Genomic DNA, 116,840 nt, shown 5'->3' on the forward strand with positions numbered 1-116,840 from the left:
CACTAAAGACAACCCCCAAATCTGTTACACATTAGAAATGTGTATCAGGAATGGAATAGTAGAAATACTAGAAGCATGTTAGAAAATGCACAATAGAAACATGTACTAGAAATTAAATCTGATGGAGACAGCTGGGCCTTTCTGTCCCCCAAGGGTATATCATTCTCAGGATTTCTCCCACTATAGCTGCTACAGAACAAGTTATACAATTTTAACATAACAGACAATTGTTACAGTGATCTGCAATAAGCATCTGTACTTCCTGTATTGAGATATATATATTTTAGAAAAACATGGATCTGTTAGAGCAGGTCCAGAGGAGGGCCACAAAAATTATCAGAGAGCTGGAGCACCTCTCCTGTGAGGACCGGCTGAGAGAGTTGGGGTTGTTCAGCCTGGGGAAGAGAAGGCTCTGGGGAGACCTTATAGTGGCCTTCCAGTACCTAAAGGGGGCCTACAGGAAAGATGGGCACAGACTTTTTAGTAGGGCCTGTTGCAATACGACCAACAGTTATGGTTTTAAACTAAAAGAGGGTAGATTTAGGCTAGATATAAGGAAGAAATTTTTTACAATGAGGGTGGTGAAACACTGGCACAGGTTGCCCAGGGAGGTGGCAGATGCCCCATCCCTGGCAACATTCAAGGTCAGGTTGGACGGGGCTCTGAACAACCCAATCGAGTTGACGATGTCCCTGCTCATTGCAGGGGGTTTGGACTAGATGACCTTTAAAGGTGCCTTCCAACCCAGACTATTCTATGTTTCTATATGCATGTATACATGTTTTGCAATACAGCTGCTGTGCTGCGGCTTTGCTATACCCTCTTTTCAGAGCTGTTCTGCATTTTGGCAGATAAAACACTCCTGTTCAATGGATGATTTTGCAACATACCATTAATTCATTGGAACACACTTTCAACAAATAGTTTTCCACCTGCTGCCCACAGTTTCCTGTGAGTACAGACTATTTTAAAGGGCTCACAAAATTTTGAGAAGAATAAAATTTTGAGGAAAGCAATACTGCCTAAAGACTTTAAAAATCTGTAAAAAAGAATGGATTTTTACTGAAAAAGGTTAGGGATCTGTAAATCAAGAAAGGCCAAAGAATTTCAATATGAAGAAGTTCCAGACAAGAGATCATCATATGGATTTGAGGATTATTAACAAATTTTAACACACTTCTAACACTGCACAGAGTAATGCAACTCCACTAGTATTTATATTTACAGATCTTTAAAGACCAGCAAAACAATTATCAACATCTGAACTGCCTTCTACATAATGTAAGATACCAGAGCTTTGTTACTGTATCTAACAGTGAAAAAGTTTTTCAGCTTCTTTTGGTTTTGTTATATTTCAGTGATACAATGGACCCTGGGAGCAGAGGAAGAATTCACTGCAACATGAGACTCACCTGCTCTCTGCTAATCATGGGAGCATTCTGTGTGACACCTTTCCTCTGCCATAGCCAAATTGATCCACTAGCTCTTGGGCGAGCAGACCCCCAGTGTTGGGAATCCTCCTCAGCTGTCTTACTGGAGATGAGGAAGCCTCGCATTTCTGACTCAGTCAGCGGCTTTTGGGACTTCATGATCTTCCTGAAATCATCAGAGAACTTGAAACATGGGGCTCTGTTTTGGGACCTGGCTCAGCTCTTCTGGGATATCTATGTGGACTGTGTGCTCTCCAGAACCCATGGTCTAGGGAGAAGGCAGCTAGCAGAAGCTGAACAGAAGATCTCTACTCTACGTTCTCAGTTCACAGGGAGAAACCAAGGTTACTACTCCTTTAATACATGTCTCACGGGCAATAACTAGAATCTAGTAGGAAAGAAAAGAGATACAGGCTTATTGCACTATGTGGTAATAGTACAGAAACAGAGGACAGTGCTGCACAACTGCTCCCCACTCTCCCCAATCCAGTACAGAGATATGTTTATGTTAAAAATGATCTCAGTAAAAATTTGACCTCCACAAAAGCGCTGCCATTAGAGTTCAGGTTAAGTTTCAGTTTGGTGTGGGAGGAGGGACAGCAGAAAGTGAAACATAGGAGGATTCAAACAAAGAAGGCAGTTCAGCAATTGAACATACAAATATATTCTTCCACACCAGCATTTTTACCACTATTGTACCATGGACAGGCTAGTTCCGAATTCCTCATTCCAAGAGGAGTGTCGCCCCAGGAATGCATCATACTGGTGCTGCTGGGGAGAGTGGCAGTCGTATCACAAGAGTAAGGATACGTTTACTTGCCATCCAGTTGTTAACCACTAGGTACTTCCTATTTCCATACTGGTAACTTTGCCCAACACACAATGGAAACAGACCTAGGGCTCAGATGCATGCAGGCTTTCAGACACAGCTACAGCTTCAGGAAGAAAAGCACTACCCTATAACACTAAATGATCCCATTCCCAATCTCCAGGTTCCCAGCCCCAGAGCAGACTCCCCAGGCTCAAAGTCTCCATAAGCAGCGAGAGCTAGCACCTCACAAGATCTGCAAAAGGTAGCATGTTGCTTAGCCTCCTCATTCCCAGCAGGAAGATACATCATAACTTTTCCTAAATCTCAGTCCCTTCCAAGGCTTCATTTCTGATCCTGCTACCAAGAGATGCATCCTTCCCTTGAGAATGTCCACTTTCAGAAAGGGGCAGGTGCCGTATTTTGATGGAGGGCTAGAAGTACTGTTGCCATCACCAACAGTGCAGCACATTGGGCCCACAGGGAGAAGGCAGAACTGCCTTTCCGCTTGAATAGATTCAGACCCTTATCTTCACTTACTGCATCAGTGTCTTAGTTATTAAGATGTTTGTGGGGAGTGTCCATGGAACAATGAAGAACCTCGCTGCACAATGACCCATTAGAATGTCTTTAAAAGAGGGACTTGAACTCAGAATTCTTCCACCCTAGGGCCACTATACCACTGGACAGTTCAGCTCTTGTTCACAAACCTTAAAACATTTTGTGTACTTAAAGATAGGATTTGAGATGGGAAGGATCAAGAGGTCTTTACCCCCATTACTTACAGAGTATCCTAGCCATTAAGACAGTTGTGTTTGAATTGATCCCCTCAGACTGAAGAACTCCTCAACCACACAGGGCCAGTTTCTATGCTCGGAGCCAAACAACCACTATCAGCATTTTAAAAGCAAGGATTGGATCCTACCCTGCTCTGCAAAGAATCTGAGCTATCATGTAGCTCTGAGAAGATCTTTACTGTGTTAAGATACACTGATGGCAGGCAGCACAGAATTCCCTCTGTTTCCCAAGCGGCCTTAGACATCACAAAGGCAACGAGTTGCTCAGTCCTGACCGGACTGATGCACTTTTGGGTGCAAACAGAATGCAGCTTTAGACACATGAGGCATCAGTACTATCAAAAACTGAGATGAATTTTTGTTTTCAGGATTGCAGCTTTGAATATCACTCTCTGAATTTCCCTTAACCTTTTGTTTACATCTGGCTCTTTATGTCTATACCACACCGTGATTTTCTTAAGCAAAGAGCTTTTGTTCCAGTCAATATTAAGAGTAACAGTCTGATGTATTTTGAAGAATCAAATAATGGGTTCTGTGATTAATAGTGACTTTCATTTACTCCCACGCAGAGAGATTTTAAGCACTACTAAGCAGTCACACTTTAAGACAAACAAGGATTCCTCTCCTTCTCTATCCTTTTACCTCTTTGTTTTGTGAATTGTAAGCAGTTAATCTGGTTTCTCTGTACAATTGATTAGCATCAGTCAGTAGCGGGGAGCTTATAGCAGTAACAGCCTAAATTTTGTTTTTTGGAGGAGCTATCTAACCTCTCATCCAAATATCCCAGTTTCCTAACAAAGCCAACTGTTTTAATCTTCGTAACCCTTGACCCTGCTGCCTTGTTTCGTCAGTGAAAGCAAAAATCAATTGTTAATAATTGCAGATAGAAATCACACCTTAGCAAATGATGAGGACTAGAATTACTGCTTCTTATGCGTAAAGAGATGTACAAGCCTGTTTTCTTAGCCCAAAGAGTAGCACCAACGGCATTTGAATGACCTTATGTACTTCACCCCACGTCTACATGGGCAGGTATGAATAGCTTTCAGTAGGCTTGTTCTAAGAGTCGAACAATAAAGTAAGATTTTTTTGCTTTATACTGTTACTTTTGTAACTGTTGATAATATCCTTTTTGCTCCATACTGAAGTTTTCCCATCTTATTCCTCTTAAATATTCACGATTTTAGTTTAGTTTTTTAATTGCAAACAGGATCATAAATCAGGAGCAATCTGTAAGCTGCATTCACTGAAGTTCCTTAAACATGTAATTGAATTGGAGAAACAAGACAGAGATCCAGACTTGGCACAGAAATGCTGATGTTAAGGTGTTACTATTCTAGTGTCAGAGCTACTAGATTTCAGAACTAAAGGATAAATCCCATGAGGTCATTGTGAAAATTGAGTATCAGGAACTGAGCTTTTCTAAGAAAAAAACAGAAAAGCCCTCCAAGCCAAAAAACCTAGTTAAGTCCTTGGTAAAAGCTTCTCAGTAGTACTGAGCAGAACTACCTTGTTACATCTAAGAAGCGCTTCCACAGTTCCACATGCCTTGCCCTCCTGGGAAACAAGTCTGTCTGAGTGTATACCAAGTCAGTGATAGAAGTAGCCCAGGTCCAAACTTACAGGTTCAAACACTGTTTTCTGAACTGATCTAGTCCTGCCAGGCTCCTGATTGTAGTTACTAACAAGTCTAAAAATACTCTTCAAGCTCCATACAATGCATGAAAAACACAACAAAATCAAACAGCTATATATGAGTTATCTAACAAACTGCCTCCATCCAGCTAACAACCTACTTAACCCAGCAGCATTTCAACTTCCCTAGATACCCTAGGGTTAGTTTGCTTTAAACTGAGACAAATAGGGACAGTCCTTTAGAGCTACCTGGCCAAGGTATCTTCAGCAACTCTCCCTTTTCCCCTAACAAAACCCGAACGCTATGAAAAAGCAGGTTTCATAAAAACATTTCCAATATATAACAACACTGAAGTTCAATGCAACAACTTTTAATTAGCCAAAATAAGACTTAAGAACCACAAGGAAAACACAGCTTTTGTACTTACAGCAAATCTTCCTGAAGAGCAGTCGTACAAAAAGACCCTCCTCAAGAAGCTACATAGCACATGCCCAGTATAAACTTTTGAAGAATACCGTAACAAAAACCTCTCTACCTATTTTCTCCTCTTTCAGCAGTCCCCCTGATACCCGTCACTCAGAGTGGTCACAGCTGTGCCCACCTCCCTCACAGGTGCAGGTAATTGGGCTCAGATCAGCCCTTGCACCTGGCCCAAGACAGACACAACTTGCTGTCCCAACTCTGCCGGGCTGCAGGGTGCCAGGGAGGACAGTGGGGCAAAGGCTGCTGTATTACGCATTTGAGATCTACTAACATAAACAGGTACTGTGTTAACCAGTTATTTTTTCAGAAGACAAATGTGTCTAAAAGAAATAAGGCCAATCTAATGGCTTTTGGATATCATTGCAAAGAAAATGCTCCATTAGTTCCTCAAGAAAATAAAAAACATACTACTAAACAGTGTGAGAGATCTCATCCACTGTGCAAGGAGGTTGATGACAAGCCAGTGAGTCAGTAAGACTGTGAGCAGACTCAAGTGCTTTCACTCTGCTAATTACAAGCGGAAGTGTTTTATAGGAAGACTGATCTTTTCCCCCAGCATGGACCTTTTTCTTCAAAGTAACTTGTCACTGAAAACGGAGGGATGTGACCATTGTCAAAACAAGAGGGTTGGGGGCAATGCAGATGAAATGGGGACCAGTAGCAGCTAAAGATGGAGCAAACATGGATGTGGGAAACTGAGTATTCAGCTCCTTTTTGCTGTTTGAAAATTGATTACTTATATGCATTTTCATATCACTTTTCAGGGATATTTTCTCATATTCAGAGGTTGCCAGAGAAGAAAGACTCATTTGAAGATTTAATAAGTATCCACATGCATAAGAGCAGATCTACATTACTTGGAAGAATCTTTGGAGAGCTCGGGAAAAAGAGGAAATGACACATTTAGTCCAAGATCTTGATTTGTAGATATTTTTTAACTACTTCTCTTTAATTTTTGCATTTTATTCCTCATTGATGTTAATTTACATTGTGGAAGAAGGCCTATAACTATGAGCACTGTATCTCTGATTAACTTGGGACTTGTGGTTTTTTTTAATTACCTATGAATTCAAGTCTCCTTAATAAACTGCATGGTTTATAAGCAGTTGCCTACTTTAATCTGTATGTATGTGTCATGGTTTGGGCTGGGCTGGCCACTAAAACAAACGACAGATGCTCCCCTTCAGAGTAGGGAGTGCATCTCCCTTCAGAGGGGAGAAAATGAGAGAGAGACCCTCTGCAGTAGGGAATGGAAAACCTGGTCACCCAGGATATGGAGAAGGCTGAGGTGCTCGATGACTTTTTTGCCTTGGTCTTCACCGGTGAGTGTGCTAGCCATGCTGCCCAAGTTGCAGAAGGCAAAGGCAGGGACTGGGAGAATGAGGTACAGCCCACTGTAGGAGAAGATCAGGTTAGAGACCATCTGAGGAACCTGAAGGTGCACAAGTCCATGGGACCTGATGAGCTACATCCATACTTCCTGAGTGAATTGGCTGATGAAGTTGCTAAGCCACTAGCCATCATATTTGAGAAGTCATGGCAGTCTGGTGAAGTTCCCCCTGACTGGAAAAAGGGAACCATAACACCCATTTTTAAAAAGGGAAAAAAGGAAGACCCAGGGAACTACAGGCCAGTCGGTCTCACCTCTGTGCCTGGCAAGATCATGGAGCAGATCTTCCTGGAAACTATACTAAGGCACATGGAAAATACAGAGGTGATCAATGACAGACAACATGGCTTCACTAAAGGCAAATCATGCCTGACAAATTTGGTGGCCTTCTATAATGGGGTTACAGCGTTGGTGGATAAGGGAAGAGCATCTGGCATCATCTAGCTGAACTTGTGCAAAGCATTTGATACTGTCCTGCACAACATCCTTGTCTCTAAACTGGAGAGACACGGATTTGATGGATGGACCACTTGGTGGATAAGGAATTGGCTGGATGGTTGCCCTCAAAGAGTTATGGTCAATGGCTCAACGTCCAAGTAGAGACCAGTGATGAGCAGTGTTCCTCAGGGGTCAGTACTGGGACCAGTGCTGTTTAACATCTTTGTTGGTGACACGGACAGTGGGATTGAGTGCACCCTCAGCAAGTTTGCCAATGACATCAAGCTGTGTGGTGCAGTCGACACACTCGAGGGAATGGATGCCATCCAGAGGGACCTGGACAGGCTTGAGAGGTGTGCCCATGCAAACCTCATGAAGTTCAACAAGGCCAAGGGCAAGGTCCTGCACGTGGGTCGGGGGAATCCCAAACACAAATACAGGCTGGGCAGAGAATGGATTGAGAGCAGCCCTTGAGAAGAAGGACTTTGGGGTACTGGTGGGTGAAAAGCTGGACATAAGCAGACAATGTGTGCTTGCAGCCCTGAAAGCCAACTACATTCTGGGCTGCATCAAGTGTGGCCAGCAAGTTGAGGGAGGTGATTCTGCCCCTCTAGTCCACTCTTGTGAGAGCCCACCTGGAGTACTGCATCCAGCTCTGGAACCCTCAGCACAGGAAGGACATGGACCTGTTAGAGCGAATCCAGCGGAGGGCCATGAAGATGATGAGAGGGCTGGAGCACCTCTGCTATGAAGACAGGCTGAGAGAGTTGGGGTTGTTCAGCCTGGAGAAGAGAAGGCTCTGGAGAGATTTTTGTGGCCTTCCAGCACTTAAAGAGGGCCTAGAGGAAAGATGTGGAGAGACTCTTTATCAGGGAGTGTGGTGATAGGATGAGGGTAATGGTTTTAAACTGAAAGAGGGGAGATTTACATTACATATTAGAGAGAAATTCTTTACTGTCAGGGTGGTGAGACACTGGAATGGAACAGGTTGCCCAGAGAAGTTGTTAAGGGCTGGATGCCTCAGCCGAGTATGATTGGTACGGTAGTAGACTGGATGTTACCTGGTCCCATATGCTTTCAAGCTTTAGAAAATGTAAAACCAGACAGATTATCTGAATAGCTAATGCTCTTCCACAAGGCCCCTTGGGAAGATGCTATTGTTTCCACTGCAGATATGTCCAACCTATAACAATAGGATCCCCTAGGAAAGGGCTGCTGGCAACTTTCTTCCTCCCTTCAGATAGCAACAGAAATGGTGAAACACCACTATGGGCTGAGCTGCTGTTTAGCTTAAATAAATTGGCAATACTTCTCTGCTTCAGCAAGCTTCTTACTTAACAGGCCATAGCATTATTTAGCCCTTGAAGAAACGGGCAGGAAGGGATTAGTATGTGGAGGAAAGACTGAGAAAACAGACGAATCTCTAGAAGAGGTAACACTATGGAAAACATTTGAAAATTGCTGATGTAAAGGAGACAATCTCTGTTATTAGTTGTGCTGAAATAAAACAGGGGATGCAATTAATTACATGTAAGCCTGCAAGTGATAAAGTTCCTGAAGAAACTCCTACTTCAGTCGATTTCTTCTCTCTGAAAGTGTCAGAATTTAGGTCTTGCTTGCTTTTATCTAGCTCTCAAAAATTTGGCATGAAAACATAATCAGATAATGCTGATGTTTGCTATTGATTCACTCACTATCAACTGGGGCCTTCTAGGGTGACTGTGTTAAGAAAAAGCAAGCGCTGTGAGTATGAGATGCGAGCAGATTAGCTGTACAGGAATAATTTAAAATGTTCCTGTGGTTAAAGACAGAATATTGCCTCCTACTACTCCACTCTATAAACTTCATGGTAGATCTTGGTGTGAGCTAGGATTGTTTTTGCAAATACTGTTCCTGGCTTACTGTTTCTCAGTCTGAGCATGTCAGAAGAAGTATGGGATGAACATGTCTGACTGAGGTTGCTTCGTTGTCAACTGAACTGACTAACAACAAAATAAAGGCCTTGGGATTTTGTCCCTTTCATCATGTAGGGACTTGGCAGCTAAACAACTGCTTAGTAGTATGGAAAAACACTTCATTGAGTCTTTATGTGCTAACATGAAGTAAGAGTTCATGGTGGTTCAGGAATATCTATTTGTACAAATTTGTGCTCCAGACCTGTTCCATGTTGCGTCGGACCAAACCAGTATTTGTCAGCTGTCACTGTTTCCAATCAATTTTAATTCAGATCCACTCACTCTAAAGGAGACTAAAAGTCTCATCAGAAGCTGACAGATATCTTCCCGTAATCAGCTTGTATATGTTGGCACTGGTATATTGCAAAAGCTACTAAGCACCAATCTCACACTATATTCTGTTTATGTGATAATATGGCTGTATCCCATTTCTAGTGACCCCATCGCTATTTGTTTTCTGGGGTCTTCTTCCTTCAATTAGTTTCTTTATTTTTCACCCTATTCACCTTCCTTTGCTAGAGACAAAATGCTTGTTGGCTTCCAGTTGAATACCAGTTTGTTGCTGTAATTCTTGAATGTTTGCAGTATGTGTAATTAAGGCCTCCAGTAGAAAAACTAGCAGAAAGAACCAGGAATGTTCATTACTATGACTACCACAGTCTAAGGTCTTTCAAGAAAGTGGCTGAGGTGCTACCAACAGAAAATAAGATTTCTAGCCATTTTAATGAGTCAGACAGTCCCTTTATCTTGGTGATTATAATTCATTCTGAAAAATACAAGAACAGGAAAATCTATATGGAAAATTAAGCATTCTGCTGAGCAGCTTTTCTTAAGCACTACACTTTTCATTGGCCTTTTCAATCACATCAGCCTAAACTTCGTTTAATTATACATGAAACAAAGCTTCAGAATATGTAATTTACCTAACTTTTCTCCCAAAGCTTCCAAAAATACTTTGCTTTCACCCAAACCAAATTAATTTTCTTAATAATCACAGAAAAATTCCTGTAAATACTAGGAGTATTTCCTCTCTTGGAAAGCTGGTATAGTTCCAGTGATTCAACTAAAATTCTTAAAAGTATGCAAATTTACTTGAACCGTAACTGATTTTGAGCCTGCATGCACATACTCATTCACTATTTTTTATGCACCTCCTTCAGAACAGCAATAGTGAGTCGTTGAATCTATAATCTTTATCTCCGAAGTGGTACCGAATAATTTCCATTTCTCAGATCTTTAAAATACTTCTGTGCATTATCAGAAAAAAATGTTTTCCTTTCTGCTGTCATCAACAAGAGATACAGCACAATTCCAAGGAGGTAAATTGACCATGGCATATAAACAGCTAAAGAGAAAGTATTGGGCAATCATTTGCACTGCTGAGGAATTGCACTTGGTATATTTGCCATTAGTTCACGTTGTCACTTAACAAATAGTTAACAATACAAAGCACAACATCTGATAATAACATGCAAATCACTAACATGCCATATCTTAACCCATTATCTCAACCTTCAGAACTGCTATCGCTAAAACAACACGCACTTGATGACACTATCACCACAGCCTATACTGATGTATCTCAGTGAGTTGCACTGCTGTAAGAAACATGTAGGAAACAAGAAGCAATCAAAGGAAAGCAGTGAGCAGCTATTATTTTTCTTCTAAGAATGATCTAAATTCTAAGGCCTTCACTTATCCATTATTCTAAGAAATGAAGCTAGACCGTAGTATGAATGGATCAAAGTAGTAGGCAATGTTTCCTTTGTGTGATATCTTCCTTTCTCTTAAAACCCCAGCCTCTTTCCCTGCTGATGCCTAATAGATGCTTTGTAATCAACTTCAGCAAGTACAACCCGCTACCTACAGCCAATCGCCTATCTGTTTACAAACTTCTGCGCAGCTTATATGTTTACTTACATGCATATATATGCCTGTATGTGAGTGTGTACAGACTTGACAAATATTTTTAGTACTCTCGGAGTTTTAGATATGTTCCATCAAATACAAAGTACTAGCAACCAAGGAAAAAATTACTTTTCTCACATTTTAGATGCTGCAGATAAAATTACATTCTTATTAACCATTCTATACTAATATATAGGTAATCAATAGAAATCTATAGAAAGGCTCTTCTAAAGCAATCAATCAAATTCCTTTAAATGTTCAAAGCATCTTTTCCTATAGATACGAATTCAGTAGTTTGGAAAAATACGAATATGTAAGTATCAAGTATTGATTAATCTGACAGTTAAGAACTTATTCCTTCCTTTAGTCTAATAAACATACAATAATACAAACATACAGTAACAGAAAATACATCACTGAAACCTGTTGACTCAAGCCAATTCTCCTATTAACAATAAATGTTCCCAAAACACAAGCCATTACATATTACATAGCAGTGAGAAGGGAGGACAGGGCAGGACAGTTGTGAAAGCCAGTGTGACATTAATGAAGACATGCTGATTTTTATCAGCTGGGCCAACATCTACTGCACAAGAGCTGAAAACCACCAATAGAAAAGTTACATTGCTCTTTAACACTATTTAAGGTTCCTGTTGAAATCAGTAAATGCAGAAATCTGGGTTATTACAATGCAACATCTGAGACACTCTAAAGAGTCTGACGTGTCATCAATTACCTTCAACAGTTCAGTGAAGCTGTAAGGTGAATAGTAGTTTCCATCATTTACAAGGTGGTGAAGTTACTTGGTTGATGAGGTCAGAAAAGGATCTGCAAACATGTTCAGCTGTAGAGAAGAACTCCTGCTGCAAAGCAGACTGTTGAGCTGAAAAGTAGAACAGATTTTGAGTCTTTCAGGACATTTGGATGCTGCCCTGAAAATCTCTTTATAAATCTCTAATTAAAGATAACTGTAGAAACAGCAGCTTTTTCCGTCACTCTCCTCATTACATCCTCATTATCAAAAGTGAGGCATCCTAAGTGTTGAACACAGCTCTGCTGTGTAAGAGCACTGATTACAAAGGGATTTTGTACTGCTGGAAATCTGCCTGGGACTAGAGTCATAGTTACAGTGTGACATAAGTGGAAACAGAAAAGGCCTCCAGTGCCCTCACCAGTATAAGTTTGCTCCTTAATTGACTGCTGAGACTGATTTCCTCTTATGCGCTTTGACTCATCCTGTTTCAAATCAGTCCAACATTAGGGGTTATATTCCACATTACAGGAATATGCTCTACCTTACAGGACGGAGCTGGAGTACTTCTGCAATGGCAAAGGCAAGATTCTGAGTTTCCTTTGAGGGTTAAATGATTATGAACGATGTTATAGAGTAAACTGGAGGAAGGCGAGAAGACAGCGTCAAGATAACTGGGAGAATTTATACCTGGTGGGGCTTGGAGAGACAACGCATCCTTCAGTTTCATCACTAGCTGCTGCAGTTCCACTTCCTCACTGACATCCTTCTCATCAGGTGGTATCTGCACTGCAGTGGGAGTAAGAACTGTATTCTTCACCATGCCACTGAGGGAGTTTTCTGTCAATTCAGGCAGATATGCTTGATTCTCCTTTGCTCTTTTATACTGTCCCATAAAACGTTTGTCGCTCTGCAGGGACACAGACTCCAGAGGCTCTTCTGAGAATACAAAGTCCGCTGCAGTGGGAACCTCAGGTGTCTGTAAAAACTGCATTCTATTTGCAGAGTTGGGGGAATTCAAAGATTTCCAGTCTGCACATGTTCTGGAAGTAGGCCTTAATTGGACAGGATTTAATCCACCGGGCATTCTCCTTTCCAGCAGTACATGTGGATTTCTTGCCGTTATATTCTGACACTGTGCAAAAGGATACTCTGATGACTGTAACATTGCCTACAATAGACAAAACACATAAACTACATTTTGAGAACAACTGATATTTTGGTTTGCTAGTAGTACTAAAATAGGTAAGAAAATAATTTGGGGTCAGAATAATAATATTTTTTTAATTTCTGGTGAACTAAACCAATTCTTTTTGCAAATAAAAGATTTTCCTGCAATAAAATAAAACTGTGATTGAGTTTGGACAAATTTATGTCCACAATTACAATCTGAAGACATTATATGTTTTAATGTCATTGAAAAGTAGGAATAATAATGTTCCAAGAGTACATTTGCAGGAAAATTGTTCTAAAAGAATTAAACAAAGGGAAAAATAGATGTGTATATTAAACACATATCAAACACCTCACACTTGTTAACATTTGAAATTCCAAACTAGGTAAGTTGTCAGTGCCACAATTGTACTTGGAATATTCTAGACAGAACTATGATGGCAAATACCATTCACTGCATGAACGCCGAGTCTGATGTAACTGGGATGCACTGAGCTGACTGTGCATGCACTGAACACTTAACTGTATGTGTGCAGCCACTCCTGCATGTTGTGACAGGCTAGCATCACAGCATACACACAGGATGGTAGGACATGCCAGGTCTTACTGGTCTCCATGTGCAAGTGATACAAAGCTGACCAAGTGTGCACTGCAGATATGTCTGGCTTTTCTCTATGTTTGACCATCCCTGAAAAATAGTCTAAGAAGAGCAGCACTACAGAAAATGCTACCTGAATGCTGTAGGTGGCAAATATATATGCATTCCCTGTGAAACAAGGGCCTTTTTAGAACCTCAGAGATACTTTACATGAACAAGAGTCAATACAATTGAAAAGAGATAAAATACTTTCTGTAAGAGGTCTGTATTACATCTCACTTCAAGACAGCAACTAGGAATGACAAAAGATTATTTTATTTATGCAATGCCAACACAGGATTCTTCTTTAAAGAAAAGACTGCAATGAAGTGTCTATCACTTCTGTTTGTTGGAAACCATTTTCTCACTCTTATTGGAATACCCTCTCATTGTTTTCATTGCAGATATAAACATCCCAGACATGGACATCTGTGCCAGATGCTAAATGACAAGAAAATCTCTGCTGCAAAGAGCCTATCTGCTTTCTCTGAAGATAGGAACCTTAAATGACTAAGCAGACAAGCCGAAGGTGCACCAAATAGTATCAAGAGCACTGGTCTGTAGGAAAAAGAGTAGTTAGTATCCAGAAATTGCCCACAGCTGTGAAGATTCTTGGTACATTTATCACTATACCTTTACTTCTTGCTTCATTTGCTGCAGCTTCATTTGCAGGTTTTCATGGCTTGCTCTCAGGCTCTGGAGCTTTGCCTCTATTTTGCAGCTTTTGTCTTCCTGGCAGTTGTGAAGAAATTGCATTTTGTCCTTCCACTTGTTGAACTGCTTCTTCATGTACCTGCCAGGGAAACAGAAGAGTGGAAATTTTGCTACATCACACACACGCAAATATATGCAGTTATGGAAAAGAGCATATACTGTAGCACAAACTTTCTCCTCTTTGTCAGTTCAGGAAATTCTTGGCAGCTTTGGGGTTAGAGGCCAGTATTTCAGGAACTGGGCAGTATACACGGAATTATCAAGAACAGGAGTGTTCTCGATGAGGAAAGAGGTGAGCTGAGTGGAACTGTGGCAAAGACTGAGCCTTACATTTTGGGGTTTTACCTTTCCTGCAAACATGGCTGCGACAGGAAAGACATTATAGCAGTCCCTCTGTCTAGAAGCAAACTACTTATGGCAACTCCCTGACCTGCAAAAGATTCCCATCATTCTCCCCTGGGCAACAAAGGAGTAAAAAAAGCCTCTCCCCTTTTGATTGAGTTCCTTCTTGCTCCTGGTATTCTATGCAGCTTGTTTGGTGACACCAGTAGTTTCTGCACAGGCTACTTGTCCTTGAAAAGATACTGTGATTTTTGCAATAAGTGCCACCCTCCCATGCAGACCAGAAAAAGTTTAGAAATTACCTACTCAGAGCACAGTATGACAAAAATACCACCCATATCTCTGTTCTAGAGTTGAGATTTCTCTAAGAAGTCAGGGTAGATACACAGTTTTGTCTTCCCCACAGCTGAGGTGGAGACGGACAGAAAAACTTGTTAACACTACAGTAATAAATCAACTGCTGCTTATCACACATTAAATAGTTATCTGCCTTGCTTAGTTACATCCAGAAGTTCATCTGATTCACTTTCCTGTGGGTATGCATTGGTTCACAGACAAGAGCCCCATCAGTTTCACTGGAATTATGCAAGAATGGGACAGCAAGTCAGACTGTTTAAAATTAAAATTAATATTAATATTACAGTGGTCCCTTGTAACAACATTTAATGGGTGTTTACTGTAAAATGCTGTAAAAAACTAGCTCCAAGCCCAGTTCTGTGAACTGGCAGATAAATGCTGGAAGTTTGTCCACAAATAAGAACAAAGAGCTTCCCATGAGTAATATGATTCACTCACCCAGTTATATGATAAGCTTTGTATCAGAGGGTGATGCAGTATTTCAGGAGCAGGCTTCGCAGATATCCTCTCAGCTATTGCTAATCTAAACGAAAGCTGAAGATCTTTGCCATATCTCTTTATTTTCCCATGTAAGAACAGAGAGTGAGGTAAGAACACAGACTTACAATAAAACTGCAATTGCTTTGCTCTAGTCTTGGAGTGCCCTTGTGTGAATTTGGAGCAGCAGTTATACGTTGACTTGTATGAATGAAACAAAACAGGAACAGAGGGAAATGAACATACTGAAGGAAATAAAGGGAGTAGATTCAGGATCAAATTCTACACTTAGCTGTAATTCCATTGGTTTCAGTGGTCACAAACATGATTATATCTACAGCACATTCATACATAACTACAAAAATGAAGGAGGGAAAAGCAAAAGTGAAAGAAAGAAGTAAGCGTGTCTGCCCATACACCGATATTCCCTCCTCCAACAAACAAACCACCCAAGAAATTTGTAGTTTAGGAATTAATATTTTATTGTGTCAAAGATTTGAATATCAGAAAGGACTTCTGTGATAATCTAAGTTGTGGAATTTTTACGAATAGTTACTGTATTAAGCTTGTAATCTCTATTTGACTTATAGCATATTTTTTAGCAAGATATCCTACTTTGATTTAAAAACTTCATGTGAATGATGAAATTTGTTTTGATTAAGCCTTACTCAGAGAAAAATTTGAAGAAGTATGCTATTCTGACATTGTTATGTGAATGAACATTTTTTTCCCTTAAAAATGCCTTTTAGGAATGTAAACTAACAATTGCAAAAATGCTGATGAAAGCAAACCAAAATGTTTTGCTTTGCCAGAAATTGTTATTCCAGTGATCTCCATTTAGAATTTTTGTTGCTGAGTTTTTATCATTCATCACCATTTGACAGGATTTTTTTTTTAAATCTCAAAATCTCTAAAGTATGGAAAAATCACTTTAGCTCTTCCCACCATTCAGTCCCATACAGTAATTATACCACTGCATTTACCAACCTGCTCTCATTGTGAATGCTTTTGATGGATTCGTGCATTTTTAACACATCTGCTTCAAAAGAGCCTATTGCCTATAATAAAAAAGAGAAAACTATCTGTTTATAATTTTATCAGCAATAACATTTCATTTTCTATGCAAATTTTGCTATAAGAGGGCATGATAAATTTGGGATTTAGTCTGTTTTACAGATTTACTAATTAAAGTTTTTATTTAACTGATTGCAAACAACTGATGCATTAAAGTATTTCTAATGGCTATTAGAATGGACTGGAAAATTTACTCTATAGAACAAATTCTTTGTCCTATATAAAATTCTAAGTGTATGAGAATTTCTTTTGTTTTAAATTAGAACAAAACCCTCATTCCCTGGAGTTTCTGCAAAATGGAATATTCTGATTTGGGAACAGTCTCTCCCAAGTCCCACAACTGGTTTGGGCCAAGGAGACGAAGGGAGAGACTGGATGTAGCAGAAAGAAGAGAAAGTCAAGTCTTTGGTCTTTGGATGGAAGTAGCAGTCTCTTGGGCCATGCAGGGGACAGTAGTCCAGAAGTCAGGGAGACAAACACTTTCCAGGTAAGCTGTTTTAGAGGCATGGTATAAGCTGGGCTGGAAACAGGGATGCCAAGAAATTATGAGACTGAGAGCTGGGTCCCTAGGACCTCCAAGCTCATGGACTCTATTAAAAACTTTCATTAGACTTACAGTCTGCGTGCTTTTAAGCAACATTGAAATAATCTGCACTATAGCATGTTGGAAATCAGTATAAAACTGCTCAAAAAGAATTCTCAGCCTAGAGAGAAAATGAACAAGAGACCAATGCATGTGACAGGATCCTACTACAGGGATGCAAGTTCTGTCTCAGTGTCTTCTAGAACAACAAATGCCAGCCAGCAAAATTACATGCTTAAGAAATGTCTGCCCACAACTTCTCCCGCAGGTATGTGCTGGCTGGCACTATATCTCAAGCTGGGCAGTAGTGTCCTAAAAGACAGATCTTCCAGAGGGCAGTACAGGAGTAGCAGCCAAAGGAGAGACCTGACACGCACAGACTAGTTCTCAGTTACTGAACCCTTGGCTTCCGGGAAGAACAAGATGAGTGGATGACACAAACTGGTGTGAACACTACCCAGTGTTCCCTATATTCCGAGTATGTGCAGGGCTACCAACCTCTCAAATAAATATAGAAAGAAAAAACTGTTATGTAATTATTTTTATCTACACCGTCCTACCCACTCCTCTAGCATCATTTCTATGAGGCAACCTGGAAATGGATTAGCAGAGAGCTTTTATGCATGAGCTATTTTAGTTGGAGTGGACACTACTCTGGGTTTATCCTTAAGAAGGGCCCATTCTGTCCTCTTGCTATTGCCATGGTGACAAAAATGGCCTGAGCCTAATAAGAATTAAGGCATCCTTCCTTGACATTTGCTTGCAGTAGGAGGACACGATGGCATTTTTTACTGTCAGAACACAGAGAGAGGAATCCAGTCTCAGTCAGTCTTTAACATGCTACTCTAAGACAACTTGAAAAGAAAAAGAGTAACAGAGAAAATATTCTTAGAAATACTTCTGAAGGTCATGGAAGTCAAGGAGTTAGTCCCTAATCTTGAGAAGGTATCAAATTCAAGCTTCACTAAGTTTTCAGTTTAGACATTTTTTTCCACAAGTGAGAAATTAACAAAAAGGTGAAGCTGCCCATTACATTTATTTTTCATTGGTAATTATTCAGAAGGCAATTAGATATTAACTTGGTAGGTCTTCCTCACAGCTTTAGCACTATTACAGCTTCATGTTTTGCTCACCTGAGCTTTTGTCTTGCCTTGCTCCAGTGTCTTGCTGTTATTCTCACTCTTCTGTATTGCAGTTCTGTTTTCAGATACGAACTTGGGTGACTCCAGGACAGGTCTGTCCACTGGGAAAGACAGGTTTTCAGGCCCATGAAGTGGGGAAGCGCTGAGTTCTGCAGGGGGACTGTATACCAACAGAGAAATAATGAGTAGAGAAAGGATCAAGCCTTATATGGTTTCAGTACCCAAAAAGATAAAATTAATGCCCTATAAATAGAAAGACAGCTGTGCTATTGGCTAAGCAAGAAGTACGGTTTAGCTATGCTTGCTGGTATATTTTGGCTAAAAGAATTAAATTCCTTAAAACAAATTCCATTCTTTCAACAGAATCTCAACAGGTTCTTCTTTCCACCCATTTAGTATCAGAGCAATTTGACACCTCTTGTTTTTGCTTCCTTTAGCCGAGAGCTAAACATCTTGGGAAATTCAACTACAACAAGACAGCAAAGGGCCAGATATCCTGCTGTTCAGTCCATTCTATGCTAGGAAAAGCCCAGAAAACTATCAGCCCCACGGTGATGCCTGTAACGGCAACCTCAAATTCTTCTTTCTCTCATTGCTACCCAAGCATTAGGTAAGCAAATCCCCATAGAATTACAGAGAAATCGTGATTGCTCACAGAAGGATTAAATGACATTCAAAATGAAGAAAAACTTTTTGTTGCTGAATACAAGTGGGGAGAAATCAGCAATGGAAAATGTTTTGCATTTCACATTCTAAAAAACAAACACTGAAATAATATTTTCTGAGAGAATTACTGTAGCTATCATCCATTGGTCTTACTGTATATAAAAATTGGTTTCTAATAGCAGTGTACTTACCTAGCAGTGTAGCACAATCAAGTTTTATAAACAGATTTTTCTCCTCCTTTGCACAAGGATGAAATCAATTATTTTAGAGAGGAGTGACCAATTTTTTCTATTTCAGCCTCACCGCAGCCTCATTTGAAGAACACACATGAGATGCAAGAGAGTTGCTAGGTCTTTGTACTACTAGGAAGGAATCTCACTCTTCATATGTTTGGAGTGCTTACCTTGTATAATCATTCCTTCAATTCCTACACCTAAATATCAACCAAAACCTCAGAGCAAGGAAGGAGCAACTATAGGGAAAACCACAACACAACCTCCAATGCCTATTATTCACAACTGTGATCAATGGAAACACAGTAATGAATTTTCTTGTTAACTAAAAGCACACAAAACTGAACTGATCTGAAAGAACTGGAATAGTGAGATCAGCTACTCACTATTGTGAGTAATCCCACAGAGCTGCAATTCAGTGGGACTTGAGTAGAATGACTATCAGTGAACACACTGTGGGTCACACGTGGAAAGCATTCACAGTTAATTTCCAGTGAATTTGTCACAGAGGAGGTGCTTAAAAATGCATGCAATTGTGACAAGTACTAAATATTGGCAATGCTTCACCCTAGACTAAGCATAAGAAATGGCATGGAAAGACATGACATAAGGAAGGAGGGAATGAAAACACAAGTACGCTATATTTTACCAGACAACTGGTCATTAGGTTGTCAGCATGGTAATCATGGTTAAGCTACACAACAATGAGCAGCAATTTTCCATTTATGCTTTCTCTTTTTAATGGAAAAATCATGACATGGTGTCTGTCATAACAAAATCACTTACTCAAAGGACACAATCAAGCAGCCTGACATATTATTCAGAGATTATGAACTCATCGGAAACAGAAACTCACAAAGTCTTTTTGTGAGTAGGGAAGGGCCTTTCCTCCATTATTTCCAGAGCGCTCCTTCTCTGAGCCTCCTTTCTTCTGCAGCGCTCTTGAAACATGTTGTTCCTGATGGTGCGGAGAAAGTGCTTTAAATTCGCCTTTGCTGACATCTATTAGAATGAGGGATAATAAAGAAGGCAGTGAATTTTCAAACAGGTGCTGCCCAGAAGTAAACACAGTCCAAGGCAAAGGCAAGACATAAGAAAGCAAAGGTACACCTGTTCAACAATTGAAGGGGTTAATGGCTCCTGTCAGCCCTAGAAGGGAAGCTGAGGTGGATGATGATGCAGGACCACAGGCAAGAGCGGCTCCAATTCTGCTAGGTAAGCAAAACACTGCCTGGGCCAAATTCAGGCAGCCTGGAAATGCTTAACGCAGGATTTTGGCAGTTACAATGATTAAGTTCACAGTCACAATGATAATTCTGCCCAACTAGTGTCTAAGTTTCCTTTTGATCAATGGGAAGAAGTACTTTTATACCTGTATGAAGTATTAATCGATACAGCCTTCTGTGCCTCACATCCTCCTCTTGTACAATACATTAAAAACCACACTTCCATTTGTCACAGCAGTGTCAGGCTCAGGCACAACAACTAAGCTCAGTATTATTGGAGGACACAAATCAATTCTGCCCCAGGAAGTGATTGCTGCAGAACATGGGGTAAGCCCTGACTGACTGAACAGGAAAATAAAAAGAAAACACACAGCATGCCTCCCAGTCATGTCTCAACATGGTAATAAAATTACCACAAGGTGTCAGCACAGTAAGGAATAAAAAAAGTGCTGATATTTCAAATCCCCACTCAGCAGCCTATTTCTGATAAAGACAATGTGAATACTCACCCAGCCAAGGACAGCATCTGATAAGAGTGGAAGGTATAGGAAAATCCTTTTATGTCTCACACAAAGGATATAAAAATGGTATCTGTCGCATTGAGTAGCTTATGTTTCTAATTTTGGTATAGATTTTAGCCACAAAAGTAATATTTACAGGGTTAGTGTTAGAGTAGGGCTTCATAAAGGAAACCTAAGTTCAGTGATCCAGTTGCAATATTGCAGCAACAATGTAGGAAAGCTCAATGTCAGACAATATAGGAGAGGAAGGGGACTTCATTTTAAAACAAAACTGATTTCACTCACTCATACTCACTCACTCACAATCTCTAACATACATGTGTCCAAGTAGCCTTGCCAGCATTCACACACCAAGGTGTATGTATACACATGGTAGGGCCATGATGACTTACAGTGACATGGAGAACAAGAGATGTCAGTTCTCCTTAAGCCTCCTGGGTTCCTCTTAGCATGACTGTGTGCTGGTTTTTGGCTGTGCCTTTAGCTCCTTTAGGAGCTAGCAGTGATTGTGATCTTTTGTCTCCTTATTTGGGTGTTTTATGTCTAGTTCTTTACTTTCACATCATCACCTCTTGTGATGGCATCTTCAAATGGCACTTTGTCCTTTGTTTCAGGCTACCTTTTGTTTTCCTGATTTGATTGTCCTGAGAAGCTGTGCATGGAAGTGCTGTGATCCTGCTGACCAGCTAATCTAGATTGCATCATCTCCTACCTTGTTATATCCCTCTTGCCCTTCCTTCTGGTGCTTCCAAATCCACACACTCCCATTCACTCTCCATGCACACTGATTTTAATGTCTCTATTAGTAATCTCTACATGAGGAGATCAGTTGCCATTTGATTCTCCTACTTCCTCACACATGGAGGACGAGGAAGACTATTTGGAGGAATGAACATCTATCTGTTATTTTTAATGCAGATATTGAGCATTCAGATATAGTTCCTCACAGTGTTAGCAACAGGGTTTGGTTTACAGAAAGAGAGCAATGAAGTGGTGATAGTTTCATGTTCCTCCAGACAAAGGGTGACTGCAAGAGCAGTCTAACATTCTTTAGTTTTGGTGCAGACGCTGGCTACCCAGGTATCTTTCATGTTAAGTGCAGGGTTTCAGGAAGGAGACCATGAAGTACAGCTTACAAGGGAAACTTTCATGGGTGCTTTTTAGCTCATTTACTGGAACAGAAGAAAATATTGTTATATAGATCCATAAAAAAACCTGCCTGCCACTATGTGCAAGATCTGGAATCTCCTGCTCAAAGGAGAAGCTGATCTTTCACGCACAAATTCCCAGTGTTGAACTTTGCCATTAGTGTGATGAAAGCACAAGTTACACCTGTAATGGAGCTCAAGTAGGTGAGTTTAGTTGGGCCCATGCTGCCTCTTTGTGCTGCATCCCTAACTGACAGAGACAAATGAGTCCAAAAGGTTTACAATAAAGTGAAAAAGCTCTGAAATAAAAGAAATTTCATGCAGGAGTTTGTATAACTTTAGGATGAATTAATTTCTGAATAAGTCGGCATTGGGACTGGGAGGAAGGAGCACTGGGAGACACTGAGGGCCTTTTCCAGAGGTTTAAGGACAATCTGCAAACGGCAAACTTGCCATAAAACTCCTTGGGAGGAGGACTTGCACTATGACATTTGATGGCTCTAGTCAGTTATTTCAGAACAAAACACTCCTAAAGTTAGAAGCCCTCTTTTTCCTTTCACTGAGTCACTGTTCCCAGATTAATAATGCTAATATGTCATGACCATTATGGCTGACACACAATTTCATAATCAATGTCGTTCAAAAGCCTACTGCCTACTTGCCTACATGAAGAACCTGAACAGGGAAATGAATCAGTACAATGGGACTCTACCTGCACACAGTGTTCCATAACAGGATGTGACCTCTTATGTGGTTTGCTGAGACGGCCAGTGAAAAAGCAGGCTTGGCAAAGGTCAAAATTGAGGCACTTCAGACAGCGATATCTGTGAGAGAAAACAGAGGGATTAAGTTACTTCCCCACAAGTAAGAAATTGGCGAACATGAGCGTGATTACTGGAAATCCTGATCCCTGGGTTCTGAAATGCAGAGAAGCACTTTTGTCAGAATAACGACTTTCCTCAGCATTTTCTGAATGCAAGAGTTATTTTGTCCAAATGACGCTGGACTATTCTCCAGAACCCACTAATTATTTTGCTATTATATATTTGCAGCATCAAAATTCAGTCCAAGGAAGAAACAGTAGTTCTAGTACCATTTTTGAGAATGCAGTTCCATCTTCGTATTCTTCTTATGCACCAGCTTATCTCTATTTGCTGCTCTCGTGGAACAAGTAGTATGACTATATTGTTGATATAGGATTTGCAACTTTGCAAAAAAGTAAACCTGCAAAAAAATAAACCTGAAAGCTTACTATTAGTGAGAAGAGAGTAACAGAAAATGCTTTTCTGAGCATTCTGGTCAGTAGGTAATGGATAGTGTTGTTTTTATACCGTTAAGCCATTTTATACCATTACTTAAATGAATACGATGCTAAAATGGATAACTTAACTAGCCAGTTAATACACCTGATTATGGGACAAAGAACTAAGAAATGAGATACATGGGTTTAATTGGCTTTACCACCGAACTTCCAGTTTACTTTCAGTAAGTGTCCATAATCATGTCTGTGCTAGTGAACTGAAGAGAAGCAGGATGCAGGCTTGAGCACTAGCCTGTGATGGTTCTCTCTTTCCCTATCTTACTTGTTAAACTGGATTATGTCCAAAGTTTGTTGCTTAACAGCAGTAAGAGCCTGTAAGGTATGCAAACAATGGTAATAACTATTTATGTGGATGCTATAGACTACAGTAATTATTGACGCACCTGAGGCCTGTAATGGGGAAAATTTTGCAGACTCTGCATCTAGCTCGGTGAGAAACCATTTCTGTGGCTGATAATCTGTAACATGTAGAGAGCCACAGGAGAACAGCAGGCTCCGATCTCAGCCAAGAGAGGAATTTTTCTTCAACAATTGCTGAATTCAGAACCTTGAAAAAATACATGTCTCAAGTTCAGTCGTTTACTTGAAAAGAACCGGTGTCTCATCTACAATTACTAATAAAAGCTCTGATGTCGGACTCTTCTAGCATAGATTTTCCATTCATGTAAAATGGTACTGGGTTACAAAGGTGTTGGAATAAATGCAGGAGTCTTCAGTAGTATCTTATTGAGCAGCTTTTCTATAGATATAAATTCTGCTATACTGTGAGACTGACAAACAGTCCCGCCTCTTAAAAGTAGATACTGGTGGGTGTTATATGGTGATACACTTTCAATTTTAATCAACCAGCAACATTCAAAATCATTTCCCAGGACACCATAATTTCACTCACCCCATGGAAACAGCTGTGAGTCGCCATCTCCACACAAGACAGAGTGCAGCTTTCTCCCACAATGGCTGGGATCTGCATCAAGAACATAGGCTTAGAAACACCTCAATAAAAAACAGATGTTCCCATCATACTCTGCTGATATGGTGACAGCACACAGATGGTGAAGCATCTATAGAAATGCCATTGTACATACTGTTCTGAAGAGAACCTGTTCATATTCATACCATCACTGTGCAATTTCGTAGTTCAGTATGTGTCAGAATTATTTGCTTCCAGCTCACTTATTGAAACAGATCAACATACTATGTTGCCATACTAGAATTCTGAAAGACACTGGGTTTGAACCTCAGGGGTCATTTTCAGATAGCATTTTCAGTGCCAGTTCAGCTGGAAATACCTGTATGCTAAGCCATTTTTCCACAATTGCAAGCTATTCTAGTGAGTACAGACATCCGAAGTTTGGAGTTTCTTTAGGAAGAGCTGTATGCAGCTGTTCTCAGGACCTGTAAGCTCAGGCAAAATGAATGCACGCAGGCACTGATGAGAAGGCTTAGTTTGACTGAGAAAAGCTACAGAATTTGATTCCTTTGCCTATTTTGCATGGTAGCTCCCTATATCCACCGAGTGCCCTACTGACTACAGTCCCACAATGTAATAAAACATAAAATGTATCAACTGTGTATTTTTTTTCTCCTAGATTAGGATAGTCCTACAAGATCTGTTGTGTAACAGCACTGCAGTGGTATTACCTGATTTAAGTCTGTTAGTAGGCTTCTCAGGGCACTACGGGTAATCAAGGCCGCATTCCCATCAGGGACAGCATAAAACTGGAAGAAAGCTGAAAACAACCAGAGGAAAGAAACTGGAATCCTGGGCAGAGCCTGAAGTGTCTTCTAACTACTTATTCTCAAACTGTCTGCATGATGATTGCAGCTTACCAAATAAACCCCTCAAGAAAGTTCCCCTTAATTGTCTACCTGACAGGCACTCAGTGACTGCTGTGACAATACTTTCTTCCTACAGGCAGGGGAAAGAGAAAAACAAAGAAATTATGGCAATTCCTTATTCCTGGCAGTTAAGACAGGTAAGGATGAAGGAAACAATGAGCTCATTTTCATGTCTGTAAGAAAAATATTTAAATATGTTTACACAAGATATGACCTATTTAAATTGTGAATTGTTAATTCCAAATTGTAATTTGGAAGGAAATACACAATATGCAGTGGGAAAGTATGAGGCCAACTGCCACTTGTGGTCCATTTGTTCTCCATTTTGAGCATTTAATTCAGGCAGAAATCTTTGTGCTGCACATTGCACTGGGGTACCTTTATCTGTCATACTTAGTTTTTTAAGCATTTTTGCCTAATGTTAAAAGGTTCTAAAAGTTTACTGGACCAAATATATAAAATTGCTTTCTAACTTGAACTAGGGTTTTCTGTTCTTTTCTGCTAGGCAAATAGAACTTGGCCTTCACTTTTAAGGTCTACTTATCTTAAACTTTATTATGACTTGTTCTGAGACTCTTTAGGCAAAGATGGCTACGGACATTGATGGAAAAATTCTTCCACATCAGCCTTTCTCTACAACTAAGCAGTCAACATAATTTACTTTTTCCATAGCAGAACTGTATTCTCTTTTCAACTAAAAAAATTACAATGGAGATTTTTCTCAATGTCCAGTATTTCAGGCAGTGTATAAAATCATATATTTCCCACCTCTGTATTTAGCCAGTAGAGTGTCTCCTGAAAGGGCAATTAGGGCAGCTGCAGCAGATCTAGTTTTGATATAACCTGTTCCAGATCTAGAAAAATAAAATAAGTTACACCATATTCACTGAGAATATAAAAACTGAAATCTCTAAAGAAAAATATATTGCTCTGTTGGAAGACAACTTCAAAACTGATATTCTTTCATATGTATATAGCTGATGTTGCATTTTAGTGGTATTTTGTATTTAGGACCCTTTGTCACTGAACAGAGTTAACTGTTAAAGATAACATGCAATATAAAACAAAAAGACAGCATCTCCTTCAAAGACCTCACATTCCAAATAAAATATAATTTTACATTTACAGTATGTGCCCTAAACAAATTCTGCTCTTCATTTGTGGAAAGCCTTCCCAAACATGAAAGAGAAAGCAGGATTACAATCTGATTTTTGTATTATATCATCAGGCATCTTCACTGTGGCCCCAGATCTGCAGTAAGCTTCTCTTGTAGGGAAGGAAGTAAAGGAACTTTATTTCCTTTACTTCCTCTTGTAAAGGAAGTAAAGCTTCCTTTAATTTCACTGCAACTCAAATTAATGAAAAGGATATCTGCAGGAGCAGGATGTTAGTTTTGATCATTAGATCATAAAGAATGTAGCCTAATTTAGAACTCAAGTTTGCGACATAGGCACCTAATGAAAAAACTTTTCTCTATGTGAAGACAAAGCAAACATGAATTGGAAACCATAGATCAGGAAATCCTGGAATATATTTAAGATACCACTTTTGCAAAGCAGTGCTGCACTTCAGAATATCACTACATAAAGTTGCCTTCAAGAATCTTTAGATAAATGGCATTTTTACAGAGCATACTGCATAAAGCTACAATATAGTCTCTAAAGTATGAGCTGCATGGGAAATTGTTGGTCAAAAGTTTCTAGAATGTATATATGTAGTTTTTCCAGAACTTTCAGAGAAAAAGTCTAAAATTAAAGCTAAGGTATACAATCAAAACCCCTTATGATGGTTTATGTAAGCTTATTAAGTAAGCTACCACACAAAAATGCTCTTGCCATTAAATACTTTCCAGTGTTGATAGTGGAGAACAGCACCCTATAGAGAAAACAGGATTGGAAGAAAATTGTAAGAAGCTTTTTATATACTACATACATGGCAAGAAACTTGTGAAAATTTTTTTCAGATGCAATTACAGCAAAACCAACATGATACACTGTCCTAAGAAAACAGAAAAAAAGGTCAAGATAGTCCTGTTAAGAATCATTCTTCTAAATGATTTCCAGACAGTGCACACAAATTACAAAATATTCTTGATGTTTCTAGTTTTGTTTCATAATACAACATTTTATTCTTAGCCTTAATTGATTTTTTTAAGTACAGAAAAATTCATAACATGGGACCTTAAGCAGCAGTGATCATATTATTAATAGTGATTCAAGAAAAAGTCCTGCAGACCATTTACATCTCACTTTCAGTAAAAAACTTTGCTCTGATGTAGAAGGGAATACATTTCACCTGTAGTGAATAAATTATACAATGAACTTAGCCTTTTTCTTTTAAATCTGATACAATCACAAACCAATCCTGCATTTACTGAATGAATTTATTATTCCCAAACAATACATGAGAAAAATATGCTCTGTGAGCTCCTTCCTTATTATTCCCAGAAACTATTTGCTATTCACAGGAGCTAGCTGATCAGCTTAGCTTAAGACAGTAGTTTTGTTTCATAATTGGTTGATGAACTTTCTAAGCTGGAGAAAAATTAATAATGAAAAGTGACTGGCCAATTCTTGACCTGTGCATGGGTACTGTCATTCAAAGGCAAATACAAATTCTTTTCCAGGAGTGTATCAAGATATCTTGGCAGTCAAAAGAAAAGCTACTCTCTGTAAAGCTGTTCACAGAAAAAGTTAGCATGGACTAGCAGACATCTGGACTTCCAGATAATTTTGGAAACATTTAACCACCGTTTCTCTGATAAAGCTTTGCGCCACATATTCCTACAGCTGAACTACTCCCATTGTGTATACCAAACAAAATACCATCAAAATGGGAGAGTTTCATATAGAAATGGTTTAAGAGTGGTAGAAACAGACTTAGTCTAGCAGTACGTCATGATGGATTTACATTTGTGCTTCCTCTCACCTGTCATACATGGCAACTAGCAGGCTCAATGTGAATTCAGCGGCTCTTGGATCTACCTGGCCTGGTTTTTCTAATCTCGCCCTCTGGAACAGTTTCATCAGCATTCCAGAGATCTGCTGCACTTTCAGAGAAATCTGCTTTTCCCTCTGGCTCCGTTCACTTGGTAGGATGTGCTGAATCAGAGAAACATCAATCAAATGCACTGTGGGAAAATTAAAGGAGAAATGAATGAGAATCCCCTTTCCTTCCACGAATGGAAGCTTGACATTTTTTTATTACAAGTGCCTAGCCAAGACAAGTCTGTAAAATGAAGTCTAAAACAGTATGCAACATAAGGAAATAATCTGGGAAAGGTCTTGCTAGGTTTATGTATGTAGTAAAACTTTTGAGGCTACCAAGACAGAACAGCTCCACTGAACTTCCCTGGATGCGATTTTGGGATAAATAAGAAGGGAAAAAAGTAGCAGAACTAACTGCATTCAAATTATACAGGAAAATAGCATTATTAACTGCATACAAATTATAGACCTAACTTTAATTCCACTTACAGATAGCATAAAACTATGCATCATTCACTAGTTCAGAAAAAAGCTCGCCTGGGACTGTGAAAACAACTTGTGCTTTGATGTAAGCTTTCTCCTCAGGCACAAATACGAAGAGAGGGGGGCACTATGGCCAAGAAAGGGGCAAACAGGTTGTATTACAAATGTGCCATGGAATAACTAATATCCAGTGGGAAGAGAGAGCTAGGGCTTCTTAAAAATCACATTCAGTACTGCAGAAGCATGATCAATTAGAATTAACATTGGAAGAGAAAGATTGTAGTAGATTGAAAGGTTGTAGATTGCTGAAGAAGCAGAGAACCTACAATATGTCATCTATGGTCTTTCCAGCACAGATGGGAAAATATCAGCATGAGACACTGGTGAATCTCAATCTGGAAACCCATGTGCAATTCGTATCACCAGTGTTCAAGGAGGAGTAGTGTAACTGGGATAGACACTATGAGTGCCTGGAGGAGACATGGAGGATTAGGCAACAGAGCTAATATCTGTCTGAGTTGGTATGTCCATGTTGTGACACATAACACCAGGCAGATTTGCCAAATCAGGGCTGAGATCAGACTAAATACATTCATAGAAGAGCGTGCCCAAATGAAAAAACATGGCCAAGGCCAACAAACTTGTCATCTTTTCTGTGCTACCATGAAGACTTCACTTGCAATGTTGTGCATTTTCGGCAACAGACTGTTTCAGGTGGAAAATTCAAGATTTCCATGCATTTTAGCTCAATATGGAATTTACATGCAGTAAATAGCCAGGGGTTTTCTCGTCTATCATATTTTATTTTGTTCTCATTAATACTTATAGTATCAATTATAATGCCTGTCAATGCATTTTTGATGATCCACGATTATTTCCAATAAATCAACTCCTAATAAACACATGAGAATTCAACATTTAACGAAAATAATAATATACAGATAAAGATGCATAATTGCCAGTGATATCTACATAGCAGTGTTGCAGATTGTAATAATAATTTGATTCTCCCATGCCTTTAGAATTTTACTAATGTATTTCCACTGACATTCAAAAGGGGAAAAAAAATCAATTTGTATATGATGTACTATCTAGCTCTTAAGCGTTCGTAATGCATTCTGAGATTCTCAGGTGGAAAATAAGAGAGGAAAGCAGCATAATAACTCATTGTGACAGCAACACAAATTTTTTACAGATTCTTCTCCCTGTTAAAGCAGAGGGTTCTCTTCAGCTACTAACACTGGCACAGACTTTGTACAGAGCGTAGTTTTAGGGCTGTTCTGTAGACAGAGCTCTGAACATCATTGAAGGCCTCTGTGAAAGAAAACAAACACACGTTACAATAGAGTGGTTCATTTAAAAAAAAGGAAAGAAAGAAAAACAAATCGTTTAACTAAAACTAAAAATAACCACATTTGGACTTGATCAAAGCCGACAATATTCTGAAGGAAAATTTTGAAAAAATGAAAAAAAATTAAAACATTTTCTTTTTTTCCCAATAGCTTTGTGGCGAAAATGGTCTTTCTATGACCAGTGACATCACAAGTCATAAAAACATTATTCAACATAGACAGCACTCCAATTTCTTTGGGAATCAAGTCTATTCACAGACCAGAAAAAAGGATATGCATATTTTTAGCCAAGATCATAATAAAATAATATTTCTTCAGGCAAAGCAGTTTCTTGATCAGAGATGCTCTTCGACAAGGAACAGTTTGTCAGTCTGCACAGCAGGGTTATTGTTTTGGATACATATTGTTTCAAGTATTAAACAAATTTTCTGTCAAGATGCACATCTGGGACTCTCACAGAAGAAGATAAGCAATTTACCAGAGCAACTGGCTTTTGACATGTCTACTTAGTAATTCCACCCAAGCTGCTTGACTAAATCCTATACCCTTACATGATTTCAGCTCGTTCCTTTCACATCACTGAAGGATGGGTGGGAATTAAGGGCTTCTGAACATGACCCATACCTGATACTTTGCACACATACCTAGAACTTCAAGAGAAAAAAAGGTTTGTTAACAAAGCTTTAGAAACTAGAAAGGGATTTATCAGTTATCCTCCTGTTCTCAGAGACTCTTTTGCCCTGTACTTCAGAGAGGAAGAGTTATTCACAGCTGATAAAGGTCACAGATAAGCAACAAATATGCGTAACTGAGAAAAAATAACTCACAAAACTCTCTACCTGTTTAGTCTGGCAATCAACTGTGTGCAACCGTTTCCCACAAATGTACCAGACCAACATGAACAGTCAGCAAATTACGGGCTCTGCTGGTTCCCAGATGCTGCCTATGATATAGAAATAAGCCAATATCTGCTATACCATCTGTTTAGTCCTGCTCTTGTCATACTATGTTTTGTGATATTACTTGAAGATGTATTGTAGCATGTCATACAATGTGAAAAATGAGTTTTGATTTCCATGCATCATCAGTTCTTTTTCTTCAGTAAACTGATCCAAAGCTCTTCTGAAAGTAACAGAAAGACTCACGCAGTTTTCAGTAGGCTACGGATTAAATTCCAAATGCTTATTTTCAAATACAAATGCTAGAAACGTACACATGATCCAACTCAAACACCTTCCATGTGCAAGATGACTTTCTAAGTGGAGGCAATCTGTTTTAGTAGCCATCTGCTACTCACTTCAAGTCCATCCTTACAGACAAAATGTGACCTCAAAGTAGGGCATTCTGTGCCTGTCAAGCAACAGTTCCAGAATTAACATGCAAGAGCACACGAGTAAAACAGCAGGCAAAGGAAAAAAAGCCCCCCCAAAATACAAAATATTTTAGGATTATTATTTATGAGAGGCTATTTAGGGGCACGAAACTCTCTCATTTCTCATAGGAATGGAGCTTCCCCTTTGGACAGAAAACCAGCATGTAATCATTCTGCACAGGGTCAAATTTCACCTCAACTCATAAATGTCCTTTCTTGAGAAGCTGACAAAGGAATTCCTACACATATAGAAAAGAGTGCATTGTTTCCTGACATCTCTAGCTGGTTACCTGCTAGGCCTGCATTTTGCGCTACTTGTTATGTAGCAGATGAAGTATCCACTAAGATTTTGCACTCAGGAAGGCAGCGTATGGCCATCCTTCATGCCTATTCTAGAATACGTCAAAAAAACTTTATTCTATATTATAAATTAGGGAACACGGCCCTGTGCACCTGACCATTCCATGAGCCAAGGTGATAATGGTCAGGGAAGGTGCCAGGACAGATCCAAAAATAAAGGTAGAACAGCACAGCTGTGTAATTTGTCATTTATGTGTTTCAGCACGGAGATTCTGAAAGTGGCGTGACTTCACTACAATTCATTAGTTTCTGTCCAAACAGACACAGAAATGCCTCTTGAGAAAAGTTGGAAAAAAATGAGAAAAATCCTTACCCTGCAAGTCTGGATCCATTTAAAATGAACAGATGGCATTAGGCGTTCTATAATGAAACAAACCAAAGTGTAAACCCACATTTTTTAGACAGAGACATATCGAACCACTCATATCAAACCTTTTAATCTGAATAATTTACTGGATGCATTTCAGAGATGAAATTAAACAGAATTACATAAACCAACATAATAGTTTTGGTGCCACATATAGAGAAACTCCAGAAAATTGCATGCTCTGTATGCTCTCTGCTCAGGATAAAGTAGGAGTAATTCTAGTAACTGCAAAATTGTATCAGGGTGAAAACAGTCCCCCAAACAATTTTAAGTACAGGAAATGGTATCTTTCAGTATTGGAAGAGTCCAGTGTTTACATACAGGATTATACAGTCCATAGTGTATAATTTCAGGTCAGAGAGGGCTTACTTCTATACCAGACTCTTCCCAAGATTCATTGATTGCAATGGCTCATGAGTCCATTTTCTAAAATTTTCAAACTGAACTAAAGTTTTCAGCTAAGCTGACCATATATCTTTTGAGCTGAGAAGGAAGGGAAAAAGGAAGCATAACCATGAATCTACTTCTTTATACAACCCTGAAAGCAAAAGTTAATTATGTCCCCGACAATAATAGAAACTGAATGTCTCTCCTGAGGATTTATTTAATGAATCATAGAATGGTTTGGGTTGGGCGGGACCTTAAAGATCATCTAGTTCCAATCCCCCTGCCCTGGGCAGGGACACCTCCCACTAGACCAGGCTGCTCAAAGCCCCATCCAGCCTGGCCTTGAACACTTCCAGGGATGGAGCATCCACAACAACTCTGTGCAACCTGTTCCAGTGCCTCACCACACTCACAGTAAAGAATTTCTTCCTAATATCTAATCTAAATCTACCCTCTTTTGGTTTAAAACTGTTACCCTCCTTGTCCTATCACTACACTCCCTGATAGAGTCCCTCCCCATCTTTTCTGTAGGCCCCCTTTAAGTGCTGGAAGGTCGCTATAAGGTCTCCCCAGAGCCTTCTCTTCTGAAGGCTGAAGAGCCCCAAGTCTCTCAGCCTGTCTTCACAGGAGAGGTGCTCCTGCCCTCTGATCATCCATCAAATCCATGTCTCCAATTTAGAGACAAGGATGTTGTGCAGCACAGTGTCATATGCCCAGCAAAAGGCCAGCTAGCTTATGTCAGATGCTCTTCCCTTATCCACCAATGCTGTAACCCCATTATAGAAGGCCACCAAATTTGTCAGGCGCGATTTGCTTTTAGTGAAGCCACATTGTCTGTCATTGATTTTTTTGTTTGTGTTCTTATTTTCCATGTGCCTTAGTATAGTTTCCAGGAAGATCTGCTCCATGATCTTGCCAGGCACAGAGGTGAGACCGACTGGCCTGTAGTTCACCAGGTCTTCCTTTTTTCCCTTTTTAAAATGGGCGTTATGGTTCCCTTTTTCCAGTCAGGGGGAACTTCACCAGACTGACACGACTTCTCAAATATGATGGCTAGTGGCTTAGCAACTTCATCTGCCAGTTCCCTCAGGACCTGCAGATGTATCCCATCAGGTACTATGGATTTGTGCACCTTCAGGTTCCTCAGATGGTCTCTAACCTGATCTTCTCCTATGGTGGGCTGTACCTCATTCTCCCAGTCCCTGCCTTTGCCTTCTGCAACTTGGGCAGTGTGGCTGGAGCACTCACCAGTGAAGACCAAGGCAAAAAAGTCATCGAGCACCTCAGCCTTCTCCATATCCTGGGTGAGCAGTTCTCCTGTTTCCTTCTGGAGAGGGTCCACATTTTCCCTAGTCTTCCTTTTATCACTGATATACCTGTAGAAGCTTTTCTTGTTGCCCTTGATGTCCCTGGCAGATTTAACTTTACCTGGGCTTTAGCTTTCCTAACCTGATCCCTGGCTGCTCGAACAATTTCTCTGTATTCCTTCTAGGTTAGCTGACTGTGCTTCCACCCTCTGGAGGCTTCCTTTTTCTGTTTGAGTTTGTCCAGCAGCTCCTTGTTCATCCATACAGGCCTCTTGGCATTTTTGCCCAACTTCCTCTTTGTTGGGATGCATTGCTCCTGAGCTTGGAGGAGGTGATCCTTGATTATTAACCAGCTTTCTTGGGCCCTTCTTCCCTCCAAGGTTTTATCCCATGGCTCTCTGCCAAGCCGATCTCTGAACAGGCCAAAGTCTGCTCTCCTGAAGTCCAGGGCAGTGAGCTTGCTGTGCACCCTCCTCACTGCCCTGAGGGTCTTGAACTCCACCATTTCATGGTCACTGCAGCCAAGGCTGCCCTTGAGCTTCACATTCCCTACCAGTCCCTCCCTGTTAGTGAGAACAAGGTCCAGCCATAGCACCTCTCCTCGTTGGCTCTAAACTACATTATATTTTTAAACATAAAAATATAAATATTAATTCAGTATAGTAACTATCTTTCAGTTAACATTACAGTTGAAAAACACCAGATATAACCGACCTAAGTTACATGAGTCTCCAAAGGCCACATATATGGCTTTTAGTGGGGACAAAAAGGAAACAAAAAGGAATAAATAAAAATTAAATAGTCCAAAACTATTTAGAACTTAAACAATAAATTTGGTATTAAATCTGAACTCACCCAACCTTTCCCTTTATTACCTTTTTCCAGTGAGAGTCACTGATCATTTGTTATACATGTGACAGAATATTAGCCAATTATGAAGCATAAATATTCAATGATCTATAATTATTGAGTCTACCATAAATGTGGTGGTGAAAGCTGCAACTTCGTGTTCCACTCAATAACCTATAAATATTTAAAATGATGGGAAATAGATTTGCTTTAATAACTTCTTCATTAAAGACTACAATACCACAGTTGTTACTGAAGTCCTTCTTTGAAAGAAATACCACTATGTTTCTTTTTCACTCTTCTGTTTTCTTCCCTACGTAGGTTCAGAGCTTGGACTCAACTCTGGGTTCTGCAAGACTGCAGTTCTATCCAACAATTACATAGGCATGTAAATTTGCTTATACAATTACTCCTAAAACGAGTGCAGCAGTATATGCCTCTGCATGGCTTGACAGAAATGTCAATGTAGGGAAATCAATGAAATCAGAAGATTCTAAGCAATGAATTAAACATAAGTGTTTAGTGAAAGCTACACGTAGCAACCTAAAAGACAAAGTTTCAAACACACAGCTTGCCTCATGTTTTCCTCCTTTTTTTCTCTCCACCAAAGGTACATAAAATAAAGCAAGATGATGAATATAAAAATACACAGGTTAAACTCAGATTAGAACTCATTAGAATTTGCTCCCTCAAATAAGAGCAGATCCACTGACGTCACTGAGTTATACAGCATGCATAATCTATTAGCACTTGATACTTACTGTAAGATGACAAGCTTTCTATCCAGTACAGAGCAACATCTAACCTTTAAATTACCCATATGGATAAGCACACTATACTCTTTTACTAGGGTATTCATGGTCCTGAAGTTAAGTATGTGTTTATGTGTTTTACCAAACTGGCTGTCATTGTGCAACATCATAACATCATACCCATGAACCCTGCCTCCAAACAGTTATGAAAGGCATTATTAACATATGTACAGTCTACATTTGACGTACAAAACTCTACGAAGAGTCCAGATCTTGATTGCTGTAGGAGTGCTTGGGTTAAATGAACAGAATCTACTTCAGTGTTAGCACATCTACTTTATAATGAACATTATGAAAGCAGAAGCAGCATCTGCCTGCCAAAACATCAGATCTGAACTAACGCTGTTAGTTGATACACTATTTAAGTCAGTGTGTCGTATTTCAGCTACATGTGCCCCTTATTAATAATTAAAAACACTTCCACAAAACAAAAAAAAGAATTTTAAAATTAATTACAAATGTACAGGCAATAAATTTTTACGATTATAAACTCCGATCCCATTAACACAAATACTGTTATGTGCAGACAAGAGTAACCTTATTCTTGAATCCTACTGGAACGTGCAAGAAAAGTAACATGTTTGATTACTTATACGTATTTTGTTTGCCTATAGAGGCTGTCAGAATACATACTTTAGCAAATAAAATGCATTTTTAAACATGTTACATAATTAAGTTAAAGTACAGAGAAAGACAAACCAGATCAAGTAAGGCAGACATCTCCCAAAAGACTTGATGACAGAAGCCTTCCTTCTTCTGAAATCAGACAACATATGATCAACATTTGAAATATGCATAAAATAAACAACAATTACTTTTGTTTCCTGTGAAGGGTGAAAACATTCTATGTTGTGTTCAAAGGTCAAAATTATTTTCTCTTAAATACAGTAATGGCGCTTACCTTTCTCTCAGCTACTTACTAACGGCCCAGAAGTCAGACAACACCACCAGAGAAGTCCAGTAGTTTTATAGCACTTAAAAGTTGACTTCAAGAGAGAGTGCTAAAGGTTTTGCTTTTGAATGAATGCTGTTCACAACAAATGCCTGGCAAAGGCCCAGATCAAAGTATCAGGTAATTGTCTAAGCAGTCAAAACAGAGAACACTAATTAATTAGTAATAAATATCCTGAATTATTAAAGATAAAACTTCTTTGATCTTTGTTTCAAAGCAATTTTTTCTTATGGTTGGAGTGCAATATTTCTAAATTGAGGGGCCTTTACTAAGCACCTCTGAGTTGCTGAGAAATAGTGTTGCTATAGAGACTGAAAATGAGGTGGAAGCTGGCACAATAATGCAGAAAGCACAGTATGCTGTAACAGACAGTTGGTGCAACTACACAAAGAGGAAAAATAATAACTCCTAGTAGTAACGTCCTAGAATAGGAATTGTTCAGAGCAACCAGAAAGCTTACACAATCTTCAGTACACCCAAATGCTAGGGTTTATGCAGAATATATATAACATTTGTAAGACACATACATGTATCTTAAAGACCATTTTCACATTTTTTTCCACAGTTACTCTAAGACCCAGGTAGCAGGATTCATCAATGCTATGAATATCCTGCATACACAGCATTACTCAGTAATATATGAGAAAGTGTGTACTAGAAATTACTTATTACTTATAGAAAACCCAAACTTAGTGATGACTATCACTGTGTTACAACTGTATGAATATGTTATCATATTTTAGCTTTCCTATAATTTTTATTCTTTCTTTCTCTTCGAAGCAAAAGCTAGGAAAAGAAACTTTAGTTTCTATTCTTTTATGCTTCCAGGAGGAGAGACCTAAATTTCCCTGCAGACCACTAGGCAAATGTAATTAGAATAATTTAGCATACAAGAGACATCCAAGACATTTGCTTTGTCTTTCTCCTCCCAACCTCTGAGAAGAAATTATTTGCCTGTGGTTTTCAGGTAGTGCCTCAGAAGTCTGGTAAGCCTGCAGAAACAACTCATTTCCTTCTCATTAACAGCTGGCAGTGTTGGTGCTTGAATTGCAGTCTGTTGGAACTACTATCTCTCCACAGGTGGAATAAAAAAAAAAAATCAAAGAGTAAAAGACCGCCAAATCATATTTCATATAGAAAAAAACAAATGTAAATACACATTAGAGAAGACAACTTTTCCTCTCCTGTCTTGGACAAGGAGCTATGGAACAAACCGGGTAGTTTATAAAGACTACTGGTAGCATCCTTACCTGATATGGTCTCCTGAGACATCTGCCTCCAGGCGCTCCTCAGAGACTCGGCCAATTTTCTGCGCATATGCTACTGGAAACTAATTCCCTGGAGACCACTTCCTCATTAAATGAATGATTACCAACCACTTTCTTCAAGACGATTTACAACACCTGACTCTACAACTCCCATGTGAACTCTTCCATGAAGATACTTGTAACAATATCTCAGGTCCAGTAAATGTTGCTTCTCCCATATACGTTTCACATAAGAAACTACACTCTTCCAACTCCCTTGTGATACCCCAGCTTTCTGAGCTCCTCTTTCTAAGACCAGTGAGACACCCCTCCTCATTCTGTCCACATCAGCTGATAAATAACAAATAAACTCCTCTTGTTTTCCTCATGTAAGAAGTTGTCTACTCCTGTTCAGAGTTTGAACCTCCACTTGAACAGAAATAATGAATTTATTCCAACTATATGTATCTGATTCAAAGAACAGGAAACTTTTTATTTCGCTTTAAATGCTCACATCTGATAAAAAATTAGCAAGTACAATAATACTTCATTTAACACAGCCTCCATCTTTTAAGACACCAAAGACATGCAAGTGAAAATGGTGCTTCAACAACCCTGTTTAGACAATAATTTAATTAATTGCATGTTTGACTTAAAACATATGAGTAGTCCCTACGAAACTCACAAAATAAATAAAAAACACGGAGAGAAAAATGATCTTGTCACTAACGAAATGCATGCAGTTAAATTTTTGTGTTAAAAATCCATTTTGCCTAAGAATACACATTCTTACTGTGTTTCATTACATCTGAAACAGGAACCTGGAGTTATAAAACTGTTACCTTATTTGTGACATTCTTGCTCAAAATTGTCTTAATATGAATGCTTTTGACATTAAAAGATGTTTTTGAAACAGTTTATCGGCCTGAAGAAATAAGTGGTTGGATGTAAATGAAATCTCAGACTCATTAAAGTTAACAGGAATTTTGCTTTGGTCTCCAGATTAAGAATGTTACATTCACATTGTTTTTGAAATATTTTTCTGCCTACAGATTTCCAGGTTTTTGATGAGGAAGATGATACTGTAAAAGCTATGACAATGTTTAGCCTTTGTAGTTTGTTTTTTTGAGCAATGGAAACTATGTTTTAGTATAGGAATTTTCAGCATTTTCTCCTCCAGAAATCTCTGGCTAAGATGAGCCAGTAGGCAAGGTTTCCACCTCTGTAAAAAAAAGCAAAAACAGTACATATTTCTGCCAACATCCTAAAATACTTCCGCATGCAAGGAGATAAGCGGGGCACTCTAGGTAATCCTTGAATAGTTCTGCACTCGATACTAATGTCACAAGAGGAGGCCACAATTAAGCATTTAGCTGCTTGCAGTAGAAAGGCCCTCTGCTTAGTGTTCAAAGCAGCCACAAGAGGAATGGGACAGCTCTACAGAAAAGCAGTGCCATACGAGTAGAGAGAAGACAGAGGACACTCCTATCTAATGGGAATCTCCTGTCTGGGTTAATCAAGGTCATGATTAGTGGAATAATTAAACTCTGCATTTATCAAGAAAATCTTATTGTAGTCCTTTCCAGAGAAAGAAGCATGGATAACCAAAAGGCTTATGTGCTCACAAAAGGCCCTGGACATCAAGCTGCAAATAGTTTCCCCATTCTTCAGCCTGCCCCCAATGCAGAAGGACAGCTCATAGTATGGTAAGTGCTTATATAAAAGTACTGGCAATAATCTGAAGGAAGGGGGAAAGAAAACTAACTGGGGAAAAGGCCTGTAGGACCTAAAAGTAGAAGAAATGGCTAGAACATTGGGAAAGTGCAGGGATTTCAGAAGCTGAGTGTAGAGAAAAAGTGAAAAAACAAAAACAAAGCACACTTTAAAGTTCATCTGTTCTTATTTTGATGAATGATTCTTCTTGCCTTTATATAATCTAAGATGATAGAGCACTTGAAAAGCAAAATAGGTAGGAAAAGCAGCACAGAAAGATTTGTGAGAAGATGTGGGGGTTTTATTTGGCATGGGAAAAGTACATTGTGGATTCGGGGGAAGTTTTGCCATGGTAGAATCATGTAGCCTACAGCCTTCCCACATGCTCCTTAATATTAGGAAGGGATATTGGAGTTGTTCTATAGATTATTAGTTGAAATTTCTCTTATCATTGTGCATTGAAAAAAATCAAGTCATGATAAACTTTGTGTGTCATTAAAAATCAAAGCAAAATGGCTTAATAATTTATAATGTAGGGATCTCTAAAAGATCTGTCATCTACTGTAACTGGAAGAAGTGGCAGATGTGGCTGCCACTTACTGAGATTACTTTCTCTACAGAAAGTAGGAATATCTCCTTTTTTTAGCCTGCTGTCTTTGGGTGTCTCAACCTTTTCTTCTTCTGACTGGCTTATAGACTAAAGATACTGAAGGAACTGTTTGGTACTGTAACAAATGGAAAAATGAGAAGTTTGAGCTCCAATTTACAATATTTTTTTCTCTGTTAGAAACTCAACTCATTATTTCTAGAAAGTAAAGAATAGTAAAGTATAGTAAAGAATAGCTTCAAAAACATATAGTAGGACATAGGTTGAAAATGCTTTTCTAATAAGTTACTTGGGTTAAAAAGATTTTATATTTACTAATACCCTAAGATAAAATTTGTCATGATAAATGTATTATTTATGCTCAGCTTTTATATTCATGATCTGTGAATGACACAATAGAAACTTATCAAAACAAGGGTGCTACCATGTAGGCTTGCTCTTCCTATCACCATGCCCCAGGCACAGTCAGGATACATTGGACAAGCACTTGTTATTTATATTCCTTCCTGAAGGATTTTATATCCGTTTTAAACGAAAGGGACATAAAATAAGAACCCATTCCTCAAATTCTCACTTAAAACTTGATCTCATCTTTTGTGGGGAGAAAAACCCACCTTCACGCAAATAATTTTTACTGGTGATTTCATCAGCTCCATAAGGATGCATTTCTTTAATTTCCCTTAGTGCAATGAGCTTTTCCTGAATGGGAAAAAAAAAAAGAAGGCAGTTTTAATATCACCCGTTCTTTTCATCCACTAATCCTAGTAAAATCTGGCCTTCATTCATGCAGACTCACAGCCATAAGGATCCCAAAAGATACGTCTCCTGGCATAGAACTACTTTGAATACCACACAAGCAAAATCAACATCAGCAGCATAGAGTGTAAAAACATTAAATTAAAGCTAATATTTCTGTTTTGCTCAAAGCCTGCACAACTTAGGGGTGCAAATTCTACACTTTCATAGGTAAACTTATTTTTTTATTTCACCTCCTTTTTGAGCAACAGAACAGTCATGTGTTCATTTTAATATAGAAATACTACCTAACACTTATAAAACACGTGGTATTTGTCACGCATAAGTGCACGTGTGCAGTTTGTATGTCTAACATTTGGAGTAAAGGTCTCAGTATTCAGAGTTATATTGCAAGCCACCCATAGGTGGCAGAATGGGTATACTATTAGATACAAGAAAGCATCACCTGAATCAGCTCATGGGCTAAACGTCCCAGAGCTTCTTGGGTTGTTTCACTAATTTCTAATTCTGTGATGACTTTCCAGTTACCATTCTGGAACCTCACTGGCATAGAGAAGACAATTCCATCAGGAACACAAAATTGACCTGAAGAAGAGAGAAAAAATGATCCAAACGTATCATTTCTGATTAAAAAACACATCCTCACCAGTATCAAGGTTAAGTCCTACAGGCTTGCAAAAGTCTGCAACTGTAAGATCTTAGTATAAACAGAGACTGCCTTTTTCTATGTACAGTTCAAAGACTAAAGAGTTCCCCTCTTACTGTAACTTTGTATTTTAGTTAGATGTACATGAATCATAAAATCATAGAACAGTCTGGGTTGGAAGGGACCTTTAAAGGTCATCTAGTCCAACCGTCCTCCAATGACTAGGGACATCGTCAACTAGATTGGGTTGTTCAGAGCCCCGTCCAACCTGACCTTGAATGTTGCCAGGGATGGAGCATCTTACCACCTCTCTGGGAAACCTGTGCCAGTGTTTTACCACCCTCATTGTAAAGAATTTCTTCCTTATATCTAGCCTAAATCTACCCTCTTTTAGCTTAAAACCATTACCCCTTGTCCTATTGCAACAGGCCTGCTAAAAAGTTTGTCCCCATCTTTCTTATAAGCCCCCTTTAAGTACTGAAAGGCTGCAATAAGGTCTCCTTGGAGCCTTCTCTTCTCCAGGCTGAACAACCCTCAACTCTCTCAGCCCGTCCTCGCAGGAGACATGTTCCATCCCTCTGATCATGCTTCTAGCCCTCCTCTGGACCTGCTCCAACAGGTCCATGTCTTTCCTGTGCTGTAATACAATTGCTGTAACAATTTTACATCTTAAAAAGAGGAAAAGCTCAAATTTTTTTCTTTCATGCAAGGGTTAAATGGCTGTTGTGAAACATTACGTTTATTGGTCCACATAACTACACAAGGAGAACATGATTTATAGCTTATGCTCTAAGAACTATAAAGAGTCCTTGCACAAAACACATACAGCAGAAAATCATTTAGACTAAAAGACTAAGAGACAATCTGCAACAAGACTATATAAACCTAAGAGATGCTTACGAGATGTGATTATCAAATCACAAGCTCTGGAGATCAAAATTGCTTAGATTTGGAGGTTCTTATGCCGAAACAAACTCTCAGCCTCTCATCATGTCATGATTTGTTTTACAAGTTTTTATTAAATTAAAAATCTTGATTAAAAAATATCATTATACATAGTGGGGAAAGCTACAAGAGAATATGTGAAGCAAAAGTAGATTTACCTTCAGTAAATACTCCCACAGAAACGATCTCCCCAGGAGGAGAGCCATGATACCAGTATCTCAGTACAGTGGCTACTGCATGAGCAGGTAACATTCCTACACAATGACTGACCCGGGAATTCAGTGAATTCTGTGCAGATAGAAATTCTGAATGTATCCGTTCACTATCAATAAAAAAAAAAGGAAGAAAAAAAAAAGAAGGAATCAAAAACTAAGATGACTGCAGGAAGAGTATTTTTCTAAAGCAAAAAAGAACTAAACCTGAGGGAAGAAAATAGTTGAAACTTATTCAAACTTCACTGCTGAAGGCAAGGCACTTAAAGACAGAAAAAATAGCATTGAACAAAAAGTGGCTCAAAAGGTAACAACGAGCACTACTTAACCTATCAAAGTTAGGTCATTTACTCAAGTCATAACCTCTATGATGATGATGATTATTATTATTTATATGTATTGACGTCTTATGTAAGAACCCAGCATGAACTAAACCCCCCTGTGCTAGGCACAGTACAAGTACAGAACAAACGAAATGTCTGCTGTCCAGTAAATGCTAGGTTTAGACCAGAGTGGGAGCTCCATATAGCCAGGCCTGAGTGTATGCCGTATCTGCTGCCCTCTCCCTGCACCCATCCTTTCTCTGCTACTTCTCTTTCCACAAGAAGCTATCTAGCTGCCAGGTAGCCTTCTTACATATGTTAGCAAATTGTCTCTTCTGAGAAACTGACAACATTTGCGTGCTCAGGCCGTATGTTCAGTGGAATTCAGGTACTTCAAGATGAATATATACGTTTAGTATTATTTCAAAGTTTCTTCATGCATACTAGACATCTAAGTCACTATCTGGACTTCTGTTACTTTATATAGGCTGCTCATGATACGATAGAAGAGAAAGACACTTAATATGTAGGAAAATACAGTTATAAACAAAGCTGTCAGGAGAGCCAGAACTATGTATAGCACTAGGAATTACTCAACTTCTTTTGCAGACTACTTCAACTTGAGTTTTCCTTTATGCACAGCGCTAGTCAGTAAAGACAAACCCTAAAAACAAAACCTTCCTTGATGTTTATTAAACAGTTCAGATAAACATGGATTGAAAGCAGTTATTTAGTTTTACTTTAAAAAAATAAATCTGTACTGTACCTATCATAAATCATATTCAACACAGGACGTGGAAAATTAGCTGGGCCCCAAATAGCACAGTTATACCCATAAAGTTTTGCATGTGACAAATCAATGTAGTTACAGCCAGTAATATTGCCCCAAACAATCACATCTTTAACTCCTGTAACAGAGGAAAATACATAGATTAATGAAGAGATAGACAAATACTTTCACAGTGTAGGCTGGACTAGATGACTTTCAGAAGTCCCTTTCAAGATGAATTATTCTTCAACTCAGTGTCCTGCCTTGATAGCAGAAATGATTTGATCTGAAAAATGCAACAAGATTCTCCATAACATATGAAACTTCATCACAAGCTGAAAAAGGAATTTTAATTTATATCATTTTATTGTGCATAAGACAAAACCTAGTAAATACTTATGTGTTAAAAACAACAAAAAATCATATTGCAAACATACAGCAATGTTCCTTTTAAAATCCTGTACATGCAAATATAGAATGCCTAACAGTAAAAAAACATTTTAAAAAACCCTAACTGCTTTGGTGCAAAAAGAATTTCCAAATAATCTGCTGAGAGACTGTTTGGCCTATTAACTTATTTTATTTTATTAGGCTCCAAAATGTCTAGACTTGTTATTGATGACCAGTTCCTGCCCCTGCAACACTGAAAGAATCCTGATGCTGAGCAGGCTGTTGGAGCACACCTTTGCTATGCAGTGCAGAACCGTGCAATGACCTGAGAAAGGAAGCTAATTAACCCGGAAATAATACTACAGCACAGTTCTACTATACGCTCATTACCTGCACAGCAGTATGTTGTCATGTTTATTCACAGCTAGTTGGTGTGTCTCCAAAATAACAATGCGCTGCAGAGTGCAAATGCAATCTTGAAGTCCTAGTTCCTGATCCGCAACACAGCTCCATCCTTCTTAGTGTATTTCCAGCATGAAATACACATCAGAATAGCAGGGCTGCGTCCAACAGTTAGCAAAAGAATTGACATTCATGGCATCAGGCACAGATCCTGATGGTGGTAAGCACAGAGAAGAGTAGTACCTGCTAGTCACACCCTGGCATTCTGTACAGCCATGCAGTTCAGTGGGTGCACTGCTGTGCTTGCACTTCTGCATGCTCATCAACTGTGTTCTGCAATGTATATGTACTCTTAAAGGTGTCCATCCACTGAATTCCCCAAATGCTACCAGAACACAAATAAATATTCACCTGCTGCATTCGTATTCAGCTTCCTGGCCAGTGTGGCTTTAGCTGCGCTTTCCCAGGATGTCGCAACGGCAATGACATTTTCAGTCTTAATGGATGGGCCATATGTCATAATCATCATCGCCTTAAGGTTTACGAAGGTTTTTCCTGATGAAATTACTCTGACCTCACTCTTGGCATTCTTCTCAATCAGGGGAGCGTACACTTGACAAATGTCACTCACTTCTCTGATGTAGTTCCCAACGGACTGGACTTCACAGTTTAAGAGGACATCATCAAGAACAATGATAATATCAGCTTGAATAAAAGCCTCATCTATTTCAGTGTGCGCTGAAATACTGTGGAGGAGTGGGAATGCCATGTCTTCAGCTTCCATTACAATACCACAAAGAACTTCCTTAAACTGGTCAGAGTCAAGCAAATGGATACTTATATCTGTGGTCATCCCAAACACTTCTCCATTTGCCAACAGAGGGATCAGCTGATAACAGATTGGAGCTGATGCACTGATAAGAGAAGGGTATAGAAAAATTACAGTTCACTACTAACCACTGCTTGTTTGGAAATATTACATAAATAAACACAAAGATCTTTCTTTTGTATTTGATTATATTTAAATAGACCATTAGCTTAGGTCCTTTATTGCTCTTTCTGTCATTTTAACAAGTTAAAAATTAAAACAGTTGGGTCCTCCTTTCATTTGAAAGTTTTTCCATCCTATACATTTCAGTTGATACTGTCACTTAAAAGTTGGTGTCTTTAAAGAACCACAATTTTTTTTAAGGTGCTCTGTTAATACTACCACAAATAAAGAAATTTCTAGAGCTAGAACTGCAAGAAACTCTTTACTTATTTAAATATTTCCAAAAACATTTAATGCAAGATAGTTGCACTAAAAAATGCCTAGCTTATTTTGTAAATACTTGCTTTTCCCTAGGGTGACTGGGGTCTAAATGTTGCCTGTTCGCATCCCTCACTTAAACTGGTGCAAAATGTAACAAAACTAGAAATAATTTCTAAATTATATACTGAATGCTCATAGTGAGGGGTGCAAGAACCTAGTTCAAATCATCAAATTACAGGGATTCATGTATAGCTTCAGATGGTTACACCTGTTATATATGATAGGAAAAGGTGCATTCCTCTGAATCACAGATATTCTTTTTACTCTCACCTGGTGATCCAGATCTGCAAAGGCTTGATAAGACTTTTAATCTCTTCCTCCTCTTTTTCAATTTCAATATATGCCTGCAGGTTTTCCTCAGCAATGTCTAACATTTCCTCACTCAACATCATTGAGGTGATGCCGTAATAGTGCTAAGAACAAAAAGGACGATCTCTAATCAAATGACAACCCAAATACAGCAAGGTAACACCAGAAAGGATAGCTTTACTTTACATTTGAAGAAGGTATAAAGAACAACAATGTTATAAGAAAACGTAAAATATGGGTTTACAGATTAGAGGCAACTCATTACCTGAGCATATTCCAGGAAATCATTAACTCCTCCCAGAAGCAGGCCCTTCCCTCCACGGTCCAAAAGTTCTCTCCAAATTATAGGAGATTGTCTGTGTTCCCATCCATTTGTTTCACAAATGTCATGAAGCCACTGCTAATGTAAACAATCCCACCAAAAGGTTTTAATACTTCTTCCCATTTGATAACACTTAAATGTTACAACTATAAACATTCTTATTATTTCCTCTCAATACATACTTACAAGGTGATTCACAACTAAGGTATCAGTGTGCGCAAAATGGGGCAATAACACAAAGCAAGGCATGGTGATATACTGTGATACTTCAGCAAAAGCGCAAGTCTTACTTCTGCTTGATTTTATTGCTGTAATTTTGCTCAATTTTCTTAGTGATACTGAAGACAGCAATGTTGTGAAGCAGCAAGTAATCTGAGGATTCCTATTTATCTGCAGAAGGTAAGCAAGCTGCAGAGGTTAATTGCTGTTGGTTTAACTCTTTGAGTTACTTGGTTGAGGTTTCAAGCAAAATATGAGGTAATAAACATCATAGTACTGTCTATCTCATGAAGTAATATTGCGTTTTTTCATCAGTTCCTTATAGGGACTACAGTGTAGACACGGCAACATGTCTACAGCTAAAGCATTCAGAAAGGCCCATCCACATTGTAAACAAATATGTGACATTTAATTTCATACTTCCATTGTAATTCAAACGCCCTAATGCCAGAAATGTTCTCGACAAGTAACAACTCTAAAGGCATATGCAATCACAGTGTGCAAAAGCTTTACAGGCTGAGCAGCCATTTATACATAATAAAAAAATAATAAACTTGAACTTGTTACTGACAAAATACAGCTTTAGGCTGGCTCACATTTTGTGCCCATCTTCTGCGGTAAGACTCACGAGAATGCCAGTCTCTCACAACATTCAAACCTTTTCTCTGGCTGGCTCTCCTAGCCAAAGCTGCTTCTGCAGCACCTTTACCCACCAAAACTGAAATACAGGAGGAGGAGAGACATACTAGAGATAAGCACATTTGTAGCTTTCTAGAGCACTGGGGCATCTACCAACAACTTGATTTACGATCCCTTACCTCCCATTTGTCAGGGTGCTGAGTGATCTTGTGAACCCTGAAGTCTGGCAAGTTAGCCTGGAGGTAGTCAGCCAGCAGTTCAGCTTTGGCATAGTAAGGGCAGTTCGCCTTACCTGTGAACACAGCGACACCACCACAAATGGAAGATTTCATGACATTGATTGATAAGGGCTTAACAGGCCAAACGCTTTTTAATTGTTCCAACTAACTGTTCCAAGAGTTCTCTCCAAGTGATAGGAGATCATCTGTGTTCCCATCCATTCATTTCACAAATGTCACGAAGCCCCTGCTAACATAAACATCCCTGACAAAAGGCTTTAATATTTTTTTCACATTTGATAACACTTAAACGTTACTCTTTCCTCTCAATACATAATTAAAAGGTGCTTCACAACTCACACATCAGTGTGTGCAAAATGAGGGAATTACACAAAGCAACCGTTCCAGTTAAAAACCGAGTCTTATGTAACCAGCATCCCGGGAGTTCCCAGAAAGTAACAGGACAAGCATATGAGCCAGCAAAGAAAGGATAATTTCTGAGGTGAAACGGTCTCTTCAACCAGGGCTTAAGGGGCTGAGAAGGCCACCCGCGAGGGCGGAACACCCCAGCAGAGAGCGGCAGGAGCCTCACCGCCGGGGTAAGAAGGGGAGCGGGCTGACTCGGAACCGGCTGAGGCAGGTTGCCGTACAGACACCGCTCTCCAGCGAGGCGACAAGAACGGCAAGTTTCGAAGCCCGCGGAGACGAGCGGCCGCCGCCGCGCCTCACCCGCCACCACCAGCTTGGCCATGCGCGCGGCACCCTCCAACGGTCGCTCCGGCGTTGCGCAGCAACGCGCCGCGGTGGCGGTTTGTCCCTCGGACCGGCCCGTCCCGTCCCGTCCCGTCCCGTCCCTCTCGCGAGGCCCGCCGAGAGCGCGCGGAGAAGGCGGCGAGGGGGAACGACCCACGGTGTCATGGCGCCGCCGCGTGAGAGGTAACGGCTACCGGGCGGCGGCGGGGCCGGTGCGCCGTCCGCCTGTCCCATCTCGGCCCGGCCCGGCTGAAGCGGGCGGCCCGGCCCGGCGGGATCCCCCGCCGTTGCGCTCAGGTGTATCGAGCCGGTGCGGAGCCGCTGAAAGGCCCGTGTCCTCTTGGCGCCAGGCCGCGGGCCTGCGCCGCCGGTACCGCGCCCCACCCCGGGCAGCGCTCCCAGCGCCTGCAGAAACGGAGAGGCTTTGCTTCGCCGGGTGCCCCCGCCCCGGGGGGTGGCGGCAGGGAGGCCGGGAGAGGCTAGATGTAGCCGGGCAGGGTTCTGTTAACCGGAGCCGGCGGTTGGCAGTGACCCACCGGAGCCCTGCCAGGAGACGGGTCTGCTCAGAGAAACGCCCGTGAGAAAAAGGCTCTCCCTCCCGGCATAGGTTTTGGTTAAAATAGCAAAGAGGAAAAGAGTTGACAACCCAGGATGAGTTAGCCTTGTGTTGAGAGCTTTGACTAAAACGTAGGAGACCCAATAAAAGTCCCTCTGCAAATAATTTTCCAGCGGTTGTTTTCCTTTTTTTTTTTTTTTCCCCCTCCTGTGTAAGATGTGTATAGATATGGAAATTGAAACTTCGGGAACTGAAAGGCTGGTAACTAATCCATCATTTTCAATTGTTTTTACAGATAAGTGATCATAAGCAGTTTATCCGTCACTGTTTCCACTGTAGAATTTCATTGGATCCCTTACTTTGATTTGGCATTTCAAATCTGCTCATGAGACATTAGCAAAAATGAAAAATAAAATAAGTTATTTGTTATATACTGTTAGATGCATTCATAGGTGCAATTCTGTGCTCACTCCCAAATCTTCAGCCACAACAAGAAAACACATTTTATGGACTGGCAGATACAGGGATCCCCTGGAAAATGTGAACTTCAGGAAATTATTTTTAAATATTTCTCCTTCTCTGCATGGATCATCTCTTCGATTTCTGTCTCAAAAGATAGATGTTTTTAGCACAGGTGCTAAAATGCAACCAGAGAAGAGTACAGAGGCTTTGGTGAGTGAGCAGGTTCCCCACAGCTCCTTGGAACTTGAAAAGGTGGATGATTCTGGGAGTTTCAAAGAGAAGCGTGTAATGGATCATAGTGGACCGTTCTTTGATAGTCTCCGGAAATGTACCTGTCCTTGCGATGTGCTCGACTTGGCTGCAGAGTCTGCTGTTTCCATTAAACACTTCACAAACTCTTTAACTATGATATGGAAGCTCTTCAAACACCTGTCCGAAGACCAGCAGCGTTATGAGAAGCAGCTAATCTTTGAGCACCCAACTTTTGTCAAGCTTTGTCAGCAGCTGCTGCGGGATGCCAGAAGGATGACACGAGGTGACCTGGTATTCAGTCTGCATGCTGTGGTGAACCTAGGTGTTCCTCAGAACACTCTCCTAGTCCAGACTTTGGTGAGGGTGTGCCAAGTAAGTATCAAAATCCCTCTTTTCCTGACTTTGGGCTGAAACCTTGGGGCTAGTTCTGGGAGTCTGTGCAACATCAGAGAGAGTTGGGTTACTTTCCTGTTTTTGTCTGATGTTCTATGGCAAGAGGGCTCCCATGGTTAATTTGTGTGTACTTCCAATTTCCTTCATTTTTGAAACTACTGCCTGATTTCAGACAGATTTAGCAGAGAGGAGAAATCTCAAAAGTCATTACCCTTTTCAAATCAACTAAATTTGACTGATGTGAGACCTTGTAGGCCACTGCAGAATTGAAGTTTATGAATTGACTTCTGGGGAGAAGAGAAGATGGCACGTACAGGTTAAGAGTGGTCAGTTTTTCTTTTCTGAAACTGTTACTGGTCTGAAGTAATCTGACGTGAAAACTCTTTAACAGGAGAAACTCAATCAACTTGATAACCGATGTATCTCAGTTTTGGCAACTACTTTAGCAGGGCTGGATAAAGACAAGAATGTGAGCGCTCTTCAAGCTGGATTACAGTGAGAAAAATAAATCTTTCACATGTTCTTCATATTTAAATGTTGTTTGAATATATGTCTTTTAGAAATCATGGAGGAAGTGTTTGGGCATAAAATACATACTGTGGTTTTAGGACTTAAATGATAACATGAGATAACAGCTGTACAAGACAGTGATTTTTGGCATTGTCTTTGCAGTTTCAAGCAGAAAGGCTTCCAATGGCAGAGGGTGCTAAGACTGCTCTGTAGGGGATTCATATTCTGACCACAGCGCCACCACTGTGGGTTTTTTTTGATGTTGATAAGTCACTCGCTTTGCATATCTATGCCTCTGTTTTATCCATGTGTAGAAAAGAGTTAATGAGACTAGCTTAACTTGTGAAGTAGTTTGATTTGTCATGATGAAAAATGGTGTTTAACAGCCAGGGAATATTTTCTTTTAATTTAGTAAGTAAAAATTAAAATTAAGACAAGTTTAGACTTTATGTGTGCATCCAGGAAGGCCACCTGTGTAGTGCTATATCAGAATAACTTCTTTGGCTGTAGCGATTCTTTTCTGGGCCATTGAGATTTATGTGGGTAACCAATCTGCTCACTCCCATGACATTGTTTTTACTGAGGCTGTCACAAAACTTGCCATGGATTAGGGCTTTTGATCCTGTGTCACGTCCTGCTTTGAGAAGGTGGATGTGTTAGTGATACACAAAAACCAGGTTCTCCTGGAAGCACAGTTACACAGTTCATGTAAGTTGGTAGAAAGCAGGAGATCCATCTACAGTTCTTTCTCTCTCTGGATGTCTGGAGCTCTTGCCCGTTTGCAGGAAGCTGCATCTGCAGGGTTGAATTTCAGAGGGGTGCCTTAGAAAGTGACACTTCATATTTTTGTAGCTGTGCACGTATATTTAAGGGTGATTCAGACATAACAATTACAATACTCCCTCTGAGCCAGAAAAGGAGGTGCTGGGAATGCAGAACTCCTTCATCTTGTGCTTGTGCTCCCTCTGTGTTATGATATTCCTTTCCATTCCTGCAGCCCAAAGCACTGCTTGTTTGATTTTTCCCTCACTTGCACCAAGTTGTTGTCAGGATCTGTCCCCAGGTTTCTTGGCTGTTTCAGAAATTGCCTGCACATACATGATTCTACGATAAAAATGTGCAAATTTTTTTTTTTTCTGCAGAAGAGTGTTAATTCCTTGAGGCTTAACAGCACTCACGTCTACAGTCACATGTGCCGTCTGGTCAGGTGCCCCTGCTGTTAGTGTATCAGCAACAACACTCATCTATCAGGATAACATTAAGAAAGTATATATAACTATTTACACGTGCAAAATATCTGTGCTGCAGCTACATCATGTAGACTTATGCCAGCCTTTCAAAAAAGAGGTGGGAGAGGAGAAGGGAATTACAACTTTAAGTCGGGTGTACATCAGTGAGGGAGAATGGGGGTACCGACCTGTTTCTGCTGAAATGAGGAAAGCTCTAGTAAACGGTTCCTCTCTTTAGCTCAAGGCTTTGTGTGTGTTTCTTCATCAGGTTACTAGTGGAGCAGCGCATTCCAAGTATCAGAGACATCTTTATACTGCAAAACCTGATGAAATGCTTGGGAAAAGATGTTCCAGTCTTTCTGAAAAAGAAATTAGAGGTAAATTTAGTTGGAGGCTTATTTTTATTTCCACAAAGCCTGTGCTCTTGCATTGTTTATAAATTGTGTATGGTTCTTTCCAGGCACTCAAAGAGAAAATATAATAGAAAGGTTAACTGCGTTTGCTACATGAATCATAGTCCAGCTATATCTGTAGGAAAAACTTAAATTAGAGGGCTGGGAATATCCCACCATGAAAGGGGGCAGAAAGCAATGGAGATGGTACAAAAGGAATTGAGGCAGGAAAATAGCAGTGCCGTCACCTCTTGTTTGGGTTGGTCGCATGGTATTTCATAGAAGCAGTTGCAGGCTGGTCCCTGATTCCCTTGCCCAGCTTGTGGCTGGAGGATGAGAAGACAGAAGTAGTCTGTGACGGGGCTGTGTCCAATAATAGCATGGGGCTAGAGGACCGATGGGAGTGAGATGCCAGGAGAACTCACCTACCTCATGGCCTTACCTTTCTGTGTATCTGAAAGGTCCCCTGGGAAATACAGTGGTAGGGAGCAGGCTGCAGATTTTATGGCACGATGTACTGGGTTTTGTCCCCTGGTTTAAAGACGCTTTTTGAAACCTTTCAAACAGGGCCTGCTAGTGTTTTCATCACATAGCTGAAGGGCTCTGAGTTTGTAATAGCATTAATGAGGAAGTGAAGGAAGATACCACTGATGGGAAATTGGGCAAGAATAGAACAGTGCAGGGGGCTCGTGTGTTAGATATAAGTAAATCATAAAACCTTGGACAAGGTAACACTTTTTACAAGATGGTGGGAAACTGGCTGAAAATATGGTGGAATATGAAACTGAGAGGAAAGTAACATTTCCACTTGTTAACTGAAGGGAGCTCTTAATTTTCTAAGCCTACAGGGTGCTATTTTTAATACTGTGTAATTTCTATTGTAGACGTATTTTGTATTTAACCTTTGATATGCATGCAATAAGGATATTATATTTTAATAGCCAATATACTTTGTAGTCTCATTTTTACTGTCATTTATACCAATCTAATTACTGCCTTGATAAATGAAGTCTCTCTTGCGGCATCAGAGCTGACCTTCTGTTCCTCAGTCCACATTTGCAGCTGTACGCCACTCGGCGTGCTGTTGGATCACTTTGAAGGCTTACAGCTTTCACACACATACAAAACAGTAATTGGAGTACTATTAAGTAAGTCAGCTGTGCCAATTAAATTTCTGCTGCTTTTTAAAGAGTTGATAGAAGATACATATTCACAGTAGTTGAAAATGAGCTTTACTGAGAATTCTTTTTTTAAAAAAAACCATATAAAGGCAAATTGCTGGGAACTTGCATAGTGACACAGCTCTAGAACACTTGATCTGTTATAATTGTGTGTTAAGAAATTGAGAGTGGTTACTTTATGCTTTTGCTATTTGTTGCTCCTGTTTCTTTCATATAAGTTTGAACAGGCTAAGGAATTTGGGTAAGTTTTGGTGAAAATGCCGTTACCAGAAAGCAGTGATCATATACCTGAAGAATGAAGGATTTAATAAACTCTAATTCACTTTAGATGGCAGTTTTGAAAGAGATAGACCATCTGACTTTCCCGAATGCGCTGCGCATGTTTTTGGCTCTTGTTGCAATGAATTATTGTTCCATTCCAATCCTGAATGCCTGCAGTAAAAAGATCCAGGGTAAGAAAAATATGTTTATTATATTTCCCTTCCTTATACCAAATTCTTCCTAACTATTGTCTCATCTCCCTTTTCTGATTTCCTTTAAAACTTGGGAAACATCTTCGTTTTACAGGATATTGTAGTAATGTGGAGCCATTTGACAATCAGCAAGACAGAAAATTACTGATCGATAATGAAAGCAAATAGCTCTTGGCATCTCTGCCCTTCTTAACATTTACCTGAATTAGATATTTTTCTTTACATTTTTGTGTATGCAGAATTTAGGAAAAAGAATTGAATTCTAGCAAGAAAAAATAGATTTCAGATAAACTTTTAAAACAAATCTGAATTCGAAGTGGACAGGTTTGTGGTTCGGTGGCTTAGTGTGACTTACTGTGATTTGTTGATAAACTAAAGGGAACATAGTGTTTCCCTGATTAACTGGATTTAATTATTGAGTGCTGCTTAATAACTCATGCTGCAGTCCAGAAAAGAATTTAATGAAAGCTAATGCTTTCACCTATCTCCATACCTTTACAATACATATCTTAAGTACATGTGGCCAGTATGTATTCATTCACAGTTAAAATACGTGTGAATTTGTGTCTAAAAAAAGATTAAGATAACAAAATAGCGTTCTTAACATAAATGAACCAGGAGTGTTTGGGCTGCTTGTACAGCCTTTATTTGTCGTGGTTGTTCATATGTGTTTGGACACGGTCTTTAATTACACATACCGGCTTCTCCCATAGGACTTTCACCGCACTCAGGACACAGGCTAGATGGCGCACACAGAATGAGCAGCTACTCAGTACATTTTCTGCATTTTTTAGTGCATGTTCTCAGGACTTAACGGCTGCACATCATGCAAATGATGCTCTGGGGGCAGAGTGATTAGTTTCTGGACAGATATGAACCTCCCTACCAGAGGCTGGAGATAGAATAGGAAGAGGAGGGACGGGCATGCTTTGGGGCCCATGGGGCAAAGGAATTCACCAGCAGGTTTTCCAGGTCTTGTGCTGTTGCTCTCATATCTCCTCTCCCATATCTGGGGACCTGACCAGAATTGTAATAACTGTGTACTTCATAGGTACTTATTGAGTTAATTTTTGTAGCAGCGAGAGAATGACTCACTGGTGATATTAATTTTCTAATTGGGCAGAAGAGAGAGATTAAGGTCAAAGTGTCCAGTAATACAAGATTTTGTTAGCCTATTTTCTTTAAGAATACCTAGCATTACAAACCACTTTATTTGATGCACAGCTCTCATTGGCTTCCATTGCAGTTGTCAGCACTCAGCACTTCAAGAAATGAGGTAACAGTGTTTTATGCTGAGCCTGGAAAATTACTGATCACAACTCAGAGGAGTTAAATTCAGTTGTTTTCCTGCTATCCTCTTGAGTCCACTGGAAGACGAAAAGATAAAGTCTAGTTTCGGTGGGTGCTGATCTTACTACAGTAACTATGCTCTTTTCTCTTGCAGTCACCGTCTTATGACGTGTATGCCCCTCGTTGCATCAAACAAAGTGGGATGTTCAAGAGGGAGCATTGTTCTTCATCTTTGATCTCAGGAGTAGGTCCATCTTGTGTAGCAAATGAAGCAGCAGTCCTGTGCAGAAGTCTTTTGTCATCTGGCACTCAATCTGTGTCGTCACGCTGATAATGCCAGGAGGTTATGTTATGGTTCCATGTTTTCCAGTATGGTGTACACTAATGCTTTAGTGCTTGACAGCCTTTAGTGCTTTCTAGACATAGATTCATATGTGTGGTTTCTTGCCATTTTGTAAAACCAAATGGTGAAAAAAATGTAAATTTAATCGTGTGCTAATATCTGATTAATCAGCAGCTTTAGATCCACGTCTTTGTTACTCCCTCAGCTGGCATGGTGAAGTGGACAGCCCAAAAGCTCAATCAATACTAAAGAGGCTAGCCCTGAGGGTTTCTGTGCTGAGTGCGGGGAGGTGCTGAAAATCAAGAATCCTGGAACAGATGATGTTCTGGGAACACAACCTTCTTCCTTCTTTTGTTAATTTGTCCCTTTTTGCTGACTTATCCCTTCTAGCCTGATCCTGACTCAGTTTGGTTTCTTCTGCCTCTCAGTTTCTTCATGTGTTTTAGCTGAGTTGACTTTGCCTAGCTAGTCTCAGTGTGTTCCACGGTTCCTTATCTGATTTTTCCCCCCCCTCCTCTAAACTTAGCCAAACTGATCCCACAGAGTCTCCAACCTACAGTTGCTTTGTATCATTTGTCCTTTTTTGCTCTTCTGTTATAGAGAATGTCCACGATGTTTCATTTCGGCACTTAATTCTCATTCTGGAAGCTTGCTACAGTCTCCAGTACCGTAATGTAAAATTATTTTCAGCAGTAGCAGACTATGTTAATTCCACTGCCTGCCTTTGGGACAAAAGACAGGTGAGTTTGAGATCCCATAATTGATAGTGGCACTAGTAGAGTATCTGGTGCTTTCCATCTTACGTTTCTTTGTGTTTGTGTTTGATCTTTGGAGAACAGATTTATTAGGAATACCAATCTGATGAAGTTGATACAGTTAAATTTTTTTAAATGCTCTTCTATTTATTGATGAATAAAGAAATAAAAAATAAAAGGGGTGTTATGGTTTGAAAAATTTGCTTTCATTAAAAATGCTTTTTATGAAATCAACAGGTAGGATTCACTTTACTGGCTTTCTTGGCCTTATAAAACCATCTTTTCTTTTAGATTATGCTGTTTCTTTCTGCCTTCGAGACACTTGGCTTTCAGCCTAGTGAGCTGATGGATGTTTTTGCTGAGAAGGTGACAGAAGACCCTGAATTCCTCAACTTGAAAAACCTTTTGATTGTTCTCCGAGTATATTCACGACTCAACTATATTCCCAGAGGCCAAAAGCATCTGTAGGTTTTCGTTTAAAATGCCTGATAATATGTTATGTAGTCGTTATAGAGTAATGTACAGCAACTAGTGTTTGATTTAAGTTGTGAAAGAGTTCATAACCCTGTTTTATTAATCTGTAAGATAAATTTGCTGTGTCTTTTCACATTTTTTCTACATAGGAATTTTTCTCCGTAATTGAAAACGGACTGACCAGGCTACTAAATCTGTTGATAGGTAGCTGTATCCTCAAAGAGGAATCAAAAGCTAATGCTAGATTACACAACATATGATTATACAAGATAATAGAGATTTTAACTTGTATTTTTGTTTGGAATCTGGGTTTTATATAGCCTTATTTGTGTACTTAGATACTTTTCTTCTGCTTTTGGAAAAGGTTTTTTGAGACTCTTCATAACTGCTTGAATGAGTACCTCCCTCAGATTTCCAACACAGAACTGCTGAAGGCAGTGTATTCACTTTGCATGTTAGGATATCTTCCTCGCCGTGCACTTGATGAGCTGCTGCAAAAGGACAGCAGGGATGAACTTCTACTGTCAGGTCAGGCCTTACTTTGTCATGTTCTTGTTTTAAAAGGGATAGTCTGTGTCTGTAAATAATTTGTTGTAGTTGTGTTAGAAGTTCAGAAATCAAAGAATGGAAACTTGATTAATACTAAATTTGAAGTCCTCAAGACAAAGCTAATGTAGTCATGGTGATCTGAGTGATCTGTTTCTGCACTAGGGCATCAGGATTATTGTATTGTATACAGTTGAGTGGTATGTGTGCATGTGGAGAGACGTGAATATGAGATTTGTGGAAGTGGTAGAAATGTGTGAGAGCCAGGGGTTCTATCTTCGACAGATGCTCAAGCATTTTTAAAAACTCAGGAAGTCTTAAGCTTTGTACACCAACTTTAGTACCTGGAATCATGAGTAAAAGGTTTTTTGACTGCTCTGAGTTATAATGAGGACCTTGGAATGGTTTATAGTAGAATTTGGTTTCCACATTACAATTCGCTACAGCCAGTAGAGTGGTTCAGCGGAGTAGAAATTCAGTGTAGAGTAAAACACGGTGTCTTGCTGTTGAGACTGCTGTAACTGGACCTGAAAGCTGTAAAGCTGTAACTACTTAGAGTTTGTGCAGCTTTAGTACTCTTAAAGTACAGTTTCAAAATTATGGCCAAGTCTGATATCCCTTCTTTGTTTTATAAATAGCCTTCTAGTTGTCCGAATTTTGCATTATGCATGCTTTCTCATTCCATGTTCTCCTTAAGTCACCTGTAATAACTGGTAGCATGCACAGAGCTGTGTACAGTAGAGGGGAAAGACTGGATAAATAGGCGGACCCAGCTGTAGACTTTATAATTAGTGAATCAATGGTGTATATTTAACAATATATTGAAGATACTCAATAATATTCAGTGAAAAAACAATTGGGTTTTGATTTCTGTATTGAAATTCATTTGCTCTGACAGAACAGGCTATAAATGATAATAAAATGAGAAATTCTGTGAGATGATACATTGGATGAAATATTTTTTGTATCCTTTTTCAGATGATCTTTACAAAGAACAAAAGGAAGTAATGATTCGTGCTGTGAAAGCATGTGTGGAACTTGATAGCCCTTCCTTCACAAAGCCTGCATTTGTGCTGACTGAGAATTCCTCCTCATTAGTATCTCTTAATCTCAGAAAGGCTCAGGAGGCACTGATAGAACTTCTGGGAGATGAGAACATGTTTCAGCAAAATGTTCAGCTGCCATATAAATATCATATTGGTATGAAGCCAAATTACTGTCATAGTCTTTTTAATGTAGATTTATAATCCCCAAGATAATAAGGTGGTAACAAATTTGTGTAGGGTGCAAGTGATTAAAAGTGTAATACTTTGAAGACACGATCTTTTAACAACAGATGTTTTTTATCGGTGAATCTACTTTCTGGGATGCTTCTGTTAAAGTACTTAAGTCAATTTACTAAAACTTTATGATTGCTCTTATTTACAAAACTACTTTGGACTTTTTGTTAAGCATTAGCGAGCAGATATTAATTGTACATAAATCCAACATGGCCAATTGTTTTAGAGAGTTGACATGTTAGGGCAGAATCACATTAGTGATTCAGCCTTCTTTTGTTCTCTGACTTGTTTTTTTTCTGAAGCTATGTTGAAGGTTTGGATTCTACTTTAATTTGTGAAAGTGGATATGACCTTCTTTATAGAATCATAGAATGGTTCGGGTTGGAAGGAACCCTAAAAATCGTCTAGTTCCAACCGCCCTGCCACGGGCAGGGTGATCTTTTGATAACATTTGTTTTCTTTTACATTTTGATATTTTTTTTATTTTTTGCCAGCCACCCAGGTTACCAGTTTTTCTGCATTTGTAATAATTTTGTTCCTAAATATTTCTAGTGAGGAATCGGATTACAGGAAAATCTGAGTAGGTATGATGGACTGTGATCAAGATTATTTTCTTTAAACTATGATTTCACTCCCATAAAGTTATAACTACAGTTTCCAAAAATAAATGTGGTTTTTTTTCTGGAGATGTGCAAGCTATAGCTGTTTATATGGGTTGCAGGGAGGAAAAAGCCATCAGTAATATGTAAGTTATTAGAGAACAGCAATAAGAAACAGAGCAGTGGCACTGTCTGTTAACTTTTTCGAATTAACTGTGAATTTGAAAACAATTAGGACAATTAATGTTTAAATAACGTCAGTTGTAACCTCTTGTGGTGTTAAATGTTTTGGTTTTTTGTTTTCAGATTTTGAAATCAGAATGGATTCAGACAGAAGGAAAGTGCTCCCAGTATCTGCAACAGATGATCATACTGACTCAAGTGTTCAAAGGTGTCTTTTTTGACTGCATGTTTTTCTAGCAGGCTAGTTTTATTTGTATGTATTCCATCCAGTTACTTCTTTGGTTCACTGATTTGAAGAAGCAAAGTAGATAACTAACTTGTTATTTGTGCTCACTGAGATATACAAAAATTGCCATGCTGGTTCAGAGCAACAATTAATCCAGCTCACTACCTTCTTCTAACAGAGGCTAAAATTTAACATTTCAGAGAAAGAGGCAGGAAGCATCACTGTGATCTGATACTGTTGTAATGGATACAGGTTTTGAAGTATGACTGCAATCCCTTCAAAAAAATTGCTACATTGTGGTTTTAAAATTCCAAGTATTTGTGTGTCCAATTAAATGTTCAGTTATTCTCTTAAGTTTCTAAAATGTACATCTCAATGGTACGTTATGGTAATTAATTCAGCTGCTGAAATATAATTTGAATAAAAAGGATCATCATATCCACATTTTTGGTGATTAATTTAGTCTTGTGTAGAAGAGTGACCTCTCAGTAACTGAAGTGGGACATATTTCATTTAAGTAATGCTTAAGTAGAATTGGGTAGTACTTCACATTTGTGTGCTGGATCACTGCACAGCAATGTATTTTGTGTAGTTTGCTTTTTGGGAAAAGGAGAACTAGTGAATTGTGTAACAGAAACTAACTGTCAGGCCTCAAGGCATTCAGCTTTCTCACCCTTCCAAGTAGGTATTTATGGCAGGAAGTAACTGATTCTGAATATTAGCAAAGGATCAAAGTAAATGGAGAAGCTGTCAAAATAATGTATAATTCTGAATGATCTATTTCCTTCTCATTGCGGGAGAACTGGACATCTAAGGACTTAATTCTGCTGTAGGTATTTGGGTAGATGCTGGAACTTGTGTGAAGCTCACAGAAGAGAGGTTCTAAATTACTTAGGTGTGGAGAAGGAAAGGGATAACGAAGTTTGTGCAGTCCTGATATTTTTGCCTGCCAGAAAGACAGCTATATAATCTGCAGTGTTAAAGAACATAATTGAATCATTGTTTTAAAAATGCTCATTCTGCATTTGTACAATGGAGTCTTCCCTACTCTTCTTGGTTGTAGATTGGCTTTTCTCTTTGTTCCTCTGTCTGCCTTCTGTGTGGGTACAACACATCCCCAAGGGAAGCTGGCAATGAAGAAGCGGCATCTAAATAAACTGGGCTATCATGTGATTCTGGTAAGAAGAGTCCTGTTATTCTCTCTGTTTCAGCCCTGCTATCAGCACAGTGATGAGTATGTTTGTTTGGTAGAACAGGCCTTGTTGGGAATAGTGAGCCTTCTCCAGAGTGGTAGTTGTATATCACCTCTACTTAGAAGGTAGTGGTGTTGTCACTAGGGAGAAAAGACAGAGGAACTCTAAAAGACAAGCTACCAGTTATCGTTACAGTGAAATAAATATCAACGTAGTTCAGCCAAAAAAAAAAAAATCAAGCTACCTAATTGCTTTGTACCTAAAAAAACCTATGTGACTTTGGCTTATTTCCCTGTTTTTTATAGAACAAATGATAGAAGTCAACTTGTTTTCACAATACAGTGACTCCCTATGGCCTTCCCGTCACTGACCGCTTGGTTTGTGGGACAGGGTAGTTTGCTAAAGACAGTAGAACTAATGTACCCTTCACTTTTCCTTTCTTCCAGGTCCTGAACAGGAAGTTTCAGGAAATGACAAATGAAGATGCAGTTGAATTTTTGAGAGGAAAAATTTATTCGGAAAATGCTTTCCCTTTTTCTGAAGTGACTGTGCAGGATAGTAATTAAAATAAACTAACAGTTTTGGTTCTCCTGATCTGTCATTTTCCTGTGTAATTAATGTAAGGTTTTAAGGGAAGAGATAAGCAGTTTTATACACAACTGCCTACTCCAGAGTATTACAGATTGAGAAAAGTTTGTAAAGTGAACAATGTCTGCTGATAGTGGGGGTTTTCTTTGGTGAAGTGGGAGTGGGTTTTCTTTAGCGGAAGGAACTACTTAATTAATCCAAAAAGCATTCTGGCATGAATTGCTTTTCAAATGTATTCATTTTATCTTCACTTTGCTTCTCCTCCCCTATGCCCCAAGTCAAATTTGTTTCTTGAGCTGGGTCAGGGAAGGGAAGTAACTATTTCAAGTGCTATTGGAACCTGGCCTACAAATATGCACTAGAAGGATTCCCCCCCACCATCCACTGTGTTCTTTATGCAAAACTACAGATGGTAAAGCAGTAAATAACTCAGCCTAAGACGTATATTAAAAGATACAAAGTTATGTGAAAAGTTTCTGAAGAAATCAATCTCACAGAGTTTTCAGAAGTTCAGGCCAATAATGATTCTGTTAGCTCTATGCTTTTTCTTTTGAACCTTTTGCTTCACTGCTACTGTAATAGATTTTGAGTTTTCTCACTACAAGAACACACGTCTGTCATATCTATAAACTGACTCTTGCTCTCTGTTTCTGATACTAATTTCTTCACAGCCATTTCAAGAGGTGTTGCAATACTCAAATTTGTTCATTACATACAGTGATGCATCTCTACTGGCCTATTATGTAGGGGTGGAATTGATTATGTTGTTAGAGTCCTAGGAGTTCAAAGCAGCTTTGCGCTGAAGGAGCAGAGAAAACTGGTACATCTTTTCCGTTCCCGGTAACGTTTACTTGTAGAATCCATTTCTTGTGCTGGAGTTGCTGAAGTGCTTAGTAAGAGCATTTGACCGCTCAAAATGCATACATTTGCCAACAGCAGCTTGCTTGTTTCGGTGGTGTCACAATTTTGCTGTGTCGTAGCCACAGCCCAGTCGACATGAAGGGAAACGGCAATACTTTCTACAGTGACTGTGTGCTACCTAACGGTGGTGCACTTGCTTCACTTGATAAGCTACAACCACTACGTTCTTTGTCTTTCTGAAGTAGCGTGGACACATGGTTCAGGTATTACAATGATGAGATAAAAAAGGCATTACAATGATGAGATAATGTGAAAAGAAACAATGTGCTTAAAAAAAAATTCACTGCAGAACTTTTTGCAGAACATGCAGAAAGGATATGGTGCACATTTATGAAGGAAAATTGCAACCAAAGAAGTGTCCCAGCAGTCTGGCATAAAAAGCAGAGCGAGCTGTTCAGCATTTCAGCCTCTGAAATGCAGCACATGCAGAAAAACAGATTTGATGCAACTGTAAAACTTAACAAACAGAAAAGAGTTCGTCTGTTTGACTTGATAGAAGTTTGTGTACCTTTTTTGGATCTGCTACTTTAAGAAAGCATTGTCTGTGCAAATTCATCTGTGAAGCAGACTGGTCAGAGCCATTCTGATGTTCTGAGCTGGCCGACTGATTCGTGGTCCTGGCCTGCGCTGGAGGAGGTCTGAAATACTCTGTGCTGGAGAGCCGGGTGGTGCTCAGAGCGGTTGTTTAGGAAAGCATTTGGTGCTGTTCAAAGCTGAAGCCCTATAAACCAAGCTACTGCAGTGTCAGCTGTGGCTCTCACCTGAGCTGTGGAACTGCTTCCTCTGCTTTGAGCTTTTCAGTCAGGTCCCCAGTAGCAGGTAGGTAGCTCCCATCTCTTCAGGGACAAAACACCAGGTAGGGAAGAATACTGTCTTCTTGGGTGCCAGCAGCCTGGACAGAATAAGCCACCAGTGGACACAAAATGGCATTGCATGTTATGTTAAATTAGCTGATCACCATCTTTCTTTTTTTAAACACCTTACTTGGTGGAAACTTAAACAAGCAGGATGGAAGTGTAATAGTCTGCCATAGCGACCACCTTGCTTATTAAATATCTTGCTTTATGCTACCCCTAATCTAAGTCGTTACTATCACCTACGCTGATTCATAGTTCCAAGCAGTATGTAGCTGCTGCCAGAGGGACTTCAGAGCTGTGGGTTTCTTGAATATTAACATCTGCTAAAAAGCTTCTCTGCTGCAATGTCTGAAATAAAACCAGGTTTCTCAGGTGTCCAATTCACACACTAAAGGAGATCTAATCCCCTGTTTTGTGCATTACAATCTGTGTTTAGAATACCATTCTCCTCTTTCTCCTAAATCATGCTCATTAAAATTAGTGGGAGACTCACAATGAAGATCAGCAATAATAATTTTGCTCCTGTAACTGTGGGCTTTGTCACTGCATGGATTGCTTGGTGCAAAAGGTGGAAAATCCCCTTTTTTAAGCAAAACAGATACTAAACATGTTTTTAGCTGACCTGCCAGTGAAGCTAACGGGAGATGCAAGCTGCACCTTTTTCTACCATTTTCTCATTCTGCCTGCAGACTCAGGAACGTGTGTTTCTAATCTTTATTCACACTGGGAACACTTTGCAAGTGCAGTGGCTGGAATTTTTTTCTGAACAAGGGGTGAGGAACCAGGAAGCTGAATATGGCTTTATTTCATACAGCCCATGGGTGTATCTTATCAATGGATGGAACCCAGGCATTTGCTGTGGTGTTTGACTCACTAAAGGTATTTCAAGGGTGTGTATCCAATCTGTAGCAAGGCCAAGGTTCTTAATGCCGTGTAAAGTGAAAATAGGTAATTTATTAAGTAAAATAAATTGCTGAGAGAGGGGAGGATCTTCGATGAATTGAAGGCTTGTTAAAGAAGATAAAGCAAGCATAGGGCTTAGAGTAATTATGTAGCTATGACTTAGAGACAGTGGACTCAGCTGCACAGAGCAACCTTGTATTTGACCAGATTCTTGTATGAAGGCAACATATTTTATTTCCGGGCCATAAAGAATTCTGAAAAGTAGATCCATGCAAATCTTTCCTTCATTCTGAGCTATGAAATACTGGACTAAAGCATTTGTCCTGCTAATCTCAAAGAAACAGATACTGCCTTTTATGATTCTTGTTTCCTACATGGTGCTTGCTGTTAGATATTTTTTTCGCTCATAAATCTTATTACAAAACAGTAAAATGCCAAGATAAAGCTGGCTTATCTGGTAAATATTTCCTTGAGAATAATGCAGATACTGTCCATCCTTTGAATTCTTCAGGTCACCTGAGGGATATCCACGTACGAAAGGGTGACAAGCTCAGATCATTGTCATGTATCACACAATCAATAAGAAAACATTTTGAGAAGGATTTGCAAATATAAGTTAAATAGCAAACTTCACTGGCCCAAGGATGATGTTAAGCATTGCAGGATGTGTGAGAAGATCTAAAATGAGAGCAAGAAACAGGAAGGCAGAAAATGTGGGCTGCAAGGGTGAGAAAGGCTCTTGCGTGAATAGAAAATAAACTAGTACCATCTGAGCAAAAATGAAACAAAGTTTGTGAAGTAATGCAGAATGAGAACAGTGAGTGTTGGGGGAAAAAAAATTGTTTCCATAAGCAGCTGGATTTGTAGACCCTGATGACTTGTAGTTCTCTCCTGCTTGGATTTGCTTATGTCCAAAACCACATTTGAGCCCTAACTCCAGCCTTCTCAGGGTATGAAATATTCCAGCCATTCATTTACAAGAAACATCCAGGAACTCTCTTTAAAAGTTCTACCTTGCTCTCAAATTGGCTGAGACGTCCAGAAGTGACTGGGAAAGAGGGACTGTAAGTGCATTGCAAGAGTTTGATTTTTGTTAATAAATCAGACTCTAAATAAACTGGAGCTTGGAATAGAGAATGGAAGTCTGTTTCTCAGGTATTGCAACTGTTTCTGCATAGGAAAGAGGTTGAATAGTGCTTTGTATGCAGAGACCTAGAGATGTAGCTCTGGTTAATCGCTAAAATGAAGAAAATATGAGGACTCCCCTCTAATGCTTTCTTTGTGCCCCTCCGCCATTCAGTAGGTGTTATTTTATATTGCTATTTGTTAATGTTAAGGTATTCTCTTTGCACACAAATCTCAGAGCACGTAGGTTTGCATGAATGAGGTTCCAGTTTCAATACCTCCTGACTGACACTAGAATATCTGAAATAAAAGAGAATTGCAAGTGTTTTGTAGATCTCAAAAAAAGGTGGAGCATTCAGTCCTAGGCAAAATGTGCTGAGATTTGTTATTTCAGAACAAAGAACAAAAGCTGAGCCATGGTTATCTGTTTTTCTCTACAAGCATACTTTTAAAGCAATTATGGTACTTAAGCATAGGTTTTACTGCACATGTAATCCTGTGGGTTTGTTGTTTGCTAGTAACCACAGTGGATTCAGTAGTTCTGCATTGTTCTTCTCTTACAAGTGCTGCAAATATAATGGAACTCCAAACTGTGTTTAAGATCTGTCCTTCTAGTTGCAGCAGGTTTTTCCCTTTTTTCATTATTTCTGGACAACCGCAGTATAAAGTGAAAGCATAAATGTAGTGGCAACCGTAAACAGCCACCTGGGAACAAGAAGAAGGAGAATCTGTCTTTGAGTCTGCAGCAGAAGATGTGTCCACATATAACCAGTGAGCTTCTTGTTCATCCCTTCCCCTCTCTCTGAAAATGCTCTATACTCCAGTAACATTGTTGCCATGGCACCCATCAAAACCCAGATATGCTCTTGCTTTATGTAGCAAGATGCAAAATTTTATAAACAGAATTTCTTTTCACTGCTATAGGTGAGGGACTCTATCCATGCCTCCAGACAGAGACAGTTTACTGAACGCTCTTTGTCACTCCTGAGTATGTGCCATAGTTTACTCTTATCAGTTCAATCCACAAAGGGCACTTGCTAAGTTTTCTTTATTTGCCTGTTTGATTTTCAACATACAGATTCTGCTGCACATAAGGTGTCACCTGTACCCAACCACCCTTTAGAAAGGTGGGGAAGTGTGTGGGGAGTGTGGGAAAAGGGGGAGTCGCCCATCAGCTGGTTTAAATTAAAGTTGGGGCACCGCAGCAACATCCACCAGCTGAGGCTGTGGCTCTATGACTTCAAAGGAGAAAACTTGAACTGTTACGTGAGCCCAGTTTTCCCCTTCTGCAGCAGGGAACAGCTGGTGAAGCAGACTCTGACTGCATGGAGGCTGGTGTAAATGGTGACAATTGTCACTGAAGACGATGTATACTGACACGGATGAGATTCAGGAAATAGAGTGGCTTGTTGTGAAGGAGATTATATATCTGTATGTTAAGAGGTTTTTGCATGTAATAGCTAGTGAGGGAGGAGAAACCAAGCACGAAGCCCACATTTGAAATGTCAATCACATAATAAAAGACTATTTAATCTTTTTAAATATACATATCGAAGGCCAATACTGGGTTGTTACTTGCCCTTTGTGCTGGCTCAGCAGTTAGATATCAGCTTTTGCAGAACAACAGACGGTTCATTGGCACAGGGAATTCTCTGGAAAACACAAAGGCAACCTAAACCTTTTATGCACTGTGGTGTATGAGGCAAGAAGAGGGTAAAGACTGCTTTTTTTTAAATGTGTGTTTGGAGATTTACTCTGTATCAGTCTATGCTCAAGGAACAGTACAAAATGATGAATGCTTCACCGATGTCAGCAAGCAGATTTCCTTCTCAGTAGGCAGTACTTCCCCCAAAAGGTAGTACTGAGGAGGATGAAGGTTGGTTTGATTTCTGCTGATGCAGAATAAAAAGAGAACTTTCCAAACCTTCCACTGCTGGTGGTAGGTTTGATATTCATTTGCTGAATCTAATAACTCAGTATTTGAAGGGGTAAAAAGAATAACAATGAAGGTATCCAAACCACTCTCTCTGAACAGAGGATGAGATGATCTGACACTAAGGCATTAGAGAGAGACATGGGGAATCTGAGTTCAGCTCCCTGCTTGCCACCACTTATCTGTTTGCTCATTGGCAAGTCTCTCAGGAGGTCCCCATGACACACCCAGAGTCCCGGTGTCCGCACCCATCTCAGTAGTGCCGTGACTCAAAGGAATGCTCTGCTTGGTAGCAGGGGCACAGTCCCAGCACAGCCATGTATCGATGTTCCCTGTCTGTATAATGGGGATGTCCCCATGTTGAGTTGCTTGGATTTGTAAATTCTCCCAGGCAGAGCTGGCTGATGTTTCAGATCCACTCCTTGTACAGAGAGTAGTAACAGTTCAGCCATGAGAGTGGACAAAGTCTTGGCTAATTGTAAAAGAAACATCCTCCTTTGCCAAAGAACCCCAAAACTTGTGACCAATGCAAGCCATGTCAGTAGCCTTACTGCAAACCTACCCAGCCCTGTCACAAGCAGTGCAAAGTTACACTGCCCCATCCCTTCCCCAGATACTATTAGCAGCAATGTTTTTTTACAAAATCAGACCCCAAAATACAAGCTGTTTCTACTGCATGTCACACCCATACGTACACAGCATACTTCAAACCCAGCTTATAAATTCTTTAAGGCTCCTTTGCAAAAATACACTGGAAATTCTACTGAGTCTAAGTTACATAGAATGGACTTGTTTCGCTCAGACGAGATCCACTTTGACATCTTTTGTCAGGTGCTATTGGTTTCATTAATAATCACTGAGATTCCTCAGGGACATCATAACCATTTTTAACAGATCCTCATGCTAGTTGAGAGGTTTGGAGTATTACCTACCTTGCATGGACGTACATACATAACTGCATGCATGCAAGCAATACTGTTATGCTCAGTGGTGCTGGTATTAAACAGGAAGCTAAGTATGTGTATCGTTGATAGAACAGAGGCCAAAGGTTAATATGAACACGTTTTATGCTTGCAAAAGCTAATTACTTAAGTTAAAGGGAATACAGTGTATATTGTTTGGGTCTAAGAAATCGTATGCAAGCATATTCACATCTAATCATAAAGTATTTTAGTGCTTGTAATAGAACTCATTAAAAGTAATGTTGGTTATTCTAGAATACAGTGCAGTAAGCTTGTTTTTTAACCATTAAGCAATAATAGACTTATGTGCTGTCCTGTAGAGTTCTGCTGGTAGCAATGAAATAATGCTACTTCATTTACTTACGAAGGTAATTATTTAAAAATACAAGATAGGCTTTTAATCTTATTTGACATCTTCTTTTAAACAACAATACATTGCTTTGACAGCTAAAGGTTTACAAGAAGTTTTGTTTCTTCACAAAGTCACGCATTCTTGCCTAATTCTTGCCCACTCAGAACAACAATGTAGGATCAACCGCTTCTGAAAATCCTTTTCCCCCAGAGCAATACCTTTGAAATCATAAGTTCTAATCACGTCATTAGAAGGTATTCTTACGAGGGAAAGTTTTCAGGACTGGAGAATGTGAGTGAGAAAATCTAACTCGTCTTTCTCACAGTGGATTCAAGCACATTAAAAGCTGTCAGCAAATTGAAACTTCCTTTGATCAAACTACAAGGGCAGTATTTTGCAGCCAGCTTGTATGTGTGGACTTTGGGTTCAGCAAGTTACCATTGCACCTGAAATATACTAGTAGTACTTATTTTTAAGTTAAATTGCACTATTCTTATGCAGACAAATTTCCCATAGAAAAGGTGTTTACATAGGATTTTGTGCACAACTCCTTGTAAAGGTGATCACCTTTAGCTCCTGGAACTGAACCAATAGTGTTTGTTACCTTTTAGAAACAGGTGGTAACCTTCATCTTGAACTCAGATTGTATGTTAAAGGACCAGCTCAAGGTTCCTTAGCAGTGACATTTTGCTGTCTAAAGCATGAAGGAAAAATAATCACCCAGGCCACCTGTTATTAAGCAAAGACAATTCACTAATATTACTCTGCTTTCCTGGTTTAAGAAAATGGTGTCTGAGGAAGCTGCTCTGCCACTCTAATTAAATCAATACAGATTTTGTCAGCCTGCTTCAGCCCACTTCCATAAGGAGCTGCTTTCTGAACAGGTACTTGAAGCTCCTCTCTGATAACAAAGCTGTCTAAAAACTGCATCACGGGACTTGTGGAGAAAAGGCAGGTGTTATTTCCCACACTGTCACAACACACTGATATTTCCAGTTTTGGCTCAAAATATGTAAGTATGCATGTGTATAAATGCTGTAAAAACTATGGAGAAATCTTTGAAAGTATCTGTAAATGTGTATTTCTTGAAATTACTAGATCATGTACCAATTGTCAAATTAGTTCCACTAAGCTAAAGCCTAAGTACCCTGTATGTATCACTTGATGATCTGCAGGACGCTTAAGGTTGGCTTAATGGAACTAATTATAAGGTTTGCTAGTAATGTCATTCTAATCTAGTGTATGTTAGCTGGATTACTTTCTGGTTTAAGATTATTTTAAAATCCCAAATGTAAGGTTAATGGGGTGTTTTCAGTGTAACCTCAGAGAAAGAGAGAGAGAGGAAAACTCAGCAAGATAACTAGAAGAGAATTGTCATAACTCAGCATAGCTTCTGGTATATTCCCACTTATGCTAGGATTGTTGATGGAGCTAATGAGGCTTGTGAACAGTTAGCACTGTCAAATCACAATAGAATCCAGAGAATTTCAGAAAAAACTTTCTCTAAAAAAGCTGTGAAAGCTGAAGACTTGGCATATTGAGAGAAAAAATGATTCACGTTGCAGACCACACAACATACTGTTGAATATTCATATGCTACAGAATTAAGACCATGTACTTAATATTGTAGAATGAATTGGAGTATTTTGAACATTGCTCAGAAAGACAGAAATATCTTCTAATACTCACAGAAAAAGACAATACCTATAGAATAAACTATGTCCTATGATAAGTCAATGGGAAACAGCTGTCGATTCATTGTGTGCTTCCTCCAAGTAAAGCTACAGTGATAACCAGAGGATAGTTTAGTAAAACAGCTGAATTATCCACCCCCCTTCTTCAGTGTAACAGAAGACTAGGATTTAAGGCACATTAGTCAGCATGCTACTGTACTGACTCTCCTGAGTGATGATTCTGTCTCGAACACATACTGTGAGTGTTTTGCAGCAATGAGAGAAGGAGATTTACTGGTTTTCTCAGAATCAAGGCGATGATTTAAAAAAATGTTGATCATGTTGAATTCCATCTCGTTCTAGTTTGGTTTAGTTCAGACGGACTCAGTGCAGGATTTAGCTGTGGGACTGTGAGAGATTAACGTGATGAACTGACGTTTGTGGAGACGCACAAGTGTGTAAGTTTTTTGTCTTTTTAATAAGCTCTTTGTCCTTGAAAATTACATGCAGCTCAGTAGGAAATCTGGGTGCAAGCAGCTACCAGGATCAAACTCACTGCTATATGATAGTTGTTTAAAACATGTGGTATGCTTCAGTATGGAATCTTTAAACAAAACAGTTCTAGCTTGAGGCTGTTGCTACACAGACTGTATGCAGATAAGTCACAAATAGCTGAGCATATGTGTGGTGCAAGGTTAAAACAATAACAAGCAGGTCGAATCATTCAAACACTGGAAATCACTTTGACTCCAGGCCAAAAGCTTAGCTTGAGATGATATCAGTATGGGATAAAAAGAGGATAAACTAACAGGCTTAGCAGCCAGCTTGTTGGAGTCAGCATATAGTATCTATACTTCCAGCAGGAGAGCAGATGGTCATATATTTAAGGAAGCACCAGACAGGGAGTCAGGAGATCTAAATTCTATTCCTGGCTCTGCAGCAGTATTCCTATGTCACCTTGGGGAGTCACTTTTTTCCCTGTTTTTCTTAATCTTTTAAGTAGTGGAAATAATATTTGCTTGTCTCACAGGGCAGTTGAGAGGCTAAACTGATGCTGAAAAAAATGCTCTCAAGCTCTAAGAAGAATGTATGGAAGAGCTGCAAAGTAAACTTGTTTGGAAGAAAGGACACCGTATGGTTTCATATAGCATGTTTGTGCCATATGTTTACAACCTTTCCTCTCCCCAGAATGTCCCATGTCTTTTTGCACACAGTTTTCAAGGAGGGAATAAATGGATTAAACTGCCTTCCACATTTGCTAGAAAGATAAGCAGCTGCCAGTAAGAACCTGACCAAAGAACAGACTTTATTACTGAGATGATAGACATTATTTATGCCCGAGAGGGCAATAGGCTTGTTGAAGTTAACTGTTCGTCCCAAGATATTTTTGCATTAGTGGCAGAATAAAGTCTCTAATGGCTTGTATTCTGAATTCAGCGGTGCTGCTTGCAAGCTGAACGTTAAGTACATACTTAAGTATTGTCTTTTATGAACAAATCTTCTGCTGAAGTCCCAAAACAAGTCCATTTTTTAAATCAGTGAGAAATGTCCACGATTATTTCCACAGGACTTTAATCTAAAGCCCATTAAAATCAACTAGACTTCAAAGGAATTTGAATCAAAGACTTAGCAAGCAACTGCCATTTCTTCCGAGTCCTATGCCCATCAAGCAAAATGACCCTATCTGTCTTCATAACTATTTAGCATCATAGGAGTAATGTTTTCACCACAGAATAAACACTTTCTGCTTTCAGTGTGGAGGTGTAAACTTTGGGTTGGAGTTGAATTTTAGCATATTATTGTGATTTGCTCCATTTGTGTACATCTTTTTTGGAAAAAAAAAAAAGAGGATAAAGCCTCTTGTTTTTTTCCTCTATATCTCCATTTTTCTTATTTCTAGATTCTGAGTCCCTGTCAAGGGATTGAACACCAATACAAAGCCAGCTTTGGTTAAAGGGCACAGACAACACAACAGAGGTCTTCAAAACATTAGTCCATCTCATAGCAGTGGAGACAAAGGAAGAAAAGCAAAAGTTATCTGAGCAGATGTCCTGAGTGTCAATATGGAATATGGTCTTCCAACATGAGTTTGTTTTTCCGATTCCTCACAAACAGAGCTGCCTCTAATCCTGTAAAGAGGACTTCCTTCAGCTCTTTTGGAAGTCACTGTGGGCTAGATATCTACATGGAGTATCTACAATATCTGTCATTTTCAGCTTCAGGCTGTTGAGCAAATTATAGAGTGTGGCAATAAAATGGAAAGGGTCTCGTGTGATTTATGAAGGAGAACATATTCTTCTCTTACATACAGCCTGGTTTCGTGAGAATACACTTTTGAGTTAAGCTGGTCCTCTTTTATACTGGGACCGTTCTGCTGCCTGTTTCCTTGGTGACAGTCTTGGTAGTAATGTAAGACGACTTCATACTTTGCTGATAAAGATTTACAAAGATATCATAATTACAGTTAATGTCCATTGCATGTGTACACAAACAAACTGACTGACTGGATTCTCTTCACCCCAAATCCATGCAGTTTTCTGCATTAAATGACCATGGGATAGCTTTAATCCAAGAGAGAATCTGAGTGAAACAATTTCTTTCTGAAGAACTGTGCTATATGTCTAGTTGTAGTCTATTAAGCAAGGAATTCAACTGTTTAGTCTTGATATATGAACTAAGCAAGAAATCAAATATTTCAGACAGTAACCAGCCCACTGTTTTGAGTATATAACAAAAAACACTCTTTATGACAGTGTAAAGTTGATAAGTTGATAGTCTGTGGCCAGAGACTGATCTGGTCCAATTTAAAGTGATTTAGATGAAACTCTGATTTCCCCATCTTTCCCTTTTACAGGAATGTCAGTTGTTTCTTTCGTGTCCTCTTTTTGGCTAGGCAAGTGACAGAATTGCAGTTAAGAGGTCAAAGAAGAGCTCCACAAACACAGGAAGGAAGAGAGCAAGGATGGAGCTTGTTTTACCAGCGTTCTCTTGATCCTTATAAGCTAATCTTCACTAGTTGACATGGACCTTGCAAGTAACATTTTCTCCAATGACTATCAACTTTTTCACATAACTTTTTCAAAGATTTGAAGGTGTCATACAGAAAAATCTTCGTAGAAGTGCTTCAGTGAGAATGTTGCTATTTGTATGTGTTTGTGTTTTGGGGTGTGGAACAGAGAGCTTGGAGAATTAAGAAAAAGTAGAACTATTTAAAAGTGAAGTTAATGATTCAACAAGGGCAGGTTCCCTTCTAGGATAAGTCTGGTTATATATTATAATTGTACAAATAAAGCGTTCATTACAGGTCTATCCTCCTCCTCTCTAGTCCTGCACTGTCAGGGCTGTGTTCTTTGCACAAAGATGTGGCTTTTTCTTGGGATCATCTTTTCTCTGGGGATGCTGATTCCTGGAAACCTCAGCTTGAAATTGCAATATGATGGGTGAGTGTGAATGGAGTATCATGAAGAATTGTGCATGCAGTGAAATTCCCAGGAACTGTGTAAGAATAATAATAACAATTATGAACCGAAAACCTGGAGATAGGGTTACTAAGCTGTAAGCTTTGTAAGATTTGGAAAGAAAATTTAAAGACGGGAAATGAAGAAAGAGTGAACCAAATCCGAGCCAGCAAAGATATGGCTGCAGCCATAGGAGACACAGAATGCCCCTCAAACGGACCTCAGGATGCTCTGCTTCCATTAGCTGAAATTCGTTTGTCTTAGCCTCTTTCATAATGAACTTTGAAATCAGATGCTGTAGGAATAAAATGCCTTTCCTGAGTATAAAGCAGGGGGATGACTGTGCAAAATTATATCCATTAATAAAAGACAGCTGAGGTTATGTGGAAAAGATGGTGTCTCAAAAAGCAACTCGGATACTGAACCCCTGTTGGAAATCAGTAGAAATAACAAAAAAAAAGCTAGTGAAGTTGGTCCAGAAAATCCTCACCCCAAAGTGTTCAGAGAATGAGATTATCACATTTTTTCTTACTGTTTTTGAAAAGTATGAAATGTCTAGTTTTGCTGTTTTCTCCATTCTCAGTTCTGCTTCATAAGAAACTGAGTGATATAAAATTATGCTGTTTGTCTATCTAAATTATTTTCTTTCCTTCAATCTCAACTTTACAAGGAATGGTAAGTCATTCTGCCTTTACAGCAGCTGCGATTTGCAGGAGGGGCACAAATATAGTGTGGAGGCCAGCCATCCACATATAACTTTATATATGGAATTTTCTAAAGTAAACAAAGAAAGTAGCCCAGTGCTGAATGCCTCTGGACTAATTATATCCCCAGAATATAGTTTTAAAACGGAGAGAAGACAAAGCAATACCTACCGCAAGCAAGTTCCTTCATAGTATACCTGTTCAACAACTCTCCTGGCAAAGCCCCTGGAAGAGCATACAGAGTCACCACTTCTCTCTTTAAAATGTGTTATTTCACTTGGGTAATATTTAGTCTTTAGATTTGTATCCGGGACTCAGTCAGAGCCTGTCAGTTTCACTGGATAGAATTCAACAGCCCCTTGGAAATGTAGTGTTCGTTTTTCTTTCTAATTGCTGTCCAGGACTGAACCTGTCGAGTACGCGCACGGGATTTAAAAACACACTGAATAGAATGGTCAGTGTGACTTTGGGTGGGCAGCACCTGCACAAAGATGAAATGACTAGTAAAGCCCATGATCATTGTTATTTGCTCTGTTCAACAACTTAGATGAAATTTCCGATCTATGAGCATTCAAAGAAACACAGCTTGTGCTGAGAAAAGTCCTTTAATTTGGTAAGAAAGCTTAACTGTAGCATTTTAAAAACTGTTGTTCTCACATGGTTACATGGGCTGACTTTGCACTTCTCTACTGAGAATCCTAGTCCATAATCATAAATGAGCGTGTGCTTTCTAATCTTAGTTTACTATTAAAAATGATTTGTCTCCACACTGGCTATTGTAAAAGGTTTATCAGTAAATAAGAGCTGGCCATCTGGCAGCAATCTGACTGTCTGGCATTTCTTTCATTTGGTGTAATTAAGACATAATGTCAATGAGGATAGAAAGATATTACAGGATATTGTTTCCCTTCCTGATAGACAAAGAGCAAAGCAAGCCCAGGCATTTAGAGAGAATAAACTCTGAACTGCAGCTGAGATGTTTATTCTCCTACCAAAGATGTTTATCCTGCATCTACAAGGTTCTATTACAAAGATATCATGGCTGTTGCAGCAAATTGTTAGCAATGCAAATGTAATCATTTTGCCCCATAGATAACGGTGCTATATGCTAACAGCATCTCCTGAACTAGTAGTAAACAGCCCATTTTAACTATCAAGTTCTACATTTCTCTATCAGCAAAGGTGATACTTTCAAGAGAGATGTAAAAAGCCCCAAATCCCCCTATTTTTCACTGCATAATATGAACGAACAGTGAATTCTATTTGCATGTATATTAAGTTGATAATTGTACATTTGTGTATGGAAGCACAAATGATAGCAGTTACAATTCAGATGATGAGAGCATATTATATTGATGACCATAATGATTCACCATACAAGGCTTTTGCGACAAGAATTTCTGTTACAAAAGCGTTAAAATGTAAAATGTTCTTTTTTTGTACTTATCCTGTAAAGGCTCCAAGGCTCATTGAAGTCATTAAAGGAGATTGTAAAGCAGTGGTTATTGGTTACTAACAAATACGAGTATTTCTCAGGTTCCCCCTTCTATCACATGAGTAGTGGATAACTGCTATCTCACCTCTGAGTAATGTAATGTAGTCATCAAAATCCACTCCTCTTTATGAAACCCTTTCATTAGAGATGTCACACTTGCTATGAATTCTGGAAAATTGATTTGAACGAACACTGAAAAAGAATTAGAAAAATAATTACAGACAGGTTTTTTAATAGAACATACAGATTTGCTTTTTCTGCATTTCCAAGCATTTTAATTTGTTCTTTGTAAACTTTCAATATTTTTTTTCAGATTAAGTCTGCAGTAGATGAAAGTGTCATGGGTCCTCATGAAAATATATACTCAGACACTGGATCTGTGTGTATTTTCTAGAAATAAAAAAAATCATAGATCCTGTAGTAGAAATTTTTGTTTCCTACAAATTGATTAAGAATATGCAGTTCTGGAGACCACGCTATTCATATTTGTGGAATAAATTGGCTCTTCTCGTGGCAAGTAGTTTGTGGACATCTCAAGCTCTTAGCAATATTCATTTACCATGACTATCTAATGTTTTTGCATGCTCAAGTAGATCAGCGAAGCAACAAGTCTATCTAGAATAACTGAATAATTCCCGAACAGGAGGAAAAGAAAGTGACATCTTATCAAATAAATAGTTTATTATATATTACTGATGATCTTGTTTTGGCCCTGGTCCCGCAAAGGCAGAAACGCACACCAGGGCTCATGCAAGCAGTTGAGTTCAGTGAAGCCAGTATGGGGAATAAAGAACGGCCACCGGCAAGGAAGCAAAGTTAACCTAATGTTCTAGCAACAGAAAACCCACATCACTTACTTCTACATGCAGCTAAACCATTCCAGAAATTCATCACTCAGATATGCTTTTGTTTGAACAGCACTCAGTTACATGCTGTGTCTTCCTTTTACATAACAAAATATCTCCTTTTGACTTTAACAGACATTAAAACTGATCCTGTTTCTCTGCTGAATTTCCAGGGATCAGGTTTTTCATATTGTGCCAGAAACATTTCAGCAAGTCCAGCATCTTCAGCAGCTTTGCAGCACTTTACTGGTGAGTAAGGATAACCATGTGTGCCCAAAAAGCGGAGTGGGGTCTTGAGCTGTAAAACAGATTTGCATGCAAATTTGGACAGGAATGAAGGTTAAAGTAAACTTGAAAAAGCTTTACCTAACTTTTTTTTTCTTAGTGTAAGGTGGAATTGCCCTTCCATTACCTGAAGGAATTTATGGGAAGAAGTTAGTTTCCTTGCATGGCTCTGTGAGGGTGCTGCTCCTTACCAGTGGTGCCCGAGTCAATGGAAACACTAAGCCTGTGTTGCATGCTCTATGAACAGATGGCTGGAGAATAGTTATAGAGAGAATTTGAAGGAAAACTTCTTTCAGTTATTGATATGCAGCTACTCTTTCTTAAATATATTTTCTCATTCTGAAAACAGAGCTTGATTTGTGCATTTCTTTCTTCTCCTCTGCACAGCTGGATTTGTGGAAGCCCCAGCTGCCTGAAGACATCAGGACTGGAGAAGACCTGCACATAAGGGTCCCAGCCCCTCTGGTGCAGGCAGTGAAAGACAGCTTAGGTCATCATATGATCTCTTACAAGTACGACCTCTGATTTCCTGATGGGAAAGACTGGTTCTAACAATTTTTGCAATCACAAAAGGACCTAGCCGTTTCCAATGAACAGTCAGCAAGTACTGACGATAGGTCCCAATCTTTGTCCCAAGTGCCTCCAACTTACCTTGACCTGTCCAATGCACAGATACTATATATACCTTTGAGTTTTAAAGGCACTTCCCCCTGTGCCCTGTTTATTCACCTTCCAGCTATCCTGGACTGTGAATTTGGAGCTGGGATCTGAGACAGCCCAATTTCTCTTGTTTCTTGCCATTGCCTTCTCAGCAGTAGAGGACGGTACTCAGAATTATGACACAGTTTTTTATTTTAATGTCAGGAAGCCAAGCTTGGTATAACCACTACTTATAGGAACATGCTTTGATCTTGGAAAGTATGGATACTTCAACACAGGGTCCCCCCTATTTTGGAAAGCCCAAAGGTTTAACCAGTATCACTGCAGAGAAGCAGTTTCTGTAGCTCTCCTTTTCCCTTCCCTGTCTTTTGTTGCTCCTCTGTTTTGGAGAAGAGCCCTTTCAAAGTGAGTATCCAGACAGCTTCTTCAGAGCTGCAGTTTCCTACCCCAGTCCCAGCCCCTGCCAGGCTGGTGAGAATTTCCTGGCACCATCCATTCAGAGACATCCCAGCCTGGGACAAAGGGCCCGGTGGCAGGAGCACCCAATTGGGAGCCACGAGCTGCAAATGGCCCATGATGCTTTTACACACCTACCCAGCCACACATCTTCACTAACTGCCATGCTTCTGCTTCCAACCAGAAGATCTAATCCAAAGAATGTTTATAAAGACAAATGGGATTAAATAAAATTCCCACAGTCCCACTCCCATTTGGAACTGACTCTTTCATGTAACCAGTAGCCAGCTGTATTTCATATAAACAATCCTGTAGTCATTCAGGGCTGGCAACAAACAGCCAATGGACACACACTGACATTTACCAATCAAAGATAAGTTAAAGGATAATGGGTGCCACTTCAAAACCGTTTAGAGTTAAAGCTGATCTTGACTTCCTGCATCTTACCTGACAAATTCTTTTTAGTAAGCATGATGCCCTGACAACCAGAGATGGAGAGAGACGAGGTAGGAGCCAGTATGAACGATCTAGCATCAGGTTCAGGTATTCACAACTTAGACCACATTCCAGAAGATATTTAACCTCTTATTTATATCAAGGCTCTTCATTTTCTAATGGTTTCAACTGATTCTATTGGACATTTAAAGACTAAACTGAAGGTAGCTTAATCTTTTTTTTCTTTCTTTCTTTTTTCTCCTTGGATTGGGGCCAGAACTGTATCCACCTTGTGTAGGGTCCTAAAGAAAGAGGTGGGTAATTTAATAGTCAAGCTGAAATTTTGGCTTTGTAGCCCAAAAGGGTTGAGATGTGTACGGCAATGTTAGAGTTAAATTTCCTATAACAGATTCAAAGCAGGAACCACCTTTTAGAAGGCAGTTGACATGCAAGGAAGGTAACATGACAGTTAGGTATATAATGATAGAGACATAAATGACAAATTATAATCAGGACATCAATATTCTGACTGTGTCAGACTCCAGGATTTCAATTCTCCAGAGCTCTGATAAGGCATTTTGCATGTGCAGCTTCAGTTCATGGGAATTTGCACCGCCTAAATTTTAGTTTGAAGTTCAGATGTGAATAAACATCAAAGTTCAGAGTGAAAGTCAGCTGTAACTACTCTTGAAAGTTTCTTATGTGCAGTTTCCAGAAATGCCTATCAGTGCTACTGTCAGCAGAATAGTCTATTAGCCCTTACAGTGTTTGAAATAAACAATGTTTAATCTACCTTTGCAATTGTATTACCACAAGCATTTGCAACAAGCACAGATTTGTAACAGTGTTAGAAGGGCTGATTGCAGTGTGAAAGCACAGTGTATAATCCAAAATCCTCTGAAGCCACGGAAAAGGTCTTATTGACTCCCTTGATTGTGGAATCACACTTGTGCTATACTAATTTATGAACTAATTTGTAACTAAAAAGCAAGAAGAGCATTATGAAGGAAAGAGGCACTTTTGTTCTGACTTTTGAAAATTGCAACGAATACTTCTGTGAAGTCTTTGCAAATGAAAAATGTCTCCATAAAACACAATGAAACACTAATCTTATTTTTTTTCTCTGTTCCCAAAAGGTGATATTTTACAGTTTTGCCCAGAAGTAGAAGCGGTGAAAAAAAGAAAGCTATTGAACATTTTTTGGTAGAAAATTGTCAATCTGTAAAAAAAAAAAATATCTGGTAAAATCATTACTTTATTGTAAAAACCCAGTGAAAATCTCAGTATTTTGAAATTTCTCTTACATGAAAGTAACCACTATGCTGATGGTGATGAATTTGCCAGGCAGTTCACAACAGAAGGGGCTAAATCCTTTAATTTGTTGATGTAAGCAATGTACCCACCATGATAGTTCTGCAGTAATTTTTATGGATTCTTTTCTTTTCTATCTCCCTCTTTCCTTGCCCCTCAGAGTCCTCGTACCTGACCTGCAGAAACTTGTGGATCAGAGCATGCCGAAGGAGAGGAGCAGCCACAGGCAGGTGCCAGAAGGTTATATCTACACCCAATATCATCCCATGGAAGAGGTAGAGGAACACAAGTCTGCTTGCTTTCTTTGTTGCTGCTATTTTGTAAATACCACAGCAAGCAATGCTGTGCTTGCAGAAAGCTCCGCAGAAAGCTCTTTCTGGCTTTCTTCTTTGCAGAGTCAGTCCTTACTATTTGACTAGAATCTTGGCCTGGTTGAGTTGGACATGAATTTGCCGTTGGTTTTGATTAAATCCTCAATTCCTCCCTGACCAAAATCTAAATGCTCTGCATGAAGCAGCCATATTGTTTTGCAAATAACATTCTGGGGTTCAGTTGCTTGGTTTACTACCTTTCTACCCTGTTATGCTTTATCATTATCTCTAGCATTTATTCATTTAAGCCCCAATACATTTGATGCTGAGCCAAATGTGAAGTGCAATGACTATTGCAGTATCTGGAATCTCAGTGAGGAAGAAGAGGTGAACAGCGGGAGATCTGTAGAAAGAAGTAATTTAAGGAGAAGTTTTTGACACTTTAGGAGAGAATAATGTCACGACGGCGGGTAGCGAAGACTTCTTGGTGCTATATTTCACAGACCAATGGGTAAGCAGAGCATGGTGGTATTTTTCCTCCTAGCCACATAGTAAGAGTGAGAGAGCGGAGTCAATACTCACATAAACGTTGTTTGAGCTACCCATTGGGGATGACTGCTGCTAAACTCAGGTGTGAAAAATCAGTACTGATAGGGAAGAGACTCTATTACTGTTTTGAAGATTTGATGGTGTGGTTCCACATCTGGTGAAGTCAACAGAAAGATGCCCAAAAGGACAGGCATGTTGAATGAGATCCAGGACAGAGTACCAGTGTTGTATTGCAGTGATGTTATATTTTAATACCCAGTGAGATATGACCATGCATTTGCTCAGAGGCAAGTGAAAGGCCTTCCGTGAGTGTTAAGTGATATCACAAATTGAAATGAGCTCTGAGGAAAACGTTGCTTGTCTAAGCAAAAGAAAATGCTTTAATCTGGAAATGGAGGTGGGAAAGAGAAGGAAAGTCCCACTTTGGACCAAGAATTCTCTGTGACTATTTCAGATTTATCAATGGATGACTCAGATCCAGAAGAACAACAGTGAGCTGGTGACTCAGCACTACCTGGGGAAGACAATTGAGAATCGAGAAATGTATTATCTGCAGGTATGGGAGGAACTTTCTTAAAATGAATAAAAGCTATCTTCACAAAAAAGTACACAGGAGAAGACAGGGTTCAGATCCTTCCTAAGACAGTGCTCATCCCAATTCACTGAAATAACAGGAGATGGTTTTCTCCTTTACACAACAGTAAGATTTGTCAACTTTCATATACACTATCACCATAACCTTGCTATTATGCAGTGAAAACAACAAATTTAACTGAAGTCTTGTTTAGAAATACTAATCAAGCTGAAACTAACTTGGCAACAGCTGTGTGCGAGGATAAAGTGTTTTGTTTTGTTGGTTTTATTACTTTTTACAGCATATAGCCTTTCTGCTAGGAGAATTCCATGACATTTTTTATCAGACACTCTAGTAAAAACCATAGCTTTATTAATTGGTTTAGTTATTGTCTAATCTGTTCCTATCACCGAGTAAAATTAGATTCCCTGCCTTTTTGTGCTTCCCCATCAAAAAAAAAAAAGAATCCCAAAGTAAGAACAACCTGTCCTGTGAATGACTAATATAAATGAAAAATAAAGCGGTTTATTGACAGTCCTGCTCAACAAACACTTTAAAACTTGTGCCCTGAAATACTACAGAGATGGGTTTATTAGGAAGGAGAGCTTGTCGTAATGATGTCTGTAATAATGATAATCTCAGATGGCTCAATGGCATATCAAGGCACATCCTTTTCTTTCTGTGTTACACTAGGCTGTTTTATCGTAATGTAAGTTTTCCAAATGATCATTCTTACACTCTCTCAGATCAGTCAACCATCAGATAAAACCAAGAAGATCATTTGGATGGACTGTGGGATTCATGCCAGAGAATGGATCTCTCCAGCCTTCTGCCAGTGGTTTGTGAAAGAAGTGAGTCCTCACTTTTCCACTTAGATAATTAAAAAAACATATCACTTTGGATACTTCTCTGTCATTGTACCAAGAATTATGCTTTTTCTGTTAAAAATGTTTCTGTTATGATTTTCAAAATTAGTACATAGTACAAATACCCGTGGAAACCTAAGTGCAAATCACAGTTTGAGGTGAATATTTGTTAGCTCATTGTTTCCTCCACCTGAACTGATTCCAAAGACACCGAACTTGATAGCAATCTCTCCATTTCCCATGGTGGCTTTTGGATCAAGCCTCTCTGCATCACAAACCCACAGTCCCCCTGGAATAAAGCAACCCTAAGATATGGTATAGCAACATTCCACATGTACTGAAAGTACCTGGCGCACAATTACGCTATCACGCAGCTTTCATACCTGCAAGACCATATCCATATGACTATACAATGTCACCTTGTAAATGGCAAAAGGTAGATATCTCCACATATCTGGGGATTGCATAGATCTTGGATAACATGGTGATACTCAGTAGTGATTCCCTGATGATAGTTCTAAACTAGCTCTTTCCAGTGATTACAACTAGATTCTCTGCTTGGTCCTCTGTATTTTTTCTTTTCAGATTCTTCAAAATTACAAAACTGACCCAAAGATAAGCAGATTTCTACAGAATTTGGACCTCTACGTCTTGCCAGTCCTTAATATTGATGGCTACATCTATTCTTGGGAAAAAGTAAGTAGTGAAAATCCAGGAATTATATTGAAAGTTCGATGTGCACAGTATGTTTTGTTAATTTTAGATACAATCACAGAAATTATATTTAAACAGAGAACAGTGACAGAATCATTACTCACACAAATCCTCTCATGGCAGAGCAGTTCTGTTTCTTCTGGTAAATCAGCAGTCACTTGAGATTACAGGGCTAAAAATTCCTAGTACCGTCATGAGCCTGGGGAAGAGAGGACAAAACCACAGTATCAATTGGTTTTGTATTTCTGGGGATGGATTTACTTTCCTCATAACAGCTCAAGGCTTGGTTGATGGAGTTAAGTATGTCTGGAGGAGACAGTCATTCTTCGCAAGAGATGTCAACTAGTAGATGGGTGCAAGCACCTTTGCAGCATGGGACAGAAGGGGAATTGATCAAATATTGGGCAATTTGGTTTTGCAATAGGTGTGCCCTCCCAAATAATCTTCCTTTTCTGATATGGAGGATAATGCAAAATGTTGGTCTTCGGCTACTCTCATCATGCTTCCAGCCCAGACAAAACACCCTTTAATGCAGGACCTCAGCATGGCCCAAGAGGCTCAGCTTACCACCATGTGGATCCTGCTGTCTCACAGCTTGCTCCCTGGCAGGTTTGGGGCATACCACACATTGCACTTGGATGCATGTGTAATTCAGCCAGGAAGCTCATACAGGCAGTGCAGTGAGGTCTGCAGAGAACCAAGTGTAGCAATAAGAATAGTAGGGAACCAAGGAGCAGCAGCAAGATTAACTAACAAAAAAAACATTAATCTTCTTTAATTTGAAACAAACATAAGTTCAGGTGTTGTCTCTTGGACACAGAGGTACCCCTCACAATGCCAAGTCTTTCTTAGGAGTGCAGCACTGCATGGGAGCAGTTGAGTGCTATGGAAAAAGCAAACTTTTTTTTTTAAAGCTCAGTAGGCTCATTTCAAGGTGCATGGAGGCTTGTGTAATACGACAGCCTGGCTGTAGTAGATAAAATGTTCTGTCACTAGGCTTTATCACCCTTGCACACAGAGTTGCACTCTTACAATGCAAGAGTTACTCAGAATGCAGAGGTCTAAAGTAAAGGAGTCTTTACATCATATTATTACGAGGCCCTATGGACCATTGAGTTGTTATTATGTAACTGCAGTTACTTTTGCTTAGGATCGTCTGTGGAGGAAAAACCGTTCTCCACATATGAATGGCACCTGCTACGGGACAGATCTCAACCGAAACTTCAATTCCTCCTGGGGCAGTAAGTTCCAAGTATTTCAGATCAGCAACGCAAATGTACAGCAAGAGTAATAACTAGTCTCTGAAGTAAGATGAGGTCTTATAAGAAAGGAATACTCATCTTGTTGTCATCAAGACATAAGTAAAAATAAAAACCTGGTTTGTAAAAATATTAAGTCATTGGCTCTCAACTGGCATTTAATTTTGTGAGCAGAAAATTGCTGCTTATATAACTATACCTCTAATTCACTGCCGGAGCAAGCATCAGTTCTAGGCAGCAATGTTAGGAGTTAGTCACTTAACAGCCAGCAGTTGGGTATGCCATGAATTTCAAGGACCCTCTACAGCTTCCCTGGCAGGTGGTACATTGTGGTGGTGTCAGAGTGTTTTCATTGCAGCCAGCCTTTAAATATGCATTAAATATTTCAGTGTTGTAGCAAATTTTAGTTTCTACCAATAGAGTGAAATGTTAAAGTCGCACTGAGCTGTCTAGTCTTCCTGTCCACATAAACACACACCTTTACACTCCCAGGTAAACTTCCCTGTTCCCTCTGAAGTGGCATTTATATGTATCTCCTTTGATTCACTTTTCGTATTCCTTTCCAGGTGTTGGTGTTTCTTATAACTGCAGCAGTGAAATCTTCTGTGGATCTGGACCAGAATCAGAGCCTGAGACAAGGGCCGTGGCTCAGTTTATCGAAAGGAAGAAGAGTGACATTTTGTGCTATTTAACAATTCACTCCTACGGACAGTACATCCTCACTCCATATGGTTCCACAACTAAACCTCCAAGTAACAGTGAAGAACTGGTAGGGCAAAACATTCATCTTCTACACTTGTAGAGAACAAGTACAGGCAGTATACTGCATGTGGCACAACTCTATTTGCCCTCTTGCCTTTCCTTCAGAGGAGCTGGGCTTATTCAGGGACTTGCCTTGGAGTTACTGCCGCTCCTCACGTTTCCCACACAGTGAGGACAGGCTATGGGCTGACATTGGTTCCCCTCCCCGGCTTAGTCACAAAAATTAGAACCATGCTGTGCAGAGTTTAATATCTGCATTAGCTCTGTGTACTCTCTGGGTTTACAACTCCTCTCATGTCTATCTAATAACATATCAGAACTCTTGGCTTCTATCTAACACTGCTTTCCTCTCCTCTAAACAGAACCTCTAGTGACAGTGATTTAGTGTTTCTATGGAGGAAAGGGGAAGTAACAAGGAAAAGAAGTAGAAAGTAACTTTTCTTTCAAGAAAACTTTCTCTGAGGCAGGTCTCCAGGGCTTCAGCTGCTCATTTCCCTAATGTAGGGCTGTGGTCTCTTCATCTTTCTTGGTTGCCTGTTGTATGTGCAGTATCAGCAAGATCTCCTTGCCGCAGAATTAATCCTAATCCTTCGTTTTAAATCAGGAAAATTGAATTATTACAGATAGGGTTACTGCAATTCAAGGTAAGTGGAGAAGAGCACCAAGTTCTTGCTGCATACAAGAATGCATTTGCACTTTAGGATGCCAGCACACTATACACACATGGCTGTCACGATTGTATCCAGAAAGGGTATTCCAAATGCCTTCACTAGGAGAATGGGAGAAAAGTAGGCATCTGCTTCTTTGTTACTTATTCCCTCAGCTTCTCAGTTCTCTAATTTGAGTTCATTAACATATGCACTTATGAACATTTCAGTAGCTGGAGCACTAGTCAAGAGCATGAGGGACTTGGGTTTGAACTTCATATGAGTCATTTAGTCTGTCTATGGCTCAGTTTCTAAAGATGGTGGGATACAGAGTCCATGGCAATATAACAAATTTAAGGGATCAGTCACTGCTGTAGTCAGCACCAGTGTGCTATACGGCATAGACTCTAACTCTCCAAAACACAGCCCTCTAGCTTTACAACAAAGTAAACACTTTCGCTAGCTAATAGCAGAGTTATTTTCAAAATTTTAATATAATTTTCATTAAAAAATCAAGAACAGTTTGCTCACATGTTTGTAATGGGTTTCTCTAAAGTCCTGAATTTATAATATCAAAACTTAAAGCTGATCATATGTAAATGTAAAGCTGAAAGAGACAAAAATTTTGGCCCACTCAAAATAATTGCCAAATGTACTGGTACTGACGACAATGCTGTTCCTATTTTGGACTTACAGATGCATGTTGCAGAGAAAGCAGCTGCTGCCCTGATGGGAAAGTATGGGACCAGTTATAAAGTAGGATCAACCTCTTTAATTTTATGTAAGTTTCTTTACATTTCCCTTTGATTGCTCTGTATTTCAAAGAAGAGAGTCGTTGTGTCACAGGCATCAGCAAGTACTGTTTTGATGAGTTTCCTCTTTGAGTACTATTAAATGGACTGGTTCGGTGGAACATCTAAGCAGCAGTCATTTGAATACAAGATAACACTGTACTTTATAAAGCTGACTGCAGGAAGGAAGGAAGCATTGATCAGAAGCTAGTTCCTACATGAATTCCTCACAGATACATCACAGGGGACAGGAGATTGGTGATACATCATCCTGACCCTGCTGAAGTCAGCAGCAAAACTCCTATTTGTCTTCACTGGAGTCAAGCAAAAATTAAAACCCCAATCAGGTCTATAGTTACTATATCAGACATTATCACATGGCAACTGCTTGCAGTTCTGCATGAAATATGTCGGTTTCAGCCTTGTTCCTAATGGACTGGATACCCACATCATGAACACACCATCACAGCCGATACTAGTTGATGGCCTTTACATATAGGACTAGAGGGCCCTAGAGACTTCCTGGTAAACCCAATCTTTTCCCAGTAAGCAATAAGTCATGCTAGTCACTGAGAAGACTAAGTAGTTGGCTCTAGTACCCATGCGGTTTTGCATATTCACAGCATCTGTGCCAGTCCCTGAGTCACACGAGTCACCTACTGTGTGAGCAACGTGGTGTAAGTATAAGGTAACTTGCCTACGTCTAGCAGTGCATTTTGCCAAGGTTTGTACTTATACTGAATAGGTAAGAAAAAAGATCCATGAGGCAGATGAACAGGGAGTAGCCAGAAAACTTTCAGACTTGACAAAAATTATGCTTAAAAACAAATATACAAAGAAATTTCAGGCAGTGTCAATGTAGGTAATGACGTACCAAAACAGACAAATGGCCAATCCATCTTGTACTCCAAACTAATCACAGTAAAATGTTAAAAACACAGAATCCCTGGAACTCATATCCTGTTATTGTACAATACCACCTTATGGAGGATTGTTTCACTCAGGAAACTCCATGGAAGACTTTTAGTATAATTAAGAATTGTAGCACCTAGAAACTCTGCTTTCCATGTCACAGTGATATACGGTTACTGCTTAGTTCAGGGATTCGGGTATAATCTTGCATTAACTATAGCAAGAAGTATTTTCAAAGAACTGTGCTTAGTACATATGTCTCCCCTCTATTTTTAAATTCACAGACAGTAACTCAGGCTCCTCACGGGACTGGGCTCACATGATTGGCATTCCTTTCTCCTACACATTTGAACTGCGAGACAATGGTACTCACGGATTTGTTCTACCTGTTGACCAGATCCAGCCCACATGTGAGGAGACTATGCTGGCTGTGACAACTATCATAGACTATGTTGATCAGAAGTACTTCCCTGGTGGGGCTGTGATGCTGACCTCTGGCAGCTTGGGCCTGAGCCTTTGCCTGAGTGTTGTACTTACATGGACTGTTTCTTAAAAACGGCTTAGAGAACCCAGCAAGAGACTCCCATGCAAAGTATAATGTCGCTTTGAAAAGACAAAATTCCATGAACAGAGGAACTAAATGTCAAGTATTTCAATAAAGGCTCATCCCGCAAAATCCAAGCACCCACTTGTGTTTTTGATAGCTGTGTTTTAGGGAAGGAGAAAAGGATGAAGAGCTGTGGCAATTTCCCAAGCTTCCCTTGCTGTACTCAAGAAGCCAGCTTGAGTACACACGGGGACAGAATACTGTTACTCCCTGGTTCTTGAGCACATTTTCAGTGCTCATCTGGGCCTACGCAGCCCTTCTGTCGGCCACAGTCTGCCTTGTCACAATTCTCCCCACTGCCTGACCCCACCGACTGTTGGGTCTTGCTGGCATTAGCAGGATGCCTGTGAGACTTAAATATTCCCGGTTCCCACTACAGGACATTGGACAGCTTCGTTGAGATCCACCCTCCTTCCCTAAACTAGCACATTGGGATTTACCAGAAAACACAGGGCCGCAAAAGCTGGTGAAAGGTCATAATCCGGCAACCATGAACAGCAGCCTGAAGCAAGAGTTGAGCTGGTGCAAGCATGTGGGGACAGACAAGAGGTTTGGCCCTGCCACTTAGGTGCAGTCAGATCAGTGATGATAGAAACTGCCCAAATCCTTAAAAAATACAGAAGGTAAAGGGAAAAGGAAGATGAGGATGGGGTGCTAGTCCTACCTCACAGAGCAGAGCAGAGAGTGATTTCATTGCATCCTCAATTGCCAAAACTGTGTGACTGGTGGATACAAATATTCTCCTAAAGTCAGACTCCTAAGGCATTTCATTGCAGATTGTACATAAAAAAAGTCTATTTACAGAGGTGTGTCTTTCTTACGAACCACCTTAATCCTTTGGGGTCCACTCTGCAGAAGGACTGGGGCCCATTTGTTGGCTTTCCATCACTTTGGAGAGCCTGCAGCTTGCAGGGTTCTGCCTGGGATCCCCATGCAAAGCTAGAAGCTCACTGGAGTGCCAGAGGAAAGGAGATGTTTCAGCCCATTGAGCAGGGCCCCTCTGTCTGAGCTGCTCGGAAGGCAACACCAAGAGCTTCTGTGTTGTTACAGCCAACACCAGAGGGTGCAGGGCATTCACTGAAATAGAGACAACCTATTTTAACCTGTACTCTGTCTGCTTTTGAATCCAGGAGTCCCACTTCCCAGAAATATGTCCACCAGGCTTGGCTATACAGATAATAGGACAGATTATTTTTTTTTCTTTCTGATAGAAAATGAAGAGTCCAGGGGGAAAAAAAAAATAAAAATTTTGTATTAAATGTCTGATTTTCTTAGCTAGTTTCAAGATTCTGCTTGAAAATTGAAGGTGTTCTAACCAGAGATTTTCAACTAAATATTTCCAACTTTGGGGAAGAGAATGTTTTTTTTTTTCCCCTTGATCGCTTGAAGGCCAGTGATGGCAAATGCAGATCAAAAGCTTCTGCCAGAAAACTCACAGATAAAGGACATTGGAAGAACTGTAATATTACTGTCGTCAAGTTATAAAGTACAGCGAGACTCAGTGACTTGACCAAGATCTTAAAGAGGGTCTGTGGCAGAACCTGGAAAATTCCTTTGTCCGATTCTTTTACAATGCTGACAAGAGAATCATGCATATCACATGGTACTGTTTAAAAAAAAAAAAAAAAAGAGAAAATCTTGCAGACATTTTTTCAAAACACATCTTATTGTCATTTTATCTGTACTGTTAGTCGACAAATATTAGCTCCTGTGTTCATTGTCCACAGATTATTACCAATTGGTGTAGCTAAATCTGTCTGACTCCTGCAGGTTCCCCAGAGCATAGTCCTTCCAGACCAGCCACTCATTTACAGTAAGACACGTCTGTCGCTGGGCTCTGCAGCAGAAGGTGTCGCTAATTAGCACTTCTCCCCACTGGAGCATCACTCCCCAAACTTATGTTTAGTTTAGGATGTGACTTGTAAGCCTTTAAATTTTTATTTGTATATTGTGTCTTTGGAACCATAAGAAACAAGACAAGTCCATCTGGCCCATCACTGTGAGCTGTCTTTAAGCTTTTGCCAAGAAAGGTTGGACCGGATGATCCTTGAGGTCCCTTCCAACCCGGTATTCTATGATTCTACGATTCTGAGTGGGGTTTGACCACAAGCGTTTCGTAGCCATTTGCTGGCACGCAGCAGTGAAGCTCCCAGCGCCACCAGCAGCAGATGGTAGTGTCCTCTGGGGACCAGTGTCCACACGGTCACCTTGCCAAAGCCAACCCAAGCTTGGGCTGCCACCAATCACTTTCCAAAACTAACCTATGACTACACTGGTACAAAAATGCTGCTGGCCAGGGATTCTTTGCCGGATTCAGAGATATTGCACAGCCTGGATGCCTAGAGCCAGGGAGGAATGGAGCTGGTTTTGCTGATCTTGGGTATCTTTTGATAAAATTGTTTATCATTACAAGATGCAACAAGGTGTGTCCCAAAGTTAATTAGTAGGTTTCTGTGGACTGTCTCAGTCTGTCACTACCTCCCCTTGTTGCAATAACCACCACCAGGCAGGGGAAGATGCCCTGCACATGGCACCTAGGCAGGGGGATGAGAGGAGATTTTGCTTCCAGCATTCCCAGCATTCAAGAATCATAGAAGCGGAAAGGAAGACTTCTCCAGAAAAAAAAAAAAAAAAAAGAAAAAAAAAGAGACATTTGGCAATAATCATTATTTAGAAGAATGTCTGCTGCTCTCAGCACACTGATCATGCTTGGGCTTACAGCTCCTTGGATCTGTCAGCAATGACTCACTGACTTTGCATAGTGAAACCACAAATGAAGGTTGTGTGGAAGCAGCACCTTGCCCCCATTGCCATTGCAGAACAGATGTCCTGCAATGAGTGCTTACAGCTGCTTTTAGGAACTATCATTGCACAAACAAGCCACAACCACTAAAAGGCCAATGCTGCAGCAAATTGATCTTTACAAACATTACATGGGCTCTATATTTCACACACCCTCCCAGTGTGCTGACTTCTCTGTGTACCTTTTGTGCTTGTGGAAAAGTGATATGTATGGCTGACAAAAATCACTGCAGAGAGAGTGTATTTTATAAATCATGTTTTGCAAAGGAAAATTTTAAAGAAAAAGATGGTATGGGTGCCTCTATTGAATAAACTCCACTTACTTTATGAATCCATTGCATAGTTTTATCTCTCCTGCATTCCATTGTTGCTTTTTCTGACCCTTGCCAGGTTTTGCTTTTTTAAGTATGGAAAGAGCAGCTTTACGATTTCTTGCATGTTAGTAGAAGCACAGCATTATCCTACTGAGACAACAGTGTGACTTTCAATTTACTTGTGTAAACACATGCAAAACTAAAAGTTATCATGCAAAACTAAAAGATTCTTTTATTCATTGTTGTTTCTCCCCAATTATTTTACCAAGACCCATTACCCTTCCCTTTTTTTCTCACAGTTAAACACCCAGATTATGCTTGCTTTATTATATAATTAATATTGCAAAGGATTAATTACTTTTGGTCATTCAGGTTATTGAATAAAAACAAGGGCATCCCAGTTCTGAGTAACAGTGTTCTATATTATCCTTGTTAACATTTTGTTAACATTTTGTCTGTAACGCAAAAATAAAGATTGAAGAATGGGCTGTCAGTGATCTCATTCCATTTCATGCAAGGAGCTCCTCTCTCTGTTAATTTCTCCTCCATGCTATGTTAATTTGATACAGTCCTCAGGCTCCTAACAAGTTAGCAACACTGCCCTCATTAAGAAAAGTGAAGATATCACGAGGGAACTATAATATTAAATGAATGTGTGTAACCTCATTTCTTAGAGCATCATATGATGAAAGAGCAAACACCTACAGTTTTGAGGGGAGTGCAGAAAACGCTTCTGTCAGTTGACCTTTCTGGGGAAGCACTTGCAACACAAGTTGTTACCTCCTGATAAACTGCTTATGCTCCAGAAATGCACTCAAACATTATTCTTTTTGTGCAGGTTCTAACCCAAGTGAAAAACTCTTTGACTTGAAGATCTTAGACTGTGTATGAAAATTGGAAGTAATTTTAACTGGAACAAACCAGCTCAGAAACACAGAAAGATGTTCTCAGTATCTTCCACACACTATTGTAGATGGATATGTATTGATTTATGACAGCTGAAGACCTAGCCATTTGTGTCCCAAATCCTTCTAGTCAGAACTCCCCTTTTTCCAAAGTAGCCTGGGAACTGCTTCAGACAGAAGGGTCAGGCTCTGAATGGAAAAGAAAAAAAAAAGTATCATGAGCTTGTCTTGGGTTCCCTCAGCCTAAAACCTGTAGGTATTCATGGTCCTGGTAAACTTTGTCTCATTTCCTGCATTTTCTTTTGGCTTCATCCAGAGCTGGGTTTTCTTGACTAGATGGGATATCCAGTTATACCATACACAAAAAACACAGCAGAGCCCATTGCTTTGATGACACACACTGTGCTCACAATTTCCTTCTACATAAATGGCTGGCCAAGGCTCCTTTGTTTTCATTACCACTAAGCTGAGAGGGGATCAATAATAAGAAAAAATAAACAGAGGTTATGATTGGGCATTAGAATTAGCAAACTTGGGTACTCTTAATGAAAATCTTGTCTAAAATGCATTTCATATTTCCTGCATCCTACTTCCAATGAATCTGGATGATCCTTGTTGGTATAAAGGAATAATTTGCTGACAACCTGTCATCACTTGCTCTTGTCTGCCAAATCTCAGGGTATCTGTTTATGTGCATGGTAGGCATTCATAAAACCAGCTTATTTTCTGCAAGTTGGCAAACAGTATGAGTTTGCTATTCACAAGGCAGCCAGGGGCAAGCAAGAGCAAATGCAGTGTCATGCTCACACCTTTTAATTCACCTCAGTATATTGACCCAAGGTACATCCCATCACAGCTGCACTCTGTTGTGTGGGAATGCATCAAATGAAAGCAATGTAATTTAGGGAGCGGTGATTAGGACTGCACAGTACCAACCGCAACGGAAAATCTCTAGAGGAGGGAGAGCATTTGCAAAAATGATGGAAATTTATTGTGCTGACAAAGATGTAAGTAACACTGGCTTTAGCAGTGGGAAAGGGGAAATGGGTAGGTCACAGATGGACTAATGATGCCTTTTTTTCTAGCTTTAGCTTCTTCTGCATGAGTATCTAAAAGAGACAGCCCTTGTTTTGAAAATACAAAGCCTTCCTGTTCTCAAACACCCATACAGCTTTACCTGGGAGAGGGCTGAGAAGGAAAAGGATTACCGATGATTAGTGAGGCACAGGGCGGAAGAAGGACTAAAACTAATGAGGGAGATACTGAGCACAAGGATAACCAGGTAGCAAGGAACACACAAGTAGGCATCACACTCTGTGATAATTAGGTGTAAAATTCTATTTGACAGAGTCACCCATCAGAAGTTTCCGTCGTGAGACTGCAGTACAGGCTTTTATGTCATTTACTGCTAGTACCAGGGCAGGTCAATTAATTGATTGTAGCAAGGATTCCCCATCCACTGCCATCATCTAACACACAAAAAGTAAGTCTGTATTTAGTGTCTGTGTTCCTAGTTTCTAAAAAAACAGAAACACATTCATCTATGATAAAGGCTGCTTTACACCAAATTCTCTCTTCTCACTTCAGTCATTGTTTCTGCATATTCTTTAGATTTGCATGGTGTGACTTTTTTTTTCCCCAAGTTACCTGGTTAGAAACAAGTAAGTGAGGGTGTTTTGTTTGATTTGGGGGGGGTTCTGCTTTAGCTTCTACTTGAAAAATTAATCTTCCTTGGGATAAGCGATATCGCTTGTGGCAATATCACACTTGTGATACTGGAACTGTCTCTGAATTCACTGCTGTTTGCTTCACCAGTTACCTGTAACATTGACCTGAACCAATTAGGGTGTGATTTTGAAAACACTTGAAGGGATCATTACTGAGAGGTAGAAATCTGGGAAAGCCAGCTCTGTGTCAAACAGTTGACCAAGAAATATTATAAAAGGGTCATGCTGAGGGATGACAAACCATCCCACACCAGGAGAACGTAATTCTATAGGGGAAATGATTACACAAGAATTTCACAGCGCAAATGCATTACTTGGCACAGCTCCCATGTCAGAGGCAGGTATCAAGCTACTCATGCATGGAGAAACCTATCCAACTGTCTTTTATCTGCTACCTACAAAATCCCATTACTTCCACAAACTTGTTAGTGCCTTAAATCTCCAAAACATTATCCAAGGATATTCTTAGCATCTGAGCAACTGGGAATCAATAATAGTCTTGGGAAGGGGCAAGAAGGGGAATAAGGGTTAATAGCAATTATTCATGGAAAGCAATCTAAACCATTTTTTAATTTAATTTGGAGTGCCAAATTTAAAGGATTCTTGAATGCTAAGGTCATTTTCATCATGCTGATCCTGTGTCTTATTGAGTAGGACCAGAGTATTACTCATTTTTTGTGACCCTGAGTTATCAAGGACATGCTGGGCAAACAGCCAAGGTAATACAAGCTCAATAATAATAATCTATACTTAAAGTTAACATGATGGCTATTACATGATGGTTGTGCTGATTGGAGGAAGGTTAGATCTTCCAGCTCTGGTAACTGCTTGACTTAGCACTTTTTTTAGTGCATGAGAAACGTTATAAAATAAAGCATATATCTTACAAGTGGGAGAAAAGTCACGCAATATAAGCAGCAAAGAAATGGGAAGAGGTAGCAGAATGATGGGGGTGGAGAACCAGAGAATCCAAAAGCAGTTTGGACATGTTTTTTAGAAAAAAGAGGCAGTAAAACTCCCCTGGCTCCATCTGCACATAGGACTGTCATTGTGTGTGCCAGGATAACAGATCAAGAGATTGATAGCAGCCCTGTTCTATTTAAAGGACATGGAAATGTGTGGAATCAAAGAAGTTAGAAATGACAAAAAGGGCCAATGAAAGTCTATGTCTCTCCTAGGATTGCCCTCTGGGGTACATTTCTGGGGGTGGTTGTCTAGTTGAGTCATTAAAGTCTCAAACTCTCCTCTTCCATGTCCCACTTCAAGCTGTGGAGTTGTACTTTTACCTTCAGTTTTCAACCTTCTCCAGTACGTATGACTCTGTTCAGCACAGGAAACATATATTTTAAATATATATGTATTTTTTATATACATACATGTTTTGTTTAGCAAGTCTTACTTGTCTTAGTTACTTCTGTGGATCCGGAGACAGTCACTGCCTCCACCCATTAATTATCCATCTTATGACCCACAGTGTCCCAGTGCCTGAAAAAGAGTAAGTTCTAGAAATTGTCACTTCCTTTATACTATATGGATAAGATGGCCATGAAGCTTTTTTTCAGCTGTAACGTGTTAAGACAAAGCTTATTCTAACCCTACACGTACTCCATGCTCAGGATCACTCAAATTAGGCAGTCCGATCAGTCCCACTAATCTAGCTATGTTATTCTTCAGTCATCTGCCAGGTGAAAGTCCTCTCAGAGCGCCTATGTTGATGCAAAAGTGACCAGGAAAGAATAAGCTATTTCTTTTCTGAATAGGCTAAAATGGCACTTTCCCATACTGTAAACTTTCAGTGCAGAACTATTTTGGAGGGGTTTTTTTTAACAGCAAAATTTTTAAACAGCAAAAATATTACCTTTTATGTGACTATAGTACCTCCAGTGAGGTAAACACAGCAAGGCCCACATGGCTATTGAAAGTCTTACTCTTGGCAGCAAGAGAAACTACTCAACAAAGCACACGTGAACTGAGGGGAAAGAAAACCAGCTTGCGTAAGGGTACCTAGCAAGATGGACTGCAGAACACCGCATGGGCCCGGGTCTTTGGAGTCTCAGTCAGTGACCTGCTCGCTACCATGTAGCATTCAAACTGAGCCACAGAGCTTTAAAATGGGAAATGTATTCAAAGGAAAAGAAATTGCTTCTAAGCACAGCTCTACTTTAAAAACACATAGCATCCTAGAGCTAATCAGTATTTTTTGCCTATCACATTTCTCTTACATAGTATTTTTAGTAACGTAGTGCAAATTTCTCATTTTGCTTTTCTACAGAAAAACCATGAAAAACATTTCCTAGTATGTTTAACAGGTATTGTAATGAAATACACCCTGCTTAAAGGTCACTTTTTTTGAGAGAGAGAACTTAGATTTCTATATGAAATGCAGCAGGTTTTACTTAGAGGACTAAACACAAATGTTACATGGTGCTATAGTATTTTGTGAAATTACTGGCTCCACCTCTTCCTCAGCTTCAAAACACACAGCCATTTTAGAGAAACCCACCAGGAACGTTAATACAATGATGTGTCAGGAGCAGACTGCAGCTAGCGGATGAGGAGTTCTGACCTCACAGAAAGCTGAGTGTCTCAGAGGGCTCTTCACTAAAGAACAGCAGCATTTTTCAAACACAAGAGTGGAAACAGAAGCTGCTTGAAGGGAAATCAATGTCTTTGTTGAACAGTCATTTTTTCTAGATGAAAAGAAAGAGAATCTGCAAAACCACGATGTACCTTGAAGATGTAAATATGTATATTATTGAATACATTTTATGAGAAAAGATAGCTGACTATAATTTAAATGGCAATGTTAAACTTGCTGTACAGACTATTACAAATTTAAGCTTGAAATTAGTCCAGCACACCAGCAATGTCTCAGAAATTTCCAAGGTTTCTGTCACCATGGTAGCTAAATGGCAATGGGCTTAATCCTGCACTCACTGAGTCTGTAGTCAAACTTCTCCTGGCCTTAGCAATGCTGGATCTGACCCTGTAAATCCTAACATGCTTGAGACCAGAGCTTGATTTCTAAAACCTTTTTACCCAGTTTCCCATGGCAACTTGGGTTGGGAATTCTGTGGAGACCATTCACTTGAAAGATGTCTGGGGAGATGTCTTTCATTCAGCAACAAATCCCTGACTGATTAAAAGAACTATGTTGACAGCCCGACAGGAAGCCATGCCATCCACTCCTTGGGCAGCGGGCACTTTTGGCAACATGTGCCAATTTAGAAGACAGGGAACAGTAAGGGAGGGGAATCAGGAGTCAGACAAGGTCCCTGGAAACTTCCAAGCTGTTTAAAAAAGAAGGGAATTGTTGCTTTGGTTAAAAGCAGTTCCCAGTCTCTCACAGCCAACTAGACAAATTAACCATTATACTAAAACATTTCTATTGTCCTCAGTGGATGATGGTAAAATGTAATGATTAGATAATATGCCGGACTATACACAATAACTCCTCAAGAAAAACACAAGCTCTGTGGGATAAAGATGCCTCTAAAAACCCAGGTCCATAGACATAAAGACTTGGGCTCTAATTACCTTGTGGTTTTATCCTCTTTTCCTGAAGAAATAAAGCTTGAGAGATCATACTATCTATCTCTCAGCCTCTCCTTAATAACTTGTGAACCAGCTGGCTGCCTTCAGCCAAACTGGCAATGTGAAAGAGGTCACATAAGCAAGAAGTCCCTACAAGCTCTGTAAAAAAAAAGTGGCTGCATGGAGTACAGACCACATGTTAGTGCCTTTAAGAGGAAAAGGGGTGTGTGAGCTCAGTAATTAGGTCTTCTTTGAAGAGAGTGGAGGGGGGGGGCTCTCCAAGAAGAGGGCGGAGGAAATTGAGGGTGTTTTTTCGGTACACTTATGATGGAAATTGAGGAGAAGTGGGTTACAGACTGTGTGTGGGTGGGGACACAATTTCAGAGGAAACTAGACTTCGTTAATTCTGCTGCTTGGTTCTATTATTGTTTTCTGTTAAAAAGATGAGGATTATTAGATGTAGCCAACTCAACTGCATTACCAACATGAAAAGGCCTGAACCAAACCACAAGAGGATGATGAGAAAAGACGCTCAAATGCTGAGAAGCCATGTAATATGTAGTCATACACAATAGGAGCCAATATCAACATATAACCTACACTGCATGTTAATTAAAGTAATGTATGTGCTGGAAGCCCTTGAAAATATGAAAGAACCTGCAAGGCATTTAGAGCAAGGGTGGCACCTACACAAATCAGTGTGTATTTTTGGATGTACCTGAGTTCAGCCAAAGGTTGTTCTGAGAGTTCTTTGATCCTTCTGGAAATTGGACAACCCAAACCACGTGATTATTGAGCTGCAGCTTCCCGTGGAAGTGTTAACTCTGAAAACTGACCACTGTAGTCTCTAGAAACACATTTGAACAACTTTCTGTTTTGTAGGAATATACTTAAAACATCAGCATAAATGCTTAGAAGTAAAGCAAGTGTCAGCCCCCCAAAAACCACATCCTTCAGATAGAAGAGATCTCAGACGAGGCCTCTGTAGAGAAATGAGGAAGCTATAAGCTATACAGGAGCTGCCCCTATAGAAGTGACTAAAAGAGTCAGATTCTGCTCTCATTTGTGACTTGAAAAGCAAGAGCAAGCCTGTAGAAATGCCAGGCTTTTTTCCCCATTTAAAGCCAATCTGGGAACAAAATCTGTTTGCTGTGTGAATTTAGCTCCTGCTGAAATGAGGATTGTCTCGCTCTTCAATTGTTAAAATATTGCTTTATTAAAAACAAGCAGAAGGCAAGGCAAGGAGGGAGTTTTGCTCTACAATTAGGAAGACCATTAAGAGCATACCCCCTACCTTCATCAGGTGACAGGATGATAATCTTGAACAACTTTTTCTGTTGAATAAGTGTCACAAGGCTCAAGGGGACTGCTAATTCCCTTTCCTAAAATGACTCAGGCTGGGATTTCCCCTAGTTTTGTTATTAGCCTAGTTGCTATTTTTCCTCCTACCCATTTTGTTGCTTAGGAGACTGCTAGTCATAGAAAAAAAACACACAAGCAAAACAAAATAAAAAACCCCAAGGCCCAGTCCTGCCACTGAGATCCCAAGTTATGAAATGCTGAATGCTCTTGCCTCCTGGGATCTGCCTGCACAGGAGGAACATGCTTTGTTAGTATAAAGATTTTCCAGGAAAATAATTTTCCAGGTACAGCCACTGTTTGCTCTCCAAAAGCCCGGTAGAATAGATTCATTTGTTATGTTTTCGGGGCAGTGACAGAAGTTTCTCCAGCAGAACAACTGGGCAATGATTTATGGGGCAGAGGGTTGGTTATATGACAGAGTTATAGGACAGTGCAGCAATTTCCCTGTCATTATATCAAGACTGTGCAGTCCTATAATAATTATACTTACATCCCTGTGTAAATATAGGAAAAAAATCAGGGACCCCTTTTCCTGGGGAGGCTCTGCCAAGCCTATTTGTACACATTCTAGTCCAGCACGCATATGGTGCCCCATAATAACTGCTGGCTCTTCTGTTCCGTTTTCACCTGGAGATCTCAATCTGCTTCATGAATCTGATCACCATAACTTCTTCTTTTCCCCTTACATTTTTATCCTCCCTCCACACCTTTAATTTTATAGAAAGTGAAGCTGCAACTGAGAGAACAGGTCAACAATAAGAGGTGAGGAAAATTCCTGGACCCTGGTCCAGTCCTCTAATGGATGCATATCACTCTAAAGAGAAACCGGTCCAAAACGCTGTTAAACAGTTCACACAGGGTAGAAAATGAGTCCTGAACTACAAGCCCTGTCTCTTGTTATTTTCTGGCTTTTCAAAAGGACCAAATACATCATTTCTTGATGTGGGGTTAAAGCTATTTAGATTTCATCCCTCTTGAAAATTCTGGTGCTTATTTTTAGGATCTCAGCCACAGGTTTAAGAACTTAATGTCAAGCTCCTGTGCTTAACATGCTGAATGTGTGGATTTCTGGCACATGTATTTAAAAAGACATGTGTTATAAATTGGCTTCCTAGGGCCTGAGGACTTTGGGAAAAGGCTTATTAAAAGATATGCAGCGCTAGAAAGCAGAACACCTTCAAAAACTGCTGCTGTACAAGATGACTCATAAGGTGATACCACCGATTTTGCTAGTAACACCAGAGGAAAATTATGTCCCAGATCAAAAACACTCAGATGTTGCGGACTTGTTCCTGGGGAAGACGTATGACACGTTTTACCAAGCTTATTTCCTCAGCTGAATAAAGTGACTGAGAAAGTAGATAATACCAGCATATTCAATGCAAGTGGTAGGCAAAGAGGGGATAGGTTCTCACGTCTTGGTCTTGCTCTTATTTGTAGATGCTGACACATGTCCCTTGGACTTTAAGGAAAGTAGGACTGACATCAATATAGCTGTCCTTAATTTCCTGCTTTCTCTTGCAATCTGTTTTTCCTATCTCTTGCTCACTGTAGCTGGTCTTTTTAGATTCCCTCTCCAGGAAGCTTGTTCATATCTTCTTATCTGTTTGCCTAAGCCAGTGGAGCAGTCGATGTAGCTCTTCACTTTACATAACATTTGCTTAGTGTTTAGCAATGCCTTCGGAAGAGCTGGCACTTTCATTGATCTATCAGAAGCACGTACGAAATGATAGACCATTAATGTCCTTTCAAAATTACTGCCCTCCCACTGGCAGAGGCGAGGACATAAGATGGGTTGTATGTGAACCAAGATATACGATCAGGAAAGAGCAAAGAGACAGAGGCACTTTCCCACAAGGAGAAAGCCGATGAGGTTACACTCAAAAGACGGTAATATGTGTTCCATCATGGAGTGACAACCACAACCTAGGATTGAAGACTCCTAGGAAGGGTGGGAATATGCATCATGGGGTCATGACCAGCCCACCCTTCCTTTATTGTTAAGGTGGGAGGATTTATGTATTAATTACTATTTCTGTAGCTCTTAAGACCAATACCAAGAGGTCAGTGCCATGCTGGACAAGGTATGACAGTGACATTTAAAATAAAGACAGTGCCTCTTCCACAGTGCACATACTTTGCTACCTAGACAGTATGCAGCATAAGGAGAGAGTAACACATAATGGCGAGACAAATGGGGGGCAAAGCAAGAGCCAAGCCAGGGGCACTAGAGCAGACTTGCTATTCAGCCACAGGCAGAAGCAAATATCCTGATTGATGTCTGCTGCAAGCTAACTGGGTCATGCTGGCCGAGGGTGTGAAGAGGATTTCATTTTCAGTACCATCCTGCTTCTGCTACAAACAGCAGTAATAGCACAATTCAGCCTATGTGAGCTCAGGAAACAGATAACTTCATGGAGCTCCCAGAACAATCCCCTTGCCTCCATCAAGGGGAGGGCATCTCCATCAAGTATGGATGCTTTAATCCGCCATCATTTCAACATGAGTGAGAACAACTGAGTCAGATTTGACAGTCAGGACTTCTGGCTCCAGCTCCTGGACTCTGAGCTCTCCTCTATCACCTCCCTCAATTGGGAACTGCGCAGCTCAGCTGGGAACACTTCACATTCATTTTCTCCACTGATTTCCTTTGTAAACCCGTTGTGCTTCATCTATTTAGACAAAAACTCTTCAGTATCCTCATTATAGCCTGTACATACAGTGCCAAGCATGACATGGCACCAAATCCCTGCTTGGAGTGACCATACTTTACTAAAATCCAAATGGAGCCATAGGAAGGGCAGAGCAAAGAGAAATAACTCTAAGAGGTTATAGGGAGCATAAAAAGACAAATTTACTAGTGTCCCATTAGCTTCTGCCATGAGGAAAGGGGCAAGAGCATCTGTGGCAGTAGATATCAGGTATGTCCTTAGTGAGGGAGGGGAGATGGTAACTGTGGTTGTTGGTAAACTACAGGCACCAGTATATCTCACAGCAACGTTCCTTTTCCATTCACTTTAGCTTCTCTTTTGACAGGTCCTAGCTTTTTTCTTTTTATTTTAATCAAATAGAAGCAGTTGGAAGTGGGGCCACTTCTGAGTGCCCAACGCTTTGTTTTGGAAAGCTAGGGAAATACAGTGTCACCTCCATCTTGTCTGAAAGGGATAAAAGGCATCACAGACCTTACACAGGCTCCCACATCCTTGTGGACTGTTATTGCAGGGTTAAGCCCTGTGTTTCAAAAATGGAGGAAAACTTGTATTAAAAGTGCCTGGGGCTTTTGAACTGGTTTATAAAAATAGCTGCCTGAAGAAGAAAAAGAAGAGAAAAAGAAATCTGAAAAACAAATTCAACACCAAATAGTTTCTAGTGTGCCCATCTATTTCAACTAGTATGATATTAATAGAACACACAACAGCAGGGAGTGGGAAAATAAATGTATTTTCGCTCACATAAAGGGACTGCCTAAATGACTCACAAATGCAAAAATAAATAAATGGCTCCCCATGATAATCTGAAACTATATTATATCCACTGAAACAACTCAGCTTCTTAACTGTAACCTAACGTGTTAAATTCACTCAGTTTTATTTGAGGCCATGGACAGATTGAGTGATCAATCTCTATTACCCTGAGCTTTTTTTTTATCCCATCCTTACAGTGCCATTTTTCTTCTCACTAGACATTTCAGTTCATTTCCCTGAGCCTTCTTCAGCTTAATAGCCGAACTCCAGACTTCCCGGGGGAAAAAAAAAAAAAGGCATTCAAACTTCCAGAGGGAAATGAGCAAGTAAGTGCATGTTGTGCATGGGAGGGGGAAATATAGCAAAAAAAAAAAAAAAAAAAAAAGAAGAAGAAAAAAAAAGGCACTTGTTAGCACTGCATATGCTGCACTTAGTGGATAAAAGTTATGTATTCTAGTTTCATAATGGAGATGTTCAGGGTCAAACAGGTGCTGCCTTCAGATGCTGTAAAATCAAGAGGTGGTTGGTTGGGGTTTTTTTGTCTTGTAGAATTGGCAAACAGGTATTCCCCTAGAGAAATGGAATGAGGACATAGCAATTAACTCTCCTGTTCCTGCAATTGGAGTGCTAATCACATCCTTAGCAACTGCATGGTCACTATGGTACCAACACCATCTTTTGCTCAAATCCTTTCTGATTCATTCTCCTGGTAACTTTGGTGATGGTCAGAGCAGAGGTTACGTACACTTGCTGACACTGTGCTGAATGGTTCCATCAATCTCCATTCTGCAATATTGGTCTCTGTTGCAAATGAAAATCAGCTGGGAGGCTAGAAAGGAAGCCAGTAAGTGTCCGGAGAATCTATGCTGTTTGCTTTTCAGAAACGCTGTGCAAATGACAAACACAATGCTTCACTACAGCCTCTCTGCTCTAATAGTCTTAAATGTGAGGCTAATGAACTTTAGCTTTCAACGCCATTGAACCTCATTATACTGTAAATACTCTTTGTGTAACATCTTCTTGTGACTCAGCTGCCAAAACCAATAATGAAGCTATCAGGAAAAAAAAAAAGGAAAAGAAAAAGCTACAGTCTTAAAAACAAGCCAATCAGATTCATCTCTCCACAGCAAATATTTGTCCTGGGAGAAGCAGTGACAAGTTATAGAGACTGTAATGGAAAAATGCTAGATGTTGAGACATTTGTAAATGCTACCAGAATCAGAAAATAACATACAGGAAACACACTAACGATCTGTCCCTGATGCAATAGCTTAGAGTGTTTGCTGAATCTCTCCTGTAAGAAGTTCTGTCCCATGCATTGCAGGCAGAAACAACTGGATCCAACTTCTGTTCACTGAACGTTTAGGGTTCAAGTCACTAATCTCCTCTAACTGCTTTGAGTGCTCCAGTGACACAGAAGAGCTGGAGCTCCAGGCCTCAGAGTGTGAAGAGGGGCTGCTGACTCTCTTGCCTCTGGTGGTATAAAGCGGTGAAAGGGAACTTACTAAAGATCCCAGTCCGTTATTTTAAAATGTCAATGTTTTTGTACACAGGAAGGCTAACTTCAGCATCAGTCAAGCTGAGAAAAGGAAACAAGTGTTTGCAGGAAGAAGACGGATGTCATGTATTTGTCCTGGGAGACAAAGTATGTCCTGGGAGTATGTCCTGGAGTATGTCCAAAGTATGTCCTGGGAGACAAAGTAATCAAAGTATGTGAAGACTATGTCAGGACACCACGCAGTTAATGGGAATAGGAGGAACCTTCCCTGGGAGCGTATTTTCAGTAACTTCTCAGCTGAAGGATTATGTCCTCTGATAAACCCAGTACTGATCATTTTTGGAGGCAGAGCAAGTGAATGCTGTGTGGATCTAGGGCAACAAACATCTCTTTTCACATGTGGGAGATATCGTTAAAATGAAAGATATGGATACTGGGAGGTAGTTAACTGGAGGGAGTTTCAAGTGGTGCCAACTGAGAAGCTAATAAATGCATAGCTTCAGAAAGATTCGCAGAGTGGACATTTTCAATAATGTCAGCATTTATTATACATTTCTAATTGGAGGACTCAATTCTCCATTTTCCTAATTGATTCCTGTAAAAAAGATGCCCTGAGTGCTGTATACCGCTCACTGATTGCTGGGCAAACATTATTGGAGTGTCAATATTTGCTTTTTCCTAGAGCTATCATTGTTTGAGAGGGTATAAGTCATTTGGGATAATGTTCTACTAGTGCTGTATTAAACACACATGAAAAACATCTGGTACGCTCACTCTATGTGTTTTTTTTCACTTTTTGTTTTACTTTGCAGTGAAAACAACTGCTAGTCAGTTGATAAAGCCAGAAGACAAAACAAGGTATTTCAAAGGAACACTATTTTACCTATGCTATTGGAATCCCATTGCTGGGGCCTTAGGTTCAGAAAGGACAAGAATTCAAAATCTTTACCAATTTTACATTCTCAAAGCTGGTCTCTATAACCATGCTTTCCCCTAACTCCCCAACTCCTTCTACCCTGGGTGCTGATGCTTTGTCTTAAACTAGAAGTTAACATCTTCATGACAGATAGTTTCCTTCAGAAGTTCGTACCTAGCGTAATAGGTACCCTGCCCCTAATTAGTTCTCCTTGGTGCTGCCGTGACACAAAACCACATTTTCATGTTAGAGGTAAAGGTTTTATTCTTGAATGGGTAAAATAAAGCCTGACTGTGAACCTGGAAAGAATAAGAAGAAAAGTAGATGGTGGTTTCTTGTTAAAGAAGAAGGAGGAACTATTTTGCAGTCTAGCCAATATATAATGAGGCTTTCTAGTTTTTCCAGGGGCTCATCTTTTCAAATACCGCATAGATTTTCTCGGTAGCCCAAGAACTTGGGCAATAATCAGTGTAGTGGAGCTGGAGATAACCCCGTAATTGCAAGTTTGGACAGCTTACCCAAAGCCTTCACCAGCAGTATTTATGAAAAACACTGCTCATTTATGTGAAAGTTGCAGTACACAGAGTAAGGTATTTTTGACAGGCTGACTGAGCTGCATAGCTGTGGAGTAAAACTTCAGATGATCCTATTGGTCCTTTGGTCATTCAATACACAAGTAACTGCATTTCATATAAAACCATCCCAAGGCAGAAAATCACTATGATTTCTGGTAATGAGATGCCTGGGGAGTCTCCTGCTATGCTTGGAAAGAAGACAGAAGAAAAGTGTATTGCAAAATCCAAATGCTATGGTCTTGGCTCCCCGACATGGCTGAAGAAGAGGTTGGTTGGGGAGGTTGACTGCATATTTCAGATCTAGAAATCCACACCACAGGACCAAAAATTTTGAAAAGACAGCTTTGTTACACATGGTTGTTTTGCGAACTTCAATGTTAACTTCATCCTGCCCTATAATCAGGATAGAATATGACCTCGTATATAAAAAATGTGCCTTTCAGTGGGTGTTTAAATTAGGTGATTATTCTTGTGCAAGTCAGTTGGAAACGTGCCTAAATCCACTACACATGTCTTTTTACATGTGCAGAAATTTGGTTTCATGAATAGGAACTCCACGCATCTGGAGTAGATAAAAATCTACAGTAAGAAGAAACTTTTGCTTGTTCTACACTAGAGCTTAACATTTATATGAAACATTACCAATATCCTGCTGAATAGAAATTTGTCTTATCATTAAACTGACTGTTTGGTAACTGCTGGTCAGTGTAAGTCACGTTTTTCCTTTCTGCAACATCTGAAGAGAGTAAGAGCCTCTCACAGCTCCACTTGCAGAGGATAAGTTCAAATATAAAGGCTCAAGTTTTCAGCTCTCTATACTTTCTTGGGACATTCCCCAATGGATCAGCTATTTCAATGGCCATCACAACACCACAAAGCTCCTTGCTTCCTCTTTTTTCACTTCTGATAAAACTTCCTCTATCACAGGGCAGAGCTAATGGTCCAGATTTAATCAACAAAAGCATTTACATTTCAAAATAATGAGACCCACTCAGCTGGCAACTTGTTAATTAGTTCTCAAGCATTCTCTCTTTATCCTCTTGTGCTGCAGCTCCAGATAGATGTGGCTGCAGCCCACAATCCTTCCAATAATAAGGGAGGTAACTTGAGCAAATGTTATCTCAGAGTCCTGTCCTGCTCCAGGCTCAATTTACACCAATATGTCGATTTCAGCAGATTTACCTAGGGATAAATGCCTTAATGTGTCACACTGTCTTACTTTTCCTAACAAGTTTTTGCCTGCTATTTTTGCATGATGCATGTCTGCAAAGCAATTACATGCCTGAATTTAAGCCTCTTTGCCCCTTTATTTTTTAACAATGCTATTCTTTCACTCCAGAGCTTCTAATACTTGAGGTCAGATTCACATTTACAGAAAAGCTATTTATACCACTTCACAGTTCAGTGCAATCTTTTTCTTGATTCTAACATGAAAGCCCTTCTACCCAGCTATACAAAGGTAGGAGAATATAAATAAGAATCTACCCATTAATTTTTTTTTCTAGCACCCAGATACTTGCAGGTGAGGATGAATGCAAAGAATGAGGATCTCTTCCCCATTTCTGTCCCTGTACTAATAAAATTGGAAATACATATGCTGTCTTTCCCAGCAGATTCCTTAACAACTAGAGAACCCCACCAATTAGTCCCCAGCACAAGATATGCTTCAGCTGACCTGCTGGTAATCAATTGCTGCAGAGCCTAGATCGATTTTGTCCTGTGATTATCAATACTCCAGTCAGACAGAACAGACAAGATCTTAAAGACAAGAAGACATTTTAGGAAATAAAATCAGGATGTTCTACTCAGCACACAATTTCCTCCTATACCCAAATTTTGCAAGGCACTTAAGTGTGTGTTAAACTTCAAGCACATGATTAATCACCTCTTTGGGAATAAGAAGTCTCTCCTGAACTTCCCTGAACATAGGAGACTGTCTGCTCTTTTGCAGCCCTGTAGATGAATGCCTTCTTTTTTTCTGTGTTTTTTTCTTCCTTTTTTTTCTTTCTTCTTTTCCTCCCCTTTTCCCATTTCCTCTTTTTCTTTTTTTACCTTTCCCCTTTTCTTTCCCCCTCTCATATATAATGCGTCTGTGCAAAGTTCCTCTCTTTCCTAAATACGGTGAATGGGTGAGGGACTGTAGGAGGCAATTATTTAAATAATAAGGTGGGGAAATAGGTTATAAAAATAGCAGCATATTCACAACTTTTAAACTGGAATTTGTACTTCTGCATCATTTAAATTGATCTGGAAGCCTGAGGACTAAGTACACATAAGACTAAACCTGGATTTTTTATTGATGTTTGTTTTCTATAAATGAACTACTTAACTATGTTTTTGAAAACCATAAATTAGCACCAAGGAGCCTTGCAAATAGCACGTAAACCATAACGAAACAAAAGAAGAAGAAATAAAACTGCCACACAAAACTTTATCCTTCCTAAGTCTCCAGGACATCTTTTGAACACCCGTCTAATTTTATGTGTTTGTGACCATGGCAAAAAATGTTCTCACCTGTTGCAAATGTGGAAAAATATTGCCAATACTTTTAAAAAAATGTTAATAAAGAGGTCTCATGTTTTAATCAGACATTTAGAGCCTGCATGTGTTGCCTGTAAAGCCAATGCAATGATTCTGAATGTCACAGAAATATGACCCAACCCTAGGGCTGGCAGCAGTCATGATTTTGGATCTGAACTCCAGGGAACAAAATTCTAGAAATATGATTCATGAATTGGAGGATCTCAGGTCGGGTGTATTTCACTTGAAATACTTGAAAGGAGTCTAATCACTTCCTTAAGGATAATCTCAAGTGCCTGTAAGGGTTACTCATGAAGGTTCATTCTATCACAAGGTTTCCAGCTTGATAATCCATAGGAGGCATAAAACCTGCAGAGTATCTATCACCTGATAGCCAAACTTGTGACAGCCAAACTTGTGACAGCCAGTGTACTAATTGCCTGTATCAGAAAAAAAAAAACATTAATCTGATTAAATAGATGGTTCCCTAGAACAAAGAAAAGAAGTAAGAACTGGGGAGGAAGGAGGTAATTAATTAAATAAATAAATTTTTATTTTTAAAAAATTAAATATTTTTAATTTTAATTAACTATTTTTTGTGCTACTACCATTTATTTTTTTCCTGACTCCTTTTTCTGTACTTTTTAAAAATATTCATCCTCCTAGAATCAATAGCACAAGCATTCACAACAGATTAGCCCAGAGGAGACTCTGATCCACTTTCACTGCTAAGACAAAACTTCCATTGATACCAGTGAGTTTGACCCTGGTATATGCATTTGTAGTTGACTTGTCAGAGCTCGGCTTTGCTGCCCACTTGGTGTGATGCACATGATGTACCCATTTACTTAGGACTAAGAACGAGAAGTGAGAGTTACAGAAAATCAGTTCTGAACTAGTTTCATTTGCATATTGGTGGGATTCAGTAGAGAGATAGCAAGACTAACCTCGTTATGGAATAAGAATATTAGCCATTGCAAGTCAGGCTCTGGCCAAATTATTTTTCAAATACAAACAATCTTTGTTGTAACTATGAATTTACAGGTTTGGGATTTTGTTGTGGTGGTTTTTTTGGTTTTTTTTTCACTTTTGCATGAAATTTGGAGGCTCTGTCCATACAAAGACTTGTGCACATGTTTGACCTAAACCTCTGTGGAGTAGCCCACCCCCTCCCTCCCATGGCAGATTCCTTGATTTCAGCATGTGCAAGGTACAAGGTTAAGCAGCTCAGGGATGCTTTGCGGCATTCTGGCCTATCATCCGTACAATAGTGTAGGAGTCTTCTGCATATATTCACAGCAGCAAGAAAACAGCTGGACTATTGCTATAACAGTTTTGTGGGAGGGAGCTATAAAGGGGAACAGCAGAAGGAAGAATATCTTGGAAAATATTTCAGTGTAATGTTAGGGTGTGAGGTAGGGAGGTAGAGAAGCAGGCATTACATAATCTAGTCCTTAAAATCTACTGTATGTAGTTTGAAATAATTGTGAGTTACTCAGAAAAAACCTCCTTGCTCAGCCTAAGGCTCTGACCATCCTTACTCACAGTTCTATGGCTTATTCACTAGCTTCTCTATTTGATTTTGTATTTTTTATAAGAAAACTCCTCCTTCCCAAATTTTAATATTGGCAAGCTACTCTTTGGTATGATTCTTACCCAGAGGAAGTTCCTCAGAGTTATACTGTAGTCCGTTTTATTTACTTCCAATATAGAGTTGCTTCTTGTCAACCATTAATAGATAAATATTTTACTATCTGGTTTTCTTCCCCTACTAAAATCTCATCTATATAGACCCAATGGTCTCCTCTTGCAGCTGCAGAGTCCCTTCCTCCCCCTCGCTCTGTGACCTAATGTGTCCTTGCTCTAGAGATTATAGTAAGTATTACAATAACCCATTGATTTTTGACACTCCCTCATTCTTCAGAAATTCCCATTACGTCAAATTCTCCTTCCACTGTCATACACTCTGCTTTCACCTGATATTATTTTTAAGCTTGTGGTATATAGACATTGATAGCATTTATTTTTGGCCATCTACCTATTTTTAAACAACTCCTCTGCCTAGTTCCCTATTTCAGAATATACCATTGTGATTTCAATTTAGTTATCCTCAAGGTCATCCGTGTTCCCATCTTTTAGAACTGAATACACAGTCAGCATGTTAATAGGGAAAAATAAGGTATGCGGAAATGCAGGCACTCTTTCACCCAAAGACTTGACTACCTACATCCTACCCAGTGCAGACAATGCACTGCCTGATGCTATATGGTGCGATGGGGTCAGAGCTGTGGGGCTGCAAACCCCTTTCCATAATTAGATCAGGGCTGCATTTTCCCTTGGAAATGCTTCCTCTTTATCATCAAGACATTTGAAAGCTCACTTCTATTTTTTTCTTTTCTTTTCTTTTTTAAAGCAGTAGGGCAGCTGATTTTTCCTAGCAATTTTTTCCCTGTCACGAGAATGATAATGAAAAACAATTTCTACTTTGAATTTTTTTCAGCTGTTCCATTACTGATCTTTCCATTGGCTCATTGGAAACTGTGAGAGAGGGTTTGATTCTTTTCTGTGGAAAGAACATGGGAAAACCTTGTTAGATTTTTTGTAGAAAAAGAACAATTTTTCTTTCATCCAGCATTTTGCTTTCAATTTTGTATAGCATTTCTTTGAAAATACATGTCCCAGTTTCCTTTTAAATTTCTTTATTCTGTTCTGCTACTGAAAAGGCTGCAGATGGGAGGGGGGAACTAGGAACTCCCTGTGTCAATCAGCTCTATTCATTCACTGTCTGTATTTATTAGTTTCATTAAAAACATATTGAGCAGCCCTGGTTCCTCAGTTCTGCACGCCTACACAATCCCGACTGCCTTGCCATCCCCCTGTCAGTTAGTGCTCTATCCTGAGGCCTCTCTCAGCTTGAGATTCCACATGAAACATGAATCCAAGAGGATATCACATGTTTTTAGGTCTTTCTGGAAAGATTTCACACAGCTTGATGGGTGGGGACACACTGGGGGCGGTTAGATGAGAAAAAAGGAAAGCTCGAGGTGGACTGATAATTAACTTTTTTTTTAAAAAAAAAAAAAGAGGAATGGAAGGAAAAAGTCTGTGTAAAGCTTGGAAAATATCTCCATTGTTACTGCCATTTGGTAATCTTTGACATGAATGTACATGTAACATCTGACCAGCGTATTAGTCATAAACTATGGGTTTGTAGGAAATATGGCACACTGGGCTGTCATCATACAAAGGAGCAGTTCTTAGGGAAGACTGTTAATTTGCTACATTATTAATGCTGAGGCAGGGACTGGTCCCCTGCTGAAAATGTTACACTTTCTATATGCCTCCTCCTGCTCTTATTAAAATCAGAGCTATGTGGAAGAGCAGAACCATGGCAGGAGCCTGCTCCTTCTGGGGCCAAAAGAACCGGTGCCGACAGAAATATTATAACTAGACTGGCTGTCTTTTAGCACTTTTGTTGGTGTTTTTAAAAAAATATCTATTTTACTGCATAAGAAAATTAAAAAATTTTGGCACGAAACAAAAAATCTCCATACTCAGGACTGAGAATTAAGATTGCGGTCTAAACTCTATTTAAGTTGCAAACCTGCCCAGTAGCTTTAATGGTCTTTAGCTCAGACACCAGGCAAGGGTTAACTTTGCAGAAAAAGGAATTTTTTTCTGTATTCAGCCCTGAAGAGTGATCCATAAAAATCTATCTGCTCAGACACATTGGAAATTAACGTCTCCCTCTCCTCGGAGATAATCTCTCTTTCAAAAAACATCAGACTGAATAACTGCTACCTAAATACCCTAATTTCCTTTTTCCTCCCCTATATATCTATGGACCATGAACTTTTAATGCCCGCACCCTACAATTGTTCAAGAAAGGAAGACACTGGAGTATGCACTGATGCTCTCAAGCACTGCCAAGAATATATAGCACATGACCTCTTCCATATGTATCTTCTTTTTCCTAAGTGGGTCACAGTGTGTTAGCACTGGTCTCAGAATTTCTTACAGAACCATGGTACATTTTTGTCTTTGATGGCAATAGAGATTCAGGGATACAGAAAAAAACCCTGCTTACTACCAAACAAGTAATGTTCTTAGCAGTTACTCCCCCCGCAAAAAAACATTTGATCCTCACAGTCACCCTTGACAAGGAATTCTTAGCATTGCTTCCAGTTTCCACATGAGAGCGCAAAGGTGCACTGGCATCATAGAATAGGGATCGGTATCACACAGCATACATCTGTATGGACCCAACCAAGGCTCAAATACATATGGTCCCTTAAATTTACACGTCTTTGTGTGAAAAGAAACAAGTCCTACTGAGATGGAGAACTCACGCAGTTCACAAGCGCGTGCTTGGCCATTCCCAGAATACACACAGCCATTGTGTGCTGCATCACACAAATAGAATAAAGAATACAATAGAGAACAGAAGGCAGGGAAGGAGGAGAACCATGGTAATGCAGTACTTTCACCTACTGTATGTAATATCACGGTGTTGCCACTGAAGCTATCACTTCATGGTTTGGCAGTCAACTAAGGAGAGGCTGGTGTTTAACAGGATATAACTTGATTGAAGGTGATATTAACCAGGAACAACATGGTGTTATAAACAGATTAGCAGACAGGTGATTCCAGGGAAGTCAGTCTGGGACCTCTGTATCTTTGGAATCTGATAATCTCATTAATACAGGTACTCCTGTCTGGTAGAGGAATGCTATCATTCCTGGTTTAAGGAGTTGTTGGGAAGCCACAGCCTCCCAATACCCATAAAGATATTTAGGCATTGAATACTACCTGTGAATTTGGACTGAAGTGACAGGTTTACAGTGTCACAGGAGATTCTGGTCTGTCAGACAAGGCTACTTAACACCATACTAGTATTACACTCAGAAGAGCTTTGTTCCTCTCCTCCTCTCACACCGGTTAAGTATAGGGGTGGGGGTAGGAGAATGTTCTTAAAGGATTGTGTTATAGTATCACCAGGAAGGTCAGGAGGGAACATAAGGACGTGAATATCCCTAAATACATATGTGTATACACATGTATAAATACATACTGATGTTTGGAGGACAATACATAAAGCAGTAATCTTGCTGATGGTGATAACCTGTTCACTCTGACAGTTGCCAGCACACAAAATAGATGTTAGTCTGGTTCTTAACAGATGTGTATCCACCTCCACAGCTGGCAATGGTTGGCACAGCTAAAGGCAGTTAGAATCAATAAGCCTTCAATTTAAGAGGTGCAGAGACTGTTTTAGTCTTCCACTTCAAATAGTTCTTCTGGGTCAGGTGTGAGGCACATAGCATGTGAAGCAGAATCATAAACCTCCTTCATTTACCAAGTATTTTCACCAGCCATAATTTTTCCCCAAACAAAGCAAAACCAAAACCATCATGAGCAGAGGCTGCTTTTGGCATCAGACTCTTGTTTACAGGCCCATTACACCGTAAGATAATTGGCACCATAATCAGACGAATAAAAACGACAGAGCTGTCTAAGGGTCATATCCTTCTATTGGAATCATGGATTTTTCTGAAAATATTTACAAATTCTTTTCAGAAAAGTCAACACAGAGTAATGAAGTCACTCCCTGCCTTAGAGAAAACTGGTTGCTGTACTTATAACAAAGGGCATTGTGGCTACTGTTTGGTTTTCATCAAGGAGAGATGCCTTTCACAACTTGGTGTCAAAGTCAACTCAATTTACAGCAGACTAGGCTGTAAGTTCCTCGAATCTGGATTTAGCACAGAATTCAGTAATAACAAATGATAGTTCAAACCATCCTCCTTGGGCTTGGCTACTGTCAGTAAAAACCTTCTCCCCACTGCCTATTGCTAATGTTTGAACTTCTATTAAGTGGACCATATCTACTCTGCTTATGGAAAGAGGAAACCAGCATTAGCCTTTCACAACAGAATCACCCAGGCAAAATGTCTTACGCAGACATTAACACCTTGCGGTGTGTCTGCCAGAGCCATGGAGCAAGTGAATTCCATGGGCATACTATACTTGTGCTACATAGGAGCATACAGAGGTAAAAGGGGTGCACATCACTAAAACTGAGCCAAGATGATGACATTTAGTTAAATTTACCTAAAATGTCTGCTGTGGCATAGGTACAATCTGGCACTTCCAAATCCTGGTACAGTTCCTTGCCATACAACTCCACTAATATTTTGCTCTATTTAAAACCAAATGAGTTAAGATTTTCTTTGCATGGTTTGTCTTCAGTGTCCTCTTCATCCTTTTCTCTTCTGTAAAATAAAGTAAATCAAGCAGGCATTTAAATTTGAGCGTACATTTCTCTTTTGAATTGACACAAACATATAGGCAATTTTCTCAGAGCTGTTGACTATTTTCCATCTGTTCAAGCAGCTTCTAATCAAGACCTTCCCTGTGTGGGAGTGGGGCCCCTCTGAAGAGTGAGGGACTAGTGTCCAAAAAACCCTTCTGACACAGTGACTCACTGCCGGTGATTTCCGATTAATCAGGGGCACATTCTTCCCTTGGTGTGTGTACAACATAATTCACACTAACATCAAAGGGAAAACTGCCCTCCTTAAATTTGTCAGGCAGCAACTACCCAGGGGCTGGTCTTTTGTTCAGGGGCTGAACAAAATTCCTCAGCCTGTGGATGGTTTTTTTTGCCTGCCCACTGTGGTGAGCCAGCTTCCTTCTGGAGCATGCGCTTATCTCCTGCTGCCCGGTACCACCAAGCACATGCAGCGGCAGGGGAAGGAGGAGGCCTGCTCAGCCTGGCGGCCATCCCAGCTACTGCTGGCACAGCCGCCATCTTGAAGCTTCTGTGCCGTGGCGGACATCTGAGGCACTGAGCCCGAGTAGCATGGCTGCCAGGGGCTGTGCTTAGAGAGCAGCACAGCTACCTTCTCACCCCACAAATAAGTTCATTTTAGGCAACACCTGATCACAGTGACACAGCTCCCACGAGCCCGTTGTGCTCTCCTCACAGACAGCTGTGGTCATTGCAAGAGCCCAACAGCAGCTGCTGAAGAAAATGGCGCTGTGTGGGAGTGCTGTCGGCACTCATACGGACAAGTAAACCCTCCCAGGACCTGCTCTGGCCCTGACGCTGACTGGCTCGGCATGGCTTACATCTCACACCACTGAAATCTCTTACCTTTCCCCACACGATCTCCCGAAACAGTGCCCATGTCTGGGCTGCCTTTGGGCACCTGCTAGTCCTCAGCCATACCCAGGTGATGTTGCAGGGGCTGTCTGATGGGGCCATACCAGCAATTTAACAGGATGGACAACTGGGCTATGGCCCTGTTGAGTTTACTAATGAAAATGTGACCCGTGGATGCCCAGGTAGCTCGTTTTTATCGGAGCCACAGCTCAGGAGGGCAGGCATACAGCATCAAAAATGCTGAGAGAAAAGCAGACAAGGGATTAATTGCAATCCCCACCATGAAGAACATGGCAGCATTTTATAATTCTTTGGTTACCAGCACTGTGAAAAGAAAACCCTCAAGGCTAAGCAGAAAGCCTGGCCTGACTCCGAAACAGTAAAGTATGTGTAAGGGACAGAAAGGTGACAGAATTGCCGTACAGGGAGAGGGCAGCATGGCTTCCATGTGCCGGGAAATGACCCACCTGATGGGAGGAGAACATTTCCTCCTGTGCTTCCCTTCAACCTTAAAGCTCCTGCTGTCGCTGCCACCATTTCCAGTTGCTCAGACACTGAGCAGGGCTGGCGCTTGCCGTCTATTCCAAAAGGTGCCTAAGGGAATAGGCCGGCTGCTGCTGGGAGACCTGAGGAGGGAGAGGCGCCATTTTGAGGGGCCCTGTGCCTCAGTGTGGTGGTTGGAGGCCCCTGCCTCTCCGAGAGGCAGCAGACTGGCCTCCATTTCACCCCCTCTCCCCTAGCTAAGGCTCTGCTGTGCTGGGGCCCGGGCGCAGCACCTAATTAATTTCTTAGGAATGGGGTCTCTGCCTCTGGCAACCTCCTCCGTTGGAGTCAGCTGCCCACCAGCCAGCCGTACGCTGCAGAGTCATGCCCAGACAGGGCTGAGCTTGCTCAGCCTCCTGCAGCCTGAGAAAGGGGTAAGGGCTCCTCAGCCCTTCTCCACTTCAGCTGAGACGCATTTGAAAGAGAGGAGCTATGTCTGAAAAGTCATGCAAAGTTTGCACGTGATAAGTTTGCATCAGATGAGCTTAACAGGATGGTGATACTCAGTCTAACCCTAGAAGTGAATAAATTTGTCTTTTCTTTCCTTAAGAGAACTCCACATCCCGACAATGGGAGTCGGCCAAGGTGCATGACTTTGTCCCACCTGAACAATTTCAGAGGGAAGGAGTTCTTTCACAGTATCTCTTTTCCCTGGCCTCCAGCCCGGGGAAGCGTCTGACAGCCATTCCTGCAGACCAATAACCTACCTGCTTCTAAGAGGAAGCGTATGATAGCATTGTATTTTCTGAAAGTTCCTGGAAAACAAACTGGTTGTATGTTTATGTGTAATTGATAAGCCTCCCTCCAATCAATTCCAGTTGAACACCGGCCAAAAACCCAGCTGTGCCACCCCAAGGTTTCCTTCAGAAAGGTTGTTGCAGAGCTCTCTGGAAGTCCCTCTCACAGGTGGAGAGCAGAATACTAATTTACACTAGACATATCTTTGTCTAGACAAATAGACATATAACAGCTTCCAGAGGTTTTCAAGGAACAGAGAAAGTGAAGAACCTGGACCTTGTCTTTACAAGTCAAAATTCTATTTGCAGAAAGAATTCTGTGTCATACATAACTCCGTTCATACCTACATCACACAAATACTTTAATCTATAGCAAAGAGACCATTTTTTTAAGACTTGTATTTTCATGGTAGGATGCCAAAAACTTGGATGACTGACTGACTGCCTCACTTACCACTTCGTTTCAGTAGCCAGTCCGGCCCAGACCACAGTAGCTTTGTAAGAGTGACACAAAGGTAACACTGCCACAATGAAGCAACCAGAGCACTGTGCAGTTTTGACCATTTGGAACACAAACCCAAAATTTTGACCTCTGCTGAGCCCTTTTCCAGTGCTCAAGAGCTGTTCATTAACACACACCCAAACACTACAAATTATGTCCATCATCAAACATCTGGTACAACCTGAGAGACCAGAACAGCCATGGGCATCACTGGAACTTTTGTCTTCCAACTTACCATGTGGTTTTCCAGAAATGCTTGACATCACCTCAGCTCCTTTTGCATTCAACTCATCCCCTGGAGTGAGTCACTTCTGGATATGTCTCTCTTCATTAGCTACAGAGGGAGTATAAATGAGTAGGTTAGAATGGTCATCTGGCTTCTAGACGCAGATGTCAGGAGGGGAATCCTACCTTCTGTCTGTCTGACGTAAACAGTCCTAGCAGGTCTCCCAACAGGGGTGTTGTCCCAGAAATAAATGCAACTTTGCATCAGATGAGCCCTACGGGATGTTCATATGCAGTGCCCACTGAGGTTGCTGCAGTGTGTGAGCCCAAGACAGCAAAAACCTAAAGGGATACTGGCCTGACTTGAAAAAGTAATTTCATTTTATGCCACGACACTGCAAAGTAATTGTGCTCAGAATGACTGTTTTTACTGCCTAAATACATTTTTAGTACTTGAACATCCAGGTAGATTCAATTGTGCTTGCAAATTTGCAGACATTAAAGAGGGAGACTAAATGATGACTGAGGCAGGGGAAAGAGAAAATACTGCACTCCTGCAAGACAGCCTGATGCACGGACTAGAGCATTGCACTAGTGCTCAGGAGCCTCAAAGTCTAGTCCTATTTTGACCACTGACTGAAATGTTTTAAAGCTAGGCATGGAAAATGCAATGCAAGTGTTCTCTGTGTCTTTTACAAAA

The 116,840-nt window shown here is 40.0% G+C and overlaps 5 protein-coding genes across 5 annotated transcripts; 3 read left to right on the forward strand and 2 right to left on the reverse strand.

Moving 5' to 3' along the window:
* The first annotated feature begins 1,365 nt into the window (after positions 1 to 1,365).
* On the forward strand, positions 1,366 to 6,052 carry FAM237A (family with sequence similarity 237 member A). The gene is made up of 2 exons (XM_054209995.1): positions 1,366 to 1,774; positions 5,919 to 6,052. The coding sequence occupies exons 1-2, from the start codon at positions 1,366 to 1,368 to the stop codon at positions 6,050 to 6,052; spliced, it is 543 nt and encodes a 180-aa protein (XP_054065970.1).
* Positions 6,053 to 11,624: 5,572 nt separating this feature from the next.
* On the reverse strand, positions 11,625 to 36,219 carry DYTN (dystrotelin). Its single transcript, XM_054209366.1, has 15 exons — positions 36,025 to 36,219; positions 31,917 to 31,963; positions 29,759 to 29,833; positions 27,978 to 28,179; positions 25,818 to 25,903; positions 24,852 to 24,940; positions 24,103 to 24,174; positions 23,594 to 23,757; positions 22,602 to 22,713; positions 19,851 to 19,996; positions 18,087 to 18,255; positions 16,284 to 16,354; positions 14,040 to 14,199; positions 12,287 to 12,767; positions 11,625 to 11,728 (listed from the first exon to the last, which is right to left on the reverse strand). Exons 2-15 carry the CDS (start codon positions 31,933 to 31,935, stop codon positions 11,625 to 11,627), a joined length of 1,950 nt encoding a protein of 649 aa, XP_054065341.1. The 5' UTR covers positions 31,936 to 31,963; positions 36,025 to 36,219.
* Positions 36,220 to 37,531: 1,312 nt separating this feature from the next.
* Positions 37,532 to 48,504, reverse strand: MDH1B (malate dehydrogenase 1B). The gene is made up of 10 exons (XM_054209367.1): positions 48,036 to 48,504; positions 47,268 to 47,380; positions 46,174 to 46,308; positions 45,870 to 46,012; positions 44,699 to 45,201; positions 43,493 to 43,634; positions 42,350 to 42,513; positions 41,046 to 41,185; positions 40,459 to 40,543; positions 37,532 to 38,746 (listed from the first exon to the last, which is right to left on the reverse strand). The coding sequence occupies exons 1-10, from the start codon at positions 48,055 to 48,057 to the stop codon at positions 38,715 to 38,717; spliced, it is 1,479 nt and encodes a 492-aa protein (XP_054065342.1). The 5' UTR covers positions 48,058 to 48,504; the 3' UTR covers positions 37,532 to 38,714.
* Positions 48,147 to 60,990, forward strand: FASTKD2 (FAST kinase domains 2). The gene is made up of 12 exons (XM_054209365.1): positions 48,147 to 48,242; positions 48,911 to 49,701; positions 50,114 to 50,217; positions 51,730 to 51,838; positions 53,363 to 53,486; positions 55,741 to 55,880; positions 56,187 to 56,359; positions 56,734 to 56,897; positions 57,894 to 58,115; positions 59,101 to 59,185; positions 60,267 to 60,381; positions 60,843 to 60,990. Exons 2-12 carry the CDS (start codon positions 49,018 to 49,020, stop codon positions 60,960 to 60,962), a joined length of 2,040 nt encoding a protein of 679 aa, XP_054065340.1. The 5' UTR covers positions 48,147 to 48,242; positions 48,911 to 49,017; the 3' UTR covers positions 60,963 to 60,990.
* A 12,040-nt stretch (positions 60,991 to 73,030) lies between these two features.
* Positions 73,031 to 87,297, forward strand: CPO (carboxypeptidase O). Its single transcript, XM_054209611.1, has 11 exons — positions 73,031 to 73,150; positions 76,386 to 76,461; positions 76,885 to 77,009; positions 79,520 to 79,634; positions 80,674 to 80,775; positions 81,540 to 81,644; positions 82,245 to 82,355; positions 83,524 to 83,614; positions 84,199 to 84,401; positions 85,738 to 85,822; positions 87,029 to 87,297. Exons 1-11 carry the CDS (start codon positions 73,071 to 73,073, stop codon positions 87,295 to 87,297), a joined length of 1,362 nt encoding a protein of 453 aa, XP_054065586.1. The 5' UTR covers positions 73,031 to 73,070.
* The last annotated feature ends 29,543 nt before the right edge of the window (positions 87,298 to 116,840 follow it).

This window comes from Rissa tridactyla, chromosome 7 (genome assembly GCF_028500815.1).
Source record: "Rissa tridactyla isolate bRisTri1 chromosome 7, bRisTri1.patW.cur.20221130, whole genome shotgun sequence".
Classification (NCBI taxonomy): domain Eukaryota; kingdom Metazoa; phylum Chordata; class Aves; order Charadriiformes; family Laridae; genus Rissa; species Rissa tridactyla.

What these genes read in the sequence shown, in the direction of transcription:
- DYTN (XM_054209366.1), bottom strand. An exon ending in TACTAACAGACTTAAATCAG is followed by an intron (nt 24,175 to 24,851) that starts GTAATACCACTG and finishes TTCTTGATGCAG; the next exon opens with ATCCCAGCCATTGTGGGAGA. An exon ending in AGCATTCACAATGAGAGCAG is followed by an intron (nt 14,200 to 16,283) that starts GTTGGTAAATGC and finishes TTTCCCTGGCAG; the next exon opens with GTACATGAAGAAGCAGTTCA.
- MDH1B (XM_054209367.1), bottom strand. Translation starts at nt 48,057, where the DNA reads ATGGCCAAGCTGGTGGTGGCGG. An exon ending in TTGCAGATCTGGATCACCAG is followed by an intron (nt 45,202 to 45,869) that starts GTGAGAGTAAAA and finishes TTCTCTTATCAG; the next exon opens with TGCATCAGCTCCAATCTGTT. An exon ending in TGTGGGAGTATTTACTGAAG is followed by an intron (nt 41,186 to 42,349) that starts GTAAATCTACTT and finishes TCTCTTCTTCAG; the next exon opens with GTCAATTTTGTGTTCCTGAT.
- CPO (XM_054209611.1), top strand. Translation starts at nt 73,071, where the DNA reads ATGTGGCTTTTTCTTGGGATCATCTTTTCTCTGGGGATGCTGATTCCT. An exon ending in AATATCATCCCATGGAAGAG is followed by an intron (nt 79,635 to 80,673) that starts GTAGAGGAACAC and finishes TGACTATTTCAG; the next exon opens with ATTTATCAATGGATGACTCA. An exon ending in CAAGTAACAGTGAAGAACTG is followed by an intron (nt 84,402 to 85,737) that starts GTAGGGCAAAAC and finishes TTGGACTTACAG; the next exon opens with ATGCATGTTGCAGAGAAAGC.
- FAM237A (XM_054209995.1), top strand. Translation starts at nt 1,366, where the DNA reads ATGGACCCTGGGAGCAGAGGAAGAATTCACTGCAACATGAGACTCACC. An exon ending in GTTCACAGGGAGAAACCAAG is followed by an intron (nt 1,775 to 5,918) that starts GTTACTACTCCT and finishes ATCACTTTTCAG; the next exon opens with GGATATTTTCTCATATTCAG.
- FASTKD2 (XM_054209365.1), top strand. Translation starts at nt 49,018, where the DNA reads ATGAAAAATAAAATAAGTTATTTGTTATATACTGTTAGATGCATTCAT. An exon ending in TTCTGAAAAAGAAATTAGAG is followed by an intron (nt 51,839 to 53,362) that starts GTAAATTTAGTT and finishes AATTCACTTTAG; the next exon opens with ATGGCAGTTTTGAAAGAGAT. An exon ending in TGGGCTATCATGTGATTCTG is followed by an intron (nt 60,382 to 60,842) that starts GTAAGAAGAGTC and finishes CCTTTCTTCCAG; the next exon opens with GTCCTGAACAGGAAGTTTCA.